The sequence below is a fragment of the Cibotium barometz genome, chromosome 58 (genome assembly GCF_041138505.1).
Source record: "Cibotium barometz isolate CiBa-2024 chromosome 58, ASM4113850v1, whole genome shotgun sequence".
Lineage (NCBI taxonomy): Eukaryota > Viridiplantae > Streptophyta > Polypodiopsida > Cyatheales > Cibotiaceae > Cibotium > Cibotium barometz.
In genome coordinates, this window is record NC_141103.1 from 30329361 (window position 1) to 30473539 (window position 144179).

Sequence of the window (144179 nt, forward strand, 5' to 3'; positions counted from 1 at the left end):
CCTTATCCCACTTATCACGAATCATCAAAGAGGTCCAAAATTGGGTTAAGCATGAGGAGCTAATGCTAATATTCACATGTAAAGAGAGTGTTTGAATAAGGGTTTGAAAGATAAGAGAATGGCAATGACACAAAATGCTCAATTGAGGAGGCTTCATTCATTGATTTGAAAGGGAGAGGAGGGCTCCTTTTATAGGTGGAGAATCACCCTCTCTTCCATTGTTACAAATTATAACATAAAAATCTTCAACCCTTCAGTGACATAAGGGTAGATGTCACCATCAATTGTCCTCTTAGGCTAAGGAGTTGGATAAAGTTGTGCTTGGATTGTGGTGATTTTATTGGAAATTTTCAATCCAACCATAATTCTTGGAATACTCTCAGTAAGGTATGTTGGAAGTTCCAGCTCCTCCAAGGTCTCGTCCTCCTGTAGGAGGACGAGAGTAATTTCACAATGCTTGTAGGAGTGTTCAAGGTGACTGTTCAAGGTGACTGTTTGCATGGAGTCATCAATTGAAAACAACGAGTCACATATCCAAGTTCCACCAAGGACGACATCATACTCAAGGGGATCTGTGGTAACATGGAATCTAAATTCCACATCTCCACCGATTGTTTGATTAGCATAGCTAAAGTAACCGAGAACGTCAATGTTTTGTCCATTGGCTCCTCCTACACATGAGCACTTTTTACCTTGTGCTTGTTGTAAGGGTTTTTCCCCGTGTGAACACACTCTTGTGTGTTAGCCACATCAGCCCTAGGGTGAGGGGTATAGTACTCTTGTACTCCACTCATTTCATATCATTATCATCGAGTACTTTCCAGTATCGAGCTTTGTCTCTGTCACTCTCTGAGCTTCTTTATTACTCTGTGTGCGTGTGTGTCTCTGTGAGTGTGCAGAGCATCTTCTCCCTCATTCAACATCCTTCACAAATATATCTTGTTGGTGGATCAAGTTAAGAAAGATCCCCTAACATCCCATGGTTTTTCAAAAGCATTAAACCACCAATAGAAGTGCGACCAAACCTAGCATGCCACAACTAGGCATCTTTCATTACATTACATTTGTCTGCCAAATAAGTAACATCACACTTGTCATAAATGTCCAACTTGTACAAAACCCTTGTGGTTAAAGATCCAGTAAGCATAATATGTTTGTCTTGTCCTCTGTCATGGGTGGACAATGCATTTATCATCTATAAATTCAACATTAAGTCTCCCCCCTTGCTAGAATAGGCATAAAAAGAAGATTTTTTTGAATTCTTGGAAACAAAAAGTACATTTTAAAGACAAAGATCCTCACCACTTATAGAGTGGTGAGAACTATCTCACCAATACCTTTACCAATACCTTTGACGGGGTAAGAGGCATTGTTGGCACACATAACATTGTGGCTACTTTGACAAATATCCTCACCATGTTTAGAGAGTGGTTGAGAACTATCTCACCAATACCTTTGATGTGGTAAATATCCTTTTCAGGAATGACTTCAGTAATATTGAGAAGTTGCTGTCTCAAGTTCTGTAATTTTGTTAAATGTTCATTCATGGACCCCTTTTCTTACATAGTTTCATTATCAAGTTGCCTTCTGAGATAGGCAATCCTTGCATCATTTTTAGCATGGCATATAGTTTCTAGAGCGTTCCAAGCAAGCATGGATGTTCTACAAGTGCGAATGTGCAGAACAATAGACCTTTTAAATGACAAGGCAATTAATGCCAAAACTTGAGCATTAAATAAATCCCATTCTCTTTGGTTAGTAGTAGTTTAAGGAGCTTGATGCTAGATCTATTGCCCCTGACCTTTTAATAACTAACAAGGAAATCAATGCCAAATCTTGAGCATCATGTGAATCTCATCTTCTTTGGTCAATAATAGTTTGAGGAGCTTGATGTTTGTCATGTTGACCCCTTTCTGGAGTAGCAGAAGGAATTGCACTAGGATGGGGGTTGTCACCTGACTGACATAACGCCACAAGCCCTTTACAACAAGGACATTATGACCATAAAACTCCATAAGGAGTTTGACCCATCTAGTTTATCCTCTTTGGAAAGAATACCAAACAAATCATTTATAGAGTTGTCATACCTGACTCCTGGGTGGTGAATTTAAGAAGCAAAGACGCAAAAAATAAGCTTGAACTAAAATTACCTAGTAGTACTGAACAATTTGTAAACTACTAAAAATTAGTAGTAGAATTAAATGATCGAGTAGGTAGAATCAGATGATCCAAAAAGTAGAATTGGGAGTAGGTATAATCGGACAATCCAAAAAGTAGAATTGGATGATTCCAAAGAACTAGAGTCAGAAAATTTGAAAAATGGAATCATCACTGAAGCTAGATCGTTAAGGTAGGATGGCTCGAAGAAGGATCGTTGATGAATGATCCGACTTTTAGAATCTCAATCAAAGTTGAAATCAATGAAGAAGTGGAATCACCAACAAAGTGGAACTGACAAAAAGGTGGAATTACCAGTGTTGGATTGCTAATTAATCCAAGAAGCATTTCAATTCCAAAACAAGAATTGTAGAGATTAAAGTGTGGAATCGGTCAACCCAAGAAATCAATGATTTAAGAGTTGAATCAACCAATTGCAAAACCTATAAACAATCACACAATCAGGGATTGTACCCAAAAATGATCCAAGATGAAAATGATTTGAGAAACGGACGATTCAATTTTCCACGTGAAGCGGACTTCGATCATTTTGCTGAAATGGTCGGATTGAGAAAAATGAGTCCACTTTTACTATGCTAGAATTTCTTGTAGATGTTGAATCCCTTATACAAATTGAATGTCTTAGAGATAATTCTTGAAGTAGAGGAGCCGATTCAAGTTGAGAAAGCCTCATTCACAACAATACAAATTACAAGTGAGCTTTAATGGAAAGTGTCAAATTGAGCTATAAAAAAACAACCCAAGCCATGGAGAGCTTAGAAACAAGCTATGGAAGCTTGCATATAGTGAAGATAAAGACATATAAAAAAGCTTGCATATAGTGAAGATAAAGACATAAAAAAAGCTTTGCTTTGATACCATTGTTGGATCTCACAAAATGGAGTCACACACACACACACACAATGCTCAAAGATTAGAACACAAGGGTGTAGAATGTGAGGGATAATGGTAAGCTCAAAGGAGAGAGATAAAATCTCTCTACAAGTACAAAGAAAGGACAAATGAGAAAGCAACCCTAAATTGTGAATAAGGTTGCTTATATACTAGCTAACCCTACGGCGCCTCTTCACACCTCAATGGCCATGGGAAAAAACATAGTGGGACAAAAGTGCCCATGTCAAACGTGCATGACCTCATAATGTAGTACTAGCAAATATCTAACCCTCGGCATTCTTCTTAAGGATTCTTCTCAGGGGCATAAGTGCATGACCTCATAGTGTAGTACAAGCAAATATCTAACCCCCAGCATTCTTCTCAAGGATTCTTCTCAAGGGGCACCCACCCCCCCACAAAACTTTTGCACACAAAGTGGATTGATTGAATTCATATAATAAGAAGAGAGCACGAGAATAATCCCAAGAGGTATGGTTAAAAGATTTTAAATTAGAAAAACATGCTTCTATTCTTCTTAAGTGTGCGAATCAGTAAGAGATTTTAAACACATGGCTCTATTCTCCTTAAGTGTGTGCAAATGATTAAGAGATTTTAAATTAGAAACACGTGTTTCTATTCTCCTTAAAAGTGTGCAAATGCAATGTACACACATAAGGGCATGTTCAATGCATAATGTGCATAAAAACTATTATTACAAAATGGAAATTCAATGCCTATGCACACAAGAGAATGTCCTATTCACAATGTGCGTAAGATTTGTGGATAAATCATTGCAACATGGAATTTCATGGGCGCTTTGATGACAATAAAAATGAACATTGTGTTTATAGCCCCATTAATAAGACCAACTTGGTTGTCAAAGGCTCTTGAAAGGCAACTTAAGGTAAGAATATAAGCATATAATCTAATGACTACTTACATACATTACTATTATCATTTTATTTTGATTTAAAAAAGGAATAGAGTTTTTATAACTCTTTTCCACGTTGTGGACTAGAGTGTACTATCATGTACTATTTTCAAGTCAGAGATGTGAGATCCCTCTGCCCCCTCCGTGCACCCCTCCGTGCACTGGACTCCCGGTAGCTGACAGCGGAAGCAGCCCCCTCCTGCGCGGGGTAGGGTTTCTCACTCGGGGCCTCGCCCACGAATGTCCGGGCACGAGACTAGGCTGGTGGTCACTCCGAAAACCGAAACCGAGAAAATTTCCCATGCCTTGAAAGTGGGGAAGATTCCACCTTTTTGAATTTTCTTAACGAATTTTTCTAACGTGATCAATTCTAAGCTATCCTTCAACTGAATAAACCAGATAGAAGGAAACTATCACTGATATAATTTGATCATTTTAGTAAATTCAACACTTTTTTGCCTGATCAAGATCAGGCACAGCCGTTGATCCACTCATTTGTTGAAAAATTTATCAGGGAATTGACTAGCTACTCGAATCCTAGCGTAATCCTAAGATTTTTCAGTTTGATTATTAAAACTCCACTGATTCCAGCCTATCCGGCCCATGGGTTAGCCACCACCCTACCACTGAAATCAATGGAACTGAACAAGTACTCACCCACCCATAATTGAAATGCCATTCTTAACTTTAACTTTAGAAAACAGATACGCACACACTCCTCTTTAAAACTTTAATCTATAAAACAATCCATTGACAAACAATTTACTGGTTACACATGTCATACTTCCTTTATGCATAAAAATCTATTTTGATGAAAGTAACACTTTCATAATAAAAAGAAAATTATTCCTTTATTCATAAAAAATAATAATAATCAATATGCATCTTCTATGCATGAAAATGATACTTTTAGAGTATAGAATTGATAGGAATTACTCTTTTAGCATAATAAAAGATAATTCTTATTTCTAAAAATTTTGCCATAACCTCCTTTGTATGGCTGACCATTTTTCAAATTTTCCTACTTAATTTTGTCTTAAAAATTAACTCTAATTGATTTAAAGTAATCTATACTAATCAAAATTCACTTATAAAAGAGAAAAATATTATAAAAAGTTTAATTCCAACAATTATCACTTAACTAGGATAAAGAAGGGTTGATTCTAAGAAGAGAGAGAGGAAAAGCCTTTCGATCAAGGCATAGCATCCATTTATCACTTCAAACAATCATAAACATTAGAAAAAACATAAAATCAATAAAGAAAATTACAAGAATATCCACTTACATAATTTCTTGGAGCTTTCCTTTGGCTTGATGGTTTGAGGGTTCAACTCTTGTTTGTAACAAGAGTGGCCACCAATCTTTGGAAGAGGGAAATGTCAAAAACTAGTGAATGAACAGTAGAGTAACAGTGCATGAACACTATTGTTTTTCAACAAAGGGAGAGGCTTCTATTTATAGGAAAAATTGAGCTCCTAACCAAACAAACTGATTCTAGAATTTTCCAAATCAGTTTGGTCAATTTTTGACCATTTTTAGGTCAGTTAAGCTAACTTTTTGGAACTAGACTTGAATTAGGAGAGAGGAGAGATGAAATATCTCAATTTTTAAAGATTTAAAACTCAATTGCACATGTAAAGTAGGCGCCTCATTGATGAGGGGGGAATCCCCCATGCAGAGGTGTCAAAAATGCATCATTACTTCTAAATATCTCCCCTTTTTAACTATTAACCTTGTCCTTGGTCAACTCTTCATCTTATGTGAGTATTTACTCATTTTTGGAGGATTTTTCTTTTATTTCTTCATTTATCTCCTCCCTACATTTGGATGAATCTTATTGGTCCATAGGAACCTTAATTTAAAATTTCAAAAAAATCTTCACTCCCAGGATAATGCCTCTCTTGAACAGATTATACTTAATTTCTAATGCACCTTCTGAAAATCTTTTTGAACTTCTGTTTCGGGAAAACTTATTTTAATAAGGAGAGTTATTTTTCCATCCAAAAATATTCAAAATCTGAATATTCTCTCTCTAGAATATTTTCTCTCTCTAGGCTAAAACAGGCAGAAACAAGATCTTTTATATTTTTGAAGAGGGAATTGATTACAGGGGAAGATGCTGGACATCTTGAGAGGGTGGGGAGGAATCTTACATTCTCTCCCACTTGAAAAACGCGAGATGTCCTCATCTCGCAAACTGGGGGTAATCTCGCAACAGATCAACTTCTTTCTCCCAGGTGGCATGTTCAAAAGGATAGAACTTCCATTTGACCAATAATTCTCTCAGAATTCTGTTCATGAGAATCTTTTCTCGAACATCAAGGATTTCTTCAGGTTGGAGTTCCATCTGCCCTTGGGTTGAAGAAGTTAAGATTTCATCATCAAGCAAATGATTCGGACTTGGTATATACTTTTTAAGAAGGCTGACATGAAATACATTATGTACTTTAAGATGAGGAGGCAGAAGAAGCTCGTAGGCTAAGTCACCTACTTTCTTTGTAATCAGATATGGCCCACAATATCTGGGGGATAACTTCTTGTACTTCCCAAGAGATAAAGAACTTCTTTTGGGCCGTACTCGGATGAAGACCATATCTGCTTCTTTGAATTCTCTGTCTGTCCTCTTCTTATCTGTATACTGCTTCTGTCGATCCTGGGCAGCTTTTATATCTTTACGAATTGCCTGCATCTACTTCTCCATGTCGTCAAGCATCTGTCTGGACATCTCGACCCTAATCAATGGGTCGGACCAAGTTAATGGAGTTAAGCAATCTTGTCCATTCAGAGCTTTAAAAGGGCTCATCCCGATACTTCGGTGATAAGAAGCATTGTAGGTGAACTCGACTAGGTGCAGATAGCTTAGCCACTTCTTGGGTTCCCTACCACCACAGCATGACCGAAGTATATCTTCGATTACTTGGTTTACCCTTTCAGTTTGACCATCGGTCTCAGGGTGATAAGCTGTGCTGAGATCCAAGAAAGTTCCCACTGCTTCGAAAAATGCAGTCCAGAACCTTGAAGTAAACTTGGGATCTCGATCACTTACTATTCTCCTGGTGGTGGGTAGGCCATGCAATCTGAAGATTTCCTTAAGGAACACTCTGGCCACATCCACTGCAGTGTAGTTTTCTTTTACTGGAATCAGATGGGCAACTTTGGTTAGTATGTCAACTACCACGAAAATGGAGTTGTAACCTGATTGCACTGAAAGTAATCCAGTAATAAAATCCATACTGATACATTCCCACTTCATCTGGGAGATGTCCAATGGATGTAACTTCCCAGGCATTTTTACTCTTTCAGCTTTGACTTTCTGGCATGTCAGACATTGACGTACATGATTCAGTACATCTTTTTTTAGACCAGGCCAAAAGAAGCTTTTCTTTACAGACATGTAGGTTTTGATGAAACCTGGATGTCCTGCTATAAGGCTGTCATGGGCTTCATTCAGAATTTGCCCTTTGGTTCCCTCATCATTGGGAATGTATAGCCTGCGATTATAATACATAATTCCATCATCCAGGTTGTACCCTTGAACTCAGTTCAACTCCTGTGGAGTTTTGCTTTCCTGCATAAGTAGGGTAGCAATAGGGCCAAAGAATCTATCCTGCATGATCTTCTCTCTTGCTTCAATAATCAAGGGATTTGATACTACAGTAATTGCAAGTAAGGAGGCTTTTCTGCTCTGAGGGCATCTGCTACCACATTTTCTTTGCCTGGGCAGTACTTGATTTCAAAATCAAATTCCTGCAGGGTCTACATCCACCTTCTTTGGCGGATGTTGAGATCCTTCAGAGTGAAGATCCACTTTAAGCTTCATCAAAGTGAATCTCTGACCCAGTAGGTAATGTCTCCACAATTTCAGAGCATATACCACTGAAAGTAGTTCCAAGTCGTGGACAGCATAATTCCTTTCATGCATTCTGAGTTTTCGGGATTCATAGGCCACTGCATGACCTTCCTGCATGAGTGCACCTCCCAGGGCAAAACCACCAGCATCAGTTACCTCAAAGGGTAGAGAGAAATTTGGCAGCTTCAGAATGGGATTGGTTACCAAGGTGGTCTTCAGCTTATCAAAAGCACTCTGGCACCTGGCAGACCATTGAAACGGAATATTCTTCTTGAGAAGATTAGTCAGGGGGGAAGCTATGAGAGCATACTTTGGTATAAAAATTCTATACCAACCAGTCAATCCCAAGAATCCTCTGACTTCTTTCACTATCTTTGGTTCAGGCCAATCTATGAGACTGCTTGGACTTTTGTGGAATCTGGAGAGAAATTCCATCTTTTGATACCAGAAAGCCCAAGTATTCAACATGGTTGGCAGAGAAAGTGCATTTGCTCTTTTTGGCAAAGAGTTGGTGCTTCCTTAGAATCTCAAGAACTTTTCTAACATGAGCTTCATGGTCAGCTGCATTCTTTGAGTAAATCAGAATATCTCCTGCATTAAGCGATTGAATGTAGCTGGGGCATTTGTCAATCCAAACGGCATGACAGTGAATTCATAATGCCCATACCGAGTATTGATGGCTGTCTTCGGGATATCTTACTCATTGATCCTGATCTGATAATACCCTGATTTGAGATCTATCTTTGTGAAGATCTGGGCTCCACTTAGCCTGTCCAGAAGCTCATCAATTCTGGCGATAGGATACTTATTCTTAACTGTCAGTTGATTTAGACCTCTGTAGTCCACACAGAGTCTTAGCGTTCCATCTTTCTTTTTCTGAAAGAGAACTGGCGCACCCCAAGTTGAAACACTGGGTCTTACAAACCCTTGTTCCAATAGCTGTCTAAGCTGTTCCTTGAGTTTGATGGCTTCAGGAACTGGCATTTTGTACGTGCACAGGGCTACTAGCTGAGCTCCTGGGGTCAATTCTATCACATGATTTAGACATCTCTATTAGCTCTGCTGGGAATAAATCATCATATTCACTTAACCATTCAGGTTCTTTAGCTTTTAAGTTTGAGTCTACCGGATTCTTTTTGACAAGATAAATGCGATGTTTCTTTCTAAGTCCTTTTAGTAACTTAGAAGCCTTTACTAACTGCAGACTTGGGGATCCTAAAATTTCGATTCCTTGAACTTTGTTTACGTGAAGGTCACGGAAGGAAATGGTTCCATTATGACAGTGAATGTCAGCTTGATTTTTGTGGAGCCAATCCATTCCAAGGATCCCATCAAAAACTCGCAAAGGTATAACTCTGAATTGACAGTCAGTTAAATTCCCATCTAGATGGAACTGAATACGATTTGTCTCTCAAGGTGAGTGAAAAGAATTTTCCCACTTGCCAATTCAACTTGCATAGATTTCCCTGACTTCTGATCTAAGACTAGCTTATGCAAGCATCCATGGGAAATGAAAGAATGAGTACTGCTTGAATCAATCAAAAGCTTAAAAGGCTTACCCTGATACTTAGCTGGAGTATTGATGACGGAGAATTGACGATTTGGTCCTTGATTTTCAATTGCTCCATAAATCTGGCCTCTTTCTTCTTCCACTACTTCTGCTATTGTGACTCCTCTGGCTGCTGTAGTCTGAGGCGGAACTCTTTCTCCCATCGGAGCATGTTTGGGTACGATGGCATGGAGATTTTCAACAAACAATATGATAGCCAAAGTGTTAAAAAATATAATAAAATCAAGAACATCAACTAAAATGTAATGATACTCAATAATGAAAAAACTCATAATGATATAAACATCAAATAAGTACATCAGAATGAAAATGAGCTACCCCAGCTAGTCTGAGGTTAGTCACTGCCCATAAATCTAAGTACAATGTAAGTGAGCTAACCCAGCTAGTCTGAGTTTAGTCACTATCAAGATAGAGATCTAGTCAGCAGCAGCACCCTCTCTAGCTCTCAACTGCTCTAGAATGCTCTCATGGTCATCTACTTGAAGCCAAAAACAAGGTGAGAACTGTGTTTTTGGCTCTGTATACTCGATCAAGAGTGAGCCTGGTAGCAACCACTAGATGAGAGAACTGAAATACCTCTAACTCCCACTTCCACTGCTGGACCTCAAGACTCCCCCGATGAAGTCGAATCTGCTGGTAGAACCGGCCTGCCAACAATCATGCCATGGGCATCATAAGAAAACCCATGATCATCCACTGTATCCTGGTCAAGGATGCACTTTGGCCTAGTGCAACTCATCAGATAGTAGTCTACTCCCTCGCTATTTCCCTCACTGGCAATAACAGCAAATACATCACCCTCCTGTAGTAGCAAATCTGTCAGGTCATCATAACTGACCATGAACGCAGGACATGTGTGCTCATCAGACAACACTGGATGTGAAGGATGCTCGGGGGAGAGGAATGTCTGTATCCATGCATTTGCCCATCCTCTCGAGGCACAATGTGACCAATCGCCATCCATACATGCTCCACAGAAGCATGCAAACCGTCGTGTGTAAATCGTGGGGGCCGCCATGCACGTGCTCCTGATGGAATGTAAGCCCAAGGTGCCAGGTACTGTGTCACAATCATGGGAGGCTCTACGGTCAATCATGCCACCATCCACATGCCAAAAAAATCTCCTGACAATCCGAGCATCACGTTTGGGGTACGATGATGCTGCACTCCCACACAAATGTTGGGAGCACTACTCGACTACGTGGCCCGCATCTCTGAACCGCTGAGCATCCTGCCGCAGCTAATGACGCCTCAAGGCACGTTTCACACACGCGCCCGCACCATCATGCTCTCCCTTCCCATGACTAGTCTCAAAGAATGACCAAATCACTGGGATACTAGACTGCACATGCCACCTATAAATCCATAAAAGATAGTCTTAGTTATTGTTTTCTTTAAGTGTTCTAGTGAATTTAGTTTAATTGTAAATGTAAGAAAACCATAAGTAATACCTGTAGAGCCAATAGAATTGTCGTGATGACTTGAACTGTGCACCACAACCATCTGACCAAACCCATCGCTGGACATGTCTGATCCCACAATCTCCTAAAAAATCGTCATGGAGACGAAAATAGTGTTGCACAAAATGTGCATCATGTGAACGATTATCACTGATATAGAAATGATACTCTCAAATAATGACACGGATCTCGGGGGTACTCGCTATCCCATCTACATGAGCCTCTACATGTCGATAGCTAATGTGGACCATAATAGCAACCTGGTGAGGTAAGCAATACATACGTTTAGGACACAAAAAATCAAATAAGTAATGTAGCTCAAACACAAAACAAATATTACGAAATATAACCATTACCTGCTCTGAGAAGTAATACTCAAATTGTATCTCTTGAAAAGGTGTGAATGTGTAGTTCTCTGCAAAATCAATCACAGAGACGACCACACCAATAGGAAACTCTGCCAGGCATGCTTGGAACTGACGATCCTGCCACTTGGCACAATGACTGTGCCGTATATAGGGGTAGATCTGCTCCCTAAATGTGGCTGTGAAGTGACAACGTGGTGTATGTTTGTCCATGAGCTGCAACTTCCTGGACTGTCACCACTCTGGAGCTGGTGTGTCACATACTCATAACGTTGCCATGCCACTATCTATAGATGTGCAAGTGAACCACATGATGTGCAATTGCTCTCCACACAAGGCATCCTATGAAACTGGGCATCCTCCGTGCGTGCACACAAAAGAGAGTGGATGAAATCACGAGGACTACGAGGCAACTCTCTATGCCCACTAAGAGAACGGAACACATCATAAAAAAGTTTGAACTCAACATGGTAGCGACAACAACATGTGTCACGCTGACGTGAGTACCTCACAAACCAAGGCTTACACCCCTCAAATGACCTTTGCCCGATTTTAAGCTCTGGATACGAAGCCACAAACTGAGAATACAACTCAGTTTGGGTCATTTCAAGAAAGCAAGCACCGTGCTCAATGAACACTCCTCTTGTCACTCTCTTACGCAAAGCTTTCTTGAAAACTGGCGAGGCACGACAATTCTCCTCCCAAAAACTTTCTATCAAGGTTCTAGTGGTTTCATCTAGTAGGTGATCATGCCTAGCTACACGACCACTACTCGCCCACAAAGCACCAACCTCATTGGAATCTAAACTTTGTCGTCTAATAGACCCAACTCTAAGTGCGTGTGGTGCTATGGAAAGGATGCGAGATGTGGCACTAACCTTACCCTTCATTTGGGAGCTACTTATGGCTGCCACAATAGCCCGTCGAGCAGCCAAAGCGTCCGCAGAGTTCCTCTTCTTGTTAACTATATAGGAATGACACACTTTGTAGCACCGCCATGCCAGCTCTCCTCTCTCTTCAACCTCCAATGTCGGAAAGCGCCCTGCAGTTGGCCATGTTGGGCAGATCAATCAAAGCATCAAGCACACATGCCTGTGATGAAGGCGTGAGGTCTTTGAAATAGGAATGGAAGATTGCATGGGCACGACGATGTGCCCCAGCCTGACTTTGATAGTTCTTTCCTATCTACATGAAGGGCGCCCAAAGGAGGGGGGGTGGGTTCTTGTAGAAGAGAAGGGGACTCAGGAAGGGCGGGTTTGTGTGGATTATCTAAACTAAGGGGTAGTGGGGGGGAAGAGGGCGAAGGAAGAGGAAGTGGAAGAGGAGGAGCAAGGCTTGGATCATCGCCAACGGAAGGTGTTGCTCGTTGACGTGCTCTTCACTCTCTCTTTCTCTCACGAGCTACCCTTCTCCTCTCCTCCTCTTGAACTTGGTGGACGGGGGGAAGTCTAGTCCTATCACGTTTCCGACTCCTACGACTTTGAGAACCCATTCTCAACAAGGAAGCTAAGAGAGAATATTATAAAGGCTCAATGATGGGATAGTACTAGAGATAAGTGTGGGATAGTACTAGAGATGTGTGATTATATAGGAAAAATAGGTTATCCACTTCAAATCTCATTGGATTTCCTATCTAAGATTGATTGGATAATTAAGATAAACATAAAGATAATTAAAGATAAACTATTATCCACTTAAAAATCAATATTATTAATAATATTTATTAACAAGTCTAAATATTTATCATTACTAGATATATAAATATATCTTTAAATATATCTTTTATTTTATAATTATATAACTATTTTTTTTAATAAAGTATTTTTTTTTCAAATTTTATTCAAAGGTTTATTTTACATAAATTTTTTTCAAGAAATATTAAATTAAAAATTTATTTTTTTTAAATTAATAATATGAACTTTAATAATAATATTATTGATCTAATCCCAAAATATAATCCTTTAAAATTAGTGATTTTAAATTCTATTATTTAATAAGTTATATATATTTTATTATTTAAAATTCTATATTCTATTTCTCTAAATTACTAAATTAACTTTTTCAAAAATATATTTTTGAAAAAAGAGGGGAGGTGGGAAGGAGGTGCCACGTGTCACATGCGTGCATGACACGTGGCAATCTCTTGACATGTGGCACTATTATGGTTGATGTGGCAATTCCATGATGTGGCATGCCATGTCACCAAGTGCGAGGTGGCATGCAAAGGTGGCAAGATGATGTGGCATTAATGATGACTAGGATGATGAGGTGGGGAGTCAACTAGGTTGACCATGTTGACATGGAGGGTGGAGGTGGCAAGCTGCTTATGTGGATCCTCTCGAAGCTCATGTGGACATAAAGTGGCATGCATATATAAGATTTGTGCCTACCCAAGCCTCACACATGGAATGAAACCTAAGCTGTTAAGTTTACCAAGCCTAGATTTCCAAACCTAACTAGGATTGGTTTTAGACTTGAAAAGGGGAGAGTGGACACAATATGGGAATTTTCACTTGGGAGGATTGAAAATGGACCTTCCCATACTCAAATTAAGCCAATTTTTTTAAATAAATTCATGGCAACAAGAGTATTGATCCCTTGAGTTTTTAGATTGAAAGATTCAATATTTAATTTTCTAGAATTAAATTACAATTGATTTAATGGGCCTCTAACAGTCATAATAAATTTTCCAAAGTAAATCTACAAAAATCCAACCGTTAGATTTGAAATTTGACCTTATACCCACATTATACTAATCTTTCCCAATCTAATCATCACTAGATCCATACAATTTGAGCATTTTAAATGGTAGATGTGGTGGGAGGATAAAATAGTATATTTTTTAACAATTCTAATACCTTTTAAATAATATAGAAAATAGTAGAACACATCAAAAATTACTCGATAAATCAAGTTAAGCTCTGTGTTATTTGTATTTGTGATATGCAAAGTGGGAACATCATATGAGTCATAATGTAAAAGTTATAGGCAAATTACTCACATTCACTGTACTTGTCTAAACCTACGACAAGGCCTGTATACAAACTTGGTTCCCAAAGAAAAGGGAATTTGTAATTATTGGATATTCGATCACATTATAGTTTTAGGTGCCCAACTTTGCATATGATGTTTCATTAGAAGACCTTGAAGTGAAACTCCTTGGCTAACTATGAGAGATTGGCTATTCTTCTTGAAAAAATGCATGTTTTCCAGCTAAAGCCAAGGGCGCCCACTACATGAAACTAGATAACCTCATCTTGCAACCACCCAGAGCCTCTCACTCGGGGCCTTGCCAATGGATATCCGAACAAGAGACTAATCCCTCGGTTCTTCCAAAACCGAACCTGAAAAAACTTCCCTCGCCCAGAAAGCACGGGCGATTCCTCCAGGATATTTTTATTCTAACATAGTCAAGAGCCTTAACTAACCAAACTGATCCGACCGAACCCGTAAGTCACATGGTCAGATCAAGGAAGAGACTTGCACTTGGATCATAGAGACCAACTCTTTTTTCCTCGTCACTCATCAAGAGGCATAGCCGTTGATTCTTTTCCATAGAATAAGGACTATCCGGGATTTACTTCATCTATCTTAACATAACAGAATTGAGTCTTATTTTAGGGATCCATCAGCCCAGCCTACAGTCCCATGTGTTAGCCAACTGCCCAGCCACTATAGTGATAGGATCCATTTAAGAATTTGGTTATGTTTTGTCCCAGGTACTAGGGAGGAAAAGAGTTCCCAGGCCCCCTAGCTGCTGGCGCTTCAAGCAAACTTCAAGATAGTCACACCACTTACACACCCAATATGAAATTGCCTGTTTCACAGATTCAGTTGTCTTTAAAACAATCTTTTAATGAAACCATAGTATCACTAATCATAATCCTCTAAAATATCCGGTTGAATTCTAATTTCCAATCATTCCTTCATCGGTGTACCTATGGCATCATTGGCAACCAGAACGCTCACCACCTGTTCACTCAGGGGGGGCCTTCTCAATAGTTCCTAGCTCATAGTACCCAAAAATACATTCACTCATAAAAATCCAGATGGACTCTCCCATTGAAGATTAGCAAGATCAACCCCAACAGATCCATAAAAGAGCCATGGACTCATCCATTGAGGACCAACAAGGCTAATCAACCAGATCCATGCTCGAGTTCAGAAAACAACTCTAACTCCTTGTTCCATTTTCTTCCCTCGATGCACGTGTGGGTATCTTCGGCGACCCAGAGCCCAAGCACCGTATGGTCAGCACCCTCTAGGCTCCTTCTTCGCAGGTCACCTAGCGCTTCACTCATAGGCCGCTTCCTTGGTCCCTCATCTACCGTACCGGAAGCTTACCATTTAAATCGAACCGAGGCTAGTCAAGACCTTGGTCGACCTTACAACGGGAGACGTCCTCCATTGACTCTCCGTCAGCTGTTACAACTTTATCACTTAGGTCTCCACGACCTTATTCACACAAGATGGTCAAAATACTTCCCCAGCATTCTTGACATAAAACAATCATTTAAAAACATGTCATAAATACAGTTTCTAACGAACTCTCATCTTTCCACATTGTTCCACATCATTTCTCGTTATTCCACATTCTTCTACATTAATTCACATTGCTTAAACCACATCCAATCATATGTATTCCCATCATCCTTCATCCATTCTGGAGTAGAAGGCATGTTTTGATGTGTTCTTTCTTTGTGAAGAAGAGTCCTCACTCAAAGACTTTTCTTCTATGATCAGCATAGACACCAAGTCCCAAAAGTTGGAAACATTCTCTCTAAATTCAATGGAGGTCTTGAATGGCTTGTACTCTTTGCCAAGTCCATTTAGACTTTTCTTCTATGATCAGCATAGATAGTAAGTCCCGAACGTTGGAAACATTCTCTCTAAATGCAATGGAGATCTTGAATGGCTTGTACTCTTTGCCAAGTCCATTTAAATAGATGCTCACTATCATCTTCCACCGATACATTGATGGACCCAAGGGATTCAACAATGCCCTTGATCTTTAAAGCATACTCATTGATAGACATCTCTGGAGGCTCCTCATTGTCTCCTTCGACATAGTCCCAAAATCCTTTACCATCAAGAAATTGGTTATTTTGAACTTCCAAGCATGGAAGTTGTTTGTGTCCAAATTCTGACAATCTTCTTAATTCTGTTAGACATGTTTACCTGGCAACTAGAAACCTGCAAATAGATAATCTATGTACGCAACCTATAACACAACAGTATCTTTGTGACTATTGCAAAAAACAACGATATTGTAGCACAACCTGTATGGCACTAGATGTGACTAGAGTACATGTACATATACCCAAGATCAGAAATACATGTGCAAACACTATCTGCACTCCCAAAATGCATTGATGTACTATAATACCTAGATTTCAAGTAGAGACAGTTCTCTACCAGAACTTTCCAAAACTGTTGATGAAAACACCTTGCAATGATCGAACGGAGATCGAAACATGCTCGAAATGTGATTCAGGCCACAAACTTGCAATACAAAGTACTACGCACCTCATTGGCTCCTCCAAGCCTACAAAGAAAACTCCTCAATCAAAGATGTGTAGCTCCTCGAGCTACCTAGGAGGTGTCATACCTAAACAAGAAGGGGAAGAGATGATGATGCTCTTACTCGTGTATCGCTTCCTTGCTTGCTTTCTTCTTGCATCTTGCTTTCCTCCTTAGCTCTCACATAAACCAAATCTTTGATACTATAAAGAGAATGCAGGGGGGAGAGGGAGATCTTGGGTTCCTTGCAAGAGCAAAATACACACACGAGAGAGCAAGACACAAGAGAGAGATGGATGGCTGCATTTTTTTCTATCTTTTTCTCTTCTTTACAACCATATATCTAAAAAGATAAGAGTACATACTATAAGGGAAAGTACTCTCTTACAATAACATATAATGGTCGGTCCATAGTGTGAACTTGACTATATGAGTTGGTGTTATAACTATGCCATAACTCTAGTACTCCAAAGTGGCTATCACATAGCCTGTCATCCACTGGCAGCATATCAACCATAATCTCACCAACCATGCTAGTGGCATTAGTGTACAAGCTATCACCCAGTCGGGTCATCAATGTCCACAACATTAGTTGAGCTCCATATCTCGACAATGTGCACCCTCTCTCACACGCACTCTCTCAGGTGCTACTGCAAGTACAGACCCTTGCGCTCAGACCATGTATGTGTGTGTGTGTGTGTGTGTGTGTGTGCACACATGGAAATATGTGTGTGTGTATATATTTTTATGTGTGTGCACACATGTGGGCATGTATGTTTGTATTAATCGTGTGCGTGCCAACTTTGTGTGTGCATGTGCGTGCGAGTGTATGTGCCTTTATGTGTCGATAATATGTGTGCATGTGTTTGTGTGAGTGCAATGTCATGTAGTAAAGCCTTAATAAATGTGGCTCATGCTACCCTCATGCTCAAACTATGTGTGTCAACTATGTGTGTGTTGACTATGTGTGTCAACTCTGTGTACACACACGTGCGATTGTATATGTCGCCTCGTGTGTGTGTGTGTGTATGCATGCGCTGATGTGTATACACGTGTATATCTCTATGTGTGTGTGCATAAGAGTGTGGGTGTGCATCTATGTGCTTATGTGTGTGGATGCACGTGTATATGTATCTGCATGTGTATATGTATCTGCATGTGTATATGTACATGTGTGCACATGCATCAACACTGCATGTGTATATGTATCTGCATGTGTATGTGTACATGTGTGCTTATGTGTGTGGATGCACGTGTATATGTATCTGCATGTGTATATGTATCTGCACGTGTATATGTATCTGCACGTGTATATGTATCTGCATGTGTATATGTACATGTGTGCACATGCATCAACACTTGTGTATGCATGTATACATGGTCGTATGCATGTATTTGCATGCTCGAGTGTGTGCATGCGCATGTGTGTGTGTGTGTGTGTGTGTGTGTGTGTGTGCAAGTGTGTGTGTATATGTGTGTATGCATTTATGTGTATGCACATCATGTGCATGTGTGTACACATGTGTGTGGGTGTGTGCACACATATGCATGTATGTGTTGTGCGTGTGTTGAATCTTTGTGTTTATGTATGTGCACACAAGTGGAAGTGTGTTGAATCTATGTGTTTATGTATGTGAACACACGTGGAAATGTAGGTGTGTATATATGTGCATGTGTGTGTCGAGTGTGTGCACACCAACTCTATGTGTGCACACGTGTGTATGCAAGTGTGTGTGATTTTTATGTATCGATAGTGTGTGCATGCACATGTCTGTGTGAGTGCACCTTTATGTATTAAATCCTTAATGAAGGTGGCTCTCACATTACCCTCACACTGAGACTGTGTATATTAACTTTGTCTGTGCACGCATATGATTGTGTGTTGACAAAATTGCATGTGCGCGTGCAACACCCTATGTGTGCTTGTGTGTACATGCGCTTATGTGTATGCACATGTATGTGTTTCTATATGCACGTATGCAAGAGCATGTGCGTGCCTATGTGCAGATGCACACATGTATACATGTGCATGTGTACCTGTGTGCATGTGTATGTGTATTTGTGTGTATGCATATGTGTACACGCATGTGTGCACGTTCAAGTGTCTTCATGCGGTGTATTTGCATGTGTATTTCATGCGCGTATATTTGCATATGTACTTTTCTGTGTGTGTGTGTGTGTGTGTGTGTGTGTGTGTGTGTGTGTGTGTGTGTGTGTGTGTGTGTGTGTGTGTGTGTGTGTGTGCAAGTATGCGAGTGTGTGTATATGTGTCATATGCACATGTGTGTGTGTGTATGCGTCATATGTACATGTGTGTGCATGTACATATATAAATGTGGATGTGTGTGCACACACGTGCATGTGTGTGATTGGGTGTTTATCAATTTTATGTGCACACATGAGAGTGTGTGTACATGCGCCTATATGTATACACTTGTATGTCTCTATGTACGCATGCACAAAAGAGTGTGGGTATACATCTATGTGCTCGTTTGTGTGGATGCATGTGTGTATGTACGCACATGTGTGTGTGTACATGTACACATGCACATGCACTTATGTGTGCATGTGTGTATGTGTATACGTGCATGTGTAAGTGTGCATGCACGTGTGTGTGTGTATGCAAGCATGTGTGTATATACATGTGTATGTCTTTATGTGTGTGCACACATGTGTGGGTTGCATGTATGTGATTATGTATGTGTGTGTGTTTATGTGTGTGCACATGAGTGAAAATGTATGTGTGTATATGTGTGCATGTGTGTGTCGAGTGTGTGCATGCCATCTTTGTGTATGTGCACATGCATACAAGTGTGTGTGCCTTTTGTGTCAATAGTGTGTGCATGCAAAAGTTTGTGTGAGTGCACCCCCATCTATTAAAGCCTTAATGAAGGCAACCTACGTTACCCTCATGTTGAGATATGTGTGTCGACTCTGTGTGTGCACGCGTATGATTGTGTGTGCCAATAATCGCATGTATGCTTGCACCGTGTGTATGCTTGTGTGTGAGTGCCTATGTATATACATGTGTATGTGTCTATCTGCACATACGCAAGAGAGTATACGCAAGAGAGTGTGTGTGTGTATCTATATGTCTATGTGCGTGGATACATGCGTGTATATACGTGCATGTGTGTATTCATGTGTATGTGTGTATATGCATACACATGCACTTGTGTGCATGCATGTGCATGCATACATACATGTTGTATGTGTGTATGTGTGTGTGTACATGCATGTGTATTTACATTTGTATGTATGTGTGTGTGTTGTGCGTGTGTATACAAACATGCAAGTGTGTGTATGTGCATCATGTGCACATGTGTGGGTATGTATACATGTATGTGCATGTGGGTGATTGGGTGTGTGTCAATTCTGTGTGCACTCATGTGAGTGCGTGACTTTGTGTGCATGTATAGTCATGTGTGTATGCAAGTGTATGACTATGTGCATGTATGCTTACGTGTGTCTATACGTGTATGTGTATATGTGTATATGAGTGCGTGCAAGTGTGAGTGTGTGCACACTCGAGTGTGTGTAAGCATGCGTGCGTGTATACATCATATACATGTATGCATGCGCGGGTGATTGGGTGTGTGTCGATTTTATGTGCACGCATATGAGCATGTGTGACTTTGTGTGCATGTGCACAGTCATGTGCTGTTTGCATGTATACTTGCACGTGTCGATCCATGTATATGTATGTGAGTGTGCATGAGTGTGTGTGAGTATGTGTGTGTGTGTGCACGTGCGAGTGTGTGTGCATCTGTGTCTATACATGTGGGTACACATGTGTATGGGTCCATATGCATCTATGTAGAATTTTTGTTAAGAAAAAATACTTTTCAAAAATAGAAATGGTTATTTCTTTTACTTTTTTTTCATTGGTGGAGATGTGTGGTGAGGTGTGCTCACTTATTATATCATCAAACAGATGCACCTTACATATAATGATGGGGTGTTCTATTTTTAAACAATGATGAGACAGAGAGAAAGAGAGAGTTTTTATCATATAAGTGACCTCCCTACAACACTATCCCCTCTTTACACTAATATTTGAATTTGAAATGGGAATAAAGCTTGTCCTTCACTCTTTAACTCTCCATACTACACATGGTAAAATGAGATGGCCACAGAGTGACACATGGGTAAATGCTATGGCAAGGAAAATAATAGTGAGAATAATAATAATAATAATATACATACATACATATATACATATATATGTATATGTGTATACACACACACACATACATATATATGTATGTATGTATATATACATATATACACACACACACACACACATACACACACACACACACACACACACACACACACACACATATATATATATATATACATATATATATACATACATATATGTGTGTGTGTGTATATATATATATGTACATACATACATATATATATGTATGTATGTATATATACATATATACATATATATACATACATATGTGTGTGTGTGTGTGTGTGTGTGTGTGTTGTTGGTAAATTAAAAAAGGAGGGAGGAGAGGGATTTTAAAATTTTAAGGGGGGGGGGGGGGGGTTTGAAGGCTGAGGGGTTGCATGTGCGGGTATGGCGTAAATGTGTGTGCATGTGCACGTGCACGTGCATGTACGCGAGTATAGGGTGAACGTGGGGGGGTACACATGCACATGCGAATGTGTGCATGTGTGTAAAAATGGAAATAGTGAATGTGTGCAAGAGTAAGTGCATGAATCTATGTGCGCACATGTGTGCAAATGGTGTGTGTATGTGTAGATGATATAAATGAGGGGGTGTACGTACATGTGTACAGATGGGTTGTGTGCACGTACGCATACATGTGTAAATGAAAATGTGTGGGATGCATGTGCACATGTGTGTGGATGTGTAAATGTATGCACATGCGGGTGCAAATATATGTGCACGGGCAGAGTGTGTGCGCATGTAAGTGCAAGTTTGGGTGCATGTGTATGCAAGTGTGTGCAAAGTTGTATGACCGTGCATGTTTTTAGTTATTTTTTGATTTTTTGGTTGTTTTTTTTGGGTTTTTGTGTTTTTTATCATTCCCTGTACAAGAAGTAAAATTGTACACTTAAGTAGGGGATACGTTACATATGTACACATGGGCTTTGGGTTTGGGCTTACCATGCATGTGCTCAATGAACAAGGGAAGAGAACCGTTTGCCCATCCATAATGAAATCTTGGATGCCATTGCAGACATCTTTTACAGCATGCTTAATTGAGCTTTTTCTTTCCAGTTCCAGCTTGTGAGTTGGTGTTATCACGTGATGCACATAGGTGTTATGGGATCGTACATTGCCCCTTTTATATAAGGTGGGTACACCTTGGATTTTTTTAGCTCATATGGGATAATTCCTACTTGCTCATATGGCAACTTGCTAGACTTACACTTACTCCCTACCTTCCTTGTGCTTCATGACACCATATTTCTCAACACCCCCCTTGATAGCATATTCTTAGGCTATTGCAAGGTGATTGGATGTGAGGTTTACAACTCCAATATCCCTCCCAGGTGCTTGATTTGGTACTCTCAAGTGGTAAGCTTTGGTTACAACATGTCATCATCTTCCCTTAGTGTCAACAGAGTTACTTAAGGTGATAAGGTGTGGTGGAAACAACATAAATGAAATGTGATGGCTGTCTACTCATATAGTGACCCTGTTTTTACAACACAGCTGAAAAATAGGCTTGGGTAGTGAGGTTTTGTTGATTGCCTACTTAGAGAAGTGAGGTGCTTGTGGTCTCCTCTACTTTGCTAGATGAAGACCTTGTGTGATTACCTTAATGCTTCTTGGTGCAGCTTCGTCCTTGTTGTCCTAGCTCTTTATCTCGTCCTTTCTCTTATTGTCTACTTCTTGGCTCTTGGTCTTTGCTCCTTGGCTTAAATTTTGGCTCTTTGACAAATTTGTTGATGCTCTTTGACTCATGCTTGAGGCTTGGTGATTGAGTTTTACTTCCTTAAGTGCCTTTGATGCATTATGTGTGGATGTCGTGGTTTGCAATGTGGTCATCTTATGCACTTGTGCTTTTGGCATTCTTAGGATAGTGATTTGTGCATTTTCTCCACAGCTTTTTGTACGTAAGTAGGTACTTTATTTGTGCAACCTAGGTGTGAAATCCTTCCCCCAATTGAACCTCTCAACATGAATTATTATATTTCTTGCCATTTTGAGGTAGCCTTACCTAGCTTTAGCTTAGGCTGTCTTTTCCTCTTACAATTTGACAATACACGAGTTGAAGAATCATGAAAATCATGCAATGCAAGAAGGTGAGAGTGATTTTGGATGCAAATTATGATTCCCCAAAACTAAAACAACCCCAATTGATGAGTTATAAGCTCAATTTTTGCTTATTATTATTAATTGACTGCTAATGATAGTGATTAAGTGCTTGACAATGTGATTAGCAAGGCTAAAAGTTGGAGGATCGAATTGAGCTCACCATTGAAGTTTTTGAAGGGCCTTTTTGCATAGCCTTGTTGTTATTGATGAGGAAAAGTTTCCTATTTAAATAGAACCGATTCAATAAACCTAAAAATGTACAGATCTACACTGCCAAATTAAGCAACTATTTTTTCACCTCTTATGCTCACGCCTGTGGATGAAATAGGCTAAGATTTGAGTTGTAGATTCCTTATACCATGCTATATGCACAACTAAAAGAAATTAGACCAATTCAACCTATAGGTGATGAATGGATCAAAAGAATGGTAGATGACAATTTATCAAATTCATAGTGTAGAAGAGAGTAAAACTGATGATTTCCTCTGGTGAGCTTGGTTGCCTCTAGAAGTGTAGAACAAGTGGCTAAGAGGGCTTAGGTAGAGATGGAGGAGAAACCAGCTCTGCAAGTTATGGCCACAAGGAGAATAAAAGGATAAGGTTTTGAGCTTAATGATAAATTTAATGATAATATGGTTAGGATTTGGATAATGAGAGCTAAGAGCTAAGCTATGGAGGGATTTGGAGAAGCTCAAAGGGAGATAGGGGGAGCACTAATACAATGTTAAAAAACAAATTGATTTAAACTTTTCTTATTGTTTACTCTTTAGAAAGTGAAAATTGAATAGATTAGAGTACTTTGCTTCAAATTGGGAATACAAAGGAGGTTATGGCAAAATTTTCTTAAGTTTTGTGGAAAATAAAGTTTATCTTTATGTTATTCTAAAAGAGTAATTCCCACCGTTTGTGCATCTTAAAAGAAATATTTTCATTTACTCCATGTACATATTCATCTATGAATATGCATGGATATCATAATTATTGAAATTAACTTCTATGCATAGAAAGATGCATATTGGAAATTTTTTTGTTATAAAAGTGTTATTTTCATTAGATTTAAATTCTATGCATAGAAAGATGCATATTGAAAAAAAATTATTATAAAAGTGTTATTTTCATAAGATTTAAATTATTCTATGCATGGAAAGATGCATAATAGAAAATTTTTCATTATAAAAGTGTTATTTTCATTAGATTTAAATTCTATGCATAGAAAGATGCATATTGGAAAAAAAATTTATTATAAAAGTGTTATTTTCATTAGATGCATATTGGAAATTTTTTTATTATAAAAGTGTTATTTTTATTAGATTTAAATTCTATGCATAGAAAGATGCATATTGAAAAAAAAATTATTATAAAAGTGTTATTTTCATTAGATTTAAATTCTATGCATAGAAAGATGCATATTGAAAATTTTTTTTATTATAAAAGTGTTATTTTCATTAGATTTAAATTCTATGCATGGAAAGATACATAATAGAAAAAAAAAATTATAAAAGCGTTATTTTCATTAGATTTAAATTCTATGCATAGAAAGATGCATATTGAAAAAAATTTTATTATAAAAGTGTTATTTTCATTAGATTTAAATTCTATGCATAGAAAGATAAATATTGGAAATTTTTTTATTATAAAAGTGTTATTTTCATTAGATTAAAATTCTATGCATAGAAAGATGCATATTAGAAATTTTTTTTATTATAAAAGTGTTATTTTCATTAGATTTAAATTCTATGCATAGAAAGATGCCATATTGGAAATTTTTTTTATTATAAAAGTGTTATTTTCATTAGATTTAAATTCTATGCATGGAAAGATGCATAATAGAAATTCTTTTTATTTTAAAAGTGTTATTCCTATTAAATTGATTTTATGCATAAAAGGATTTTTCTTTTATATAAAAGTATTATTTCCATTGAAGTTGGATTTTATGCATAAATAGATGCATAAAGAATGTTTATATCAAAAATAGATTCTCTTTATTTCTATGTTTAATTTCCATGAATATTTGATAAATGATTAAGTAAATATTCTGAGAAAAATTTCTATCGTTTCATATTCACTCGGATTGTAAAGAGAAAATTCAGAAAATCTATCGTAGTCAGAATTTTCGATAAATGATTAATCCCTCATCGAAATTCGTGATTAATTTAGAAATCAGTTAAGTGAATATTCAATGAATGAAATTTAGTAAAATAATAACTAAAATATCACCCCCTTTTGAGAAACAAATCTTATCAGTCTCGAACCCAGAATCAGACTATGACCAAGACCAAACTTCTTCTCGTCAGTTTCGAGGAAAGAAGATGTGACAAGTTCAGGAAAATACACTCCAATCTCCCGCCAAACCTAAAACTAAGTTGAGACCCTTTGAATTGATCTATGGATCAAGTTACAGAATTTGAGAAATTCTGTTATGGAATTCAAAATTATGATCAAAAGTTTTGGGAATACTGATTTAAGATATACTCATTGTATTCAAAAGAAAATCAAATTGAAAACTTGCATAGAAACCCTGTTTTCTTAAAGGACTGTCTTACGCCAGAATGCTGGAGGGAGTATTTGGTATATGTGTTTTTCTAAAGTTGCAACAGCTGGCGGCGGGGAGTGTTCAAAGGACAGCTCACGCGGCAAAGCCTGCCCAGGTCTTGACCAGCCTCGGTACGGTTAAAATAGTGCACTTCCGTGTACGATGGACGAGGGTCGACGAAGCGGTCCCTGAGTGAAGTGCCAGGACACCTAAGGAGAGGATCCCATCAACGGCTGTGCCTGATTCAGTTAGGAAAAAAGCATTGATTTCTTCAAGTTAAGTTTGTAATAGTTTTCCTTCTATCTGGTTTATTTAGGAGAAGGATAGTTTAGTCTCTTGACCCCGTTAGAAAATTCATTAAGAAAATCAAAAAGGTGGAATCATCCCCATTTTTCGGGCAAGGGAAATTTTCTCGGTTTCGGATTCGAAATGACCACCAGATTAGTCTCGTGTGCGGACATTCAAGGGCGAGGCCCCAAGTGGGAAACCCTGTCCCGCGCAAGAAGAAGCTACTTACGCTGCTACTACCAACCAGGAATCCGGTGCGTGGAGGTGGCAGTGGGATCTCACATTTGGTATTAGAGCACTGTTGTAAACTTATGAAACAGCAGCAGAAATTGCCTAAAATTTTAAAGCGAAAAAATGTTTTCACTTGCTAAGATTATGTTTGAAATGAATTCATAAATTGAACTGGATTTTTAGATGGATACCCCAAATCTGTCTAGCATTCTTGGACTTTCCCAGAGTCAGGATATGATCGCCTTTGCCTTCGATCATCTCATCAACTTTGCTACAACCCGAGAAACCAAAGTGAGACTCGCTCGTCACTTGGAGAATCTATACTTCCCTAATCCAGTAGAGCGACGTCAGCACACATGTGGTTCTCTGGAGAGCGATGTATTATGTCAATACCAATCAGCTTCAAAGACTCAGGCAGAATTTCTCACTAGCCCATGATATTGATAAGGCTAGGAGTTGTTCATTATGTCCAACTCTTTATTCATTCGCCCCAAAATTTTAGAAATTCTTGCCGAATTTTTAGACTTCTGAGTCGCTTTATTCCTAGAAGTAGAATTACAGCACCCTTATCAGTGATGGATCGTGTATATCATAACATGTCTCCATCGCAGTATCGCCTTTTTATGCGTACGCGATTGAGGCAGTGACTTTTGGAGCCGAGACACTCTATGTATATATCAAAAACTTTTGATAATAAATGATGTTTTGCAAAAGATTCCAAATTGTTTTCATGGTTGTGAATATTGATTAGCAAAATTATCAAAGTGAAATCTTATTTTCAAGAATTATGATGGAATAATTAATTGTTTAAGAGAAAAAAAAAGTCATAAATCTGATGAAGAAGTTATGTTGACAAAAATCTCGTTTTGTCATAATCATGAGGCGCGTGGCCCGTGCTAGGCAACCGGATCCTCTTACCAATGTTGAAGAGTTAGATCTGGATGTTCATAAAGCCCTGCACACCGATCCCAACCTGGTCCATTTAAGGGTAAAGGGGAACAGTTAGGAGAAACAGTGGAAAAATGGATTGAGGCAATGGAAGAGTACTTTGATGTAACCGGTTACAATGAGAGGAGCAAGATAGCTCTTGCCAGATTAAAAATTGTGGAAACGGCCAGGGTTGCATGGAGGAACCATTGCGAGACAAACCGTCTCGACCGAAATCCAGAGCAGTTACGATAGCAGAAGTAGTGGAAGAGGAAAGAGGCCAGATTTATGCCGCAATTAAAAACCAAGGGCCAAATCATCAATTCTCTGTCATCCATACTCCAGCTGAGTATAAGGGTAAGTCATTCAAACTTTTGATTGATTAAGGTAGTACTCATTCATTTATTTCCCCTGGATGCTTACGTAAGCTAGTCTTAGATCAGAAATCAGGGAAACCTATGCAAGCTGAATTGGCCAGTGGGAAGATCCTTTTCACTCACCATGAGACAGATCGTATTCAATTTAATCTAGATGGGAATATAACTGACTGTCAGTTCAGAGTCCTACCTTTGGGAGTTTTCGACGGGATCCTTGGAATGGATTGGCTCCACAAAAATCAAGCTGACATTCACTATCATAATGGAACCATTTCCTTCCGTGACCTTCACGGAAACAAAGTTCAAGGAACCAGAATTTCAGGATCCCCAGGTTTGCAATTAGTAAAAGCTTCTAAGTTACTGAAAAGACTTAGAAAGAAGCAGCTCATTTATGTTGTCAAAATGAATCCAATAGACACAAAGTTAAAGGCTAAAGAACCAGAATGGTTAAGTGAGTATGATGATTTATTCCCATCAGAGCTAACAAAGATGCCTCCAATTCGGGAAGTAGATCATGTGATAGAATTGACCCTCGGAGCTCAGCCAATAGCCCAGCGTATGTACATAATGCCAATCCCTGAAGCCATTGAACTCAAGAAACAGCTTAGGCAGCTGTTAGAGCAAGGATTTGTAAGACCCAGTGTTTCACCTTGGGGAGCGCCAATTCTCTTTTAGAAAAAGAAAGATGGAACACTAAGACTCTGTGTGGATTACACAGGTCTCAATCAGCTGACAGTTAAGAATAAGTATCCTATCCCCAGAATTGATGAGCTTCTGGATAGGCTAAGTGGAGCCCAGATCTTCACAAAGATAGATCTCAAATCAAGGCATTACTAGATCAGAATTAATGAGCAAGATATCCCAAAGACAGCCATCAATACTCGATATGAGCACTATGAATTTAGAGTCATGCCGTTTGGATTGACAAATGCCCCAGCTACATTCAATCGCCTAATGCAGGACATTCTCGGAGAATACTTGGATGATTTTGTTCTTGTTTTCTTTGATGACATTCTAATTTACTCAAAGAATGCAGCTGACTATGAAGCTCATGTCCGTAAGGTTCTTGAGATTCTAAGGAAGCACCAACTCTTTGCAAAAAAGAGCAAATGCACTTTCTTTGTTGACCATGTTGAATACTTGGGCTTCCTGGTATCCAAAGACGAAATTTCTTCAGATTTCGCAAGTCCAAACAATCATAGATTGGCCTAAACCAAAGACAGTGAAAGAAGTCAAAGGATTCTTGGGATTAACCAGTTGGTATAGAATTTTTATACCTAAGTATGCCATAGCTTCCCCCCTTACTAATCTTCTCAAGAAGAATATCCCATTCCAATGGTCTGTTAGGTGTCAGAGCGCTTTTGATAAGCTGAAGATTGTCTTGGTAACCAATCTCGTTTTGAAATTGCCAGATTTCTCTCTACCCTTTGAGGTAGTAACTGATGCCAGTGGTTTTGCCCTGGGAGGTGCACTCATGCACGAAGGTCATGCAATGGCCTATGAATCCCGAAAACTCAGAATGCATATGCTGTCCATGACCTGGAGCTACTTTCAATAGTCTGCACTTTTGCTTACAAAGTTTGCCTTTGGTCTCACTAATGCCCCAACAACATTCCAACGATTGATGCGCAAAGCCTTCAAAGACGACTTGCAAAAGTGGTTGGAGGTATTCATTGATGATCTGTGTGCACACTCACGATGGTTGGACCATTTGGCTTGCTTGAGAAAGGTGTTTGAGTGATGTCAATTGTATCGTATATCCTTAAACCCTTTGAAATGCCAATTTTAAGTCAAACACAGTGTGATCTTGTGACACATTGTCTCTAGGAATGGTATCTCCACAGACAAAAGAAAAGTCAAATTGATCTTGGAACTGTCCCCGCCCACTAATTACAAAGGTGTACAGAGGTTTATGGGCCACGTTGGGTATTATCGCCGCTTCTTCATAGTAGTTTATGCTGAAATTGCCATACCATTATATAGGCTACTCATTGTCTTTGAATGGGACTGAATAATGCCAAGAAGCATATGATAAATTGAAGCAAGCATTGGCCAGTGCACCAATTCTGAGACCACCCAACTGGGATCTCATATTCCATGTACACATCGATGCATCGAACTTCACTATAGAATGCGTATTGGAACAACCTAGTGAGTTCAAATTGGACTACCCAGTTTGCTTCGACGATTGAATGATGCAAAGGTAAATTATACCACCATAGAACGAGAAAATTTTGGATTATGGTCTAATTAAGGTTCCTATGGGCCAATAAGATTAATCCAAGTGTTGGGATGAGATAAATCCAATGAATAAAAGAAAATCACATAAGATGAAGAGTTGACTAGTACAAGGTTTATTAGTTAAAAACTATGAGATATTACTAAAAAAAATGAGATATTTTGAAATAATGATACATTTTTGACACCTTGGTAAGGAGGGGGGAGACTTTAAGGTAGGCACCTATTTCACACATGTGGATGAGTTTTTAAATCAAAAAAATTATGATATTTTTATCTCTCCTCTCTCCTGGATCAAACTATGGGAGCTAAACTGGTCTAAATCTTGTCCAGCTTAAAGTGGAATTTTGAGTATTATTGGGAAATATGGGTAGAATTGATTTTTGTAAAACCCATGAATCTTTTACTCAAAAAGAAGAATATTGAATATATTTCACTTGAGAAAATTGAGAGAAAGAATATGAAAATATCCGTTGAGAAAAAGAACCTTTACTTAGGCCAAGCAATTGGCATAAATTTAGAAAAGTCACATCGGTATCAAAAATAGAAAATGTTACTAAATGTGAATAGATGTGAATAAGATGTGAATATGCGATTTGAATAAGATGTGAATGCGATGTGATAAGATGTGAGTAGATGTGATAGAGATGTGGTGTGATGTAAATGAATGTGGATGGGATGTGAGGTGATGTAAATGGATGTGGATGTGAATGAAGAGATGAGAATGAGATGTGAGGATATGTTAAAGGATGTGATGTGATGTGATGTGAATCGGAATAGATGTGAATGGATGTGATGTGATGTGAATCGGGATAGATATGAATGAATGAGATGGATTTGATATGAATGAATGAGATGGATTTGATATGAATCAAGATAGATGTGAATGGATTTGATATGAATCAAGATAGATGTGAATGGATGAGATGTGATGAGAATGGATGTGATGTGAATCGAAATAGATGTTGATGGATGTGATGTGATGTGATGTGAATCAAGATAGATGTGAATGGATGAGATGTGATGAGAATGGATTTGATGTGATGTGATGTGAATTGGAATAGATGTGAATGGATGTGATGTGATGTGAATGGTGTGATGTGATGTGACGTAAACCAAGATAGATGTGAATGGATGAGATGTGATGAGAATGGATGTGATGTGATGTGAATCAGAATAGATGCAAATGGATGTGATGTGATGTGAATGGATGTGATGTGATGTGATGTGGATTGGGGTAGTTGTGAATGGATGAGATGTGATGTGAATGGATGTGATGTGATGTGATGTGGATCGGGGTAGTTGTGAATGGATAAGATGTGATGTGAATGGATGTGATGTGATGTGATGTGATGTGGATATGGGTAGATGAGAATGGATGAGATGTGATGAGGATAGATGTGATGGGATATAATATAATGTGATGAGGATAGATGTGGATAGATGTGATGGGATGTAATATAATGTGATTGGATGAGAATGGATGAAGGACGATGGGAATACATATGATTGAATGTGGATTAGGCAATGTGATTTGATGTAGAAGAATGTGGAATAACAAGAAATGATATGGAACAATGTGGAAAGATGAGAGTTCATTAGAAACTGTATTTATGACCTGCTTTTAAATGACTGTTTTATGTCAAGAATGCTAGGGAAGCATTTTGACCATCTTGTGAATGAGGTCGTGGAGACCTAAGTGATAAAGTTGCAACAGCTAACGGAGAGTCAACAGAGGACGTCTCGCGTAGCAAGGTCTCGGCCGAGGTCTTGACCAGCCTCGGTCGATTCAAATAGTGAGCTTCCGGTACGGTGGATGAGGGACCAAGGAAGCGGCCTATGAGTGAAGCGCTAGGTGACCTACGAAGGATCCTAGAGGGTGTTGACCATACGGTGCTCGGCGGGCTTTGGGCCACCGAAGATACCCACACGTGCGTCGAGGAAGAAACGTCAAAGCCAGCACCATCATCTTTCAAAAGATTTCTAGCTCCAGAAGGTGATTCCAACCTTCCACCGCCTAAGAGACAACAAGGTCAGGATATCTGGAAAGTTCCAGAATGGAAGAAAGGTCCTTTTCTCGGAACTCAATCCCCTGGAATTCAACTTCAGAAGTTCCACCCTTGAACAAGGAAGTGAAATGCTATAACTCTCAAGGATTTGGACATCGCAGTATGGATTGCCCAACTCCTTTTGGATCAAGGTTTTCGAGGTGAGGAAATCAGGTACCAAGATTCTAGACTCCAGCTCCTTCCTTTCAGAGTAATCAGGTTCCTTTCTGCCAAAATTAGGGAAATCCCAGAGGTAGACCCTCTAACCAACCCTCAGTTTCAATCCAAAGTAATGCAAGACCGCCGCCTTTTAGAATAGGGGAAGTCAAAGGGAGATGTTCCCGAATCGGCCGTCCACTTCCAAGGCAGTAACGCTAGAAGTGATTGAAGAAGAAGAAGATGAAAGAGATTATACTCCACCTACGAGATGACGACATCTCACGTTTTTTAAGTGGGGTAGGATGTAAGATTCCTCTCTCCAACTTTTGAGGTGTAAAGGTGTAAGAACCTCCTCTTCTGTTCTTGTAATTATTCCCCTTTGAAATAGAAGAAAGATCTTGTTTTACCATAATTTGGCCTAGAGAGAGAAAATGTCTAAAGAGAGGTAATTCAATATTGAGATATTTTTAAATAAAAAAATTCTCCAAATATCAAAATATATTTCCTTGAAACACAAGTTCAAAATAAATTCTCCAAAATGCATTAGGAATCAATTAAAAATGATTTAAAAGACCTTAGCCTAAGAGTCAAGATTTTCTAAAAAAATTAGATTATGGTCTAATTAAGGTTCCTATGGGCCAATAAGATTAATCCAAGTGTTGGGACGAGATAAATCCAATGAATAAAATAAAATACCCAAAAATGAGTAAATGCTCTCATAAGATGAAGAGTTGACTGAGTACAAGGTTTATTAGTTAAAAACTATGAGATATTACTAAAAAGAATGAGATATTTTGGAATAATGATACATTTTTTACAACTAAAAAATGAGATATTTTGGAATAATGATACATTTTTGACACCTTGGTAAGGAGGGGGGAGACTTTAAGGTAGGCGCCTATTTCACACATGTGGATGAGTTTTTAAATCAAAAAAATTGTGATATTTTTCTCTCTCCTCTCTCCTAGATCAAATTGGATCAAAATGGGAGCTAAATTGGTCCAAATCTTATCCAAATTCAGCCGAACTGAAGCTGGAAAATTCTAGAACTTAGTTGGACTTAGTTAATGGCCTCCCTCACCTATAAATAGACCCTCATTCTTTTGTATTCTCATCTGTGAACTAGACCATGCTAGTATTACATTAAAATAAGCATATTTTCTATTATCCCTTAAAAATCCTCTACATTTTGCAAAGATTGGAGCTTCTCCCTCTCTTCAACCATCCTTGGAGCTTTCCTCGCAACACACTAACCAATTGATTGGTTGGGGGCTTCCTTCTAAGAGAAAGAAGCAAGCAAAATCAAAAGGTAAGATATAATTTCATGGTTTTTCTCTAATATTCTCAATGTTTTCACTTCTCATCCCCTCTCAAGCTTGAGAAGTTTCAAATGGATTGTTTTTCAATGCAAATTAAGATTTCTAAAGAATTCTAATGATTAATCATATCAAGTTTATCTTTATGCTTAATTTAAGATGTTTTTATGTATCTCTCTCTCCCCAAAAGAATGGTCATTCCTATGACCAATTCTCTCTCTCCAAAAGAATGGTCATTCCTATGACCAATTCTCTCTCTCCCCAAAAGAATGGTCATTCCTATGACCAATTCTCTATTCAAATGATGCTTCTCATTGATAAATTCTCCATTCAAAAATCAAACTCTATGCTAGTTAAGCTAGAGGTTAAAGAAATGGCTTTTTAATGCTTATATGCTAAGATAAACTTATGATTTAATTCCATAAATTAAATTTAGATCCAATGATAGTTATTCTATCATAAAATTATGATAAACTTATGATTTAATTCCATAAATTAAATTTAGATCCAATGATAGTTATTCTATAATTATATTATAAAGTCTTATTCTTTTCAAAAATAAGAAGAAGATGAAAGAGATTATACTCCACCTGTAAGAGAGACTTGCTTCAGGCCTAGATATGACGGTATTTACCTTATAACTCCAAGGACCGTGACTACCCGTATATACCGTGGGTATAACTGCAGCTCTTTACGGACAATATACACGAGTAAATCTAAGACCTTGAAATTATAAGCAAAAATGCTATCCAGATGATGAATTCGAATGCTGGTTGATATGATTTTAGAATTTTGGTTGAGAATTGATGAGTTGATTTGGATTCTCATTGAAAGATAATGAGCCTTGAAAGAGCTATTTTACTTTTCTCGTTGTACTCGGTGACATCAAAGTATTCTTCCATTGCTTCGATCCACTTCTCCACACAGCCTCGCCTTAGTTTTTTCCTTCACCCTTGAAAGGCCCAGGCTCCGATCTATGAAGAGTTTTACGAACATCCAAGTCGAGCTCTTCCTCATCGAGTTGGGGGTTATCATTCCTACCACGACAACCTCGATCCATGATCCTATCAATACAAAAATTCTTGTTAAGTCCCTTTATTTATAATTGAAATTTGACTTTAGATCCAACTGATTTTGGGGTTCTTTAGATTGGTCAGCCCCCCACAGAATCATGGGATAAAGATCCCTTCTAATAGAAGAACATACAGAACTCATTATCAGAGAATAATTCATTCATATTCTTAATACAGTAATGGTCCATCAGATCGAAAATTCCACCTGAACATTCCTCCACCACGGGAATTTCAGTTATGCAAGTTCTCAATTTGTCATCCCTTAATTAGAGTCACTGGGTCAACGTCAACAGTAGCAATCTGTCAGCACAATCCACTAATCTCGTAGTAGTGATTTGTTGAAGTCGCAAATCATCATTCCAGCTACTAACATCATCACTGGGATTCGTCCCATTCATCCTCATTGTGGCTTTGTTAAACTTATCTGGAAACCAAGATGAATGAATTCTTAGAGTTAACCCAGGGGAGCAGAACTATTGAAGTGTATCACCAAGCATTCGCTCTTCTCCTCAAGTACTCACCACCGCTGGATGAAGAACAGTTGATGGCCAGGTTCTGAAACGAACCTTTGAATATCCTAGTGAAGAATACCAAGCCAGTTTCCATAGCCGAAGCAGTACGGATGACAAAGGATTTCGCCAAGGCCTTTGATGTCAAGGTCCCGTCAAAGCAAGCACCATCATCTTTCAAAAGATTTCTAGCTCCAGAAGGTGATTCCAACCTTCCACCGCCTAAGAGACAATAAGGTCACAAACTCAGGATATGAAAAGTTCCAGAATGGAAGAAAGGTCCTTTTCTGGGAACTCAATCCCTTGAAATTCAACTTCAGAAGTTCCACCCTTGAACAAGGAAGTGAAATGCTATAACTGTCAAGGATTTGGACATCGCAGTATGGATTGCCCAACTCCTTTTGAATCAAGGTTTTCGGGGCAGAAAAATCAGGTACCAAGAGTCCAGACTCCAGATTCTTCCTTTCCAGAGTAATCAGGTTCCTTTCCGCCAAAATCACGAAAATCCCAGAGCTAGACCCTCTAACCAACCCTCAGTTTCAATCCAAAGTAATGCAAGACCTCCGCCTCCTAAATCGACCGTCCACTTCCAAGGCAGTAACACTGGAAGTGATTGAAGAAGAAGATGATGAAAGAGATTATGCTCCACCTGCGAGATGAGAACATCTCGCGTTTTTTAAGTGGGGTAGAATGTAAGATTCCTCCCTCCAGCTTTTGAGGTGTAAAGGTGTAAGAACCTCCTCTTCTATTCTTTTAATTATTCCCCTCTGAAATAGAAGAAAGATCTTGTTTTACCATGTTTTGACCTAGAGAGAGAAAATATCTAGAGAGAGATAATTCAATATTGAGATTTTTTTAGACAAAGAAATTCTCCAAATATCAAAAATATATTTTTCTGAAACAAAAGTTCAAAATAAATTCTCCAAAGTACATTAAGAATCAATTAAAAATTATTTAAAATACCTTAGCCTAATGGTCAAGATTTTCTAAAAATTTTAGATTATGGTCTAATTAAGGTTCTTATGGACCAATAAAATTAATCCAAATACTGGGATGAGATAAATCTAATGAATTAAAAAAATCCAAAAATGAGTAAATGCTCACATAAGATGAAGAGTTGACTGAGTACAAGGTTTATTAGTTAAAAACTATGAGATATTACTAAAAAAATTAGATATTTTAGAATAATGATATATTTTTTACACCTTGGTGGAGGGGAGAGACTTTAAGATAGGCGCCTATTTCACACATGTGGATGAGTTTTTAAATCAAAAAAATTATGATATTTTTATCTCTCCTCTCTCCTGGATCAAACTGGATCAAAATGGGAGCTAAACTGGTCCAAATCTTGTCCAAATTCAGCCAAACTGAAGCTGAAAAATTCTAGAACTTAGTTGGACTCAGTTAGTGGCCTCCCTCTCACCTATAAATAGACCCTCATTCTTTTGTATTCTCATCTGTGAACTAGACCATGCCAGTATTACATTAAAATAAGCATATTTTTTATTATCCCTTAAAAATCCTTTACATTTTGCAGAGATTGGAGCTTCTCTCTCTCTTCAACCATCCTTGGAGCTTTCCTCTCAACACACTAACCAATTGATTGGTTGGGGACTTCCTTCTAAGAGAAAGAAGCAAGTAAAATCAAAAGGTAAGATATAATTTCATGGTTTTCTCTAATATTCTCAATGTTTTCACTTCTCAACCCCTCTTAAGCTTGAGAAGTTTCAAATGGATTGTTTTTCAATGCAAATTAAGATTTCTAAAGAATTCTTGATTAATCATTAAAAAAATTATCATTATGCTTAATTTAAAATATTTTTATGTATATCTCTCTCTCTCCAAAACAATGCTCATTCCTATGACCAATTCTCTATTCAAATGATGCTTCTCATTTATAAATTCTCAATTCAAAAATCAAACTTTATACTAGTTAAGCTAGAGATTAAAGAAATAGCTTTTTAATGCTTATATGCTAATAAAATTATGATTTAATTTTATAAATTGAATTTAGATCTAATGATAATTATTCTATCATAATTATATTATAAAGTCTTATTCTTTTTAAAAATATTTAAAAATATCAATAATAGCAGCGAAGTTATGACAAAAATTTTAAGAAATTAATACATGATTCATTTTTGTACATAATGTGAAAAGAGAACTTCCTACCATATTTTAGGATTGATCATCCTCTGCTAAAAGAATGATTTTCATTACATTCATGGAAAACTAATTTTTAGTATTTAAGCGTAAATAATTAATTAAATAAATAAAAAAAATTTGATTATTTTATTTTATGCAAAAAAGGAATTCCCATGATAATGAAGATCCATGTAATGAAATGAAAAAAGAGAAATTTTTGTATATTAAAATAATAAATATTTTTATTTAGAGAGAAATTTTAGATAAAAAATTATGCATGAGAAAACTTAAATAATAAAAGAGAAATTCTCATGACATTTGAAATTCAATCATTTAAATAGTAAAAGTGAAATTCTTGGCATAATTAAAATAATGAATATTTTTATTAAAGAAAAGAGAAATTTTAGATAAATTTATTTTATAATAAAAGAAAAATTTCCATGACATTTGAAATTCAATCAATTAAATGCAAAAAGAGAAATTTCCATGATATTTGAGATCCAAGAAATTAAATAAAAAAAGAGAAATTTTTAGCATAATTTAAATTATGAGTCTTTATCAAAAGTAAAATTTTGAGTATTATTAAAAAATATGGGTAGAATTGATTTTTATAAATCCCATGAATCTTTTACTCAAAAAGAAGAATATTGAATATATTTCACTTGAGAAAATTGAGAAAGAATATGAAAATATCCGTTGAAAAAGAACCTTTACCTAGGGCCAAGCAATTGGCAGAAATTTAGAAAAGACCCATCGGTATCAAAAATAGAAAATATTACTAAATGTGAATAGATGTGAATAAGATGTGAATATGCGATGTGATAAGATGTGAGTGGATGTGATAAAGATGTGGTGTGATGTAAATAAATATGGATGAGATGTGAGGTGATGTAAATGGATGTGGATGTGAATGAAGAGATGAGATGTGAGGTGATGTAAATGGATGTGGATGTGAATGAAGAGATGAGAATGAGATGTGAGCATATGTGAAAGGATGTGATATGATGTGAGATGGATATCATGTAATGTGATGTGAATCGAAATGGATGTGAATGGATGTGATGTGATGTGATGTAATGTGAATCGGGATAGATATGAATGAATGAGATGGATGTGATGTGATGTGATGTGAATCAGGATAAATGTGAATGGATGTGATGTGATGTGATGTGAATGGATGTGATGTGAATCAGGATAGATGTGAATGGATGAGATGTGATGAGAATGGATGTGATGTGATGTAAATCGGAATAGATGTGAATGGATGTGATGTGATGTGATGTGATGTGATGTGATGTGATGTGGATCGGGATAGTTGTGAATGGATGTGATGTGATGTAATGTGTATCAGGGTAGTTGTGAATGAATGAGATGTGATGTGAATGGATCTGATGTGATGTGATGTGGATATGGATAGATGAGAATGGATGAGATGTGATGAGGATAGATGTGGATAGATGTGATGGGATATAATATAATGTGATTGGATGAGAATGGATGAAGGACAATGGGAATACATATGACTGAATGTGGATTAAGCAATGTGAATTGATGTAAAAGAATGTGGAATAACGAGAAATGATGTGGAACAATGTGGAAAGATGAGAGTTCATTAGAAACTGTATTTATGACCTGTTTTTAAATGACTGTTTTATGTCAAGAATGCTGGGGAAGCATTTTGACCATCTTGTGAATGAGGTCGTGGAGACCTAAGTGATAAAGTTACAACAGCTGATAGAGAGTCAATGGAGGACGTCTCGCATAGTAGCAAGGTCGACCGAGGTCTTGCATTCTGGTTTTGTCGATGATGCCATAGGTACACCGATAAAAGAATGATTGGAAATTAGAATTCAACTGGATATTTTGGAAATTAGAATTCAACCGGATATTTTGGAGGATTATGATCAGTGATACTATGGTTTTATTAAAATATTATTTTAAAGACAGCTCAATCTGTGAAACGGGCAATTTCATATTGAGTGTGTAAGTGATGTGACTATCTTGAAGTTTGCATGAAGCGCCGGCTAAGGGGGCCTGGGAACTCTTTTCCCTGGTACCCGGGACAAAACATAACCAAATTCCTAAATGGATCATATCACTACAGTGGTTGGGCGATTGGCTAACCCATGGGGAGGTACAAAGTACATTCCAATCCAAGGAAGAGGAACTAAAAGCAAACTTGACAGCTATATCTGCAACCCTCAAAGATGCTGATCACAGAGTGCTCCAGCTTCAGACAGAACGGGAACAAACAAACAAAGCAAATGCAGAGAAAGTAAGGGCCTTGAATGAGACAATCAATGCAAAATATTTGGGGATGGAGAAGCTGATCAATACCCACAAACATGAAATGCTACAGATTACTCAGACTCCAAGCCAGCCAAGCATTGGCAATTGAAAGGCTTAAAAAGATTGAAGAATCTCATGAGTTAGAAAAATCAGCTAGAAGGGCAGAAGAAGATGCCACACGACGATTTGAAGAATTAGATGCAACCAGAATGGTTAGAGAAATGGAAATTTCAAATCTTCTAACAACCAAAGACTCAAGGATAGAGGAACTGGAGCGCCAGCTAGCTGTCCATGAACGAAGTGAAAGATAGGAGCCTATAGACGAGTTGCGCCTACTTCTTGAGCGAGCCTTGAAGATAAGTTCGTTGCCGGTGACTCCTCGAGCCCCTCCTCAAGAATCTACCCTCTACCATCCTTATGGCATTCTTAAAATTTATCGTTATATACATAAACATCTAACCATGTTGACAACAGTTGTCTATAACTTCTTTGATAAAATACACCTTGAATATCTTGATATATCTCCTGCAGAAGTCATAGAACTCCAAGAGTTTATGAAGCTCAACAAACCCACCGACCCACCCCCTAGTTCCAGAGAGGGTCAAGAGGAAACCCCAAGTTCATCAATCTTCCAACTTATCCTGTGTTTTCCTCTGTAGCAAGTAAATTACTAAATCCATACCCTAGTGTTCCTCCTACTGACAAATCTCAAGGAGATTGTATATTCTCCCGTCTTCTTTCTCTTCCATTAGAATTTCCCACTAACACTCTCGCCCCCTAGGAGTTGTCGGCACCTCACCCGTCTACACCACAGCCAACTTAAGAGGTATGTCACAGTCTACCACAAGATACTCTTCAGTCCTTTACTGATGATACTGTTCTTGAGCTTTTGTCTACTGCAATATGAGGGATTTATCATTGCAAGAAATCCATTGTTGAAACCAAAGTTGATGTTCAAGGTGTTAATGCAAATAACACTATTTGAACCTACCAGTGGATCCACATAAGCTTACTCTGATATTACATCTACAAAACAGCCTTATGTACCATATCCTCTCCGAGCACCAAAGCCAGAGTTAGAAGAATTATTACCCTTAGCTGGAGAAGGCACCTTATGGGAAAATGTGGCAAGGCATACAAAGCTAGCTATAACCCTCACTTGGCAGATTTACTTGAAATCTGGATTGTGACATTCATGATCAACTACTGCTTCCGCAGGTGGACACATCCAGTTCATACACGAGGGGGCTATACAACAATTATCACAAAGGATGAAAACCCCAAACTTGAAGATTTTGGTATACAACCAACATGGCGGCAAGAGTACTTAACAATCCCATAATATAGTCACTAGTCCATGTGTGCTCCGCCCACACAGAGAGTGGATCCATTATATATTCCACTGAAACGAAGATGGACGCCACTGGAAATTCCATGATGCAAAGCAGTGAGATTCCCATATATGGTACAACTTTCCTCTATTTTTGCCAACAACATTTTCAGATATAGGACAGCAAAGACAACAATTGCTGTGTTTGTTGCATCTACACACTCCATTTACCGAATCAAGAAGCGTATGAGCACACCAATTCAAGAAGCACATGGGTCGGTACCCATTTAAACAGTGTGCACGTGTTCGGATTCAAAAAGCATGTACATTACCAACTAGGAAAGCCTATGCACGTTGCTATCTTTTACTAGTTCCAATTAGCTTATACAAGCACCCCATGTGTGAGCATTACATCCATTGTCCTCGGTACTCTTGAACTTGTTCAAGGTTCAGATTACTTTACATATTACATCATAATTCAACCCAAACAACCCTAACATCTTTGCAACTGATTTTCCTAACCCAGAACATGCAGCCCCTAACCCTAACCCTAATCTGCTGCAACCCAAAACCCTCACCGTATTCTCCTGCACATTGCTTTTGTTACTCTCTCTCTCTCTCCCCTAGACAAAGGGCTTGTACACTAAAGGCTGCATCCAGGAAGTAAGCAAACAGAATAGTTTTATTATGTCCCATTGGACTAAGTTTACAGCTTGAAGACCTGTTAGATATACCCACCTCAAAACCGAAATCGAGAAAAACCGAAGGAATAATGCTTCACAACAGAGAACATAGCCAGCTTTTGTTACTTTCACTACATCCTAACAGTCACTTTATGGAGACACTATAACAACTTTTCACCTCATAATAGATCCTTAAAGAATTCTAGCTAGGCCGTTTTTTCATCAGTACATGTTTTACTTCACGGATACATTGTAACACTTTTGGTCTCATAAACCCTTTGGTATTTTGCAAACACTAATCTCTCTCTCTCTCTCTCACACACACACACACACTGACTAACACTTTTGGTCTCATAGACCCTTCGGTCTTTTGCAGACACTTAATCTCTCTTGCTCTCTCTCTCTCTCTCTCTCTCCCCCCCCCCACAAAAAAAACACACACACACACACACACACACATAGCATGCAGGCTTACCAAAAGAAAATTGTGATGGACATAAAGGTAAGACTATGTAGGCCAGGTAATATCTTCACAATACCACGCTAACCGAAGCGTACATTTATGAATCCTTTACAGATACATAGACTGCAATGCAAGCCTGTCTCAATGAAGAGCCATTCTGCAGCAATCAAAGCTTCTTACAGGGATGCTTAAAGACAAAGATTATCACGAAGACGCCGGCGGAAGTGAAGGGACAACTTCCTTCGGGTGCTTGGATGCAAAGTGATCAGTCAGCTGGTTGTAATTAGCAAGCTGTGCCTGCAAAAACCGAAATTGAAGGACAATAGCAATGATTAGTACCCTTTTGGAAAAAAAAGCTAAACGGCACAATAAACAAGACACAACCGCCAAGTGTGAGTACGTAGATTAATGCCTTCCAAATGGCATGCCTACATTCAGGCTGAGATGCAGTCTTCTATCCAGCATCCACCACCACGCATGAGTGCACAGATTGATGCCTTGCAAAATGGCATGTCTGCATTCATGCTGAGATACAAAGTCGTATAGCCGGCATCCACTGAACATTCACATCAGCGATTGTGATAATACACAAAACCCTAATGGGAAGCCAGGCCATCTTTAATCCCTAGCGCAGAGTAAAGAGCACTCACAAACAAAACATTCACGTGTAAACAAATTACGCACACATTCTATAATGCACCATGCTTCTTCTTGAAGAAGAATATCATTAAGAACTTCAGGGGCCAAGCAAGTTAAAATGGTATACAGCTCTCCCCAGGATCTTAATATTTGCTTGATTAAGCAACAGGTGCTTGAGTGTCATAGACAAATTCTTACAGGTGGGGATAACCCAATGTCCACCGCCCAAACCTTATCCCCTTTGTACAACGGGAGTAACCAGCCATTTGTCCACTCTAGCTTGCTCCACAAAGCACCTGCCTGCCACCTACACTGGACAACTCACCACCTCACTACTCTCTCTAGAGATTGGCGCCTCCTTCATGAGGGCTGTTGGGCTGCATTTTACTGCACTTTCTCCTTCCCAACTCCATTTCCAAGCTTGCTAAGGTGTTTCTCAAGCTTCCAAGAGTGTTTCCGGATGCTAATCACTCTCCTACACTCTCCCAATGACTGAAATTCAACAAAAACAGCTCTCTTTATTGCTGTAATTTTTGGTCTTTATGCTAAAAACCCTAATTTCAGCCCTCCTTTCTCAAGTTGAACCATAGGGGAAGCTTTCCCAAGGTTCCCTTCATCCTCTTGAAGACTTTTGTGGCGAAGAAATGCGTTAAATCGAAGATCTCAACACTCCAAGGACTTCCATCGCGAAGACTTCTGCTGTCATCGACTCTAATTGCTATTGGTAAGCTTTTATGCTTAAATATGGGAGCAAGTAGCAGGAGGGAGGAACCGGATTACAAGATCACATACCCTGTGTAGTGTTCTCTTGTCCTACGTGCTCTCTTGCAGATTGTTGCTACAATGTGTTGGTGGAACAATAGAGAGCAGATGGTAGGGAACATGGGCACTTGAGAGAGTAGCGTGGATTGCAAGTCTACATCGGCAACCACTTGTTTGCAATACTGTATTCATATGCATTGGTATGAAAATCTGGTCAGAAATGCCCATGACACTATCTACTTGATTCTCCCAAGATCAATATACTTTATTTGAGGGAGGGGTCGGCCGTTCCGGCTCACTGTGTGTCTCTTGTCAATTCAGCAATTTACTTCTTGTATTTGAGCAAGTGTCCATCAAATCTTAGTATATTTAAGTGTATTGATTAGCATTCTGTTCAACCAAGTTACATTGGTATCAGAGCATACAGTTCTCTTTCACTTCTATCGTGAGAGACGATCACCGTGAACACTAGCTATCTCTACACTTAGAACATTATGGATAGCCATACAATGAATGTTGGAGATGATAACACAAGAGGCAAGGACAATGAAATGCATGCTTCCAATGCTTTACAAGATGAGCAAACTTATGTGGTGCAACCAAGTTACATTGGTATCAGAGCATACGGTTCTCTTTCACTTCTATCGTGAGAGACGATCACCGTGAACACTAGCTATCTCTACACTTAGAACATTATGGATAGCCATACAATGAATGTTGGAGATGCTAACACAAGAGGCAGGGACAATGAAATGCATGCTTCCAATGCTTTACAAGATGAGCAAACTCATGTGGTGCACAATAGGGAACAAGAATATGTGGGACAGCCGTCCCGTGGCAAAGAGAAGATGCAGGAAGAAGAGTCCACAGTCTTGAGGGCTAAACTTACTCGTATGCAGGCTCTTCTCCATGCACAACAAGAAGAATTGAATCTCTACCGCCGCGAGGATCCATTGATACATGACCGTTTGAAGACCAAGAAAGCTGAATCTTACATGGATCATGCAATGGCAATGATTGCTCAAGAGTTGCACATGCAACCGAGGGATGGAGCACGTGCATACTTGGCTCGTACCGAGGATGCCTATGCAGAAAAGGCAACCATCCCACATATCTTGGAATCCCCACAGGTACCCAAACAAGAACTTATGTCTAAAAGGATGAATCTCCATGCTATGGAAGAGGAACAATCAGTGACTTCACACCATGCACGATTACCTTATGTAGCCCGTGAAGAATACAATGTTTATGCCAGTGATCACAATGTATGTCAAATGCCATTGCCGGCTGAAAATGTGCATGCACAACACATGCAACATGGGCTGCAATTTTCTGTTGGTGCAGGTATTCCACGTATCTCTCATGCCACTCGTGCCATCGAGTGTGCTCATGAGAGAGAAGCTATGGCTGAAAATGTATCAACGCATGCTGAGGGACCAGCCATGCCTCATGCTTACAGGGCACATGCATCTATGCCTTATGCATCACCTTTTGGTCCTAAAATGATGCTAGTCACAGGGGCTGTTCCAATGGACAAACATGAAGGAAAACATGTTGAGATGCACGCACATGCATCAAAGTCTCGTGACTTCAAAGCCGGAGACAACAAATCTGTGAAGTTTAACACATATCATGGGGAATATGATGCATCAAAGGCACTTGCTTTTATTGCCCAGTTTGATATTGCTTTCAGTGATGAGGATTTCACTCAGAAATCCATGATCCAGCATGTAAGCATGTTCATGAAAGGCACTGCTGCCCATTGGTGGCTCACGGAGAAGCATTTCATATCCACACATATGGCAACTCCTTTGGGTCCTCAAATTGAAGCAAGGGCTGCCTTTGTTGGTAGAGAAGTGCAGGTCATGCCTATTTTTGGCAAGTTGCGCATACACATTCAAGGCTATAGGGATCATGAGGATTTTCTTGTGGCGCCTTTGAATGGATGTGATGTATTGCTTGGAAATCCTTGGCATACACGTATTGATCCGTGCAAGGCTTACAAGACCAACAGGATCACCTTCATGCATAAAGACCAAGAGCATGTAATTGATGCTGGTGAAGAGAGTGATACCATTCCCCTTGTATCTCATGTACAAATTAAGAAAGTAATGAAAAAGAGTGTTTTTGCATACTTGATTTTGTACGACATCATGTTGAGGAAAATAATATACATGTAAACACTCTTAGTAATGATAGGCTGAAATTCTTGCAAGAACACAATGATTGTTTTGCTGATGAGTTACCAAATGAGTTGCCACCCGTACGACCGAAAGATCATCGCATTGATCTTGTGCCGGGTAGCTCACCACCTAATAGGCCAGCCTATCGGTGTAAGTGCATCCCAAAAAGAGGAGATCATGAAGCAGGTGAATGAGCTTCTTGAGAAGGGTTTGGTTCAGCCAAGCTCTTCCCCATATTGTTCACCCGTCCTCTTGGTTCAAAAGAAAAATGGATCCTTTCGTATGTGTGTGGATTATAGAGCTTTGAATAAGCTTACCATCAAGAATCGGTTTTCGATTCCACGCATAGACGACATCCTTGACAAGTTGGATGGATCGGCATGCTTTAGCCGAATTGATCTCAAGAGTGGGTATCATCAAGTGTGTATAGTGCATGAGGATGTACACAAAACTGCTTTCAGGATAGCATTTGGACTTTATGAGTATCTTGTTATGCCTTTTGGTCTTACAAATGCCCCGGCTACATTCAATAGAATGATGGATCGCATATTCCGTGGGTACAGGAAATTTATAGGTGTCTTCTTTGATGACATCTTAGTCTTCTCAAAGACCAAAGAAGAGCATAAAGCTCATTTTGCCATTGTTTTTAAAGAACTCCGTAAGCATAAACTCTTCATAAATACAAAGAAGAGTGAGTTCTTCTTGTCAGAGATACATTATCTTGGGCATATTGTGTCCAAAGATGGAGTGCGGATGGATCTTGCAAAGATTGATGCAATTCGGAATTGGCCCGAATTGAGTTCGGTGCATGAGATCCGTAGTTTTCTTGGATTATGCTTTTACTTCCACAAGTTTATTCGGCACTTTGCATGGATTGCTTCTCCTTTGCATGGTTTGACAAAGAAGAAGGCCGTGATCATTCCAGATTTGCAAAAGCCTTTTAGTGTGGAATGTGATGCATCTGGAAATTGCATAGGAGCTGTCCTTAATCAAGAGGAACATGCCGTGGCTTATGAGAGCCGTAGATTGCATGATGCAGAGCTATCTCTTGGCATTTATGAGAAAGAGCTCTTGGCTGTAATTCATGCACTTATTATATGGAAACATTACCTTCTTGGGGCTGATTTCACTGTGAAGACAGATCACCAGAGTTTGAGGTATTTTGTTACCCAAACTAAGTTGTTAGAGAAGCATATGAGGATGGCCAATTTCCTCTCTATGTTTCATTTTCAGATCTTGCACACCCCGGTGTTAAAATATCGCATCTTTCTTTTATGCTGCCGTGGAGCTGTCGGCCTGTTTTCCTACAGCCGACTGCTTCATGTACAAGTATATAAGAGGTGCTCCCTTTATTCATTCAACATATCATTCCTTGCCCTATTTGCTGGCTCTTGTACTCTGTAACCTCAAGCTAATAAAGCTCAGTTCTTGCTTACAATCTTTCTCTCTCTCATGTTCATTGCTTCCGCTTGTGCACATTCTTTCATGGTATCATTCGCCTAGGCTCTGGCTGCTGCACTATCTGTTCCTCTTCGTTTTCTGCTTCCCTAGATTCTCCAGGCTGTAGATCCTTCAAAACAGTGGCTGCGTTTCTCTTGCTTAGCTGCGTTTTTTCTCTACAGGCTCTCCAACTGCTGTCGGCCAGCCCCCAGGCTGCGTTTTCTTCTACAAAGGCAAGTGGAGGAGGTCTAGCTGCAGATTCAGCAAGTGCATCAGACAAGTGGCACATCAGCTCCTCTCCCTCCAAGATCCCCTCCTCCTTCCGGTAGGAGGTTCCCGGTGGTGTGTTTATGCGTTTCTTTTGCTGCTGTCCAGCCTGCATCTTCAGAGGGGCCTATTAGTCCCTAGTTGGATCCTGTGGAAAGGTGCTTGAGAGAGCACGTGGATTGCTTAGCTACAGAGGTTGTTTGAGACATAGCTTCTTTGAGGCAGACATGGGTCCCCCCTGCACGAACGAGGACAAGCTCAGTGGTACAAACTATGATCACTCGAAGCTAGAGATGAAGGTCTGGTTCACACACAAGGGTCTCTGGGAGATTGTTCAGGGCCACGAACGAAAGCCCGAACGCCCTACCAGCTCTAGGAAGTGGACTCAGGACCAGGAGGATGCCTTTCTCACCGAACTTTTAGCCTGGGAGAATCAAGACTCAAAAGCTCACTCTGCACTTGTACGAGCCATCTCACCAGAGGTCTCCCCCGCCATGCAACCATTGGATTGTGCTGCCTCTGTTTGGAGAAAGCTGACAGACCTATATGCACGGGACTCTACAATGCGATCTGTCAACCTATTGGGTCAGCTCTTTTCTCTGGAGTTTACACCAGGGACTTCCATGCAATCGTTTGTGATGAAGGTTAAGGTAATTCATGACCAATTAGTGGCAATGGGTACTGCCCTGACCTCTTCTCAGTTAGCTGCTCTCCTCCTCATCAGGCTTCCTACAGATTATGACATGGTTTCCCGAGCTTTGCGGGTTCAGATCACAACACGTTCCCTCGAGTTTGATGATCTGTGTACTCTCCTCTTGGAAGAGGAATCCATCCTAGTTTCACAGGGGAAATTGAAAGTTTCATCGTCTATTGGACCTGATCAGGCACTCTCGACAGTGCAAAAGAAAGTTCGGAGTCGGTGTTACAAGTGTGGGAAGAAAGGCCACCTGTCAAAGGATTGTCAGTCAAAGGACAAAGGCAAAGCCAAGGACAAGGGCAAGTCTTCCAAGAAGGGCAAAGACAAGTCACATGACACTGACACTGACTCGTCTAGTGACAACCCCAACTCTCCCAAGGCCTTACAGTCTGGAGAGAATATGACTGGTGTCCTGCTCTGATCCTAAGGGCATCCCCCCGCGTGCTGTCTTCCAGAAACGGTTTGTGGGCAGGAGAGGGGGTTTTCAAAACCTCTCTTATATTAAATCTGGAGCATGGGACCCATGTGTCGGAGTTCCAAGTATAAAGACAGGCAAGTTCACTTGATGGTCTAGTTTTTTCCCATGTGGTTTTTCCCCTTGGATATCAAGTGTGAAAGGACACTCTAACATATAATATTTTGTACTTCTATATTATATGGATGTGGCACACATGCAAGGGTTGACTTGCATATTGTGGATACCACACTTTTGGCTTGCATTTTGTGGATACCACACTTTTGGCTCTCTCTCTCTCTCTCTCTCTCTCTCTCTCTCTCTCTCTCTCTCTCTCTCTCTCTCTCTCTCTCTCTCTCATTTCTCTGTGTGAGCTTCTCCATCCTGCACCTAACCCTAATGTGCAAGTTTGTGTGTGTGAGTGTGTGAATCCAACACCAACAATTGGTATCAGAGCTGGGAGTTGGCCCTGGAAACTGCCCCTTAAAGAGCTGCAGAAACCCTGCAGAATTCCGTCGCCCTGCAATTTTCGGTCCGACAGTTCCGTCGGACGGCCACTAGAAACCGACGGCATTAGTGGGGAGCCCACCACCGCCGCTCAGCCCGTTGGCGGCACCTCCCTCTCCGGCCGGCGGCGCTAGTGCGCGCAGGACCGCCTCCCATCCGCCTGCCTTTCTCGCTGCTCCGTTCCGGTCGCCGTCCGTCCGTCAGTGCTCCATTCCGGCCAGCAGTAGCCACGCCGTCTGCTCGCACACGCCCAGCCCTCGGCGACCTCCGTGCTTGCCCTGCGCCTACCGCCTCCGCCTGGACCGTCTCCTCTGCCGCGTACGAGGACCTTGTGTGCTCCTCCTCGTCGACTCTCCGGCTCTCAGATACACGTTGCGCTGCCTCCGCCTGTCCCGACAGCTCTGTGCGCTCGCGCTCCAGCTCCTCGTCGACCCTGCAGCTCCGGCAGCTCCCTCCAACGCCTGCGCCTCGCTGCTGGCCGGTCAACACTTACGCCTCGCTGCTAGCCTGTGTGCTCCCCGCCTAGCACCTGCTTTACACGTGCTGCCCTTGCCTAAAGGTATTCTCTGTACACATTTTTGTTCAAACACAAATACAAATTTTGCAGCCATTTCAGTGCAGGTCAGATACAATTTTGCAGACACTACAGTGCATGTGGTAAAGGGTTCAGGCGATTTGGGAGATTTCTCAATTTCAGGACAAATTGAAAAAATTGGGCATGTTGCTTTGCTTGCAATTTGGGGGTTTTCAAAATTGAGGTCAAAATCAACAAATTGAACCTCTTTCATTTGCAGAAATTTGGGGCTTTTGTGAAAATTGGCCAATTAGATGCACATTGAAGCGATTGGAGTGCATAAAAATTGGGAATTTTCAGATTGGAGCATGTAATTGGGCATTACAGCTATGATTTGTCGCGTATGTATACACATTGTGGACAATTTGGTGCAGGTTTACACTTGCTTTGAATTGCAGGCATACATTTGCACAGGACATTTGGTTGCCTGGCAGTGCACATTGGTGCTTGGTTTGCTTGTAGATATATTTTGTTGACATGGCACAGAATGCTACAGATGTATTTGGTGTGCTCACCCAGGAGGACAAGTTGGATGGATCTAACTACTCCCTCTGGAGTTTCATGATCCGTAATTTGCTGGTAGCCAAAGGGCTTTGGGGCATCGTGTGTGGTGATGACACACGCCCACTTACCATACAGCAAGCCACGCCTCAAAGGGGAGGTGCTCAAAGAGCTCCTGATGTAGAACCTGCTCCCACACAAGAGCAGAAGAGATGGGACTCTAGAGATGCACAGGCCATGTCATTGATAGCCCTTTCAGTGAAAAGGACTATTATTCCGCACATTCGTTCTTGCAAGACATCGAAGCTTGCATGGGACACATTGGAAGCAATGTATCAGGTACGCAACGAGGCAAGAGTTGCCTACTTGAAGAGGCAATTGGATCTTCTTTCTATGGATGAGGGTGACTCCATGGCAGATCATCTCACCAAAGTGAAAGATTTGCAGGAACAATTGCTCAACATTGATGAGGTTATCCCAGACAGACAGATGGTCACCAACACTCTTCATTCTTTACCGCCTTCCTACTTGGGCTTTCACACCTCTCTCAACCTCTCAATGAGAGGAGGTGGTGATCCCGTCACTTTTGAAGAGCTCGTGGGTTTACTCTTGCAGGAAGAGCAAACAAGAGCAAACTTATCGAGCAACCGTGGTGGAGAAAAGGCATTTACAGCCAAGGATAAGGGTAAAGCAAAGAGCTTTAGGCATGGGGGACAACAGTCTAGCAAGGCTGGTCATGGACAGCCCTCTTCTAGTGGTGAAAAGTCTGACAAAGGGGATGCAAACAAGCCCAAAAAGAAGGGCAAATGTCACTACTGCCATAAGCCTGGACACTACATCAGTGAATGTAGGAAGCAAGAAGCAGGCAATGCAGTAGCAGACTCTTCTGATGACAAAGCACAGCAATCAGCTAATGTAATCCAGGAAGAGTACACTTTTTTGGTCACATGCACTAGTGACACACCAAGTGCTTCCGACACTGATATGTCTTGCATTGCATATGACAGACAGAATGCATCATGGTATTTTGATAGTGGTGCTTCGAGCCACATCACTTCATGCAAAGATGTATTTCAGCACTTGGTTTATGCTTCAAATGGCCACACTGTATCATGTGCAGATCATACCACATATCCAGTAAAGGGAATTGGCAACGTCATACTTATTGCAGCCAATGGTGCCAATATTTGTATGAAAAATGTGTTGTATGTTCCAGGGATAAAGAAAAATCTGCTCTCCGTCTCAGCCATAAACGACCAAGGTTTAGAGGTTGAATTTGAAGATGGGAAGTGTTTGGTGAAAGACCCATCAAAGGGTTATGAAATAGTCACTTCTGGAACACGATACAAAGGCTTGTATAAGCTGGACAGCTATGACAAGCGTACTTATGATGCAAATACAGTGGCTGCCCACACTCCTGCTATGCACGATGCAGAGCTATGGCATGCTCGTTTTGGGCATGTAAATTTTCGGAGTTTGATGCTTTTGCAGAAGCATCATATGGTTGATAATATGCCACCTTTTGAGTCTCCACCAAGACATGTATGTGAGGGATGTATTTTGGGAAAGATGCAACGAAAACCATTCCCCAAAGATAGAGCTGTTAGAGTTGAAAGTAAATTACAACTCATACATAGTGATGTATGTGGTCCAATGCGGACACCATCCATAGGGGGGGCATCTTTACTTCGTCACATTCATTGATGACTACTCCAGGTTTGCTTGGACTTACCCCTTGAAAGCGAAAGCAGATGTGTTTACATGCTTTCGACATTTGTAGCAATGGCTGAAAATATGTGTGGATGTAAAGTCCAAACACTCCGCTCAGATAGAGGTAGAGAAGGGCATCAGACACCAATGTACTATGCCTTATACACCGCAGCAGAATGGTGTAGCTGAAAGGAAAAATAGATCTCTCATGGAGATGGCAAGATGCATGGTGAGTGTCCAACAAAAGCTTTGAAAACCATAACACCATTTGAGGCTTGGTATAGCCAAAAGCCAACAGTGGATTATATGCGTACATTTGGGTGTTTGGCATATGCACATGTGCCAGAACAACTCCGAACAAAGCTAGATGACAAAGCAATTAAATGCATTTTTGTGGGCTACAGCAATGAGAGCAAAGGATACCGTCTTTATAATCCAACTACACGAAGGATTTTTGTCAGTAGAGATGTGGTATTTGCTGAAAATTCAAAACAGCCCATGTACACCTTGTATAAAAGCAATGATACAGACATACAGGACATGTTTGATGGACTTTTACCCATTGCAATTAGGGGGGATTCAGATCAGCCAGCCCCTACACAAGAAAATCCTCATGTAGAACATGTGGAACAGCCAGCCATTCAGCCCCCTTCTATGGAAGAAGTGGAAGATCTTGTCAGGGAAGAGCAAACAGCCATAGACACAGCCAAGTCAGTGCCAAGATGGTTGCTAAAAACTTTGCAAGAAAGCAAACTTGCAGCTCCACTCACATGTAGAACAAGGGCTAGTTCCAACCATGCTTTGAATATACATCGTGGGGAGTCTGCATTAGCAATGGGTGGTCTCTTTGATTCAGAAGAGCCTTCTTCTTATGAAGAAGCACATGAGAATGAGCATTGGTTGCAAGCTATGCAAGCTGAAATTTCTTCTATCATGAAGAACAATACATGGGATCTTGTGGAATTGCCTAAAGGCAAGCATGTCATTGGAACAAAGTGGGTGTACAAAGTCAAAAGAAAGTCTGATGGTACTATTGACAGGAACAAAGCAAGACTTGTGGCTAAAACAAAGCACCTACCTGCAACCTACACTGGACAACTCACCACCTCACTCCTCCTCCTCTCTCTAGAGATTGGCGCCTCCTTCATGAGGGCTGTTGGGCTGCATTTTACTGCACTTTCTCCTTCCCAACTCCGTTTCCAAGCTTGCTAAGGTGTCTCTCAAGCTTCCAAGAGTGTTTCCGGATGCTAATCACTCTCCTACACTCTCCTAATGATTGAAATTCAGAAAAAAAAAGCTCTCTTTTTGCTGTAATTTCTTGTCTTTTTGCTGAAAACTCTAATTTCAGCCCTCCTTTCTCAAGTTGAACCATAGGGGAAGCTTTCCCAAGGTTCCCTTCATCCTCTTGAAGACTTTTGTCGCGAAGAAATGCGACAAATCGAAGATATCAACACTCCAAGGACTTCCATCACAAAGACTTCTGCTGTCATCGACTCTACTTGCTATTGGTAAGCTTTTATGCTTAAATATGGGAGCAAGTAGCAGGAGGGAGGAACCGGATTACAAGATCGCATACCCTGTGTAGTGTTCTCTTGTCCTACGTGCTCTCTTGCAGATTGTTGCTACTATGTGTTGGTGGAACAATAGAGAGCAGATGGTAGGAAACATGGGCACTTGAGAGGGTAGTGTGGATTGTGTTGGCATTATCATCTCCAGATTGGGCATATATGTGCATAGTTCATGTTGTATTTGGCCAAATTTATGAGGCCATGCATTCATCTTATTTTAGATATTTTTCTGCTATTTTTGTCTATTTTTTAGACATTATTCTAGTATTTTTTGCATAGTCGGCCAGCCCACTGTTTTTATACTGGCCGACTAGCTCTTGTCTAACCTATAAATAGGTGGCTTGGGTCAGCATCATTAGCACATCATTATTCAGCTATTACTGTTGGGGCTGTATGCACCTACGGGCAACCCTCGTGCTCTACTTCAGCAGATAACAAGTTTTCTAATTCAGTTCTTTTCAAGTGTGTTTCTTTGCAAGATCTATTTGCTGTTTTTCTGATTTACAGCCATTCTTTCATGGTATCAGAGCCCAATGTTGCAAAGGGACCTGCGTTTTCTACATCAACTATTGTAGGCAAAGATCCACCGCATCTACATCTACAAAGGAGCTGTGTTATCTGATGTGGACCTGCGTTTTCTGTTGTGGACCTGCGTTTTCCATTGCGTTTTCCACTGAGGAGCTGCATTTTCTGTTGAGGAGCTGCATTTTCCACAGAGGTGCTGCGTTTTCAGATCTCAGCCCCGTATTTTGGTGCCACAACAGGGTTTTAACCCAGGGGAGTCATTTCTTACCTCTCCTTTTGGTTTCCCACCCTCCCATCCCTTCTTCTCCTTCCTTTCTCTTGGCTGCACTCAGCTTTCGAGGAGGAGTTTGCTGATTTTTTGATCAGCTTTGTTGAAGAGGAGGATTGTAATATGCGGAAGCTTCGGAGAAGAATCGGTAACTTCAATACTCAGAATTCAGCACTCTTTTCGCGACGGAAACTAACGCACAAATTGAAAGGAGAAGTGCAGAAAATAGAGAGAGAGAGGGAGAGGTGGAGAGGACACAGTATTGGGTCCCAATTATCCTCTGTAGGGCCCCCACCATGGATGGTGTATTTGCTTTATTAGAATGATGAGAAATCTGAAAGAAAATACAGCAATCTTGGACCTTTTCTTGGCTGGAAAATCCCTGCCCTTGACCTTCAGTTCTCCACCCCTTTGCTTAGCAATTCCCTTGGCTTGTCTAGCCCTTGATTTGCTTGAGCTCTTGGTGAATAATGAGATGAACAATTGGGATTGTGGCCTCCACTATTTATACTACCCAATCATGAGCAGTCGGCCAGCTGTAAATCCAGGTGGCCAGTAATATTCTGTCCCACAACTGTAAATCCAGCATTAAATGCTAGAAAAATCCCATTAAATGCTGGAAAAAATCCCATAAAGTCTGCGCATCTCTTCCTGGCTGGCTGGACATTAGGCGCCTGCTTTAAGTCGAGTTTGGGCACCTTTTCTAGGCTGTTTGGGGACTGGGCAGCCTGAACAGCCTAGAAAAGGTGCCCAAACTCGACTTAAAGCAGGCGCCTAATGTCCAGCCAGCCAGGAAGAGATGCGCAGACTTTATGGGCAGCCTGTATGGGCTGCCCCATACTTGCCCTATACCCCTCCCATGGCTGGATAATCAGTCGGCTACCCCTGGCCTGCCCCTGGGGCTGTCCTAGGGCCCCTCCATGGCTGGTGGGTTCAGCCTGGGCCTTCCTGGCCCTAATGGGGGTGGTTCTACACCATTCCCATGCCCACACTCAGATCCGGGGTAGCCCTATGGGCTGGCCCCTTGTCCTAACCACTATCTACTCAGTGATCTGGCATCCGGTACCATACCAAATACACAGAACCACTGACATCATTCTTGAGGGAGACTCACAGCGTGGACTGGCACTGTTTCATGTGCAGGACAGTGCACACCTGACCTTGGATTCATGTGCAGGACAATGCACACCTGACCTCGGACGACTGAGATGGATCCCTGGCTGACTCGTCCACATGGGACCAGTTCACCATCCCAGGTCCTGCACCTTCTGTACAGAAATGTCTACGTGGCATTTAAGTGCGGGATGCACGTGACATCCCCTTCTGCTTAACTTGACGGAAGCTCCATAGCCTCCAAATAATCCGTCAATAATACCGGATAGTCTTCGAAAAACTCTTTGTCAAGCCATACCGCTTCATGAGTTCCTCGGTCCTGAAACTTCGTGAGGAACTGTCGTAGTCTTTGGCCGGAGCCATGCTTGAAACGGTGCAAAAGGACCTGTTCTGGAACCATAACTTCTGCTTCATCCACAATGTCTGGTTCCGCTTTGTCTTTGACCTCTCAAGGGGTTGGACCTGCATATGGCTTTAACCAACTGACATCAAATACATCGTGCATAGTCCAACTCGGAGGTAGCTTTAACTGCATAGACACCTCATTAATCTTTTTCCGGATGGGAAAAGGTCCGAAGCTCCTGAAAGACAACTTTGGGCATCGCTTGCCCACCTGCTTCAATCTTTGCTTCATAATCCGAAGATAAACCCAATCCCCTTCTGAAAACTTCATATCCCTTCGGTCTTTATTGGCCTGTCGAGTGTAGGCCTCTTGCGCTTTAGCCAATCTGTCTTTCACTGACTCTAAGATCTCCTGGTAAGACTCCGTCACTCTGTTCACCTCCAGTACTGAAGACGAAGTCCTAGTTAACAATGACTGGAAAGGTCTTCCAAACGCTGCCTCATATGGAGTCCTGCCAATAGCTGAAGAAAAAGAGTCATTCAAAACAGATTGAACTAAAGGCAAATACGATTCCCACTTACCTTTAAAGGCAAATATGATTCCCACTTACCTTGCTGATCGTGGACATAACACTTCAGCACATCAAAGGCCAACTGGTTGTATATCTCTGTCTGGCCGTCCGTTTGTGGGTGAAATGCACTGGAAAAATTCAACTTAGTACCAAAATTATCAAACAATGCCCTCCAAAAATGACTGGTAAACTTGGCATCTCGGTCTGACACTATGGTTCTAGGAATCCCGCCAATCGGGTACCAATGCCGAATGAACAACTGGGCAACATCCTCGGCGGTCACATTGGCCCTGCAAGGAATAAGCATAACAAATTTGCTAAACCTATCAACAATAGTTAAGCACTGCATATTACGCTTACTCGGACTGGGAGGCAGATTCGTGACAAAGTCCATGGAAATGTCTTGGAAAGGACCCTCAGGAATTGGCAAGGGCTGTAACAATCCTATCTTCTTTCCACGAGGAGCTTTCACCTTTTGACAAATGTCACAGCGTTGTACATATGTAAACACATCACGCCTCATCTTTGGCCAATAGTATTGCCGTTCTAATTTCTCCAGAGTCGAATTCATGCCCCTATGACCACCTGTAATGACGTCATGGGCATCATGGAGAAGAGCTGCCCTGAATGACTTCATGACACATAGTCGGCCTTTGTAGAAAAGCCAACCATTGTGTATCAGAAAATGGCATGGTCCTGTGGCATCCAATGCCTGTTCCCACTGTGTACCGAATTTCTCGGAATCCGCGTACATGTGCTTCATGTCCTCTAGTCCTGTACCAACAAGATCAAGTCTAGTGGTCTGAATCGTAGACACTTGTCCCTTCCTGCTCAAAGCATCGGCCACTAGATTGGCCTTTCTTGGAAGGTACTCAATCATACCACCGAACTGCTGGAATATCTGACTCCAGCGGTGTTGTCGATCACTCCACTGTGCACTTGGCATCGTCTGAATCCAACGCAATGCCTGATGGTCAGTGCGAACCTCGAAGTCACGGCTATACAGAAAATGTTTCCAATGTTTCAAGGCCTGTATAACTCCTAGGAGTTCACGATCATAGACTGAGTAGTTCTTCTCGGCGGGCAGTAACTTACGAGACATGTAAGCTACTGGATGACCATTCTGTTGCAATACACCTCCAATTGCGATGTTACTCGCATCGGTGATCACTTGAAATGGTTCGTCCCACGAGGCAAGTGCTAAACAAGGCGCTTCTGACAAAGCCACCTTGAGGTTCTGGAATGCCTCCAACGCTCGTGGAGTCATTCGAATCTTTTGCCGTCTTGTTTTCACTTCCTTTAGCAAATCGGTGAGATCTGCCGAGAGGTCAAAAAACTTGTCAATGTGAGTGGAGTATGTCTGGCATATACCCACAAAAGATCTAATGTCATAGGCTGTTTGAGGTACTTCCTAGTTGACAATCTCGGCCACTTTAGTGTTGGGGTAAAGGCATTATGCCCACCCTTGTAGTGTGTACTAGCCCATAAGTTTTTATAGTACATAGTACACTTAGTACTTTTAATGTACTAAGTGCACTATGTGTACTAGAGCAAATATACATGTGTGATAGGGGAGTCACACACTCATACGGTGAGTTGACTTATCCCCATAACTCTCTCTCTCTCTCTCTCTCTCCTTCTCTCTGTGTATGTCTCCCACATGAAACCCTAATTCTCTTCTCCCTTCAACTGGTATCAGAGCTTTGGCTACAGGAGATCCCTGTGGTAGAGAGTGGTAGGGTTTCTACATCAAAGAGCACTGGCTTTAGGGTTACGAATTTGATTGATGTGCTGACTGCGACAAGCTGGCTAGGGTTTGTTAGGGTTTGTGCAGTGTGCAGCGACTGTCCCTGCGTTGAACTAGTCGCAGGCAGGTGGGCGGAAAGAGGAGGAGGCGAGGGCAGCCATTTCTCCTTCAGCAGAGCGACGGGTGAAGCTGGAGCCGCTGGAAAAACACGTGGCGTGTCTGGTGCTGGTAAGCATGTCGCTGGCAGCAAAGTACTCGTTCGCGGGTCTGACGGTGACGTAGGCGAGTCAAAGACTCTGCAGTACGCGGTGGTGGTGCCATCACTGGCGGGCGGCGCTCAGCCCATCGCGTGTAGCTCTGGCCAAGGCGTAACAAAGGACACAGGTAGGTGTCCCCGTGGAGCTCCCGCCGTCTACTGTGTTTTGCACAACGAGGAGAGCTACGCACTTACAATCCCCGACACTGCCAGCCTGCGGTTTCATCCACGCCTGCATCCAGCCCAAGGCTAACACGTCCTGATGCTGTAACGTGACGCTGCAACGTGGGCACTTGAAGCCCTTGCGTACCTGAGCCAAGCAGTTTTCTGACAGCAGCTCTACATCTCTGACAAAATCGCTAAGGGAGTTCTCTCGCGTTTTGAAGTAGCACCTGCTCCGTTGCCCTCTGACGACTTCCTGTAGCAATAATTTTCTGCAACAAAAAATCAGAAATTACGAGGTACATGCTTCAATTTTTTTTTGGGATTTGCAATTGAGCAGGTACAATCATCAATTGAGCAGGTACAGGTGCCAAATTGCTCAAATTTTGAGCAAAATTGGCAAAATTGGCAAAATTGGGTGACATTGGTCACATTCAGGATCAATTTGCAGGAAATTGGATGTCAAAATTTGGGGCTTTTGATGTAATTGTGCCATTGGGCATTCATACATGCTGTATGATGTAAGCAATCTCACATTTGGGCCTAAATTGCAGGAAATTGCAGTGCAGATCAAAGGGCTTTTGTGCCGATTGGGTTGATTTGCATGCAGGCACTCGCATTTGATGCTTTGGGCAATGTGTTGATGCCTGTCAAGCACTCAATGTGCCTGTAAATCAAGGGGCTTTTATGTATTGGATGTATATGTGGCCAAGGGGAAGCACTGTGAAGACTCTGGATGCCTTCATGTGCGTTAATGTACCATGTATGATCAGAAATTGATCTTAAATCAAGGGGCTTTTCAAGTTTTTATGCTTGTTGAGCTTGGCAAAGCAGCAGGCAAGACTTTTATGCCTTGAATCCTCAGAAATCCACTTGCAGTCAAGGGGCTTTTGCCCAATTTCTGTTCGGGACTGTTGTATGCAATGGTGGGGACTGTAAAAGTCTGATTTTCACTCATTTGGACAGCCAGGAGAGCATTTATTGCTGCTGTACTTGCTGGTACAGATTTGGTACAACTTTGTACAAGTTTTGGCATGGCTGCACATTGATTTGAGTAAGGAAAAGGCTCATTTTCAGCTGCTGTACTTGCCGGTACAGGTTTGGTACATCATTGGTGAGCACTTAGTACTGTTGTACAGTACTTTGGAAGGGGAACAGAGCACATCTAAGGTGCTGTCCTAAATCTGCAGCAACCAGATTTTGGTGATTTTATCACATACAGTGGGAGTAGAGTTGCATTTGTGCTTCCGCAGTGGGAGATAAACTTTGGGAGAACAACTGTGAGCACTTTGTGTGCTTTTGGTGCAGTGTTTGCACATCTTGCAGGGAGTCAGGCATTGCTATGGCAACCACAGGTGAGAGCTCTTCATTGCTTCACATCAAGAAGCTTGAAGGCTCACATAATTATGACATTTGGCAAACCCAGTGCTATAATGTGTTGCTCCAGAAGAAGCAGCACAAGCCCATCAAAGAAAGGGGTGTAACGCCCGCTTCTCTTACTGCTGAAGAATGGGAAGATATGGATGAGCTGGCAAGATCTACTATCATGTTGTCTGTGTCAGACTCTTTACTTTTCAGCATTCGTGAAGAGAAGACAACTTGGGGAATGTGGCAAAGATTGCAGGACTTGTATGCCCAGCAAAGTGCCTCAAGCAAAGTGTATTGGTTGAAGAAACTCATAGGTCTTCAAATGAAGGAAGGGGCGTCTATGACAGCCCATCTAAATGAGTTTAATGGTGTTGTCAGCCAGGTAATCAATCAAAAGTTGGCAATGGACGATGAGTTCAAAGCCACCTTTCTCTTATGCACTTTGCCAGAGAGTTGGGACACATTCAGGACAGCCACTAGCAATTCGAATGCTATGCTGTCATATGCAGATGTTGAGGGTGCTCTTCTTCAAGAGGAGATGAACAGGAAGAACAACTCTGTTGGAAAGTCCAATGCAATGAATGCACGTGGGAGATCCCAGCAAAGGGGTAAAAGCCAAGAACGGGAAGGAGCAAGTCCCGCTCCAAAAAGGACTTGGAATGCCATTATTGTGGCAAGAAGGGACATATCAAAAAGCAATGCTACAAATGGAAGAATGATCAAAAGGAAAAGGGCAAAGGAAAAGACAAAGACAAAGATGAAGCCAAAGATGTAAAGCCAAAGGGCAAAAGTGGAGTCAAGATTGAAGAAGTCAATGTGTCACATGCAGGTGACAGTGAGGATGAAGTTCTATTCACGTCTTCACTTGATGCCCATTCACTTCTTGCAGGAGATGGTCATGGTATGCACTCATGGATCATTGATTTAGGTGCCTCCTTTCATGTCACAGGTTGCAGAGACTTGTTTGTCAGGTATACTGCTGGCAATGAAGGAGTAGTTTATTTGGGTGACAACCACCATGCATGCAAGATTCTTGGCAGAGGTGATGTGAGGCTTGTGTTTTCAGATGGCTCACAGCTTATGCTCCATGATGTCAGGCATGTGCCTGAGATCAAGAAGAACCTGCTTTCTACTGGACAGCTTGATGATGATGATTATGTTACCACATTTGGTCGTGGAAAGTGGAAGATTAGTAAGGGCTCACTGGTTGTTGCCAGAGGCTCTAAGGTGGACACTCTTTACTTCATGCATGCAGGTGTTTGTCACCATGCTAATGTAAATGCAACCGAGCTGCCGGAAATCTCTATGTGGCATAGTCGGTTGGGACACATGAGTGTCAAAGGAATGGAGCAATTGTCTCGTTTTGGTTACTTGCCTTCTCTAAAGTTCTCAAGTTTTTAGTTTTGTGAGCATTGTATATATGGCAGGCAACTCCAGTGCCCCCACAAGAAAGCTCTTGGACAGAAAGATGCTCAGTTAGAGCTTGTGCATACAGATGTATGTGAGATGCCTCAGCTTTCTTTGGGAGGGGCAAAATATTTTGTCTTTTATAGATGATGCCACACGCAAGGTGTGGGTTTATCCTCTTCGTTTGAAGAGTGATACATTCTCAGTGTTTCAGAAGTTTGTTGCTCATGTTGAGAATCAAACTGGCAAAACACTGAAGGCTTTGCGTTTCGACAATGGTAGAGAGTATATGTGTCATGTGCATCACAGATGCCATGGACATGCTCAGGGCTAGATCCAGAAGAGGCAGCCAGATAAAGACTAGGAACCAGATAAAGTCAGGATGATGGAGCACAGAACTCAGAGCACCTCTGCAGTGCAGACTGAAGCAAGGCTTGGAGAAAGAACCAAAGGGATGCTGTCGGCTGACATCAGCATGGTCAAAGAGCTGTCGGCAGCATACTGGAGTGGTCGGCTGAGCCAGCAGATAAGGGCAGCAAGCAGGCGCCAAAGTCAGGACCAGTCGGCTGATTTAATAAGCATTTAATGCTTTTAGAACTGGCCGACCAGCAGTCGGCCAGCTCCTACCTTGTCCAAGAGGGCTAAAAAAGGCACCAAGTGCTCCATGTTTTACTGATTCCACCCACTAGGGGTGTGAGTCAATAGGAGGTCCCATAGGGGACAGAAATTAGGGTTAGGAACCTTTTTATGAAGGCAGCCCATGGCTGTACAGATTTGTACCTTTTTTGTACATAGTATATACTGAAATTCCAGCACTTCTCACTCTCTCTCTCTACTCTCTCTCTACCTGCGTTTTTGCATCATGGTGCGTTTTTGCATCAGAAGGTCTTCAAGAGTGTTTAGGGCTGAGAGAAGACTACCCCGAGCTTCCGCGCGTTACATTGGTATCAGAGCATCAGGCTCAGCAAAGCTAAACACTGATTCAGTCCCATATGATGGTGTACAGGTCCAAGGTACAGGAAAGTACACGGATTCGAAGCCCAAGGCGGGAACACACATCGGGAAGAACTCCCAGGAGGTTTGTTGGTGGTGTTCCACAGTGCCAGATGGGGATGGCAGTTCCGTGAGCCAGATGGGTTCTAAGGGAACGGTCCCAAGGGAGGTTGATCCTCCAAGGGTGAGGTGAGAGTGCCAGACTCAGTTCCAGGAACGAAGACCAAGACGGTGTTCAGAGCCAGGGCAGGAATGGATTGTGGACTAGAGGAAGACCAGATGCATAGATCTTCATCAGAGACAGAGTGGTTTGGAGAACAGAACGGATTTTCAGAGAAAAAAGGTTTGCCAGGGATGGATGATGACAGAGGGACTTCGGAACAGGATTGGGATGATGACAGTCATCCAAGAGCAGGTTGGATTCCCGTCATCAAGTTTAGCAGAGGGGGATGTCATGTGCATCACAGATGCCATGGACATGCTCAGGGCTAGATCCAGAAGAGGCAGCCAGATAAAGACTAGGAACCAGATAAAGTCAGGATGATGGAGCACAGAACTCAGAGCACCTCTGCAGTGCAGACTGAAGCAAGGCTTGGAGAAAGAACCAAAGGGATGCTGTCGGCTGACATCAGCATGGTCAAAGAGCTGTCGGCAGCATACTGGAGTGGTCGGCTGAGCCAGCAGATAAGGGCAGCAAGCAGGCACCAAAGTCAGGACCAGTCGGCTGATTTAATAAGCATTTAATGCTTTTAGAACTGGCCGACCAGCAGTCGGCCAGCTCCTACCTTGTCCAAGAGGGCTAAAAAAGGCACCAAGTGCTCCATGTTTTACTGATTCCACCCACTAGGGGTGTGAGTCAATAGGAGGTCCCATAGGGGACAGAAATTAGGGTTAGGAACCTTTTTATGAAGGCAGCCCATGGCTGTACAGATTTGTACCTTTTTTGTACATAGTATATACTGAAATTCCAGCACTTCTCACTCTCTCTCTCTACCTGCGTTTTTGCATCATGGTGCGTTTTTGCATCAGAAGGTCTTCAAGAGTGTTTAGGGCTGAGAGAAGACTACCCAGAGCTTCCGCGCGTTACAATATGTCCAAACAGTTTCAGGACTTTTGTGATGCTAAAGGCATCAAGAGGGAGCTCTCTACTCCTTATGATCCTCCACAAAACGGGACAGCAGAGAAGATGAACAGGACCATTCAGGAGAAGGTCCGTTCTATGTTGTCACATGCTGCGTTACCTCATGGTTTTTGGGCTGAAGCTGTTATGACAGCCGTTCATCTTATAAACAGGTCACCTAACACGAGGCTTGGTGGGAAAGTGCCAGAAGAAGTATGGACAGGGAAGCCTCCGTCCTACAAGCACTTGAGAGTGTTTGGTTGCGTTGCGTACGTGCACATACACAAGGAAATGCGCACCAAACTTGATCCTAAGTCTCACAAATGCATATTCCTAGGATATGGTGACAGAGGTGAAATGGGGTATAGACTTTGGGATCCAGTGAATAGAAAGATTATACGCAGCAATGATGTCATTTTTTATGAAACATGCATGTATAAGGAGCCTGCAAGGCAACAGGAGCCTGGCAGAGTCATCTTTGATGATGATGGACATCATGGACAACAACCAAGGGCTGTAAATCAGCCATTACAGCAACAAAACCAGCCCTTAAATGGTGCTGAAAATGGTCCAAATGGACAGCCAGAGATGGCAGAAGATATCCCTATGGATATCTCACAGTTAGAGGAGATACCGGGCATGATCTTTCAACCTTATGGCATGGAACAGGAGCCACCAATAGGTGATATGCAGGCTGGACAGCAACCTGCAAATGATGGTCATTGGGTACAGAGGTCCACAAGACCCTCCAGAGCACCTGACAGGTTTGTTCCAGGGGTTGACTACTTGATGCTCACTGACTGTGGGGAGCCCTCATGTTATAAGGAGGCTTTACAGTGGGCAGACAAGGCTCTTTGGGAGCGTGCTATGAAGTCAGAGATGGATTCTCTGCACAAAAATGGAACATGGAAGTTGGTGCATTTGCCTACAGGCAAGAAGGTTTTGCCATGCAAGTGGGTTTACAGGCTCAAAGTTGCACCTGATGCAAAGCCAAGATACAAAGCCAGGTTAGTAGCTAAGGGCTTCAAGCAGGAATATGGTGTGGACTTTGATGAGATCTTCTCTCCAGTGGTCAAAATGACCACACTTAGAGCTGTATTAGCTTTGGTTGCTCATGATGATCTGGATTTGATCCAGATGGATGTGAAGACTGCTTTTCTTCACGGTGATCTCCATGAGGAGATATATATGCAACAGCCAGAGGGTTATGCAGTGAATGGAAAGGAGAAGCTTGTATGCAAGCTGAAAAAGAGTCTTTATGGGCTCAAACAAGCACCAAGGGAATGGTATCATAAATTTGATACATTCATGAAATCCCAGGATTTCAGGAGAAGTGACATAGATCATTGCTTATACACCAAGAAAGCTTTGGATGGCAGTCTATTGATCCTCATCTTGTATGTTGATGATATGTTGATTGCCGGGAAATCTCGTAAAGAGATGGATGCCTTGAAGAAGAGGCTGCATCAGACCTTTGATATGAAGGATTTGGGTGATGCAAATCACATTTTGGGTATGCGGATACTTCGGGACAGAAATCAGCATGTGTTGTATTTGTCTCAGAAGGAATACATTGGCAAAGTTTTGCAGAGGTTCAATAAGGACGGGGGGAAGAAGACTAGTACTCCTTTGCCTCCATATGTGAAACTCAGTGCTATGGACAGCCCACAGTCGGATAGTGACAGGGCTGATATGGCCAAGATTCCGTATGCTTCAGCTTGTGGCAGTCTCATGTATGCCATGGTTGCTACTAGACCGGACATTGCATTTGCAGTGGGAGTGGTTTCTAGATACATGGCCAAACCTGGCAAGAAGCATTGGGAAGCAGTGAAAGGTGTCATGAGATACCTGAAGGGCACACAGGATATGTGCATATGCTTTGGCAAACAGGATGCATTAGTGCATGGTTACACGGATTCGGATTATGCCGGTCATCCAGATAACCGGAAGTCTACTACCGGTTATGTGTTTACATTCACAGGAGGTGCTGTGTCATGGATATCCAGGATGCAGAAGTGCACTGCCTTATCTACTACACAGGCCGAGTATATTGCAGCCACAGAGGCTTGCAAGGAGGCATTATGGCTATTTTTCTTTTCCTTCATTTAAGGGCACTTTGCCTTTAAGTGGGACGTTGTTGGGGTAAAGGCATTATGCCCACCCTTATAGTGTGTACTAGCCCATAAGTTTTTATAGTACATAGTACACTTAGTACTTTTAATGTACTAACTACACTATGTGTACTAGAGCAAATATACATGTGTGATAGGGGAGTCACACACTCATACGGTGAGTTGACTTATCCCCACAACTCTCTCTCTCTCTCCGTAAAGAAGTGAGGGAGGAGACTCAAAGGGAAGAAAACCAAATCATTCACACCACCATTGAGGAGGAGAAGATGAGGCATGCTCGCCGCCTCAACATTCGGGTCACAGGTATAGCCGAGACACCTGACTCCACTCCCGAGAAAGATGGACAGCTTCTATGCATGAAGCTCGGCTACAAGGAAGAGCACCCTCTCCCCTTCACCAAAGCATGGAGAGCCGGGAAAGACTCAACACGCAAGCGAGCCCTCATCCTACAGTTTGCAGGAGAGACGGAGAGGGTCACCTTCATGAGGAAGAGGGTCATACTACGGGGTTTAGAGGGAGCTCCCATTTTCTTGGATGATGATCTCACGAGGATGCAGCTTGAGCATAGGAGAACTTGCATGCCACGAGTCTTACACGCGAGGAGAGAAGGCAAGAAGGCCTTCTATCGAGATGGTCGGGTCATCATTGATGGCCGGCCCATGGATTAGCGGTTTGGGGCCTATGGGACACAGACCATGCCACTGACAGAGATACACATAGCAGTATGGAACTGTAATGGTTCACTATGGGTGCAGCCTGGACGACTGGAGCATGTTATGGTGGGGAGAGACATCATACTTCTGACAGAGACACATCAGAGCCCAGAGAGAGGGCTACCTCGAGTAGAGGGATTCCAGTGGGAGTCAGCATACAGGAGGACCACACACCAGGGTACCTCGAGAGGGTCGGGGGGAGTAGCAGTTCTATTCAGACGGGAGCTACAGGGGAGACTGAGAGTGGTAGCACAGGATCCAAAGGCCAGATACATGTGGATCAGCTTACAGCTCTCACAGGACAGGGTTATATACATAGCTCTATGTTACTTTTCTCCATCAGGATCCTCCTATGTCATTACAGAGGATATGCCACAGGAGGAGGAGACAGGAGCCTCGCCATACACTTGTCTGTCAGAGGAGATTATGCATTATTCTACACTAGGGGAAGTATTTCTTACGGGCGACTTCAATGCCCACACACAGAGCAGACAGTGTGAGGTGTATGACTATGATGACATGGAGATCCTCCACCCTGTGGATCCAGAGGAGATAGGGGCTAGTCGGGCATCAGAGGACACTGGACCAGACAGAGGACATTATGGGGACCACTTACTAGAGTTGGGAGCCAGACATCGTCTCGTTATTTATAATGGGATGCTACAGTGGCCGGGATCAGGAGGGCTGACATGCTTCCCACATGGGGGTCATACACGGACCGGAGGCACGGTGGTAGACTACATTATGGGGTCTTTGGAGGCATCACAGCTTGTCACCTCATTCTCCATTCCACCTCGTCCTATTGGGGCAGATCATACATACTTGGCATTTTCACTAGCCGGATCACCAGTATCACCAGCCCCCCACATACCGACGCCACACACTACCATCTACTTCACACATGACATGGCAGACATATACACTGGCAGAGTAGAGGATGGGCTCCTACTCATGGATCCCCTGGCATCTATGGATACCATTACAGCCCAGCTCGCATCACTCCTACACACGGCTGCATTACAAAGCTTTCCACATCGTGTACACTCAGGAGAGCCTGCGAGACCTGGGACTATGCCCCAGAACAGATGGTATGATGACGAGTGCAGAGCCCTATACTCACGGCTCCGCATACAGAGAGCCTTGGGAGCCATCACAGAGCAGGAGTCGAGGAGAGAGATGAGGAGACTTACTCGCCGCAAAAGGCGGGCCTTCGCAGAGACACAGGAGCTAGAGATCTTTCATTTCTTCATGAGTAGAGATAGCCCTGTCTCATGGCGACACTTCAGAGAGCCCCGGACCCCGACACCTATTGCAGACCCACAGACATGGCACACATATGCAGAGGGTCTATACCATGCCCCACAGCAGCCACCTATACCTCAGCCACAAGAGCCTCGACCTACCACAGCTAGCTTCTTTACCCACTCGATGGTACAGGAAGCTATCCGCCGCTTACAGCATGGACGGGCCGCTGACCATATGGGCCTGCAGGGTGAGCATCTCATATATGCAGTAGATTCTTTAGCTCCTTTTCTTGCACACCTGTTTAATAGGGCACTAGCAGAGGGTTTGCCTGCGGAGTGGACGATGCACACCATTGTGCCGATTCACAAAACAGGGGATATGCTCGATCCGAGCAACTACAGGACGGTTATGGTTGGCCACGTGCTGGCCAAACTCTATGGTGCAGTGCTGGAGCAAGAGCTTAGCTTATATGCTGAGCGAGCAGGTTTACGCTCATCAGGGCAGGCAGGCTTCAGGAGAGCTTTCTCTACCACTGACCATGTATTCACTTTGAGATGTATGATTGATCAGGCCAGAGTGAGGAAGAGAAAGCTCTATTGCTGCTTTGTGGATTTCCGCAAGGCATTTGACACAGTACCACAAGAGAGGCTCTTTCAGCGCCTGCAGTCTCTTGGCATACCAGCAGATATGACATGGGGTATCTATGCATTATATGAGCAGGTTTTTGGGCGAGTCAGATGTCCAGGAGGTATGTCCGAGACTATTGCTAGCACCATTGGTGTGAAGCAAGGATGCCCACTTTCCCCCACGCTATTTGGGTTATACATTGATGAGGTGGCTGACTTCATTACACAGGGAGGCGGAGATGGAGTTGATTTAGCAGGTACCTCAGTACATATTATGCTCTATGCTGATGATATTGTATTAGTGTCTGAGTCCCCAGGTGGTCTACAGCAGCATCTACATGCACTCGATGATTTCTGCACACAGAGGGGTCTTACTGTGAACCTTGGGAAAACCAAGGTTATGGTCTTTCATACATCGAGACAGCGCAGGAGTCAGCTGACATTCACTCTCGCAGGATGCCAGGTGGAGGTGGTGACATCATACGTGTACCTAGGGGTTACCTTCTCTGCAGCAGCCACACGCTTTACCATGGGTTCAGCAGCCAGAGCTAGATTGACACGGGGATATGCAGCATTGGCTATGCTAGAGAGACAGTGCCACCAGGCGCATTTTCAGGAGCCCCGGACGAAGGGGTGGCTATTTGACACATTAGTCACACCGGCATTGATGTATGGAGCAGCAGTATGGGCGCCAGGCCTTGCTACCCATTGGTGGACACAGATAGAGAGACCACAGGCCCTCATGATGGCACGCATGATACGCAGCAAACCGTCAGTACCTCATGACATTATCCGAGCAGAGTTTGCTGCGCCTCCTATGATGGTAGAGGCCATATTTCAGACTATATGCCTGCTAGACAGATTCAGAGAGATGCCACAGGACAGATTATCATACAGAGCTTTTCAGGCATCTAGACAGTTGGCTGAGGCAGGAGACAGAGGATCATGGTATGCACAGGTCACACATTGGTTCTCACAGCATGGCCTAGACATGGATCATCTACCACCGTTCCAGTATGACAGGGATGCACCACATATCCGTCTCTCTCATAGTGAGAGGAACAAAGTATTGAGACAGGATCTATGGCAGCTCTATACACGAGAGACATGGATATTGCCTACACAGCCTCTGCCACCGAAGATGCTATACTACAGAGATCACTTCATGAGTATCACTGATGATGGATTTATAGAGAGGCCTAGATACATGGAGGGCTTTTTACCACACGGCTCCCGAGTGGCTATTGGTCAGCTAAGAGTTTCATCACACCGATTGGAGATTGAGACTGGCAGAGCAGCACGGATCCCCCGAGAGGAGAGGGTATGCAGATTGTGCAGAGAGGAGGTGGAGAGTGAGGAGCATTATGTATGCAGATGCAGAGCATATACAGCCATCAGAGAGAGATATCCCATTTTATTCAGAGAGCCACATTCCCTACGCCAGATCTTTGAGGCAGCAGACCAGCGCATACTGGGGAGATACATTCTAGACATACAGCGCCACAGAGAGACATTATTACAGGCTCAGACAGCTCCAGAGGGGGGGCGACAGACACAGATTACTACATTTTTTCAGAGATCCATACCCCTCCCAGCCCCTACACGGCAGGGAATTACTCTCCAGAGAGCAGAGACACTTAGAGCCCGCAGGAGACAGAGGACACCTGGCTTTCGGACACCACGCTTATACCAGAGAGAGATGACAGAGATCAGAGCTCAATTTCACAGAGAGGGTGCGGAGCGACTGGCTCGCTTCAGAGCACACCCAGGCATGTTCTTCACGGAGCTGTGGACACCCCCTTCACTGATGTATACCATTTTATACCCCCAGTATGGTACAGGATGGAGCTAGCTAGGTTGCATATCATGATTGTATACTCCATGCATATAGCTTTGCATTCTTCTAGTAGTAGAGCTCCATCCCCTGCACACCCAGATTCAGCTTTTTTATTCAGTACTTTTTCATTTTGTTGGGATGACAGAGGATACCCCATACAGGTACTCCGATTTGTCTCATAGGCCGAGTTCGGTCTTTTGGAAGACGTTAATAAAATCTTTCTTTCTTTCTTTCTTTCTTTCTCTCTCTCTCTCTCTCTCTCTCTCTCTCTCTCTGTATGTCTCCCACATGAAACCCTAATTCTCTTCTCCCTTCATTTAGTCGGATCAAGTCGAATGCCTTCAGCACGTAGAGCTCGTTGCTTTCCAGCAACTTAAGGACTTTCTCCACATCAATGTCATGCTGCTCAACCGTAGCTGAAAATATGAGTATGTCGTCCAGAAATATGAACACACACTTTCCAATCAAATCCCGGAAAACACGCATCATCATGCGGTTAAATGTAGCTGGGGCGTTCGTCAAGCCAAATGGCATGACCACAAATTCAGTGGGCTCATTCCGTACGGAAGGCTGTCTTGGGGATGTCCCCTTCCACAATCCGTACCTGGTGGTATCCACTCTTTAAATCCAGTTTTGAGAACACCTTTGCTCCATTCAGCCTCTCGAGAATATAGTCGATTCGAGGCATCGGGAATCCGTTCTTGATAGTCAGCTTGTTGAGTGCACGATAATCGACACACAAACGGGAAGACCCATCCTTTTTCTTGACAAATAAGATCGGTGCTGCAAATGGCGACACGCTGGGGCGGATGAAGCCAGCTTGCAACAATTCTTGGAGTTGGCGGTCCAACTTCGATTCCATTGCCTTGGAAAGGCGATACGGAAACTTGCTCGGGGGTTCCGAGCCTGGGAGGAGGTCAATCCTGTGGTCCTCCGGTCTGGACGGGGGGAGCTGGGGAGGGAGGCTGTCTTGAAGAAAAATCTTCTGGAACTTTTCATGGAGAACCGAGTACTTCTCGGAAGCACTGGCCACCGTCTGGGCTGTCTGGATGTAAATCATCGCACACTGTGCGCCTTTCCTGACTGCTCGCTTAGCTTGCAAGTGGCTTATGAGCGAAAAGTTCAGAATTCGTGGCTCAATGGTCACCGGGCATGTGACACATTCCGATTGATCTGAAACGTGTGCTTGTCCCACTTGACATCAGGAAGAAACTTGTGAAACCACTGAATACCCAAAATTATGTCTGCTCCTACAAGAGGGGCAACCATAAAGTCACGCACAAACTCTATGCCCTGAATCACTAACTTAGCACCTAGAGCTTCATACTTGACGCTCGTTGTCATGCCTGTGCTAAAACCCTCAACCTGTTTGTCCACTGAAGTAAGCTCGAAACGGGCATGCCTAGCGGCCTGTTCCGTGACCACATCCTCCGTGCCGCCGCTGTCAAACAAGACAACGACTCTCTGGCCACCTATGTAGCCAAAGGACTTGAGCAATTCGTTGCGCTCATATTCCTGGTCATGGGCGCCCTTCTGCTTATCTTCGAACTCCCGGCTAATAGTTGCTCCAACTGAAGCACCGGGGTTTGAAGAACTAGGGGTAGCCGCTCGGGTCTGTGTGGGAGCTGAGCTCACCACGGAAGCTGTGGAGGCGGAGGCGGAGGCGGCGGCGGCGGGCTTTGGAGGCTTCTTAGGACAATCCCGAGAAGTATGTCCTTTTGTATGACAAAAGAAACATCTACCCTCCTCCTTGTACTGAGAAAGTTCCTCAGCACTTAACTTGCCACCTGTCTTGCCTGCCTCCGCTTTCTGGTCTGGAGTAAGCTTAGATGCATTGTTCGAGTTCTTGGAGCCAGAGGCTCCTAGGCTCTGTCTTGGGGAAGACCCCGTCTGGTTCTGGCTTTTGCCCCCCGAGGCGTTAGCCCTAGGAGAAGCCGGCTGGGAAGTCTTGGGCTTGCCACCATTATGTTTCATTTCTGCACTCTGCGCAAGCGAGAGTGCGTCTTCAAAGGTGGCTGGCCTAAACATACGCACCTCCCATTGGATTTGCGTGTCCAGGCCATACAAAAACTGCCCTTTCTTGTCCGTATCAGATAAGCCTAATTGCAGACATAAAGTCAAAATTCTATTGGCAAACTGAAGGACTGGTTGCGCGTTCTGACGCGCTCCCCTGAACTCGTCTTCGAGTTGCTCAAGGTAGTGGGGCGGTAGAAACCGCTGCTTAAGGTCGCGGACATAAGCTGCCATACTTGCCCTGGTGTGGGCATGAGCCCACTGAGTCCACCAACGAATGGCCTCACCTTCCAAGTATCAACTGGCTAAGATCACTCTGTCAGTATCTGTTTTCCTAACTGCGGCAAAGTAAGCTTCAAATTGATGTAACCATGAATAAAGAGTTGTGGGATCGAGTTTACCATTATACTTACTAAAGTTCATTTTCTCAGGAAAATGATTCGAGGGCGCCGCCGGTGTCAATCTCGCGTCCAATGCTTTGAGGTAACGCTCGTGTTCCACGCGTCGCATGGCTTCGTCTTCTTGTTCTCGGATCTCCAATGCACGCATCTACAACTCAAGCAAAGAGCTTGACTGCGGCTGTGATCCCGCGAGAGGGTCCCTGTGTCGAGGATCTGGTATCTGGGATACGGAAGGAGAGGGAGGAGGAGATGGAAAACGCGACGCTGGAGAGCGGGTACGCTCCTCCAGAGCCAAGATCTGCGCCTTCTGCTCATCCAACTTGGCTGTCTGTTCTACGATTGCATCATCTGCTGGAACATGTCTGTGACACTCAAGCCTAGTGCCCTAGCTGGGCTGCCTGGTGCACTCTGGTCCCATGGTTCTTGGTCTCTCTCCTCATCGAAGCTCGCCATAGCAGGAAAATGCAATTCCTTTCCGGAACGCAATCTGACCATCCACTATCTGTGTGGGAGATGTCACGATTGTGACGTGTTTATGTATCAGATTCTCTCTTCATTGCTGATTCCTATTGCAGATGCAAAGAGTTACCAGCCAAAGGGAACCCCTACCCTCGACTGGTTGCGACTCTTCGTCAAAAGATGTACATCTTCATCGAATAGCCACATCTCTTCGACGAATGGTTGTATCCCTTAATGAATGGTTGTGCCTCTACATCGACTAGACACATCCCTTAGCCTAAAAGTTGTACCCTTTCGTCTAAGGTCATGTCCTTTCATCAAAGGACATGCCTCTTCAAATGTGTCTCTTCATCTCCTATATAAGAGACCTATTGTACTCAGTTTAATAACAACAAGTCAATTCAATCTTGTCTCAAGCGTTCTCCTGAAGGTTCTAGTTCTAAGTTAATTACTTAAGTAGTAATTAGTACACAATATGCAGGATTAACAACATAATCCTCACAGTGGTATCAGAGCAAAGTTTTTTCCTACCCGTGGGTTGTGAAGCCCTCACCCTCTCCGCGGCACTCCCTCATCCACCTCTCCTTTCGGTGTTGTATGGAAGAAGCAGAGCGATGGTGGACTTGGCGTGAATCCTTGCTTGTAGTAATGTAAACAAGTACACAAGGTCTCACACCCATATACACGTATTGTGTGTATAGCAGAGAGGGACCCCCTGCTGTATTTCCGGAATACCCTCCCTCCCTGCTGACCGGTGGCGTTCGCAACATGGCAGGAACTGCCCCCTTCGCTGCTGAATATGGAGCCCCCCTCTCTTCGCCTTGGTTGCTGCCAACGGGCGCTCTTGCTTGCTAAGCGTGGCAGCCGGCGGTTCAACATTGTTCGCAGCGATTCATTCGGCGATTCAGCCTTCGAAGCGTCACCTTCGCACCTCCACTCGGCGACGGCCTTCGAAGCGTCAACCTTCCAAAAAAAAAAAAAATCCACAACATTAATAAGTGTACTGCCACGTGGAATTCACCAAAAAAAAAAAACCAAACAAACCCAACAGGCGTGCGTAACCCGCTGGGCGTGCGCTGGCCGCCCGTTTGGGATTTGCTGGTGTGAACAGCCACCGTGGGCGACTCGGAAACCACCACCCGGCTGTCAGGATGTCGCCTAGTTCTTACTCGCCGCCTTCTCTCCAGCGAATAGGCGCCCTTCTTCCTGGCTGTTCGTGGGTTTTCCTGGCTTTGCCCACACCACATACTCTGTGTGCTCTTGCCCTCTACGTGCATGCTTCATGGACAACTTCCCGGAGGAACCCGACATGCACATCTCTTACCTAAGTTACATCGACGAGATCCCCGAGGCTGTTCTTCCCGAACACAGCCCTCCTCGTGCCCTCACTCCGGAATCAGTGCCACTACCCGCCGATGTTGGGTGGATTCCAAGTCTTTCAGCCTCTCCTATCCCAGCATCCCCGGCCTCACAGGTGTACCGCATTCATGTCAGCAGCCCGCATGTGACCGAACCCGACACTTGGGCGGTTTGGACTATTTTCCTCACCTGCGAGCCACTGCATCTTACTCATTTCGAGTATTTTCTATCACGGTACCCGCAGTTGGCACACTTTCTTCCAGAGTGCAGTGTGGATGACTTACGCAATATCTCCTCCACGCGCCCTCCATTGACATTTTACTGCGAGATCTTCGTCCCCGACTACACTCCATTATCTCCAGTGCCCAGTTCTTTGGAGGAAGCCAATGCAGTAACTTCGGAGGACGATCCAGACGAAGTGGAAGACCCCGACTTCGCGTACGAGGATCCTATTACTGCCTCTCCAGCAGAGCTGTTCCTTCCATTCTACATTTCGGGTGGACCTTTCCTGCTTCACCACAGTACTCTCTCTGAGTGCTCCAGATGTCGACGTCGCACGACAACGTGCCACCCGCCGATCCTCAGATGGAAGCCTTGCTGATGACTACTCTCCAACAACAGATGGAGGACTTGCAAAAGGCATTTTTCGACGGAATGGCATCAATGAGATCCCAGATGGAAGACATGCAGCAGCGGCACCAACATCAGCGCGAGGGATCCAGGAAGTCACAGCGATCGCATCGTTCGCATTCTCCACATTCATCATCATCATCCTCAGTGGGCCAGCAGGACGATCCCTTAACTCTTCCCGATCCGATTGCCGAGGTAGACAATGTTGAACTTAAACTTTTATATAAATTAATGACCACAGCACAAACACGAAAGATGGACATCAAGTTACCTGAGCCCTATAATGGCCGCCGTGATAAGCGGTTAATCGATCATTGGCTCTACAAAATGGAGGTTTATTTCTCGAATACTGAATTGCCCGAGAACAAAAAGGTGGCATTGGCCAGTACCCTCTTGAAGGATACCGCCTTCCTCTGGTGGCGACGCAGGATTGCAGATGGCAAGTCTACTCCAACGTGGGATAAATTCCGGCGTGCTCTTCGCAAGGCTTTTGAGCCTGCAAATGCGAATTTTCATGCCAGGTCTTCTCTCCGCCGCCTGAGTCAAACTGGCTCCGTGGCCGCGTACATCTCAGAGTTTCAAAAATTGGCTCTGGAGATAGAGACACTCAGCCCCTCTGACCAGCTTCACAGCTTCATTGACGGGCTTGAACCCACAATCCAAGACGAAGTCCATAAGTATAATCCTGCCACCCTGGATGAAGCAATCTCGTATGTCGAGCACATCAGTGATTACCGGCGTCCTCCCAGGAACCTTTCCTCCGGCGCCCATTCCTTCCAGCGGAATCGATCCAATGGGACTAGCCAACCCCAGCGTCCTAATTCTGGACAACCCAACTCTCGGCGACCATATTCTGGACAACAGTCCTTCCGGCCGCGCTTTTCCGGGCAAACTTCCGCGTCAAATGCAAGATCCTCTCAGACCGAATCCTCTGGCAGCAGCAGAAACCGAGATCGGTCTCGACAGGACCGTCGCAACAATGATCGGCGCAATTTCAAGCGAGAAACCTCTTCAGGACAGCAAACCTCTTCATCAACTGCCCCTTCATCCCAACCTAGTCGCCCAGGCCTCTGCACAATTTGTTCTGGCGATCACCGGTGGTATGAATGCCCTCAGCGTCCTAAACCCTCCAACACTCGGCGCAATTCTCAGGTGGACAGTTGTCACCATGCTGATCATGACCCGCCTCCTGTGAAAGATAAGAACAAACAGCTGGCTTGTTCTGTTTGCGTTTCGGAGTTTGTCAGTACCCTGATGCTTAATGGCCAAAGTACCAACCCTGTTCCGGTGAATCTTTCCAAACAGGTCCTTAGTCTTCTTGGCTTCATTGGCGACCATCCCATCAATGTGCTGGTGGACAGCGTCTGTTCCACTAATTTTGTGGGCACTTCTTTGGTTCATAAGCTTCGCCTACAGACCCGACATTTTGTGGATGCTTTTCAAGTGGAGCTTGCTGATGGTTCCTTCCTTAATTGTAACCAAAAGGTGCAACAGCTTCAGTTCCAGATTCAAGATTACCAGGATCACCTTAATTTTTCAGTGATGCCGTTGTCACATTATGACATGATATTGGGACAATCTTGGCTGTATCGATATGATCCGGTGATCAGCTTTCGTTCCCATTCAATCCAATTATATCATAATGGTCGAGAGCTGGAACTTCATGGCCTTTTCAGTGCCAAACCCATCACCGTTGTTTCTGCCCTGCAAGTCAAACGTCTCGTTCGCAAACGTGACAGTACAACATCCTTGGTCATGTTACGGGAGATTGAAGCAGAAACCAGTGAATCTCAAGCCTCGTCATCAACTACTGCTTACTTGGAGCAACCCTTCTTCAGGCCTTTTCAGGATTTGTTTCCGAATGATCTTCCGACGACATTACCTCCTCGTCGTCCTGTGGATCGCCCGATTGATCTTATCCCAAGTCAACCCCCTCCAACCCGAGCTCCATACCGTGTTTCTTACTCTGAATCTCAGGAGATACAAAAGCAATTACAGGAGTTGCTGGACAAAGGTCACATCCGTCCCAGCAAAAGTCCCTTCGGAGCCCCGGTTTTACTTGTCAGGAAGAAGGATGGATCAATGCGGCTTTGCATTGATTACCGAGCTCTCAACAAGCTGACAATCAAGAACAAATTTCCTTTACCTCGCATCGATGAATTGTTCGACCAATTGCTTGGTGCTAAGGTGTTTTCCAAGATTGATTTAAAGTCCGGCTATCATCAAATTCGTATCCGTAATGGTGATGAATACAAGACAGCCTTTCGGACAAAATATGGCCATTATGAATTCTTGGTCATACCTTTTGGGTTAACCAATGCCCCGGCCACTTTCATGACCCTGATGAATGAAATTTTTGGGCCATACTTGGATAAGTTCGTGATCATTTACCTTGATGATATTCTGGTTTTTAGCCGATCTATGGTCGATCACAAAGAGCATTTACAGATAGTCTTTGAAGTACTACGCAACAATGTGCTGTACATCAACAAAAAGAAGAGCGAATTTTTCAAAAACCATGTGGAATATCTTGGTCACATCATTTCTGCTAATGGGATTGCAGTCGATCCTAAGAAGATTCAGGCGATTGTGGATTGGCCTTTGCCTCTCACCATTTCAGATGTTCGATCTTTCTTGGGACTTGCTAACTTTTATCACAACAAGGTGCATAGATTTTCGGAGATTGCTGCTCCTTTGACAGAACTGACAAAGCTGGACAAACTTCAGTGGTCTTCGGAAGCTGAGCAATCCTTCAATGATCTCAAGCATGCCTTGACGACAACCCCGGTCTTGGCCATTGCAGATCCCACTCAGCCCTTTGATGTAATGACAGATGCCTCAGATCGTGCTTCTCGTGGGGTTTTGATGCAGAATGATCGTGTCATTGCTTTTGACAGCTTTCAGCCATTCAAAGCAGGTATCCTGTGTATGATAAGGAGTTTTTGGCAATCGTGCATGCTTATCGAACATGGAGACATTATCTTCTTGGCGCAGATTCAGTTGTACGTACGGATCATCAATCTCTGACGTATATTTTCACTCAGCCTGTTATGAACTCTCGACAAGGCAGATGGGTTGAATTCTTGGCTAATTTCCACATGATTATTCAGTATGTTCCTGGTCTTCAGAATGTGGTTGCAGATGCCTTAAGTCGCATGCCTCGAGCCATTAATTTTGCCATCACAGATGTGCAAATGGAAATCCCTGCTTGTTTCAAAAATGAATATTTGACGGATAGAGATTTTGGAGATGCGTTCCCTGCTCTCAAATCTTCTAATCCCAGTCCTGCAGAAATGAACATGTTTGCAGCCTATATTATCATGGATGAGTTGCTGTTCTTCTCTGACCGCATTTGTGTGCCTCACAATACTTCATTGCGGAAGATTCTTATTCAAGAACATCATGAAGTCCCTTATGCTGCTCACCCTGGTATCAACAAGACATATGGACTTTTGTCTGCTACATACTTCTGGCCTCAGATGCAACAAGATGTTATCAAATTTGTCAAAGCTTGTCATTCATGTCAAACAATAAAAGCCTCTCGACAACTTCCTCAAGGGTTACTTCAACCATTACCAGTTCCCAATGAGAGATGGGAAAGTATCAGTATGGATTTTATCACCACCTTGCCTCGTTCATCCAAAGGCAATGCTCAGATTCTTGTGGTGGTTGATCGATTTTCCAAAATGGCACATTTCATTCCTTGCAAGAAAGCTGCTTCAACCCCAGATGTGGCGTCATTATTCGTGCAACATGTCTTCAAATTGCATGGTTTGCCAAAGACCATCATCTCTGACAGAGATCCAAAGTTCATTGGACATTTTTGGACGTCTTTGTTCAAATCTCTTGGCACGAATTTGTTATTCAGTTCAGCCTATCATCCTCAAACAGATGGACAGACTGAAAGAGTCAATCAGATTTTGGAAGAAATGATTCGACATTACATTCAATTCCGTCTGGCATCATGGGAAGATTATTTACCACTCGTGGAATTTGCTTATAATAATTCCCATCATTCAGCAATTGGATTAACTCCATTTCAAGCAGCATATGGACATACTCCTCTTGTGCCTACAAACTTTGTTTTACAACACAAAGTGGCATTGGCAGATCAGTTGGTTCAGGAGATGCAAGATCTGCTTGTACAAGTTCGAGATAAATTGGTCCATGTGCAACAAAAATATCAAAAACAGGCCAACAAGCATCGTGGACATGCAGAATTTCAAGAAGGAGACTTGGTCTTATTATATGTGGCACCTCACCGCTACAAAACAGTGAAGTCAGTTTTTCCAAAGTTACGACCTCGCTTCTATGGGCCTTTCAAGATTCTTAAGAAAATTTCAACTGTCAGTTATAAGTTGGAACTTCCACCGTCATGGGGAAAGATTCATCCGACTTTTCACATATCTTGGCTCAAACAGTATATTCAAGGAGATTCGCCTGTTCCAGACTTATCTTCATATGTACCAGAAATTGAAGATGACCATATTATCCTTGTTCCAGAAGTAATACTTGACGTAAGACAGAAGGAAACAAGAAGAAAGTTGACTACAGAATTTCTTGTGAAGTGGATGGACTTGGATGAGTCTGATTCCACTTGGCAAACAGATGAAGAAATGCAGCAGTACCCTAACCTTCTTCAGGAGTTCTTCGACAAACGGATGTCTATCATTTGACACATGGGTTTTATTTTAAATGGGAGGGAATGTCACGATTGTGACGTGTTTATGTATCAGATTCTCTCTTCATTGCTGATTCCTATTGCAGATGCAAAGAGTTACCAGCCAAAGGGAACCCCTACCCTCGACTGGTTGCGACTCTTCGTCAAAAGATGTACCTCTTCATCGAATAGCCACATCTCTTCGACGAATGGTTGTATCCCTTAATGAATGGTTGTGCCTCTACATCGACTAGACACATCCCTTAGCCTAAAAGTTGTACCCTTTCGTCTAAGGTCATGTCCTTTCATCAAAGGACATGCCTCTTCAAATGTGTCTCTTCATCTCCTATATAAGAGACCTATTGTACTCAGTTTAATAACAACAAGTCAATTCAATCTTGTCTCAAGTGCTCTCCTGAAGGTTCTAGTTCTAAGTTAATTACTTAAGTAGTAATTAGTACACAATATGCAGGATTAACAACATAATCCTCACAGGAGACTTCCGGAGGCTTCCGGAGGCTAAAAACCAACCGTCCTTCGAGGGACAGGAGTCACTCCGAAAGGGGTAGTCCACCGGCGTCTAAAAACCAACCACACGAGCGAGAGAAAATTCTGGTTTCTTTGCTGAATCTTTGTACTTGAAGTAGGCTCTGATACCACTGTAATATGCGGAAGCTTCGGAGAAGAATCGGTAACTTCAATACTCAGAATTCAGCACTCTTTTCGCGACGGAAATTAACGCACAAATTGAAAGGAGAAGTGCAGAAAATAGAGAGAGAGAGAGGGAGAGGTGGAGAGGACACAGTTGGGTCCCAATTACCCTCTGTAGGGCCCCCACCACGGATGGTGTATTTGCTTTATTAGAATGATGAGAAATCTGAAAGAAAATACAGCAATCTTGGACCTTTTCTTGGCTGGAAAATCCCTGCCCTTGACCTTCAGTTCTCCACCCCTTTGCTTAGCAATTCCCTTGGCTTGTCTAGCCCTTGATTTGCTTGAGCTCTTGGTGAATAATGAGATGAACAATTGGGATTGTGGCCTCCACTATTTATACTACCCAATCATGAGCAGTCGGCCAGCTGTAAATCCAGGTGGCCAGCAATATTCTGTCCCACGACTGTAAATCCAGCATTAAATGCTGGAAAAAATCCCATAAAGTCTGCGCATCTCTTCCTGGCTGGCTGGACTTTAGGCGCCTGCTTTAAGTCGAGTTTGGGCACCTTTTCTAGGCTGTTTGGGGACTGGGCAGCCTGTATGGGCTGCCCCATACTTGCCCTATACCCCTCCCATGGCTGGATAATCAGTCGGCTACCCCTGGCCTGCCCCTGGGGCTGTCCTACAGCCCCTCCATGGCTGGTGGGTTTCAGCCTCGGCCTTCCTGGCCCTAATGGGGGTGGTTCTACACCATTCCCATGCCCCCACTCAAATCCGGGGTAGCCCTATGGGCTGGCCCCTTGTCTTAACCACTATCTACTCAGTGATCTGGCATCCGGTACCATACCAGATACACAGAACCACTGACATCATTCTAGAGGGAGACTCACAGCGCGGACTGGCACTGTTTCATGTGCAGGAAAGTGCACACCTGACCTTGGACGACTGAGATGGATCCCTGGCTGACTCGTCCCGGACTGGGCTCACATGGGACCAGTTCACCATCCCAGGTCCTGCACCTTCTGTACATAAATGTCTACATGGCATCCAAGTGCGGGATGCACGTGACAAGGATTCTGCAACGTTATCGGAGGATATGGCTTCTGGTCATAGTCATTCTTCTCTCTCGGGGATTCTCTTTTCTTCTCCCCGATACCAAGCCCCAACTTCGCAAGCTTCTTCTTCCCAACTTCCTATTTCTCTACCTTATTCCCAGATTCCTGCTTCTTTTCCTTCCATATTCCCCACCACCACCACTTCTCTTGTTTCTCCCCTCCCACAAACCCTCATCCCAACCCCTTCCCATGTGCCATCCTATTCACCCCCTCAAGTGAGTGATTCCATGAAGCTGACTGCTACCAACTACCATACTTGGTCGTTTTATACACAATGACGGGCCCGTCTCATCATCATCCATTGTATGACACCATCTATCCAAGCACAATTTATATCTTCCTGGAGTGATGCCAATCAGATGTGGAATGAGATTCAGAGGAGGTTCGGGAGAGTATCTTCCGTGAAGATTGCTAAGTTGGAGGCGGATCTTGAGAAGATTACCATCAGTGACTCAGATAATATCATTGATAAGATTGGGGAATTCACAAGGATCAAGAGGCAGCTTGAGGAGTATGGGAGCTCAATCAACAACCCGATCCATAAAAGCTGCCATCATCCTTTGACTCTTTCAAAGATCACATCTACTTCAGTGAGCCTCTCCCCCCTTTTGAGGAAGTCGTGAGTTATCTCCACGACAAGTGCATGCTTCGCGGAAAAGGCAAGTCAAAGTCTTCTTTTGTTGCCTCTAACAAGGGCAAGGACAAAGGCAAAGGCGGAAAAGGGAACTCCAACAACAAGAAGCAGAAAGTCACCACAAAGTCATCTTCTCACGACGACGATTCTGACAGCAACAAGGGTTCCAAGATGAAGGAATCTTGGTCATTCTGAGGCCACATGTTTTGCCAGACAAGCTACTTCCCGCAAAGCTAAAGCCAAAGCTAAAGCAAAACAGGAGTCCTCCTCTGATGGCTCAGACACTTCACCCATGACAGATGGTTCAGATACTTTGCCAACGACATAGGAGGGTACGAAGTCTCATGCTAAGATGGCTTTTCTTGCTGTCTATGATCCCCCTGTTCTTTCATCTTCACAGGAGCAGGATGAGTCAGTCCATCCTGGTGGTCACAGAGGAGAAGTCAATGCCCTATCCGCAACAGAGGATTATTTACAGGAGTTTCTGATAGAGACCTTATCAGTTCCTCTAATCCCTTTGGATGAGTATCTCCCTTCCCTTGTGTTGTTTCATGCTGATGCTATTATTGCAGATTTTCTCTCGTCTCTTTCAGAGGAGGATAGCGGTTCTTCTACTGGGTAGGTGGATGATTTTGCCGTGAGATCCTCACATATTCTCGAGCTTCCTACTTTGGCAGTTGCTTCTCCTTCCTATGTTTCAGAGGAGGCATCTTCCACTATCTTGGAGCCTGTCCCTACTTTGAACCTGGCAACTTCTACTATCACTGATGATCAGTTTGTTCCAGTGGTTGTTTCATTTCCTTCTTCTTCAGAGGAGGAGTCTACTTCGGTCCCGTGCATGTGCAGAGGAGGTACCATCTATGGTTCCATCTCCCGAGGGCTTCTCTCTTCAAAATGATCCTATTGTTTCGTCTTCGATTACCCAAAGAAGAAGTGGAGTAAGCCTAAATCGGTCATCTCAAACTCCTTTGACAAGGCAACCTTCGTCAACTACAATGTGCTCCATATGACCGCCGGTGAGAATGAGGTCATCCACATAAAGGATGATCAACATGACCATGCCGCATTCCCAAAAGAGATATAGATTGGGATCTGCAACCGATCTCTGAAATCCAGTCCGTAGAAAGAAGGAATCAATCTTCTGATTCCAAGCCCTGGGAGCCTGCTTAAGACCATACAAGACCTTCCGCAACCTGTAAACCATCCCCTTTGATCCTCGAACCTCAAAGCCTGGAGGCTGCTCAACATACACCTCCTCCTGCAGGTCACCATTAAGGAACGCAAATTTGACATCCATATGATATACAGGCCACCGCTGAGAAGAAGCAAGGGCAATAACCGTCCGAATCGTGGTCATCCTCGCTGTCGGTGCAAAGGTATCCTCATAGTCGATGCCAAGCCGTTGAGCATAACCCTTACCCACAAGTCTGGCTTTGTGTTTGTCCACCAACCCATCTGACGTATACTTGGTCTTAAAGACCCACTTGACACCAATGACAGACCGTTTCGATGGCCTTGGTACCAACTCCCAAGTGTTATTCTTCTCAATGGCATCCAATTCCACCTGCATGGCTTTCCTCCAAGTATCCTGTGCAAGGGCTTCCTTTACGGAAGTGGGCTTTTTGTCCCACATGATACGAGACATCAAAGCATAGTTTATCTCTAAAAGCTCCGCTGAATGACTTTTATTACGAACTCTGTGCGATCTTCGAGGTCCGTCCTCTATGCTTCATTCGGAGGGAAGCTCCGTGACACCCGACTCTCGAAGGGTGTCAACCAACCACCTGGGTACTCGAACAGAACGCAGAGCCTCCTACTCCTACGAGGGCTCATCTCCAGCTACGGGTTCAACCTCCTCAACTGACTGAGGCTATCCAGCTGAAACAATAGACTGGGAATCATCATCAGAATCTTCTGGGTCTCCAAGAAGTGGTGGCTCATCAACAATGGAAACCGGAACTTGCTCATCAAAGGCCACATCCCTGCTGACAACAACCTCGTTCCTCTCTGGATCATACAACCTGTATCCCTTGGAAAGAGAGTTATAACCCACAAAGACAAGCTTTTGGGACTTTGAGTCAAGCTTCCCCCTTTGCTTCTTCGGAATGTGAACATATGCATCGCTCCCAAACACACGGAAATGGGAGACATCAAGTTTCCTGCCAAAATATGCCTCAAAGGAAGTCATCTTCGGTACTTAAGTCATCGGAGAACGGTTCAGGATATGGAAATCCGTAGCCACAGCCTCTCCCCCTAGTGGACAAGGAAGATCACGATGCTCCAGCATCGTCCTCGCCATCTCCACCACAGTCCTGTTCTTACGTTCACCATTCTCTGACGGCAAACCTGTATTGGCCAGCTCCCGCTTGATGCCATGTTCCGCACAAAATCTCACGAAAGCATTGGAAGAAAATTCTCCTCCTTTGTCAGCCCGAAGAGTCTTCACCTGTAAGCTAGACTCTTTCTCCACCATCACATGCCACTCCTTGAACCGAGCAAAAGCCTGGTCCTTCTATGAAAGGAAATAAACCCATGTGAATCTGGAACAATCATCAAGCAGCAACATAAAGTACAAAGAACCTCCCAAGGATGTAGTCTGCATAGGTCCACACAAGTCAGTGTGTACCAACTCCAAAGGTTTCGAAGCCCGCCTAGAAGCCTGCTTCGGAAAAGATTCCCTGTGTTGCTTACCACGAATGCAAGAACTATAGCGTCCTTGCCTGCTGCCAACATCTGGCAAGCCAACCACCATCTCGTCTCGGAAAGCTCGCCGCAGCGCATCCACATTCAAGTGGCCAAACCGAAAGTGCCACAAATCACCAATCTGAGAACCTGTCAAAGAGGAGAGTGCGGAGAGTTTGTATATACCATTCTCCACGCCACCTTCCCAAACAACCTGGCCAGTCTCGCTGTAGGCATATGGTCACTTATGGTAGTGCTATGTGTGAGCAGGGCTTAACCAAGGGCACTTTTTCCCATGTGGTTTTTCCCCTTGGACATCAAGTGTGAAAGGACACTCTAACATATAATATTTTGTACTTCTATATTATATGGATGTGGCACACATGCAAGGGTTGACTTGCATTTTGTGGATACCACACTTTTGGCTCTCTCTCTCTCTCTCTCTCTCTCTCTCTCTCTCTCTCTCTCTCTCTCTCTCTCTCTCATTTCTGTGTGTGCGCTTCTCTACCCTGCACGTAACCCTAATGTGCAGGTTTGTGTGTGTGAGTGTGTGAGTCCAACACCCAACATTTGGTATCAGAGCTGGGAGCTGGCCCTGGAGTAGTGCCTGTACAGAATCTGCAGAAAAAACTGCGAAATTCCATCGACGCCTGTGAATTTCCGTCGATGCTGTGTTTTTCCGTCGACGTCCGTCCGTCCATTCCGTCGGCGCTCCTCCGTCCAGCCACCAGAATCGGGCAGCACTAGTGGGGAGCCCACCACCACCGCCCAGCTTGCAGGCGGCACCGCCAGCTACAACCGCCGTTCATCCGTCAGCGCCCCCAGCCGGTTGCCCAGACCCGTCGACGGTCATCAGCGTTCCGTTCCGGCACTGCTGTCCCATTCCGCCGGCGCTACTCCACGCGACGACCGTTTCGCTCCGTCTCGATCCTGTCGTTCCGTCCACGCGCCGTCCGTCCGTCCGCTGCTCCGACCTCCGCACGCAGCGCCGCCTCCGACCAGGTCCCCTCGCACCTGCCGTCTGGCGCGCCCCTGCTCCATCCAGCCACCGTCGTCGTCGCCCAACGCCGACTCGCACGCCCACCTTCGAAGTTCCGTTCGCTACAGCTAGCGACTTGCCTGCAACTTCTGGCTCCATCGCCCACTTCTCTCTGGCTGGTCCGACACCAGCGACTTTGACTGCTCCACGCCCACGCTCTGCAGGCCTCCTCGACACCTGCAGCTACCCGCACCCGGTTCCACCTGGCTGTCAGCTACCTGGTTCCACCAACCTGCAGCTCCTCGACACTCACGCCTCCATCTTGCTGCCCGGTACACGCACCCGCCTTCTCCACCTGCAACGACTCCCTCCAACGTCTCCACCTGCGACTTGGCCAGCCTGCTGGCTCCCTCTATTCGATTGTCTGCTCCAAGCCTGCTGCCCTTGCCTGAAGGTATTTCTCTGTACAAATTTTTGGTCAAACACAAATACAGGATTTTGCAGCCATTCCAGTGCAGGTCATATGCAGATTTAGCAGACACTTCTCTAGTCAAATTCACAAGAAAATTGCAGGTCCAATTTGGGGAATTTGCCAATTTCAGGACAAATTGAAAAAAATTGGGCATTTTGCTTTGCTTGCAATTTGGGGATTTTTTCAAATTGAGGTCAAAATCAGCAAATTGAACCTCTTTCATTTGCAGAATTTTGGGGGTTTTCAAAATTGAGGTCAAAATCAGCAAATTGAGCCTCTTTCACTTGCAGAAATTTGGGGCTTTTGTGAAAATTGGCCAATGAGATGCACATTGAAGCGATTGGAGTGCATAAAAATTGGGGATTTTCTAATTGGAGCATGAAATTGGGCATTACAGCTGCGATTTGTCGCGTATGTATACACATTGTGTGTAATTGGACAATTTGGTGCAGGTTTACACTTGCTTTGGTTTGCAGGCATACATTTGCACAGGACATTTGGTTGCCTGGCAGTGCACATTGGTGCTTGGTTTGCTTGCAGATATATTTTGTTGACATGGCACAGAATGCTACAGATGTATTTGGTGTGCTCACCCAGGAGGACAAGCTGGATGGATCTAACTACTCCCTCTAGAGTTTCATGATCTGTAATTTGCTGGTAGCCAAAGGGCTTTAGGGCATCGTGTGTGGTGATGACACACGCCCACTTACCATACAGCCAGCCACGCCTCAAAGGGGAGGTGCTCAAAGACCTCCTGATGTAGATCCTGCTCCCACACAAGAGCAGAAGAGATGGGACTCTAGAGATGCATAGGCCATGTCATTGGTAGCCCTTTCAGTGAAAAGGACTATTATTCCGCACATTCGTTCTTGCAAGACATCGAAGCTTGCATGGGACACATTGGAAGCAATGTATCAGGTACGCAACGAGGCAAGAGTTGCCTACTTGAAGAGGCAATTGGATCTTCTTTCTATGGATGAGGGTGACTCCATGGCAAATCATCTCACCATAGTGAAAGATTTGCAGGAACAATTGCTCAACATTGATGAGGTTATCCCAGACAGACAGATGGTCACCAACACTCTTCATTCTTTACCGCCCTCCTACTTGGGCTTTCACACCTGACAAAGGGGATGCAAACAAGCCCAAAAAGAAGGGCAAATGTCACTACTGCCATAAGCCTGGACACTACATCAGTGAATGTAGGAAGCGGATTGCAAAAGAGAAAAAGAAAGAAGCAGGCAATGCAGTAGCAGACTCTTCTGATGACAAAGCACAGCAATCAACTAATGTAATCCAGGAAGAGTACACTTTTTTGGTCACATGCACTAGTGACACACCAAGTGCTTCCGACACTGATATGTCTTGCATTGCATCTGACAGACAGAATGCATCATGGTATTTTGATAGTGGTGCTTCGAGCCACATCACTTCATGCAAAGATGTATTTTAGCACTTGGTTTATGCTTCAAATGACCGCACTGTATCATGTGCAGATCATACCACATATCCAGTAAAAGGAATTGGTAATGTCATACTTATTGCAGCCAATGGTGCCACTATATGTATGAAAAATGTATTGTATGTTCCAAGGATAAAGAAAAATATGCTCTCCGTCTCAGCCATGAACGACCAAGGTTTAAAGGTTGAATTTGAAGATGGGAAGTGTTTGGTGAAAGACCCATCAAAGGGTTACGAAATAGTCACTTCTGGAACACGATACAAAGGCTTGTATAAGCTGGACAGCTATGACAAGCGCACTTATGATGCAAATACAGTGGCTGCCCACACTCCTGCTATGCATGATGCAGAGCTATGGCATGCTCGTTTTGGGCATGTAATTTTTCAGAGTTTGATGCTTTTGCAGAAGCATCATATGGTTGATAATATGCCGCCTCTTGAGTCTCCACCAAGACATGTATGTGAGGGGTGTATTTTGGGAAAGATGCAACGAAAACCATTCCCCAAAGATGGAGCTGTTAGAGCTGAAAGTAAATTGCAGCTCATACATAGTGATGTATGTGGTCCAATGCGGACACCATCCATAGGGGGGCATCTTTACTTCGTCACATTCATTGATGACTACTCCAGGTTTGCTTGGGCTTACCCTTTGAAAGCAAAAGCAGATGTGTTTACATGCTTTCGACACTTTGTAGCAATGGCTGAAAATATGTGTGCATGTAAAATCCAAACACTCCGCTCAGATAGAGGTGGAGAATACATGTCAAATGCATTCAAAGATTATATGCTTCAAAAGGGCATCAAACACCAATGTACTGTGCCTTATACACCGCAGCAGAATGGTGTAGCTGAAAGGAAAAATAGATCTCTCATGGAGATGGCAAGATGCATGGTGAAAGCACAAATTTCAGATTTGAAAGCTGAATTTGATATGTCAGATTTGGGGCCTTTACACTACTATCTCGGCATACAGTTTATGCATACAGATGATGGCATTGTTATGCAGCAAACTAAGTACATAAAAAGTTTGCTAAAAAGGTTTCACATGGATGAATGTAAGCCCATTTCTACTCCGGTAGAACCAGGTGTACGGCTTACTATGCATGATATTGGAGAGCCTTTTGAGGCCGGCATTTACAGCCAGGCAGTGGGATGCCTCATTTACTTGTGTAACACGAGGCCAGACATATCTTTTGGAGTGTCTTTGTTGAGCAAATTCATGCACAGCCCAGGCACAAAGCATTGGCAAGCAGTCAAACGCATTTTTCGCTATCTTAAGGGTACCCTCGATCTTGGTTTGTTCTATCCCAGGGGGGGCAGCTTGCAGCTTTATGCATACAGTGATTCAGATTGGGCTGGTGATTATGATACCAGACAATCCACCAGTGGGAATTGTTTTTTTCTTGGCAGTTCATGCATATCTTGGTTGAGTAAAAAGCAACCCACTGTTGCTACATCTACTTGTGAGGCTGAGTACAGGGCAGTCTTTACAGCTACAGTAGATTGTGTATGGTTGAGGAGACTATTGGCTGATCTTCGTGAGTGTCAGCAGACACCCACCACCATTCTCACTGATAGCCAGAGTGCTATGGCCGTGGCACGAAATCCAGTATTTCATGCACGTACCAAGCACATAGAGATTCATTATCACTATGTCAGAGAGAGGCTACATGCAGGGGAGATCAGTTTATCTTATTGCCCTACACAGGATAATGTTACAGATCTATTCACAAAGGCTTTACCTCGAGAAAAGTTTGAAGCTTTCCGCAAAGCTTTGGGCTTACTCTTATACAGAGAGTGATCTGCTACCTTGTACAGGTTCACACTTCCACTACAGGGGGGATTTGTAGGCATATGGTCACTTATGGTAGTGCTATGTGTGAACAGGGCTTAACCAAGGGCACTTTTTCCCATGTGGTTTTTCCCCTTGGACATCAAGTGTGAAAGGACACTCTAACATATAATATTTTGTACTTCTATATTATATGGAACACTTATGGTAGTGCTATGTGTGAACAGGGCTTAACCAAGGGCACTTTTTCCCATGTGGTTTTTCCCCTTGGACATCAAGTGTGAAAGGACACTCTAACATATAATATTTTGTACTTCTATATTATATGGATGTGGCACACATGCAAGGGTTGACTTGCATTTTGTGGATACCACACTTTTGGCTCTCTCTCTCTCTCTCTCTCATTTCTGTGTGTGAGCTTCTCTACCCTGCACCTAACCCTAATGTGCAGGTTTGTGTGTGTGAGTGTGTGAGTCCAACACCCAACACTCGCAGTCCTGTAGAGCAACAGAATGCTTCTCAAACTCCACCCAGAAGCCAATCTTGCACACCTCATGCACTAACAACAGATGAAAACCAAGTGCTGGGACGTAAAGAACACGAGAGGAATGCTTCCCCCCTCTGCCATCGGGAATGATCTCCATCCGGCCCTCACTGTGTATCGGTATGGTGAAATTGTCGCCAATAAAAATTCGACCTGACTACCGTTTCAGATCCAGAAAGAAGTCACGAGAAGGAGTCATGTGCCTGGAAGCACCACTATCAAGAATCCATTCCCGAGTATCCTTTGCGGTGAAGCCAACTGCCTCCTCGCTCGAAGAAGATGAAGCATCCGTGTTCAACATCTCCAAGTGCACAAAGGCTGGAGTCTGCGCACCTGAAGCTGAAGAATCAGCACTCTTCCTGGTCCGCTTAGGACACCTCCTCCAATAGTGGCCTTTCTCGCCACAATCATTATAGGTCCTCTTGGCCTTCAGTTTCTCTCGGTCTAAGTCAGGCTTCTTCTCAGAAGACTTCTCCGATGAAGCCTTCCCTTTGCCCTTGTTGTTGTTATTACGACCTTTCGACCGTTGGCCAGTTAAGGCCTCAGAACCTCCCCCCTATGGAGGATTCGTGAATCGCTCTTCCTAGTCCAAGACCATGGGCACGAGCTCCTCCCATGTGATGGTGCTGAGCCTGCCACCACTGGTGATCAACGAAGAGTAAAAGGCTGAGTACTGAGAGGGCAAATGTGACAGCAACATTATGGGCATATCCTCTGATGATATCTCTTTCCCTGCTTGGAGAACTTCCTGTTGAAGAGCCTGCAGCTTGTTGATGTGCTCCCGTATCATCGACGACTTTGCAGGATTCATCACCCACATCTGAACTTCCAAGGAGATTCTCTTCATGGGTGATACCCTGTTGTAGAGAGAAGCCAAATGCTGCCAAATACCTCTGGCTAGCGTCATATGCTTTATATGATTGATCACTTGTGGTGTGCAATTGAGGAAGATGAAAGAACGGACTCTTGCATTGACATGATCCCATAACTGTGTGCTTGTGCCTCCCGTTCCTTCCGAATAGAGGGTAACTCCCCCTCCTCTAACTCCGGCCGTGGAACCCCAACAACAATGAAATCAGCCAAGTCATAAGACTCCAAAATAGAATCTAGATTCCATCATTACCTTCCATATGCTGTAGTTCTTCCCGTCCAACTGGCAGTCCACTAGGAACGTGGGGAGTGTCGGGATCTTCACGTGCTTCTCAGCCATCTCAAGCAAATCTGCCATCTCAAGGGTTCACAAGGTCTTGTGAAGGGAGGGTGGGTGGGAAAAAAGAAGAAGAGGAGGCTGCAAATAGGGTGCAAGGTGGCTGTCCAACGATGATATCCGCCTTCTACCCGATCTCCAAGTCCCATACAGCCCAAAACAGTCTCCAATCAACACCTAGACAACTGCTGTAGAGAGCAATACACAGATGCAAGAGAGAGAGAGAAGCTAGTGTAACTCTGCTATATACACCAAAGAAATCCCGGAATTTACAATGAACTATGTGGGGGGGCAAGGGGCCATTTTATATGGCCCCAGGCTGCTGGTCAGCCAGCACAAAACAGGCCGACAGCAGCCCATGACCTGCTCTAGCCCAGTCGGCCAGCATGTCTTCAGTCGGCCAGGGCAGCAGATCAAGTCGGGTCAGTAGTGTCCAGTCGGCCAGCATCTGATACAGCCGACAGGCACACAACAGCCTCCCACACCAAACAAAAAATGGGAAAAATACATGGAAGTGAGGAAAAAATGGGGACACACCAAACTGGGCACACCCACAACAAAGGCCCTGACATAGTGTACAGACAGGAGATGACTGCTAACATCCAGGGTCCAGAACCCTCAGAGGCATGAAGTGATACTTCCAATGGAAGCAAGAGAGCGCTTGCAAAGCTGGTCGATAAACTTAAACCAAAGATCCTGCTATGGGAAAGGCAAGGCAAAAATCTTTGGAAGCAAAAAAGCAGGAGGCAGACAAAGCTGCTTTTCAAAAGCATGCAGAGCCTGTGAGTGTTAGCCCAACTGACCTTGCCATGTCTCACTTATTTTCACACCAAGATGCAAATGGAGCTGTTTTTGAAATTAGCATATACAAAGGTTATTTCCAGACTTAACAGTCGTATCATCAACTTCATCATGCTTAGCATAGACTATGTGCTATGACGTCCTCACTCGTGTCATCAGCACCCAAGTGTAAGGTGCAGGTTCATGCATAAAGATTTCACCAGAGTAGACAAATTGATGCTAGGCAGCATGGGCAGCTGTCCGGGCAGATTTGAACCCATTTGGGCAGGTTTGATAGCGTGGCCACAAGGCAAGACAGGTTGGGGTTGACCAACTCTCCCCCACTCTCTCATTCAATTTTTTTGGAAGCAAAAAAGCAGGAGGCAGACAAAGCTGCTTTTCAAAAGCATGCAGAGCCTGTGAGTGTTAGCCCAACTGACCTTGCCATGTCTCACTTATTTTCACACCAAGATGCAAATGGAGCTGTTTTTGAAATTAGCATATACAAAGGTTATTTCCAGACTTAACAGTCGTATCATCAACTTCATCATGCTTAGCATAGACTATGTGCTATGACGTCCTCACTCGTGTCATCAGCACCCAAGTGTAAGGTGCAGGTTCATGCATAAAGATTTCACCAGAGTAGACAAATTGATGCTAGGCAGCATGGGCAGCTGTCCGGGCAGATTTGAACCCATTTGGGCAGGTTTGACAGCGCGGCCACAAGGCAAGACAGGTTGGGGTTGACCAACTCTCCCCCACTCTCTCATTCAATTTTTTTGGCTCTCCCTCCTCTACACTTACTGTACAGCTGTCCTATTCTCCTCCTCCTTTCCGACGGTTGTACGTCCCTCTTCGCCAGAGAAGACAAATTGATGCTAGACAGCTGTCCTGTTCTACTTCTTCACCAGAGTAGACAAATTGATGCTAGGTGGCGTGGGCAGCTGCCCAGGCAGATTTGAACCCATTTGGACAGGTTTGACAGCGTGGCCACGAGGCAAGACAGGTCAGGGTTGACCAACTCTCTCCCAATCTCTGATTCAATCTTTTTTGGCTCTCCCTCCCTCTACACGTACTGTACAGCTGTCCTATTCTCCTTCTTCCATCCGACTGCGGGCCCAGGTGGCCAAAAGAGTGTGGATGATGTCACTCCATATACTGTACGTCCGTCTTTGGCAGCTGTACAGGCATTTCTCCTGCACCTAAAGCTGTATGGCTGTCTCTTGGTGAGTTACATGTAACAGTTGTCTAATCAGCTCCGTACTATTGTACGACCACGTGTGCTACTGTACAGTCCCTTCCATACTGCTGAATAACCAGTTGGGGCTCTTCCATACTACTGAACAACAAGCATTCAAATAGAAAAGGGGGGGTGGAGGGAGGGGGCGGAAGGATGTGTGTGGGAGGTGGTTATCAGCTATCCATCCATTCAGGAGCGCCCAAGTTGCCCGTGCTGATTGAAACTCTGCTGCTAAGGTAAAAATTCTACGTGGGTGAAGGCAAAAAACCTAAACTATACCTGCAGACAGGACCAAGAAAACCTAACAGCTCTGAAGAAGTTATGTCTGAACCGAAAATCTTAAGTTGTATCTGCAGCCAGCACAAGATTGGGTAGGGGGAACCCTAATTGGGCAGGCCAACCCAATTCCCAGAACCTGATTAGGCATGGGCAAACCCTAAACCTCACTGTACAAGAAATACCCTAAACATACTTGAGAATTTAAACAGATGAGATGAGAGAGCACACATGCCTTGCAGATGGGGCAGACGGTCTTGAGGGCAGCGGCGCGGGCTTCGAGCTGGGAACCCTTGGCCTTCTGATTGCGCTCCGCATTCCGCTTCTGAGCTTCGATCTTCTGCTTTCCTCTCGTCATTCTTCTTCTTCTTCTTCTTCTCGACCAGCACCCCCTTTCAACAATTCGTCATATCATGTCCTCATATAGTCTGGAAGATGCATATGTCATCATGGGCCGCCCACGAGTTCCCCATGACAATGTTCACAGGTTCATTATTACTATGGGTGGTGAGAGTATAGAGTTGATTACTATTCTATATGGTTTTTTCGATTTTTTTTTTAAGGAACAATAAAGTATATATATTAACTATTGAAAGATACACAACTTTCTCACAACCTCTAAAACCCCACGTCCACAGTCCACACTACTCTATTCCTTTTGGATCTCATTCAGAATTTTACAAAGGAAATCCCATCTATCATCCTCACATAAAAAATTGGATTGATCCCAAGAAATCCGATATCCCAGCAGTAAACAAGCCTCCATCATAGCCTCAGTAGTGCAGCCCCGGGGAGACCGTTTCTCCAGCAGACCTCCATGTTTTGACCACACCTTAACAATAGGTCTCGTGCCAACCGGGTTCTCAATAAAAGCCACAAATGTGTGATCCACTTACTTTTCCTTACGGTACCATCTCTGTGTTTTGGGCCCAAATTTGGGGGGCTTTTTCTTCTGAATCCAACATTTAACCTACAGCCAGCAAATCCACATTAGGGAACCCAAAGTATGCAAGAAACTCAGCCAATATAAAGGGGGCATCATTATGAGATATTCCTCTGTAAGTTCTGAATCAGCACATCCAACTCCACATACCAAATTTTATTTACATTACAGAAGGACCAACACATGCAAATACATTTATGCATTAACTCAGAATCCTGCAGTCCTATGCAAGTAGACTTCAAAAAAACAATGTCATTTCTGCTGGTCCAAATTTCCCATAAGATGCAAGCTCTAATAATGTTAAAAACCAATCCACTGCATTCATCATTAATTGCCCATTTCCCAAGAAGCCAATCCTCCCAAAAAATCTGTATATTTAAACCCTTTTGTATCCACCTCGTCATTTTGCCCCAAGTGCTTCTTAGGGCAGGGCAGTCCCAAAATAGATGCTTACCACTCTCTAGAGAAGACCTGCATCTAGGGCATACACCACTAGCCATGTTTCTTTTCTGCATCTTATACCCCATAGGAAGTGCCCACATATAGACCTTCCACAAAAAAACCTAAAATTTTCTAGGCATCTGAGAATTCCATAGCACATGCCATCTCTTTTTCCAACTTGCCACACTCCACTTTACATTCCATATTTTACTACAGTACATAACATTAGCATCTCCCTTCCTCATGAGAGCATCATGTCTTTAGTTTTTCCATCCTTCAATTTAACACCATTAGACCATGCCCAATCCTTGATCCAGACTTAAATATCTGTGGCTGTGGAGCATATCTCACTCTGCAGTAGCTCTAACACCTGCATCATCACGTCTCTCTCTTTTCTGGTTAACTAAAACTCCAGGGATAATGCATTCAACTCTTTCCATCCATTAGTATTCCTATCCCAACAATCAGCTAGGTGTCTAATACCTTTGTTATTAAGGCATTTAGCCACCTTAATATCCAATGATGCAAGAGGAGGGTCAAACTTGTGAGTCCACCATAACCCAAGTGACAACATAGAGTTCCTAGAAGCTCTCCCTCCACCATCCCAGACCAAAAGGCACAGATTCTCTTTCCAACTGTTGCAAAGCGTTTTACAAAAATCGGAGCATGTAATTTTCAGAGGAGCAACTGAAAACAGTTTATCTATCCAAGTTAAGTTCCCCCATTTCCCTTTGGTCAAGACCTCAATCAGTTCCACTAGCTCCCTGATCATCAAGGACCAAGTGGAGGATTGAGAAAGCATCCTAGGCAACATCAAGCTCCTTCTAGCTACACAATGGGTGGGCAAATGGGTGATACCAATGCTTCCTTCATTTTTGGGCACTACCAATTTCTCCCAAGCCAACCATGCATGAACTCTTTTCTTACCTACGTCATTTCTCCATAGAAAATCCTTGATAGGACCAATAATTTCCTTCCAGTGGCATTTCCCAAATTTAAGCACTGGACTTAGAAACATAACATAGGCATTCAACATTGAGTTGCATAAATCAATTTTGATATGAAAGGGTACTCTCAAGCCTTCCCACTTCTTTATTTCTCAGCAAACCTGTTTATGGCCCATGTGACCAGTTGTTTATTGGTAATACCCACCCCAAAGGGGACTCCAAGCAGCCTCACTATCTGGCCCTTTTGTACTACCTCATATCCCCACCTCTGGAGATCAAAATCATTATCCTCTATCAAACTTATGATCCTAGATTTTAGGATATTGCATTTAGAACCTGAGGCATCAGCAAACTCCTAAACAATATTCAAGGCCATTCTCACATTGCAGTTCTCAGCTTTAAAAATTAGAAAAAAAAGAGAATCATCAGCAAAGCATTGAATGACCACCAGTTGCTCACTATGTGCCAGTAATCTTGCCTTCCCTACAAGCCAGCTCAAGTGATAGAATCAGAGGATGAGAAGCAATAGCAAACAGTAGAGGGGCTAGAGGGCATCCCTATCTGACTAACCTATTGATTTCAAAGCCTCCTACTATTCTTCCATTAAGAAGTACATTAGAGAAACCACCCTGGGAAAGAGAGTAGATGCAAGTTGCCATTCTAATACCAAACCCCATTCTTTCCATCACTCTTGCAATGAAAGACCACTGTATCCATCATATGCTTTCTCAAGATCTAGTTGCATCATGATATGCTTTCTCAAGATCTAGTTGCATCATGATACATTTCTGCTGGGTTTTAATAGCCACATCTCTACCAAATAAAGCAGCAAAAATGTTGTCATATATGGATTTGCCTTTAATAAAGCCATGTTGCTTTTTTGAGATGATCTCTTGCAAGATAGGGGTAATTCTGATAGCAAGCACCTTAGCTAAGATTTTATACAGTCAGTAATCATAGTCAGTAAGGTGATAGGCCTCCAATGCCCAAACCTGTAGTCTGTTTGGGGATGAGTTTCACCAATCCTTCTTTAAAGACTTTGTCCCAACAATAACCAAATTTGAAGGCTTTCTTATAAATGTCAGTCACACCACCTCTTTTAAAGAGGGCCAAAAGGTAATAAAGAATTCAGTTGAAAGACCATCCCACCCAGGTGCCTTTTCCCTGTCCAACTTCAGTAGGGCACACCAACACTCATCCATCTTAATATCCCTTTCTAACCATTTAGCTTTGTCAGAGTCCATTTTCTGATTAAGAAGACCAAGTAGCCTATTTTCAACTTGAAACCTCCTCAAAGAGGAGTCTTCTTTTAGGCTCAATGTAGACCCCAAATATTTGACCCATTTCAAAGCAAGCAGTTTGGGGTCATTTAAAGGAGTGACATCCTCATCTAAAATGCACCCCCCATCAACTATGTCACTTTTATTCTTGAAAAGTTTTAAAAACTTATTGTCAGGTTTCTTTTTATTGTTGAAGAGGCTCTTTCTGGTCCAATATTCATGTTCTCTAAAGCATTTATCTTCCACCATTTAGATATTAGCTTGACACTTAAAGTACAACTCAGTGTCACCAAAATCCAGCCCAACAGTTTGTCTTTTCAACAACAACTCTTCTAAAAGAGTAGACCATTTTTTTTTCTGAGCTCTCAATTTTCCCACATCCCTAATGACACCTTGCATCTCATTTGGCAAATTGTTTCCAAGAACCCTCAGCTCCCTTTCTCCTTTTCAAGTTATTAATAGCTGCCTCAGTATATTCCACAGAAAGAGGGTTTTTCAACAGTAGATTATTAACTCTCAATTTCCTGGTGGAATAATGAGATAAGTCCAAACCAGCCCCATCACAGTAAGACCAACCCCACATTAAAGGGAGATGGTGAGATAAAGTAGAGCTGTAATCCACATTCACCTCAAAGTGCGAGGCACCCAAGCAGCCTGTTGATTTATAAAAATTCTATCAATTCTTGAAAGTCAAACATTGTTTGGCAATATGCCCAAAAGCCCCACACCTAAAGCAAGCTCCAGGGAATGCACCAAATTTGAGACTTAGCTCTAGTTTCCCTAATTGCCCTAAGTCAACTTCCACAGATTTCGGAGTCTCGATAGAAGGATTCCATGTAATACATACACTATTCCCTTGTTTTCCTCCTACCTCATCACCAGGGACAAACAGCACCAGACCTAGAGATTGAGCAATATCATGCAAAGCTAGTCTCAGCCAAGGGGGCAACCCTAGGCGTTTTGTAGACTTTTATTAACATCAAAAGAGGGTCGAAGGGAAAGACATGAATTAGCCCCTAACCAAAGAACAAAGGGCCCTTGGAAAACAATTCAGTCACACAGATTGCCCCTTGATAAACAAAACATTGAAAAAACCCTTACCAAGATAGAAGATCTTAAAAATAGCACAATCATGCAAGATGGATTCCTGCAACCATCTACCTAGTTCTCTCTTCGACGAAGGTTTTCCTGGACAGAACAAGAACACACTACACATAGAGAATAGACCTACTTGGCTTCTGATGAATTCCTCACTCAGCTTCAGGCATACCTTCTCTTTGATTTGATTACACAGGCGTTCGTTAAGCCAATCAAGGACACACTTTCTTTTAATGCAGACCACCTCAGCCTCCTCACCTCTTCGCTTCATTTCCTCCTCAGCCTCTGGGTCCCAATCTCCCCATCCCATTGCCCCTTCATCCTCACGAAGGAGCCAACTACTAGAGGCGACTACCATGCAAGACGTGATATGTCGACCACCCGTCGACGTACACACCGCATGTACTCCCACGAGCCGATTAATACCATCAATCACCCACTTGTGCCTCACATGCATGACACGTAGCAAATTGGATCACACTCAAGCACCCCCTCTTCAATCTCCCTCTCTCCCTCACTGGTTTTTTTTTTCAATTTAATAACCAAAACATATTCCTGGTTTGATGTGGATGGAGATTACCAAAGCTTAAGAAAACAGCATGGCATAAAAATAGATGGATCTAATAAAAATAGCTACAATTTTTTCTATAGAGATTTCTCTCATGTTCTCGAGTTATTTTTCCCTCGTTCCACCCTACGACACAATCATAATAACACAAGGCATAGGCGGGTCACCACGAGAATGCTTCCAATAGAATTTACAACAAATCAAAGGAAAGCATTGGTCTTGAAGTCTTGCAATTACACGATGAAGCTGCGGGTCGAGGCGAGGAGTGGAACAAGGGAGATAGAACTGAGAACGTGAAAGAAAGCTTTCTAGAAAAAATGTAGCTAATTTTGTTGGAACTTCTTTGAGAAGATCCATTCATTTTTATGACATGTTGTCTTAAGCATTTATGTTAATCTTCTTCCACATCAAACCAAGAACATTCACTGGTTATCAATGGATTAAACCATGAAATTAATAGTTAAGCATTGTAGCTGTAATATGCATATTCTTTTCATCTAATGTTAGAACGTTGTAAAAAGATTTTGAGTTTTATATATAATTGTTCAAGGTCCTGCCATCTACAACTTCCCGTGTGGGTGCCCTAGTTCGTCCCCCATCGTGTCCTCACTCCGTTGTCACATTGGAATGCTCCTTGCCAAAGGGGTGAAGGGAGAGCTCTCAATGCCTAGATGGAGGTAAGAAGAGATCCATCTTCATGATAGTTCTCTCTCACAAAAGACATGGGAAGAAGAGAAAGCTAATGCTCCTTGCTAAAGGGGTGAAGGGAAAGCTCTCAACCTAGATGGAGGCAAGAAGAGATCCATCTTTGCAGTGGTTCTCTCACATAAAAGACAAGGGAAGAAGAGGAAAGCTGATACTCCTTGCCAAAGGGGTAAAGGGAGAGCTTTTATACCTAGATTGAGGCAAGAAGAGATCCATTCATGATGGTTCTCTCTCACAAAAGGAGGGGAAAAAGAGGAAGCTAATGCAAGAAAAACACCTACAATCAAACCTATCTAGCATGCATCCATCAAGCACACAAGATTCAAAAGCATACAAGCAAGCAAGAAGAGGGAAGAAAGAGTGCTCATGAGTAAACTATTGCAAGGGAATGATTTTGTATTAAAATGACTTATATACAAGTGACTAATTTTTACACTAGGCCGACCAAACTTAAAAAATGGTTCGGTCTCCATTACTAGTCTTAAGCAAGTACGTACACTAAGTCCATAGACTTTCCCTATTTGACATTACTAGTCTTAAAAGCAAGTACGTACACTAAGTCCATAGACTTTCCCTATTTGACATCATGGTAAGGCCACTTTATATGTTATATCACTATTTTTTACAATAGCCCGTTTGTGTGGGTAAGATGGCAAAGAGCCTTACGATGGTAGGTCAGGCAGACTAAAACCATGTTGTTAAAATAATTGGTCCATGCTATATTTAGGTATACTTACCTCCAAGCTCACGTCTGTAGATTCTCATGTCCAGGATTATAATTCACATTTCCAGGCTCACGTTGCAGACTCACGTGTCCAGATCCACATCTTTTTGTATGGGATTATGGGCTCATGTCCCCTATTTGAGAGTTGGTTTAGCCTGGTTTTTAGAGGTTTTTGTGATTTTTTAGACTTATTGGGTTGAGATTAAGGATTTTAATCCTAGTTAATGATTCTAGTATAACTAATTATGTGGTTTTTGATTGGTTTTTTGATGTATTTGCATGCTTCTACTCTACCAATTCAAGAATTTGCATACTTCTACTCTATGAATTTAAGAATGCATGAATAAATTATCAAGGAATATATAATGTATAAACACTCTAATTCAACCTAATGAAACTTGGATTTCACTCCTAAAATCACCATCGTTAAGCTAATTCTTAGAACAAAGTAATGAAATTTAAGCCTCTTGGAGTCTAATTTCATGCAAATCTCTAAAAAATCAAGGTTTTTCCCTACCAATAGACGAGCATAGATTGTTCTAATGCAAAGTAACCTTTAAATCAAAATCAAACACAACAAACGAACACTTCCAATGCTCTAAAACCATATGTTTTTTGAAGTGTGACCTCCTAATTAACACTGGGCAATATTGGGTGATCCAAATAGCTTGGAATGTATGGAGAAATAGAGCTAAGCCCTAGGCTAGTCCACCACAATAGTGGTGCCAAACATATTCAACTCAAAAGCTTACCTTAGCCTTGCTAAAGCATGTGTCATTGGGTTTTGCCTTAGAGCCATAATCTGTAACTTCTTGAGTGAGTACGCTAGCTCGTCTGGCCACTGCCGCATCCTCAATCTGTTGTTACACCAGAATGCTCCTTGCCAAAGGAGCGAAGGGAGATCTCTCAGCCTAGATGGAGGCAAGAAGAGATCCATCTTTGCAATGATTCTCTCTCACAAAATACACGGGGCAAAGATTTCATTTATAGCAAGAAGAAAACCTAGAATCAAACCTATCTAACATGCATCCATCAAGAAAGCAAGATTCAAAAGTATATAAGCAAGCAAGCAAACCTATAATAACCTATAATAAAAGGTAATAAGCAAGCAAGCAAACCTAGCATACATTCATCAAGAAATCAAGACTCAAAGGCATACAAGCAAGAAATAAGAGGGAAAAAGGAGAGGTCACAAGTAAACTATTACAAGGGAATGATTGTGTATTACTTATTGTAAAAGATCACGTATAGACAAGTGACTAGTTTTTCATACTAGGCTAGCCAAACTTAAAATGGTATGATCTCTATTACTAGTCTTAAGCAAGCATGTATACTAAGTCCATAGACTTTACCTATTTGACATTAAGCTCATGGTAAGGTTTCTTTATATGTTCCAGCATCATCTAACAATAGATAAGTGCCTGTTAGCATAGATAAGTGCTTGTTAGCACCTGTAAGATAAGTGCATGTTAGCATAGGTAAGATGGCAAAGCTAAGTACGGTAGGTTGTGGACAAAACTGTGTTAACAAATGGAGTGGTTAACAATAATGTTGATAATTTTTTATATTAGAATTGAAGGCTTAAGTATAGAAGTTAAAGAAAGGGACCTCGGGGTGGCCATTGGCTAGTCATGTAGTGCTCGCATGACCATGTTAACCAACAACAACGAGTCATTAAAAATGTGCATGAATTGTGAGTGCACATTTGTAAAAATTCATCCACATTTGCTTTATGTTTTGAGAAGTAGCTATTTTTTGAAATGTGTATGCGCAAAGTACAATCAACTCTATAATTTTTTTAGTTTAAGCCTATATTTTGGAAATATAAGAAATTTCAGAAGTTTTTCTATACACAAAATCAAGAAAAATAGTACACATGCCACTATAGAGAAACCTAAAGACAAAAACTTCTAAATTTTACAAGAAAACCAATTGGCGTTAATGCATACATAATGAAATCTTCTTACAACCATTGATCTATATGTATTAACCATAGTAAGTGTAGGTAGAAGTTCAATATGAGCATAACTTAAAAACCTGCAATCTTCTTACAACCATTGATCTTGATGTGTCAACCATAGCAAGAAGAAGTTTAATATGACAAGTTTCACATGTTGCAAAAAAGGCCCTCACTTTAATAATCATGCTTGTAACAACAAAGCTTCAAAAAAGGGAAGCAAAAACCACACGAACTATAGTGTGTTGCCAACTAGAAAATGGAGCACCAAAATGAAGAAGAAGTTTACATGTCAAATGTGAAAATGTTTACCCCATGACAAAACTCTTCTAGAGTGAACTTAAAACCATTTCCTAGGTACAAAAATTTATAAGCATAACAAAACTCTTCTAGAGTGAACTAAAAACCATTTCCTAGGTACAAAAATTTATAAGCATAACAAAAGAGCTATCTAGAACCCCAGGGAAGGACGGGGTATTTTGCCTCATGCTCGTCCTCTGCATCCTTTTCCTCTTCTTGCATTCGCCGAGTTTCCACTGGTGGAGGAGTACTTGTGACTCTTTCTTCTATCTCTCTAACATCAGGCTTGTAGTCCACAAGATCCACAATATCTCCAACATTCTAATCACACCAATGGGAGGTTGGGGTGTTATGAAATCGAGGATCGGGCTGCATGCTTTTCATCCCAACCTCTTGGAATTCATTAGGCAACTCTTTTAGGGAAATCACTCTTTTCTCAATGAACTTGACTTATAGTGGGGGTCACACTCCACTGCAACCACATTTCTACCTCTTTCGAGTGCACTCATAGTTATAGTAAAAGTACCTACAAAGAGGTCCATTATACACTCTCCCTTGATTGAAATAAGGTCAATTAAATCCATCATCAAAAGCTAGGGCTTTTAATATGGATTAATGACACCCTGTAACTTGCCATTGTTGTGCTTAAACTTCTTACATACGCAAGGTCTCTCAATAACATTTGTGCGGCTTATTTTTGTGGCAAAGTTATAGCTTCCTTTTCTTTGCAAACCTAAAGTAGAGTGAAAACCGATTGTAGCAAATTCACGAGCCCATGAAAGTCGATCAAGTTTGTAACCATGAATGTTTGGTTTTGTCCTACACAAGAAAACAAAGCTTAGATCAAAACAAAAGAAAACTAAAAACTTTGAGTAATTAACAAAACTTATGATTGAGTCGAACTTATCAAACAATGAGCTGGTACACCATATTCATATCAGAGAAGGATTTTTGTGTTGTAGTTATTTGGTCGTGAGCATGGAAAAATACTAGTACCCAAGATTCACGAGTCATAACTCTACCAAAAGCCTCAATTACTTTTTTGTATGCAAAAACTCCATACTTAACATTATCGTTGATGGAGTTAGGAGCTCTGAACCCATAAGGAGCATTTGCGATAGCCAAATTGTAAGATTGTACTATAGCAAAATGGTCCATTTCTTTGACCCTTCCCTCATGTACACACCACTTCATCGAAACTTTATTAACATTGTCAGGAACAAATGTAAACACATTGGAAAGATTCTCTACTTGTTGTGTCTCCTCTTTCCTCTTTCTCTCTTGTTGACAAAATGAGAGAGATGTTGCTCAAAGTCATGGAGGAATGCTCTTCAAGCTAACACACGGGTCTCAATTCTAGTAAAAAACATAAAGAGATTATTAGAGAACAATAAGGAAAGGCTTCACTTCAGATTCTTGAGTCCCAAAAAACAAGGTAAATAAGTTTAAACCTAGAAACTAAAAAACAAATGAAGACCAAAAACACAAAACACTTGAAGAAGATATTTTGGATTTTGGAATCCAATATGACAAGATTTTGAGCTCACAAAAGAGATTCTAGAATCCAAAGTGCCAAAAGAGGAAGTAGAAGTGTTCGTAATTACTCACCACTTTTGAGAACAAAGGTAAAAATATCTCCAACTTGATGAATTACTTGTTTCTGGATGTAAGTTTCTCACTTCATCCCTGTTTGCACAATTCAACTTTTCAATCATATTATGTTGCATGTGCAAGTATGTTTTTTGCCTAGAAAAAAGTGCAACAAGTAAGTCAAAAAGCTAAAAACTTGAAATGCATTTACAAAATAGAACATTTAAACAAAAGTACCTTTCCCATTCTGCACCCATCTCTTCAAGGGAAATATTTCTAGCCTTCACAGGTGAAAGAACCCCAAGGATTAAGGATTTTTCTCGTATTCCTGCCCTTCGGGACTGCACTTCGGGGCTCAACCAACTATCGGTGTCTACGGCTAACGAATTCACTTCGTGCCCAAACGAGCACGCAGACATGGGGATTTATTCATACCCTGATCAAATAGGGTGTCATTTTGCAATGACAAGGAACGTTAGTTGGAAACGCGGTCAACTAACAGGCACAAGTTCGGTGCAATATTTGAATGGAGTGACTCTTGGAAGGAGTAATCTTCATTTCTTTGGGATGGGTTTTAGTACATCCTCACTTGTACCTACTTTACCTTTGGAACTTTGAGAAGGTTTCATCAACTTTTGGCCTTTCAATTTTCCCTCTTCCTAGAGCTTGTCTCCAAACCACATTTGTCATAGAGAGCAAGCTAAAAATTCTCATCTACCTTGTTTCCTGTCTTAATGTGTTCAACCCACTCATTGTGAAAGAACCTAATCTTTTGCAAAAAGGTCATTTGTAGTCTAAAATCTGAGTCCAAATTGTGGTCAAGGGCAAGAACCTTGGCTTCTTCATCCATCAATCTAGCATACAAAGTGTAGTTTTTAATGATTCAATGTGTTCATACTCTATGCTAAGTGTTTTAATTGCACCAGTCATTGTAATTTTGATGTTTAGTGAGTTGACCTCTTTCACTTCAAAGTCCTTCTTGTAGAGACTAATGGCACACTTTGAAGAGTTCTCTCGCTCAATGAGTAGTAAATCTTATCTGTACTAGTGTGCTCTTTCAAAAAGTAATGATACGCCCATCAAAAACAAAATAAAACTCTTCCTTGAAGGGAAGAGTAAATAGGTTGACAAAGTTTCTTCCAACTAAAAGATGTGAAAACATCTGAGCTAGCTAGGGTCTTTAATATCAAACATCTCTACAAACTATATGGCCTGCCTGCGCATATATAGTGTTGGGTAGAGATAGAAATTTTTTGTAGTCATCTTTTAAGGAAAATCTTTAAAGGTTAAATATCACGAGTGAGGTTAACCATCCATAGATTGATGATGGTCAAACTAGAAACCCAACGAGGTTCTAGAGCCTATGCTTGTGCATAGATGAATAATCTACTGGAGAGTACCTCTCACCTTTGGAATCTTTTTTTTTTTGTTCATGACTGGGTTTGCTTCAGTTATGTTGTTTTATGGACTCTACTCTTCTAGATTTCCTATGGCCATAGAGCTATGCAAGGAGAAGAGTCAACAAGTTGGTAGCGTAGTAGCGTGGTAGTGTAGTCTATAAATGGTTGGTAACGTAGTCTATAAACTTGAGTTTCTGGAGAGATCTTAAGTACATCTAACTTTTGTGCTAGTGGCATGCAAAAACTAGGGCACGTAATTTGCCTTGAAGTTATAATTGAGAAATCAGAACACGAGGTTTACTATGTATCGATAGATGCTTGTTAAGTGAATGGACTAGAAAAGTTCTCAAGTGAGAACAACTAAATACGCTTACCAACAACTTTCCCCAGTTATAATTGAGAAATCAGAACACGAGGTTTACTATGTATCGATAGATGCTTGTTAAGTGAATGGACTAGAAAAGTTCTCAAGTGAGAACAACTAAATACGCTTACCAACAACTTTCACGGATGAAAACTCTTTAGAAAGAGGGGGGTAATATCACATAGCCTCTGTAATGGCATGCGTGAGTCACCCATTGGTGCGGCGGGCCGATAGAGATCAACCGGGACACCACGGAGTCCACACACCGAAGCGCATGTGGCGAGTGTGTCTAGGGTTCAAGGGTGAGGCACCCAAGTCGGAGGACCATGGGCAACCGGGGGCTAGTGTTGGCAAGCAGGCCACTATATAAGTCCAACAATGTGGACACTTATCTACATTCCTCTATGGTTGGGTAGTGACTAGAGCTCCTTCCCTCTTGTGCTATGGTAGAGATTTCGGTGATGTAACATCCCTAATCATGATTCTATCCTTGGAATCGACAGTGAGGCATGGTAGGGAGTCATTGTAGTAGTGTAGTAGTGCCAAAAAAGTAGTGAGGCATGGTAGGGAGTCATTGTAGTAGTGTAGTAGATGCAGTAGTGCCAAAAAAGTGTAACTACATGTATAGAGTAAAGTTAACCCCTCCATAATCACGGTTCTATTCTTGGAATCGGTGGTAAGGCATGGTGGGAGCCAATAGGGTAGTAGATGGAGTAGTGTGAGTAGAAGCCATAGTGTGACTTTTTGGTACTAGGTTGTTTGATGGTGGAAGACCTTGTAGGAGGGCATTTAGAAGGCTATCTCAAACATGTTGTCAAATGTCAAAAGCCATTAGCCTTACTCACATGTAGTAACCGAGTACATGCTTTAGAGTTGCACATTTGTTGATGTCAAAGGCGAGGCCTTGAGGAACTCTGTTTTGCAACCTCACCTTCTTCCTATGGTCATTGGCTTTAAGGATTGATAGAATGCATGCACCTCCCTGTACTCCTCATCCTTGACATTAGGCGACATGATTTGTGTCAAAAGGGTGCACTTGGTGGTCTTGCATTAGTTGGAGTTGCCTCTAGACATGATGGTAGAGTACAAGGATATTGAAGTGGATATTGGGTGTTGGCTTCTACGATCAGGTGCCCACATGTTCTATGGAATGCCATCCTAGCCCCTAATAAAACACATAGATCTACGCATGGCTATGGTGGATTAAGATGTGTAGAAATGGATTAGCATCAACATCTTGACATACAAGAAATGCAAGAAAAGAGATTAAGACTAATGATAAAGCTTTTGTGACTTCACTGAATATGCAACCCGCCTCTTAGTTTTGAGGAGTTTGGTGCAATGCTGGTGGACTAGGGGATGGATTTCAAAGCCAAAGATGGTAGTGACATGGCATTCTCCCACCACCACGAATGTAAAGAACGGTGAGGGAAAGGGCTCTGATAACTCCAATGTGATTATTTAAAGAAGAATAACTCTAAGGCAAAGTGTTTCTAACGACAATCTAGGTCACTTGGTTAAAGCATGTAGACTGAAGGAAGGGATGTATTTCAAAGCGAGAGATGGTAGTGACATGGAATTCTCCCATGAATGCAAAGAACGACAAGGGGAAGGGCTCAGATAACTCCAATGTGCTTATAAAAAGAAGAAGAAATCTAAGGCAAAGTGTTTCTAACAACAAGCCAAGTCACGTGGTCAAAGCATGTGGGCTGAAGGAAGAAGATGAGAGAAACGACACTTTAAAGCCTTGGAAAGAGTTCGGGAATAGTGCTAAAGCAAAACTGGACTTGTTTGTGGGAGAAATAGATAAAAATTATCAAAAGTAAAACATTCCTCAACATCCAAGGGTTCATGGATCATTGAAAATCCCAACATTTGACAGGTCAAAAGTTCTTGTATACCTCCCTTAAGCTTGTGGGGCCATATCCTAAATGGGTGAAGAGCTCTTGGATGGGAAAGCTCCACTAAGCTAGCAATAGCAGGTAGCTATTAACATATATAAGAGAATAGAGGAGCAGAAGAGGCCCTCTATTCATAGTAGCATATCCAAGAGAATAGAGGATCAAAAGAGGGCCTCTGCTCATGTTGTCAATATGGCCTTGATGGCCGAGATAATAAAAGTACAGGAAATAGCCATAGAGGAAGCATAAACAGATCAAAAGTGGAGGGCAATCGCCATGGAGTCAAAGTTTGACTCAATTTTGAGAAACTACACTTGGTATCTTATGGATCATCTTGCAAAACGAAAAGTTATTGGTGCCAAGTGTGTTTGGAAGACCAATTATAAGTCTAATGGTACATTGGATAAGTACAAGGCAAGGCTCACAAAGGGTTTGGTACATTGGATAAGTACAATGGATAAGTACAAGGCAAGGCTCACAAAGGGTTTGGTAGAGATCAAAGGGTTTGACTTTTAGGAGACATTTTTCCCCACATCTAGATTGATCTTGGCTGCCCATGGGAAGTAGCCAGTATTATGAATGAATGTGAAGTCAAATATTTTGAATGGCCATCTCAAGGAAGAGGTTTATGTGGCACAACCACTTAGGTTTGAGATACAACAAAGTGTGCAGACTTCAAAAGGCATTGTATGGGCTGAAACAGGCACCTCGAGCATGGTACCAAATAGATAGATGCTTTATTTATAAGTAATGGGCTTTCTAAATGCCCATTAGATACAAATTTATATATTTTCCCTGAGAAGGGTAGGTACATGATCATTTATGTGGATGACCTCATTATGAAAAGGAACCATGGTCTTTCTAAATGCCCATTAGATACAAATTTATATATTTTCTCTGAGCAAGGTAGGTACATGATCATTGTCCTATATGGGGATGACCTCATTGACAAGGAACCATGAAGGGAAGATCCGACAATAGTAGACATAAGATATGTTGAGTTCAAAGTTTGACATGATAGACCTTGGGCTTGTGAATTTCTATTTAGAGATAGAGGTCTGGAAAGAGTTAAATGGAATCTTCATTTCTCAGCAAAACTATACATGAGAAATTCTAAAGGCATTTGACATGGATGAGTGCAAGTCAGTGGTCACACCCATGAGATTGATGCAAATCTTTCTGTTAAATATAGGACTCCTCATTATATGAGTTGCTAGCTACTCTTGATTTGAGGTCATTGTTAGCTCTTCCAAAAGGGATGGTGCACTAAGCATGAACATGGAGGTGATTTTGGTCCCGCCCAGTCATGCAAACCCTGTTCCAAGGCTTTCTGGATGTGTGTCCATGGAAGACATGGATCCAATCTTTAAAGTTGCTAGGCTTTGAGAGAGGTTTGTAGTCTCATCTTCAAAATCCAACAACTTGTTGCAACATTTACACATGTTTGACCAAAGTGGTTCAACAGTTGTGTCAAATTTATTGGTGAGAATGCCTCGACCCATGGGATGATTCTTCCTTATCTTCAAGTTTATCTTCAAGGAGACTAGTTATTAAACTTGCATATGTAAACGTGATCATGTTCCCAATCATGAACAAGTCTTGCTTGTCTCATGTAAGGCCTTCCAAGGATCATCATGTATAACCCTCTTCTCTAAAAATCCATCACCATAATTGTATGGTTTAGCTATGTTATGGTGGGTAACAAGCTTTACCACAAGGCTTGTGCCTACTACGAGTGGTGAGCTACCCCATACCTTTCAACAATCTTTGGTGCACTGCCATCCAAGATCGTGGAGATTATAAGGCCCTTGTACACGATAGTAGGTGTAACATAACATTCATTTTGTAGCTTTCAAAATAGTACCCCAACTTGTTCATGGGAACTTTTGGTTGTCATTTGGTTTTGTTTATGGAGGGAGGATGTTCAATGGGACCTCACTCATTCTCTCTTCCACCTTAGGTTCAGGTTTAGCTGTGAGGGATCTTAAGAGTGGAACATGTTGAAATATACAAGTGAATAGGGTGTGTGCGGGAACAAGCCCTTGGCTAGAGGCTGTAAAAGAGAATCTGTAAATGTGAGATTACTTGTGAAAAGGTGAGAAGTATCTATTGGGAGAGAATAAAGGGTAGCATGAGGAGATTTAGGAGGTGTGGAGATATTCTGGGAGAGGTGGAGAGAATCAAGCAAAAGAGGTGGAGTGAATCAAGGAGAAATCAGTGGGATTGGATGCTTGGATGTAAACTCTATAAATTGAGGCATTGGCCTAATGAGAATTTGCTGGTTTTTTATTATCCATGCCTACATTAAGTTATCAGTTAATTGCTCACTAATCACATCTTAATTATTATCTAACCTCTTTGTTAATAATGTTGATTCTAGCATTTGATCCACCATATCTCATCACATTGATGTAATTTTAACATGGTATCAAAGCCTAGCCTAGAATCCATCAAGTTTATGAGCCCATTATCTAACTAATTAGGATTAGTAGATGATTAGAAAATAATCACTTTTTTAGTTATTTTCAAGTAGCCCATTGTACCCCCAGCCAAGTGGAGGGGCTTGATCTCCCTCCAAGAGCAACATTAGCTCAAGCCCTTCTAAGCGTGCATAGCTATCTCATCTCTGCTCTAGCCAAGCGAATCAGCGTAGCAAACCGCCTACGCGATAGCTCCAGATTTTTGCAAATTTGTAGGCACCGTTTTTCTGAGGAGATATGGAAATATCTGCTTTATCACATGCAATGGGTCTAATTCCTCTTGGCCCTAGGGGTTTTCAAAGGTGCTCTACAAGCTGGTGAAGTCAGAATTTGATTTGATCAAGTCTACAGTGAGATCCAAGCTCTTCATCAAATCTGCAGAGGTGACTTTGGTAAAACAGAGATTAAGCATTCAATGTTTGGTTAAATCTTGTGTTTCTTAGCTTATTAATCCTCTACTAGACTAATTGCTATTGATGGCCTTGAAAGCATTTGAGCTCGTTTGAACTTTAAGGCCTCAGATCTGGACTCCTCACATACTCTAATTTTTACACACAAAATAGAGGATTAATTTGCTAATCAGTGATTAAACAATGCTAATCATAATTTTTTGGTGCAATTGAGGGTTCAAATTAACCATTAGTATTTGATACAGATCCTTATAACTTCAGATTACAATTTGGAGATGGTTTGATACTCCAACCATTCCGTACAAATTGGTTACCCTTGATTTAATGTAATTTCTAGTAAAATTATGCTGATAAATTTGTGGTAATCATCATTTTGCATTTAACCCTTGGTTAATGCCTGCAAATCACACTCAAATTCAAGATTATTCACAACCAGAGTTGCATTTGGGAATGTGCATAAGAATGAATGCTATATGCATTATGTATTGGGCACATTACATCAGTGTAAAAATGGGATCAGACACTACCCTTGTCCAGAATAAGGCAAGAGGTAAGACCTCCCGCATAGATTTGGGTTTGCATTGCATAATGACACAAGATAAACATCAAAAGCCCAAAAGAACTATCAACAAAACATTAAAATTTGTTGCTCACATCATGGATCAAGAACACGGACAAGCTAATGGCCCCAGTCATGAAAGTGCAAGTGCTATTTTTTACGATAATATTTTTTGTCTCAGAAAAAAATGATGCTTGGTGTGCAGTGATCAGAATGGGTTCAAATTTATTCTGTGCATAGATCATATAGTTTACATGTCTTAGATAAAATATCACCCCGAAGGCTCGCATGTAGAGGCCTTCTTTTTTTAATACCAGGTCTATACATGCGAGCCTTCGAACAAGGGCCCTACAGACCTCTGATGGGGTTGATATTTTATCTAGGAGGTGTTCCATGATACTTATGTGTACACATAAAACTAGAGCTCATTCTGATGAGGGAAACTATTTAATAAATTTTCATCTATAATTATGGAAGTAACCCTCATTTCACCTCATTTCTCTCTCTCACCTCCAAGAGCATGGCTCGCACCAAGCAAACTGTTAGGAGAGTTTGGCCCCCCAAGGTGGGACGTGGAGTACCCCTCGTCCAACCACCACAGCAGCAACATCGCAAGCGTAGGTGGAAGCCTGGCACTGTGGCTCTCCGTGAGATTAGAAAATACCAAAAGACGGTGAACCTACTCATACTAAAGCTCTCCTTCCAGCGTGTGGTGCGAGAGATCATGCAGGATCTGCAATGCCATTGTAATAGGAGGTTCTGGGCTCACGTAGCATCAAGCCCACTACCTATGCGATGTGGATAGCCCAACCTTTGGAGGCACTCCAGGAGGCTACGGAGGTTTACGCAGTGGACATTTTTGGTGACACGGTATTTGTAGCTGTCCATACTACAAAGAGGGTCACCATCACTGAAAAGGACATGCAGTTGGTACGACACATGCGATGCTGGAGAGATCCTTCGGGCCAAGATCTTTAGTTTTATTTTTGTATAACTCTCATGATTATAATTCTCAAAAGCTATGTAAAGATCGATGTATATATATTTTTTAAAAATATCTTATCTTGTGTTGCAAATAAGTCTCTTTTAATTTGAGTTTATATAATTTATTGATTTATATGCGTCTTCAAATGGATACATTTTTTATTTGAGTTATGTGTGTAATTTTAATTTATTTGCTTGAGTCAACTAATAAAATACATTACAAGACATGTATCAAACAAAAAACTCTGTAACCCAAATTTCCATTCATAGCATGAAAAATTACATGGTCATCAACATAGTCCTCAAAGTTACATAATCATCATAGCTATATCCTAGGCTTCTTACTACTAGGCTCTCCAGACTCTGAAAAGCTACCTTGATGGCTGGAATGAAAACATGGAACCCTTCAAGCTCTGCCTTGATGACGGTGGGATCATGTACACCTGCAAACAATGCCACGGGCCACCATAGAAAAAAAGGCCCTGACCTTTGAGTCGAGAATAAGTAAAGTAACTTTGAGCATCGAAGTAGAATAACTTTTTCCAAACTTGATTTAGTCGGAAGTGATGGCACTCAATGAAGCTAGTGGTGGGTCATGACTTTGGGTTTTAGCAGGCTGGATGGATGCAAGCGCCATGCGAGAGCTCTTTGCGGCCTCATCGATAGGGTCTCAGTGCTCTCCTCTGGCTCTGTGTCTATGTATTCCACTATAGAGGGAGATGCTGGATGTCATCATCCTCTGGCTCTTGAACATCAGAGTTCAAGATGTAAATAGCAAAAGCAATATCCCGCTCAATGAGATCGAGTGGGATGTGCTCTTCATAGGAGGTTGGGACAGCGGTAGTGTAAAAATCTTGTCCGACATGAGCTAGAGCTCTGTTCACCGCCTTCTTGTAGTTGGATCCACTCTTCATGCTGAAGAGGAACTTCAAAGGAATCCAACTCAAGGTGGAATTTGGGATAGAGTAGGTGAAGTCATCTATTGCATCGCAAAATGTAGCTAGCAAGGTGGAGTTTGGGTCTAAGATGGAGATGACAGCCTCGAGGTCTAAACTCTTGCAAAACCTAGGATAGATCTAGTCCCCAAGGTGAGCATAGCGAGTGTTGCTAATCCACATGACGAAAGCAGGGGACGCGGCCATGATGGGTAGTGGGGAGAGCTAGAACACAAAGAGAGAGCTAGAGAATAGATAGTATAAATGACTTTGATCTATAACTTATACTCATATTTATAATTACACTTAAATTTATAATATTTTTAATAAATTTATACTTGTGTTTATTATATACTTATAGATATCCATAAACTTATATTTATTTTTATACCTTATGTTTATACTCTAGTAAATAAAGGACACTTCATTAAAATATAATAAATAATAAATCATACTTCTATTTCTTATTATATTATATTATTATTATTATTATATTATATTATTTACATAGTTAATTATAATATTATTTGCACTTAAATATATACTTAAAGTTATATTTATTTTTAAACTTATATCTATAGACTTAAAAATTAATGACACTTCATTAAAATATAACAAATCATAAAAACATATTTATATTTCTAGCATAATTAATTATATTATTATTTGCACTTAAATATATACTTATATTTATATTTACATTTATACTTACTTATACTTATCATTATTTTCTTACATATTAAAGGGTTTGAAACATAGTAGACTTAAATAACCACAACACTCTATGAAAATGAAGAAAATTAAATTTATAACACTTTTAGAGAAACAACTTCTTATATTTACTTGGAAGAATAAGAATTACATTGACTCCATAATCTTAAGGATGTGTGGAGCAACACACTGGTTGCATGTTTTGCAATGTTCACTTCGACTCCCAACCTTCCTACCATCCAACTTAAAATAGAAATTACAAGGAGGAATATTGGACATAAGTTGGATTTCCTGCCTCAAAAAACTAAGGGGCTAATGACTCTCTACATTAATGCTAAAAGGGTCATGACTCTCCCAAAGAATAACCACAACAATGAGTGCTGAATGCGTGCCATCTCGCATGTCTTGGTCCAAGCTGAGCCACTCCCCTCGTAGAAGTCGCCACCTCCTTTACTTGAAGCAAATGCACAAAGTTTGTCTTGCAATAAAGTACCTGTCATAAAAAACAAACAAAAACCAACATAAAAACATAAAATCAACAATCAACAATCAGTGACTTGCAATGAAGTACTTATGAATAAAAACCATCAACAATCAACAAAAGTGCAAGCTTACCTAAAGGTAACATCTAACAAAGTAATTCTGCACTCAATGATATCATCATGGGCGAGTTCTCTTAAGATGCCATGACTCACCTAGTAACTGAGTCATCCAATCCTCAGATGGGCACTTGCATTTGATAACTAATCTTAGTTTTCTTAACTACTTCATAGGATCCAAACAAATGTACAAACAAACCAAATGGTACAAACCAACTTAGATGCACATCTCTAGAGCTTGTGGATGGTTTCATGGTAGCATGAACATCAGTTTTTATCTTTACCCTACATGCTTCTGACATGTCTAGGCTAGGATTATACCATTCCTGGCTAGACAACAGTGGTAGTGGAATATACTCCAAACTATGTCTCTCCACATCATACACTGAATCATAAAAGTAAACATTCTGAGATGCCAATTCGCTTGCACTCTTGTTGTCATAGATCAAGGCACCTATCTCTGCATGTAAAACATTTAGCTTTCCACTAAAACATTCTACATTCTGCCAGTCATGCAGAGTGGATGGATATAAAGCTGCAAAAGCAACAACCATGCTTGTATTAAAACTCTATCTAATAACCATGGACTCAAAGCACAAGAACGCGCAAAGCACATAGATATAAACTTACTATTAGGCTTATGTCTTTCACTGAAGTTATCATGATGCATTCGAATCTCTTTGTGCATATAAACATGTTGAATGAAAGCCTATGTTATTGTACTCATACCATTTGTGCGTCTCCTAAACTCTATGATTCTACCTTTCCATTTCTTGTTGGGGTCTGTGACATCTTTGAGCTTGACCTTGAAATTGCCATGAGTACTTGGTCATATTAAAATCCAATTTAACTTACTATACTGATCAGGGATCAAGTTACCTTCATCATCTCTCTTGTTAAACACCTCCACTGTGTGAATATTACTGATATTCCTCCTCCTTGAAGACATCTAAATTAATAAAGCTAGACTGCATGATTAATAAATATATATGTTATATTGTAAGCAAAAAATAAAGATTAAAACAACAAGAAATAAACAGCAACTTACTGCTTTGATTTACACAACCTTGTTGCTCCTATGAAAATAAACATAAACATATCAAGACAAAACATTAACAAACCCTAAACCTATGATCATTACTCACATCAAGACAAAACATAGACAAACCCTAAACCTATAATCATTACTATTGTATTTTATGCCACTTGAAATCATTACTGTGCAGAGAAGATTGAAATCAACACATAAAGATAAAAACAACAAGAAATAAACATCAACTTACTGCTCACAACCTTGCTGCTCATGTGAAAATAAACAGCAACATATTAAGAGAAAACATAAACAAATCCTAAACCTATGATCATTACTATGGTATTTTATGCCACTTCAAATCAATACTGTGCAAAGAAGATTGAAAGCAACAAATAAAAATTAAAACAATAAGAAATAAATAGCAACTTACTGCTTTGATTTACACAACCTTGCTCTTGAGAAAATAAACAGTAACACATCAAGCCAAAACATAAACAAATCCTAAACCTATGATCATTACTCACATCAAGACAAACCCTAAACATATGTTAATTACTCACAAGAATTTGATGCCACTTCACATCAAGATAGCTATCTATGGTGCAGAGAAGAGAAAGTTCATGTGAGAAAACGAGCATAACTCATAGACATTTTGTCCAAATGAGATGAAATTTTAGGAGGAGAGAGCTATGGTGGAGAACAACATGCCTGTAAATTTTCATGAAGAAAGAACCAGAGTTGCAGAAGATATGGTGAATTGAATTCTGCCAAAAAGGGGGTGGAAATGAAAAGGTAGTGAAATGCAAAAGGAGGGAAAGTAAAAAGTTAAACATAAAAAATGGAAAAAAATGAAATTCGATTTTCAAACTTCCATGTGCTGACCACAAGGTACATCTGACATGAAAGATATGAAATCTGACATTTCTATATTTTTTTAAGATATGGGCTCTATTATTTTATTGTCTCTTAAGAGATTTGGGCAAAGATATGACAAAAATATCCATGTTACATGGATCTAGAATCCCAGCTCTCATTGGTCAGGCTAATCTTATTTTATTCACTCCTTAAGGGGAAAAATGGAGAGTCCATATTTCTCCTAATGCAATGTCCAAAGTCACATCTTTCTGTGCAAGACTCTGGGATCACATCCCTAACTTGAGAGATGGTTTGGCTTAGTTTTTAGAGTTCTTTAAGATTATTGAACTTGATTGGGGTTGATTAATGATCCTAATCCTAGTTAATAGTTTTTGTGTGCAACTAATTAGTGTTTTTTTGCATGTTCTAAGCTACTAATTTAACAATGCATGAAACAATTATGTAATGCCAAACAAAATTAACTATCCCACTCTAATCCACACCTAATGGAGTGTATTGATGCTCATGTTTTTGAAGTGGATTTCCACTCCTAATCATAATTGCTAAGCTATTCCCAAAATCATGCAAAATCACCAAGAAATCAGGGTTTTTCTCTTTCAAGAGATAAACCTAGAATGCCCTAATGGAATTAAACTTCAAATCAAAATTAAGAACAATAAATATTCATATCTATAATGACTCCAAAATCATATGTTTTTTGGAGTGTGTCCAAATCAACACCGGGCAATATTAGGTAATTTTTGGAATGGACAGATGAAGAGAATGGATAGATATACGGACCTAATCCCTAGGCTAGTCCCCAGTGTGACACCAAATATGTTCAAGTTAAGAGCTTACCTTAGCCTTGTCGAAGCATGTACATTGGGGCTTGCCTAGGAAGACATTCCTTGGGAGGCCATGCTCTGCACATATGAGGCTCTGTATATAAGATACTTTTGAGTAAGAGAAAAGGCATTATTCCATCACATATATCATTGTTAGAATTTGATTTGTCACTTGAGCTCTTGTGCTTAAATAACTTGCATGTTTTCTTCTTTCTTGTGCTTATTATGCTTGCTTGTGGATTGTGGTGTGTGTAATGAGGCGTATGCTTGCTTGTTTCTCTCCATCTCCAGCTCTCTCTCTTTCTCTCTACATTTCCATTTTATTTTCCATATCTCTCTCACCCTCTCTTACATGTGCAAAGACATTGAGGTAGAGGTTAAGCTCCCCAAAGCTCCATCCCTCTTTGCTCCTCACCCAATTAAGGAATCCCTAGTGAGATTCTCTAGTGATGTGACACCATTAGTGGCAACGCAGAAGCCCCTAGCTTCCTCACTCTACAGGAAGGGGTTGGAATTGCTTGCCAACTATACCATACCCTAAGCATTAACACTTTAATTTTCCATCTCTCTCTTCTCTGGTGCAAGGTATCAAAAGTTCACTATTTGGTGAACATGCATCAAAGAACTCTCACAAAGTGTGCAAGAGAGAACATGAATTTATAGCTCAATAATAATCTCATGCATAATCTCTAAATAACACCTTGCATGCCATCTCAACCACCCTCATGTGGTCAACCCAAGTGACTATACGACATCATATATGACCTCGTTGATCTCTACAACTGTTCAGCTTTTCCCACATCCTATGGATGGCCTCTTTCACCCACTTCGAAGTTCCCGTGGTGGTTTTTGGTTTTCTCATGGCAGTCTCATCGATGCTCATGAGGTTGTGGACCGGGCGACCTCATGCTAGTGTCATCCTAGTGGAATATTAGTGATGACCTCCCCTCCCCTCCTCAATAGCTCTACATGGAGATGCAAGAAACGGGAGGAAGTGGGCCACACATACATCCCCCCTCCTCAACGGGTCTGCAAGGAAGGGGAGGAAATGGTCCACAGATCCCCCCTATAGGCATCACATCCTGGTGCTTATGTCTTTGGGAGAACAACCTCTTGGTTCACATATATTGGGACCCTGGAGAGTGGCAATGGAGAGACCCATTATTGATTCATAGTCCCGAGGGGGCCATCCCATTCTTTGTTGATTTACTGTGCCCAACTTGGTCATTTGGGAATTGCACACCCTTATTAAAGACTAAGTTAAAAGATGAGGCTTGATGCCAATAAAAGCATGTACTAGGGAGGTTTACTATTGGGTATTTTGGAGTTAGTTGTTCTGAACACTCTCTATGGGTGTGAATATCCCTTATTAAAGTCTAGGTCAAAAGATAAGGCTTGATGCCAATAAAAGCATGTACTTGGGAGGCTCTCTAATTACAAGAATATCATTTGAGTTGTGCAACATATTTTTTTTGTGCTTGATATCACCTCTCTCTCTCTCTCTCTCTCTCTCTCTCTCGGAGTTGGTGTGAACAACCCTTATTAAAGACAAGGTTAAAATATGAGGCTTGATGCAAATAAAAGCATGTACTAGGGAGGTTCTGTATTGGGTATTTTGGAGTTAGTTGGTGGTCTGAAGACTCTCTATGGGTGTGAATATCCCTTATTAAAGTCTAGGTTAGAAGATAAGGCTTGATGCCAATAAAAGTATGTACTTGGGAGGCTCTCTAATTACAAGCATATCATTTGAGTTGTGCAACATATTTTTATTGTGCTTGATATCACCTCTCTCTCTCTCTCTCTCTCTCTCTCTCTCTCTCTCTCTCTCTCTCTCTCTCTCCATCTCTCTCTCTCTCTCTCTCTCTCTCTCTCTCTCTCTCTCTCTCTCTCTCTCTCTCTCTCCGCATACACATACACTCACCATGGCTATCCTCCATCCACCATAGTCATAGCTCGATCCTTCATCCCTCTCTTTGACATGCTCCATCCTGGCACCATGAATGCTAACATGGTATCAAAGTTGCCTTAGCTACATCTCCTCTATGTATTTTTCATCAAAGTTACTGCATTTTTTTCCCATATGAAGTTGTGTGTTTTTTGCATGCTATGGTGTGTTTTTTTTTCCATATAAAGCTCTATGTTTTTCTTAGCCTATGAAGTGTTTTTTCTTTCTAAGGTTGTGTGATGCCTTGTGTACCTCTTCATGAAATACCTGCTATCCACATAACCCGCATCCCCATCTATCATCATTTTTACAACATTCAACCATTAACACAAGGAAGGAGAGGTCCACTTGTTGTTGCAAATGCTCTGGAGAAAAACACAAGTACCTACAGCTTGTAGTGAAAAAAACATAGCATATCCAGGGGTAAAAAAATGCAACCCATCTTTAGTACAGTAGTAGGGCTACCTACTTGGGCAACAAAACACTCAACAAAATGTGTATCCTAGGGCCAAATCAAGTATGATTCAATCCACAATAGTGTACAAAAATGCATATCTTCTTAAGAGCAAGGGGGTTGTTTTGGTATATTGATGTAGGTTTCTTTGTCTTCCAAGGCAAGACATGCTACATGAGCCTTTGAGCCATGCTTTTATGCCTCTAAGCCATGATCATGAGCCTCTGAGTAGATAAAGGGGAAACTATCTTGTTTCTTTACTAGTGTTGGATTATAGAGACTGTTGAAGGTTTTCTAGATCACCTCCATCACTTTGAAGGGGAGTATTGGTTATTTGAAAGTTAGTTGGTGTGAACACCCTCTATGGGTTTGAATAGCCCTTATTAAAGTCTAGGTCAGAAGATAAGGCTTGATGCCTATAAAAGCTTATACTTGGGAGGAGGTTCTCCAATTACAAGAGTATCATTTGAGTTGGAGTTGTACAATGGGTAAAAAAACGCAACCCATCTTTAGTACAACAGTAGGGCGGCCTACTTGGGCAACAAAACGTGTATCCTAGGGCCAAATCAAGTCTGATTCAATCCACAATAGTGTACGAAAATGCATATCTTCTTAAGAGCAAGGGGGTTGTTTTGGTATGCTGATGTAGGTTTCTTTGTCTTCCAAGGCAAGACTTGACCTCTCTGAATCCTTCAGACCAAGACATGCTACATGAGCCTTTGAGCCATGCTTTTATGCCTCTATATGGAGAGAGACTGCTGAAGGTTTTCTAGATCACCTCCATCACTTTGAAGGGGAGTATTGGTTATTTGAAAGTTAGTTGGTGTGAACACCCTCTATGGGTTTGAATAGCCCTTATTAAAGTCTAGGTCAGAAGATAAGGCTTGATGCCTATAAAAGTGTATACTTGGGCAGTTCTCCAATTACAAAAGTATCATTTGAGTTGGACTAGTACAATGGGGATAGCTTGAGAAATCCTTAAGACTGGTCCAAGTTGTAATAGTAGTGCTCCTTGGGAGGTTCTGGGACACCATCCACCACAAAGAACCCTCTCCCACTCCTATAACTCCCTGCTCTGGACACACCTTAGTCTTCTCTCACAAACCCACGTCATTTTCAACACAGAAGAATCCCTTGGATAACCAAATTCAAAACAAACACACAAGACCAGAGCATGCTCTCTCAGCACAACACCAAGGCTCTCACATAGCTCTCTCATACCAAAGCTCTCACCAAAAAATCCTATGGCCTTTTTTCTTCGTGTGCGCACAATACCCCTATCTCCATGTATGCTTTCACCTAATCTATCTAATTTTGTTGGCTAGCCACCATGCAAAAAATCTAATAGCATAGCTGATTACATCCAGTTATGAATAGGTAGTCGCCCATGAAAAATCCTAAGCTTCCTAAGGTTTTTAATCATACCCAATAGATTATTTTGTTCTTCTTGGGGTTGGGATGAGCATCCTCATAGGGCATATCCCCTTGGCCATAAAACATTACATCAATGTTACATGGAGAGAGAAAGAATGATAGAGAGAGAATGAGAGAGGAAGAGAGAGATAATGTGCGTGTGTCTGTGTGTGTGTGTGTGTGTGAGAGAGAGAGAGAGAGAGAGAGAGAGAGAGAGAGAGAGAGAGAGAGAGAGAGAGAGAGAGAGAGAGAGAGAGAGAGAGAGAGAGAGAGAGAATGATAAAGAGAGGAGAGAGAATGAATGAGGGGGGAAAGAGTATAGGAGAGGGGGAAGTTAGATAATGTGAGAGCAAGGGAATATTGAGAGAGGGAGAGAGAATGGATGATAGATAAGGGAAGAGAGAATGATAGAGAAAATGTGTGTGTGTGTGTGTGTGTGTGTGAGAGAGAGAGAGAGAGAGAGAGAGAGAGAGAGAGAGAGAGAGAGAGATAATGAGAGAGAGATGACCTTTTAGTTATGTGGCACCCCATAGATTTTATCGTGCCTTGTGAGGCACGTCCAAAGACCATCCTTATAGATGATCCTTCTCTTAGACGCTGCTTGTAGTTAGCTTCGTGCTCGTGGTGGGAAAAGACATCCCCATCCCTCCAACATGCATCTTGTTGCATCGTTGGAGGCCATTCTCGAGACTCTATGTTCCCTCAATGATATAGAGTCTTTAACACTATGGCTAGAGACGTATTAGGATGGATGTGTGTGTCGCCCAAAGGCTTCTCTCATTGAGAGGTTTCCAAAATACCCACCACTATTAGAAAGAGAATGTTATAATTGTTGATTTGTGACTATAGGGCCAATTAAGGAAGCTTGGAGCACCCATGTAGCTATGGAAACCCACATTCTATCTCGTGATATATGTCAAACTATGCTGCCATGCCCCATCATCATGAGTTTCCTATCTACTTTACACAACAGATATATGCCGAGTTTTTGTTGAGGCTCAAGGTAGACTACCATGATCGTCAACCCAGCATTGGCTGTGGTTTAGGAAAACTTGAGGACCAAGAGAGGAGACCCGATGAGCAAGCTAGGCATCTCCCCCTTGCACTTCGCACACCACATGGTTTGGAGATGGTCACTTTCGTGCAAGAGTGCATGAGCTTGGTGTATAGATAGGTCACCAGCTTCATCATGCTATAGAGTCCATTTAAAATGCAGTGGTTGTCTTCTCGGAGCCGATCACTATCATGGTGTAAGGGCTCTTGGTGATGGCCTCTATAATAACACCAAACAACACATAAGTGAGAGATATATAGATACAAGAAATGGGGGATCTCAAATCACCTACTCTAGAAGCTCTTATATAAACTCGAACATTACCCTATGAACTCTTGTGAATTAGAAAAACTCAAACCAACTGTTGTTACCTCTTTAGAGAGAAGTATGTAATCCCTTGTTCTTCACCAATTCTCTAGATCCATAGATTTTCACCCACTCTAATCCTCATAGATAACCCCATGATGACAACTCATATCTTAACCATCCTTTGGTTCTATATTAACCTCCCTATCCAAGTCAAAAACTATCCTGAACCATATGATCCCTCTTCTTTGATTCCCAACTGTTAGTAGCCTCACTACCCTTCCTAGCTTCACAACAACCTAGACCAATTATTCCCTAGTTAGACAAACGTTGGCTCTATATAGTACCTCAATTCAGATCTAAATCAGTCTTTCCTCATAGTCCCATTAGGCGAATTTTGGACTCAACTTTGGGCCTTTTTCCTCTAGAGAGAGGAAGGCTTTCGACCAATAGGAAGAGAGCCACCGTAACAAAACTTTTGATAATCAGACGTTTTTCATATATTCTTTATATGAATATATTGTTATTAAAGAAATATGAAGTGCATTTGACTACACTTTATAATGTCATTTCTTTAATATATATGAAAATTAGAGTGTTGTCAGCTCATTTAATAAATCTCAGCTCATTTAATGAACGGTTTTCAATCTAAAAATTTCCCTCGTTCAGCTCATTTAATAAAAGTGCTTTTTTCCTCTAAAAATTTGAAATGTTCTCTTCGAAGTTCCTAGCTCATTTAATGAATGGATTTCCCTCTAAAAATTTTGCACGTTTTGGAGGTTATCCCTTCTTCCATCTCATCTTCTTCCATCTTCTTACATCTGCTTTTATTTTCTATTTGCTTCCATGGATACCACACATCCTAGGTGTCCCTGCTCCTCTACTAGAGCTGTTATAGTATACAATAGTTTTGATATGGATAATCAAAGGTGGATTCCTACCACAATCTCTATTGGTAGTTGGATTATGTTACAGATGAGGAAGCGAAAAAAAACAAACAATGAGTTCATCGACACTTACAAGATTTCAAACTCTTTGACACAGGTAGCAGCATTAAGGAAGTCCTTATACAACATCCCTACATGCACTTAGAACTACGTCTATAACGTTTGCCTAATGGAATCCCACTCCATAGACCAAACTGTAAGTAAATGTTTTTACATTATGTTTATGTAATGTGTTTCATTTCTATACTTATGCTTCTCTTGTATTCGTCTATATAGATATATATCCTTCAAACTTGGTTGACTGGCAGCCTATAGATAGTATTGTGGGAATCTTTGATGTTTTTCATGCATCTATTGGTGAGAAACTATACAAAGAAACATCAAGCAGGTCTTTGGCAGAGAGAGGAGTTTTTTTTTATAATTAATTTTATACGGCACCTCATAGTGTTACAAGTTATGGATCTTTGAAAGCATTACCACCACTGTCTTTATTCAACAGTCCCAGAATGGCCAATACCAACAGCAAAAACAAGTGAGTGCTTTAGATTAAAGATATACCAAGATGTGCAGAGGTGTATAAGACCAAATGTAGCAAATCGTTACGTGAAAATCATTGTCTTTATGCAATTGCATGTGGTATCCCCCTCCGGGGGCTCCGACGGCAGAAGCATCATCGGCCTCCCACGCGGGGTGGGGATCCACACCCGAGGCCGCCCCCACGGATGTCTAGACGAGAGACTAGCCCGACGGTTCCTCCGAAAAACCGAGCCCAGAAAAACTCCCCTTTCCCGAAAGGCACGGGCGATTCCACCATGGGGAAATCTTCTAACAGGGTATTATCCTAACGAATCAAAGTCATCACTATTTAAACTGATCTGACCGAACCTGAAGTCACATGGTCAGATCAAGAAGAGACTTGCACTTGGTCCATAGGATCACCGCTTTTTTCTCCTTTAACGAGGCACAACTCTGCTGATCCCTTCCCACAGAACAAGGTCTTCTCAGGACTTAATCTAACTAACGTAACTTATCGCATCTTAATTGTTTCACAGGAATCCTCCAATCTAGCCCAACCGGCCCATGGGCCCATGGGCTAGCCAACCACCTGACCACTGTATTGGTGAGATTCCTTTATAAAGATTTGGTTGTGTTTTGCCCAGGTACCGAGGAAAAGAGTTCCCAGGCCCCTTAGCCGGCAATTTATGCAAAAATTAAGGTAGGCATACAACGTACACACCCAATATGAAACTGCCATTTATAACAGATTCGACTGGCTTTAAAACAATCCTTCAATAGAAATCATAATATTACTGATCACATCATTCTCCAAAATTTTGAGTCCATTGTATTACAAAATGTGTCCTCTGGACTCTCCATTGAAGACCAACTGGCCAACCAACGAGATCTAGTATCAAAATTTGATTCACAAAAATCTTTCCTTTTAGTCCATCTGAATCTTCCTTGACGCACGCATGGGTATCCTAGCAATCGCGAGCCCATGCATCACCTAGTCAGAACCCTCTAGGATTCTCCTTAGGTGTCCTAGCACTTCACTCAGGGACCGCTTCGTCGGTCCTCGCCTATCGTACACCGGAAGCGCACCATTTTAACTGTTATCGAGGCTGGTCAAGACCTCGCGGCAGGCTTTGCTGCGAGCGACGTCCCTCGACGACTCCCCGCCAGTTGTTGCAAAATGAACCTCCTCTTAGTAAAACACATGCCAAATACTTCCTCCACCAGCATTCTGGCGTAAAACAGTCCTTTAAATGAAAACAGAGGTTCTATGCAAGTAAAATTTCCAATTTGATTTCCCAATTTCATAATGAGAATCCTTGATCTCTCATCAGGGTAATCTACCCATCATTTGACTGATTGTCCAACTAGATTCTTGGTGATTTCGGTCAAGGGAAAACTAGTTTAATTCAACGGTGCTCTATTCTTTGTATTTAGGAACTGGAATTGGTCACACGAAGTTTTTGCTTGATTCAGATCGAGAGATGGACAAGTAGGTTTACTATCCGTCCCTCTCATAGTCTAATCATTCGGTTTAATTCTAACAAGGATTTTCTTCAGATAAACATCTATTTTTGGGTAAATACCAATTTAGTGATTTAGCCACATAAAATATCTAAAGATATTCTTTCTACCATTTAATTTCTCAACCTTAATTCCCTAGGTAGTTTTGACACCTAAAATTACTTCAAATCTTTCTTTTCTTAAATATCATAAAATTTTTCTTTTAACTAAATTCTAATATCTATTTTTTTGAATAAGCTTGAAATTCCTCTTCTTCTCATTTAATGAGTGCAATCCAAATGTCATGGGAATTCCTCTTTTATCATAACTTAAATCTATCTAAAATTTCTCTTTAAATTAAATAAAAATATTCAATATTCTAAATATACCAAGAATTCTTCTTTTTCCATTTAAATGATTGAATTCCAAATATGATGGGAATTCCTCTTTCATCATTTAAATCTATTCATGCATAAAATAATTTTAACTAAAATTTCTCTTAAAAATTACATAAAAATATCCATTAATCCTAATATGACAAGAATTCCACTTTTTCCATTTAAATGATTGAATTCTAAATATGATGGGAATTCCTCTTTTATCATTTAAATTTTTCCTATGCATAAAAATAAATTTAACTAAAATTTCTCTTTAAATTGAATAAAAATGTCCATTAATCCAAATATGACAAGAATTTCACTTTTTCCATTTAAATGATTTAATTCCAATTATAATGGAAATTTCTCTTTCATCATTTAAATTTTTTATGCATAAAAATAATTTATCAAAAATTCTTCTTTAATAAAATATCCATTATTTTAGTATTCCAAATTTTCTTTCTCCATTGGAATACATGGATCTCCATTATCATAGGAATTCCTCTTTTATCATAAAAATAAAATTACTAAAAATTTCTCTTTTTCTCTAATTAAACTATTTATGCATAAATATTAAAAATTAATTTTCCATGGATATGATGAGAATTATTCATTTAACATAGGATGACTAATCCTAGAATATGGTAGGAAGTCCTCTTTTCACATTATGCATAAAAATGATTTATGTGTTAATTTTTAAAAATTTTACCATAGCTCCGCTACTATTACTGATAATTTTTAATATTTTCTAAAAGAATAAGACTTAGTAATAGGATTATGATAGAGTAAATATCATTTGGACCAATATCCAATTTATGGACTTAATTCCTAAGTTTACCATAATTTATGTAACATTAAAGCATAAAAAAGCCATCTCTTGACTAGCATAGAGTTTGATTTTAGAATTAGGAATTGCTCCATGAGAAGCATCATTTGATTTGAGAATTGGTCATAGGAATGACCATTCTTTGGGGAAGAGAGAGATATACTTAAAAAACATCCTAAATTAAGCATAAATGTAAACTTTTTATGATTAATCATTAGAATTCATTAGAGAGCTTCATTTGCATTGAAAAACCATTCAATTGAATACCTCTCAAGCTTGAGAGGAGTTGAGAAGTGAAAAACATTTAGAAGATTAAGAAAAAAAAACATAAAGTCACACCTTACCTCTTGTTTTGCTTGATTCGCTATTCTTAGGAGAGGCCCCCAACCAATCAATTGGTTAGTATGTTGAGGAAAGCTCCAAGGAAGGTTGAAGAGAGAGAGAAGCTCCAATATCTCCAAAATATAGAGGATCTTTAGGGGGATAATATATAGGTGAGGAAGGCCACTAACTGAGTCCAACTAAGTTTTAGAATTTTCCAGCTTCAGTTTGGCTGAATTTGGACAAGATTTGGACCAGTTTGGTCCCTTTTTTATTTGGTTTGATCTAGGAGAGAGGAGAGATAAAAATATATTAATATTTTTAAGTTTAAAACTCATTCACATGTGTGAAATAGGCGCCTCCTTGAAGGCTCCCCCTTTCCTTACCAAGGTGTCAAAATTGTATGATTACTCCAAAATATCTCATTTTTCTAGTAATATTTCATAATTTTTAACTAATAAATCTTGTACTCAGCTAACTCTTCATCTTATGTGGGCATTTATTCATTTTTGGGTATTTTCTTTTATTCATTGGATTTATCTCATCCCAACACTTGGATTAATCTTATTGGTCCATAGGAACCTTAATTGGACCATAATCTAAAAATTTGAGAAAATCTTGACCCTTAGGCTAAGGTCTTTTAAATCATTTTTAATAGATTCTTAATGCACCTTGGAAAATTTAGTTTTGATTTTTTGTTTCAAAGAAACATATTTTTTATATTTATAAAATTTATATATTAAAAAATATCTCAATATTGAATTACCACTCTCTAGAAATTTTCATCTCCCTAGGCAAAAACAAGGAAAAATAATATTTTCTTGTATTCAGAAACAGGGAATGATTACAGGGGATTGAAGTAAAGCTTATTCATTATTCAGGCTGAGGAGGAATCTTACATCCTCTCCCACTTGAAAAATGCGAGATGTCCTCATCTCGCAAAGTGGGGGTAATCTTTCGCCAACTCTTCTTCTTTCTCCCAAGTGGCATCTTCTAGAGGGAAGAAATTCCACTTTACTCTGCTCCTGAGAATCTTCTCCCGAATGTCAAGGATTTCCTCAGGTTGGAGTACCATCTGGCCTTGAGTCGGAGAAATCAATTGTTCATCAATCAAGCACGTGACTCGGGCTGGGTACATACTTCTTAAGCAAACTGACATGGAATACATTATGTACCTTGAGATGGGGAGGCAGAAGAAGTTTATAGGCTAGATTGTCCACTTTCTTTATAACAGCATATGGTCTACAGTAATTGGGAGTGAGCTTCTTGTACTTCCCTAAGGATAAGGATCTTCTTTTTGGTCGTACTCAAATGAAGACCATATGTGATTCTTCAAACTCTCTCTCTAATCTCTTTTTATCTGCATATTGCTTTTGCCTATCTTGGGCTGCCTTTATACAGATCGATTGCGTTTGCTGGTCCATGTCATCAAACATTTGTCTGGACATTTCGACTCTGATCAATGGGTCAGACCAAGTCAACAGTGTAAGGCAATCTTGTCCATACAAAGCTTTGAAAGGACTCATCCCAATGCTTCGATGATAAGAAGCGTTGTAAGCAAATTCGACCAGATGCAAACGGCTTAACCACTTTTTGGGTTCCCTGTCGTCTCGCAGCATGACCGAAGGATATCTTCTATTACCTGATTCACTCTTTCAGTCTTCTGCTAAGAGATCCAAGAAAGTTTCTACTGCTTCGAAGAATGAAATCTAGAATTTTGATGTGAATTTGGGATCTCTGTCACTTACTATCCTCCTGGGTAAGCCATGCAATCTGAAGATTTCTTTAAGGAAAACTCTGGCAACATCCACTACAGTGTATGTTTCTTTTACTAGAATCAGATGGGCAACTTTGGTTAACCTGTCAACTACCACAAAAATGGAGTTGTAACCTGATTGCACTGAAGGTAATCCACTGACAAAGTCCATACTGATACATTCCCACTTCATTTGTGGAATGTCTAGAGGAGGCTGCAGTTTCCCTGGCATCTTGACTCTCTCTGCCGCCTTGACTCTCTGACATATTAAGCATTTCCGCACATGATCAAGTACATCCTTTTTGAGTCCTGGCCAGAAGAAGCTTTTCTTCACAGACATATAGGTTTTTATAAACCTTGGATGTCCAGCTATTAGGCTATCATGGGCTTCTCTTAGAATTCTTCCCTTTATTCCCTCATCATTGGGAATACATAGCCAATTAATATAATACATGCATCTTTCATCCAATTTGTACCCAAGAACTCGACTCATTTCCTTAGGAGTCTTGCTTTCCTGCATCAAAAGTGTAGCAATAGGGGCAAAGAATTTGTCCTGCATGATTCTCTCTTTTGGTTCACTGATTAATGGATTTGACACCATTGTAATTGCAAGCAAGGAGGCTATTCTCTGCTGAGCGCATCTGCCACCACATTTTCTTTCCCCGGTCGATACTTAATTTCAAAATCGAATTCCTGCAGGGTTTGCATCCATCTCCTTTGACGCATGTTGAGATCCCTTTGGGTGAAGATCCACTTCAGACTTTGATGATCTGTTATATCAAGGTGAACCTTTGTCCCAAAAGATAACGTCTCCATAACTTCAGAGCATAAACTACTGAGAGTAACTCCAAGTCATTGGATGGCATAATTTCTCTCATGTGTTCAGAGTTTTTTGGATTCATAGGCCACTGCATGACCTTCCTGCATAAGAGCACCGCCTAAGGCAAACCCACTGGCATCAGTAACTACCTCAAAGGGTTTGGTAAAATCAAGTAACGTACACACCCAATATGAAATTGCCATTTATAACAGATCGGCTGGCTTTAAAACAATCCTTCAATAGAAATCATAATATTACTGATCATCATCATCCTCCAAAATTCTTAGTCCATTGTATTATAAAATGTGTCCTCTGGACTCTCCGTTGAAGACCAGCTAGCCAACCAACGAGATCCAGTATCAAAATTTGATTCACAAAAATCTTTCCTTTTAGTCCATTGAATCTTCCTCGACGCACGCATGGGTGTCCTAGCAACTGTGAGCCCATGCATCACCTAGTCAGAACCCTCTAGGATCCTCCTTAGGTGTCCTAGCACTTCACTCAAGGACCGCTTCATCGATCCTCGCCCATCGTATCAGAAGCGCACCATTGGTCAAGACCTTGGCAGGCTTTGCCGTGAGTGACGTACCTCGACGACTCCCCGCCAGCTGTTGCAACAAACCTCCTCTTAGTAAAACACATGCCAAATGCTTCCTCCAGCATTCTGGCGTAAAACAATCCTTTAAATGAAAACAGAGGTTTTCTGTAAGTAAAATTCCCAGTTTGAGATTGGTTCCACAAAAACCCCTTTTTTTCTTAATTTCCCAATTTCATTAATGAGAATCCTTGATCTCTCATCAGGGTAATCTACCCATCATTTGATTGATTGTCGAACTAGATTCTTGGTGATTTCGGTCAAGGAAAATCTAGTTTAATTCAACGGTGGTCTATTCTTTGTATTTAGGAACTGGAATTGGTCACGAAGTTTTTGCTTGATTTAGATCGAGAGATGGACAAGTAGGTTTACTGTCCGTCCCCTCTCGTAGTCTAATCATTTGGTTTAGTTCTAACAAGGATTTTCTTCAGATAAACATCTATTTTTGGGTAAAAACCAATTTAGTGATTTAGCTACATAAAATATCTAAAGATATTCTTTCTACCATTTAATTTCTCAACCTTAATTCCCTAGGTAGAATTATGGTGAAAATTCATCTTTTGACACATTAAATTACTTCAAATCTTTCTTTTCTTAAATATCATAAAATTTTTCTTTTAACTAAATTCCAATATCTATTTTTTTGAATAAGCTTGAAATTCCTCTTCTTCTCATTTAATGAGTGCAACCCAAATGTCATGGGAATTCCTCTTTTATTATAACTTAAATCTATCTAAAATTTCTCTTTAAATTAAATAAAAATATTCAATATTCCAAATATACCAAGAATTCTTCTTTTTCCATTTAAATGATTGAATTCCAAATATGATGGGAATTCCTCTTTCATCATTTAAATCTATTCATGCATAAAATAATTTCAACTAAAATTTCTCTTAAAAATTACATAAAAATATCCATTAATCCTAATATGACAAGAATTCCACTTTTTCCATTTAAATGATTGAATTCTAAATATGATGGGAATTCCTCTTTTATCATTTAAATTTTTTCTATGCATAAAAATAAATTTAACTAAAATTTCTCTTTAAATTGAATAAAAATGTCCATTAATCCAAATATGACAAGAATTCCACTTTTCCAATTAAATGATTGAATTCCAATTATGATGGAAATTCCTCTTTCATCATTTAAATTTTTTATGCATAAAAATAATTGATCTAAAATTCTTCTTTAATAAAATATCCATTATTTTAGTATTCCAAATTTTCTCTTTCTCCATTGGAATACATGGATCTCCATTATCATGGAAATTTCTCTTTTATCATAAAAATGAAATTACTAAAAATTCCTCTTTTTCTCTAATTAAACTATTTATGCATAATTATTAAAAATTAATTTTCCATGGATATGATGAGAATTATTCATTTAACATAGGATGACTAATCCTAGAATATGGTAGGAAGTCCTCTTTTCACATTATGCATAAAAATGATTTATGTGTTAATTTTTTAAAATTTTACCATAGCTCCACTACTATTACTGATAATTTTCAATATTTTCTAAAAGAATAAGACTTAGTAATAGGATTATGATAGAGTAACTATCATTTGGACCAATATCCAATTTATGGACTTAATTCCTAAGTTTACCATAATTTATGTAACATTAAAGCATAAAAAAGCCATCTCTTTGGCCTCTAGCTTGACTAGCATAGAGTTTGATTTTAGAATTAGGAATTGCTCCATAAGAAGCATCATTTGAATTGAGAATTGGTCATAGGAATGACCATTATTTGGGAGAGAGAGATATATACTTAAAAAACATCCTAAATTAAGCATAAATATAAACGTTTTATAATTAATCATTAGAATACATTAGAGAGCTTCATTTGCATTGAAAAACCATTTAATTGAACACTTCTCAAGCTTGAGAGGGGTTGAGAAGTGAAAAACATTTAGAAGATTAAGAAAAAAAACCATAAAGTCACACCTTACCTCTTGTTTTGCTTGATTCTCTATTCTTAGGAGAGGCCTCCAACCAATCAATTGGTTAGTATGTTGAGGAAAGCTCCAAGGAAGGTTGAAGAGAGAGAGAAGCTCCAATCTCTCCAAAATGTAGAGGATTTTTAGGGGATAATAGAAAATATGCTTATTCTAATGTAATATTGGCATGGTCTAGTTCACAGATGAGAATACAAAAGAATGAGGGCCTATTTATAGGTGAGGGAGGCCACTAACTGAGTCCAACTAAGTTCTAGAATTTTCCAGCTTTAGTTTGGCTGAATTTGGACAAGATTTGGACCAGTTTGGCTTCCTTTTTTATTTGGTTTGATCCAGGAGAGATAAAAATATCTTAATATTTTTGAGTTTAAAACTCATTCACATGTGTGAAATAGGTGCCTCCTTGAATGCTCCCCCTTTCCTTACCAAGGTGTCAAAATTGTATGATTACTCCAAAATATCTCATTTTTTTAGTAATATTTCATAATTTTTAACTAATAAATCTTGTACTCAGTCAACTCTTCATCTTATGTGGGCGTTTACTCATTTTTTTGGGTATTTTCTTTTATTCATTGGATTTATCTCATCCCAACACTTGGATTAATCTTATTGGTCCATAGGAACCTTAATTGGACCATAATCCAAAAAAATTCAAAAAATCTTGACCCTTAGGCTAAGGTCTTTTAAATCATTTTTAATTAATTCCTAATGCACCTTGGAAAATTTATTTTGATTTTCTATTTCAGAGAAACATATTTTTGATATTTGTAGAATTTATATATCCAAAAATATCTCAATATTGAATTACCACTCTCTAGAAATTTTCATAAAACAAGGAAAAATAATATTTTCTTGTATTCAAAAACAGGGAATGATTACAGGGGATTGAAGTAAAGCTTATTCATTATTCAGGCTAAGGAGGAATCTTACATTGCATGTTTTTGTCGACTTCTTTTATCAAAAAAACATCGTCAATGTTTATCTGTAAATCAGAGAAATGTTTGGATTTCTCATGTCAAAATTGGGATGTGAAAGAATTAAATGGGGTTACCTGCAAAATCCATAGGAAATCTATCATCTGTAAATATATGATTGGTTCCCAGAATTTCAGTTTGGCCTTTCATTATATGAGATGGCATTATGTCAATGGAAAACTTGTAGCAATTGATCTGGACTTGGAGGATGACATTGAAAATCCATTCATGTTATTAGAGGTATGGCTTGAACATGAGCTCTTGACAATACTCAATATAAGGTCAAACATCTCACTGCGTCAAGTGAGAACAAACTTGGCAAATGAGGATGACATACAAGTGCCTGATGATTATGTGTTCAAGGTTGCAACGACCATAAGGTATGTTATTCAATCTAACCTCGAAAAAGTATTCATTTCAAAACTATGCCATAATCATTATTACTTATATACATTACTTTGATTTTTGGAAATAGGTACCAAGGAGAAAAGAAAGGACCATTCAATGTAAAGACATTACAAGGAAGCAAGTTTTTGTGGTGCAAACGACTATCACATAGAGATAAATGGAGATAAATGTATTTTTGACAGATATAGTTACATCAATCATGACAACATTTTGTATTTCTCAGAGCAATAGAAACTAAGACAAATATTCTACATTTTCTTATTGGATGTTTAAAACATTGATAGCATGTTCTTATTTTTTCCTACGAAGCGTGCTATTGGGTGTGGGAAGATTCTTGTTGTTGGGGTAGTGAAGCTTGTCGTTGAGGGAGTGCTTGCTCTTGGGGATGCTCTTGGGTTGGTTGCTCTTCCTTCAGACGCTCTTGGGGTGCTTGCTCTTGGGGACGGGAAGCTTGCTCTTCTTTGGAACAGAAGCTTGCTGTCGTTTGCGGAGTTGAAGCTTAACTTTGCACAGTTTGCTATTGTTGGGAACTCGAAGCTTCCAAATTGATGTCTTTAGATCCATCAGATTCTAGAAGCTCGACAACCAACGTGTCGACTTGTGTTCGGGGGTACTGCCGTGTGGTGGGCAGTGATCCTGGTCGCGGCTGTGGTGGAGGGGGCACAAACGCAACAGGGATATTAGGCGGCCTGCTATGAATGTTGATAACAATATGCTCAATGGTCTCTTTCCTCAACAGCCCTAAATCCACATCGCAGTATTTTGATAATCATGGATTCTACAAAAAGCCAAAAAATTAGACATGTGCCGTCAAAGAATGAGGAAGGAAAGTAAGATATCATTAAAAAAGAAGAAGCATGCCTACATTTTCTGCTGCTGCGGGCAATGAGAGAACTAAGTGTAGTAGCAACTTTGCGTTGTAGCACACCCTCCAGCCGCAACTATGGCCATCCCATTATTGTGCTGCGGGACTGTGCTGCGGGACTCTGCATCTCACAATCCTTGTGTGTTCTAGCAGTGTGTCCTAGATTATGGCCTCGAGAGAGCAGTTATTAGCTTTCTAATAACCGATCTGCACGAAACAATACTGTTTTCAATACTGAAAGTTCTCTAACTACTTCTCCTTCTCTCTCTCTCTCTCTCTCTCTCTCTCTCTCTCTCTCTCTCTCTCTCTCCAACTCGTTTTACGATATATAAATAATGATTGTGTGGACTCACTGTCTCACAATATTGCCATGGAATTCTTCACCTGAATTGGCTAAGTAACAAGTTTTGGATTCCATATCGTAAAGGATCAAACTCTAGTGTGAACTACAACATGCAATTAGGAGTATAAGGAGTAACATAAAAAATATATAGTAAATTTAGGTCACAATACTAAGACGATAAATGAGATTGCATCACTTACTCTTCATTGTATGCCATTATAATTATTTGAGCTACATCGAAATTTATCGGACTAAACCATGGACATACATCAACCAATGAAGTATGTTGTGCAGTAAGAACCGAGGAAAGGAGGGAATCTACAATATATACACAATTTTGAATATCAAATGGGAGATTTGATAAAATCAAGCTGCACAAGAAAATTACATTATATTAGTTACTTTGGACAAGCAAACCACTTTACAATCAATATGATGACAAGGACGTAGCAAACCTTAGAACTGCTATGATAATTCTATCATTGACCTCCCTTGAAACATTGGATAAAACATCAATCTCCTTCGCATCAAAAGGGAAAATTTGCGTGGTGCCTCACACTGGAAGTCTAACATGAAACGAGGGACAAAATAACTCAAAGCTCTAACATTCAACTTATGCATTTCCCGAATAGCCACTTTCTTGAACCGCAATTCTTGGAGCTCCTGCATCTGGCTTGGTCTCCAATCCTTTGTACATTGAGCCTTGTGTCACGAGAATGACTAGCTTCTGTCACTTTTGTGATCTTAACTTTCTTCGTCAAAGGAGGGATTTCCAAAATTCCTTTCATTCTCTTGACACTAAGTAGGACGGGCTCCATCGTACGGTCATATCTCAACCTGAGCAAACGAAGCGAGTTCATGTCTTTCATCATCACACTGATTATGTGTGCATGCGTGGCAAGGACGTAGCTATCCTGAAAAAACTCGACAAGCTAGTCTTTTGCAGCCTCTTGCAAACATCCTATGGCAAAGGCCTGCCAATGCTTATTAATGCCAAAATCTTTGCATGTCGATCGGACTACGCGCTGGAATGGCTACTTTGGAACCACGCAATGCATATGTTTCTCCACCTTCCTTAGTTCAAAGAAGGATGGATCTATGTTGGTCGTATCTGCGTCTCCTCATTGAGTGCAGTGTAGACATTTTCTTTCCCGAACTAGCTTCTTTACCTAATTTAGGATCATCTGTAGATGAGAGCCTTGCGATCTTCTTCGTACGCGCCATCTAGAAATAGTCATAATGTTACATGATAAGTTTCTCAATAAATACATAGGACAATAAAATAGCAACAAATCACTACAATGCAATTTGGGCATATCAGATACAATCACAACACAATCCTCGCGTTGTAGTGATTTATCACGCTTAGCGCTTCAAAACATAAAATAATACAAAAACTACTGAAAAAGTTAACTTGGATAACGAAATAGCTTCAAATCACTACAACAAAAAACGCGATATGGATACATCAGACAAAATCTACATCAACTCCTCTCATTGTAGTGATTTCTCAAATAGACCCTTTCATTTGACAAAATAACACATGAACAATACACCTAACAATACCTACGATAAAATATGTTCAAATCACTACAACGCGATATAGGCACATCAGACCTAATCGTCATACCCTCCTCGTGCTATAGTGATTTCTTGCACAGAGCATTTCATTTCACAAAGTAAGTCATGAAAATAAGTCATAGATAACATACACGACACAGAACAATGTGTAGGACAAGAAAGTGTGTCCAAAACACTATAATGCGATATGGCTGCATCAGAAAAAATTGTAATTCATTCTTCGCGTCGTAGTGATTTGTTAGACATTGCCTTTCGTTTGACCCAATATCTAATGAACATAGGTAAAACATGATATATATGATTGAATATAACATTTAAGACCAGTAGTGATTGCTTGATAACTCACCAAATAATCACGCAAGGAAAATGTTGAAGTGATGTACACTTGCTTGATAAATCGCAGAGATGGCGTAGATGAAGCACGGTAGAGGAATACATGCAGCTGAAGGAGGCAAAATGAAACGGGGGCAAAAGACAAGGAACACTTGACATTTACCGAGGACAAGTACGACACACGTGCGAAAGAGCATGTCAACACGTGCGAAGGAGGACATGGGGCCGTACTCATTAAATACATGATGATTACGATCAATCCATTTTTGACACGTGCCATCATACGTGCACAGAGCATGTGATCTGCCATCATGCATGTTTGCCACATGTATAGATCGTTAGTTTCCATGGATAAAGGTGACCCACATTCATTATTCATTGCTTCTTGCTCTCGTGCAATCTTTCTTATACTTGTGACCTTCACGTTGCTTCTTACTCTTCTACAGTCAACTTCGTTTGGTTGCTTCTTGCTCTCCCAGTGAATTGCTTCTTGCTTATTCTATTTGTTGTGTTGGCTCATCGACAATATTGTTTTGCAGTTGGTTGTGTTTGAGGATGAGTTTCTCGGGCACGGAGCAAGCAAACATGTGGGAGGACTCGGAATGGACTCAGCACTGGGAGAGTACATAAACCGATTTAAGTTGCCACAAAAAATTCTCAAAAGAAAATGTAGAATTTCCTTTGTTTGTAATCAAGACATTATCCGGATACCTTGGGGCATATCCCGTCAGGTGGAATGTAGACAAAGTCATAATTTTGGAGAAGCAGTTAGCAGTGCGAATCTTTGGACAGGGCCCTGGAGTCTATGCACTAAGGAGTAAATATTACTTAGCCTATACTGCTTATGGATGCATGTGGGATTAAGGATCCCAATATGCTAAGTGATTATGGCAAAAGGGAGCTTCTCAGATTCACAAAACCGAGGGTTCCTCCAGTTTTAGAGTTACATGATGTTGTAGAGCCATCTCCAAAAAGGGCAAGGCTTCATGCACCCGAGGATGTTAGTGAGCAGGTTAAAGAGTAGTAGTATATTCCTATCTCTTGTAATAATATTCTCTCTTGTGTAATGTCATGACAGTTTTGCATATGATCATTTCTGAATTTGAAATGTTAATCATAGATCTATGGGTATCCAAATCTTTTCATTTCTTTGTTTTGTTCCTCGCCATTCTGCATGCTTAATACTTGCATTAGATCTCCTCCATATATCTTGTTTTCTTTCTTTATTCACAAGTTTTACTACTTAATTAATTTCAGATGCTTTGAACTGCTGCTTCTTTTTGGCTTTGTGTACAAGCTTCCTATATGTCCACTGATGTAATTCCTCTAAACTGTTACCTTTTTCTACTCCTCCACCATGTCTTGTATGATTGGAATACCCGGAGCGTGCTTGATAATGTGCTTTCTCCATTCTTTGGGTTGACCATATTGATAAACTATCATACTTCTTTGCAAACCAAGGGGTATGATGGTATATAATATGCTTCAAGAGAATAAAAGAATACATTAATTAGTATATTTTTCAATATACAGTATAAAAACTAGTTCAATGAATAATCAACCTAATACCATATAGTGGGTGATGTGTTGATCCATCCATGCATCAATCATTGATCTCTTGAACTCATCTAGAACTGTTTGAAATATCTCATAGTCCTCCTTCGTCCACACTTTCTTGTCACAGAACTTAAACATAGTGTCTAGAGATTTCCACACCTTGGCTTTCCGTGTTCTTGCTTGACCATGGTCTGCATGGCCTACTACTGCATTGTGAACGCACTTCCATTTGTTGTATTTTATAATCTGCACTGATTGTCTTCTTCTATGACCTTCTGGTGTTGGTTCAAATAGAAACCTTCTTGCTTTAACACCCCCAATGGAAGGTTTCCTTCCTAGGTACATTCTTCCCATCCTTAGACCTTTTTTCATCTTGTTCAAGTTTTGCATGTCCACTATGCAAACCAATGTCTGATAGAACTTTCTCTAGTGCTTTGATGGATGTAACCTTTGCTGTATTGGGTTATAGAGTCCATGCAAAACCTATGTATAAAAACAAGAGTTTTTCAATGATCCTGCAAAGAGCATGCATTGTACAAATGTGGACACTTGACAATGGAATATCGAGAATTGGCTTGAAGTTTGGGTCTTTCAAGTGCCTATCCGGTGCCTTCTTCCAATACCTCTTATCAAACACCTTTGCACTGCACATGCAATATAAGCACGGACTTTTTGAATTGGTACCCTTTGACACATTGTGCATACATTTCAGAGTTTTAAGATCACCCGCCATATGCCACTCGACCTTATATTGTCCCATGGCTTCCACATCCAAGATTTTGCCATTTCTCTGCTCGTCGTTCGCTGATGATCTCGGGTATCAATGTCTTATGAAAAACCCAATGCAGAACATCAAAATTCTTTGATTCTACCTGCAATACATAAGAAACATAGGAATGCAACACCCATTAGTGTTTTTATATGTAATTCTTTTTTCACAAACATATCCGAGTCTAATAAATTTTACCTCAAACTATCCCAAAGACAATATATTGTTTTCATATTGAACACTAAACCATCTAGGATCATCTTTTAGAATAGATGTATCAAGTGCCCTGTTCATCAGTGTGATGGTAACCCTTTCTAACTTTCTCTCCTTCACACTAAACCATCTAGGATCATCTTTCATCAGTGTGATGGTAACCCTTTCTAACTTTCTCTCCTTCACAATTTGACACTCATCAAGCTTTGGCACAAATTTGAGGACACCATCACATTCTTCAGGAGTAACTTCAAACAATTGAACATCATATGATTGTAAGGCCTCCAAGTCGTACAAAATATTATTGTATCTATTGTAGACCACATCTCCTGTTGGTGCAGCATAGGTGTCTTCAATATGAAATGGGATTCGAGTGCTTGCAGTACCTCTTCATTTACTTGTTTACACATTTTTTTTACCAAAGAAGGATTTGGCAATAATGATCCTTTCATACTAGAATCCTTCATCTTTTCCTGCAAAGTCTTATAAATGGTTGAGTACCCTCTGTGTGATATACCAACCTCATCGAGTATTGCCTGGATGTCCTGTGGATTGAGTTGATTCTCTTTGAAAAAGACATCTATTTGCTTTTCTGAGACCTTCTTATATTTCTTCTCATTCATCAGTGCTTCTGCATACTCGTTACGATCTAAGAAGACTTAAATGTGCGCCAGAAGGTTCTGTCGTATCAAGGTGCAATAATGATCTAATATCATATTGAAATGTAGAAATTAATATACATGAACATATGCAATAATGATTGCTATTCAAAAATATCACAATAGAAACAATAATAAAATATCACAATAAAAACAATAAAAACAATAAACCAGTTAATAGAAAGGAGCTTACTTGACTACATGTATTCTCTTCTTGATGCCACCACCTCCTAGCTTCATTTTCTCAATATCCCTTAGTTTTTTTTGTCGTCTACGGAGACCTAATGAGGTCTGCTTATGTCTTAATTCAGACATTTTTTTTTCAAGCCCTAAAATGGTTTCCTTATTGCTTAATAACTTCTGCACACAATGCTCCATGGTTTTCTTCAAATGAATATTCTCCTTCTCAAACAAATCTCTTTCTAATTTAAGAACATTGCTTGTTGCTTCCAAATGATGTGTATATTCTAGGAGCCCATTATAGCCATCTCCAAGGGGAAACTATCTTGTTTCTTTACTAGTGTTGGAGTATAGAGACTGTTGAAGGTTTTCTAGATCACCTCCATCACTTTGAAGGGTAGTATTGGTTATTTGAAAGTTAGTTGGTGTGAGCACCCTCTATGGGTTATTTGAAAGTTAGTTGGTGTGAGCACCCTCTATGGGTTTGAATAGCCCTTATTAAAGTCTAGGTCAGAAGATAAGGCTTGATGCCTATAAAAGCGTATACTTGGGAGGTTCTCCAATTACAAGAGTATCATTTGAGTTGGAGTTGTTCAACATGTTTCTCTTGTGCTTGTTCTCTCTCTCTCTCTCTCTCTCTCTCTCTCTCTCTCTCTCTCTCTCTCTCTCTCTCCCCACACACACACTTACCACTGCTATCCTCCATCCACCACAGTCATGGCTTGATCTTTCATCCCTCTCTTTGCGCACAAGCTCCATCCTAGAACCATGAATGCTAACAGCATCAAGACAACATATGGCACCCCGAAAGTGCAAAAACATTAGCAAGCCTAGGAGGTCTCGGTTACTTTCATTGGATTTCTGGCATAGATTTTGGAGGAACCTTCATCCGTAAGATCTCCTTCTTTCTTTGGCTCCTATCCCATCGAAGACTAGCTATGGTCACAGGCAGACCAATGAGCTATTGTTATGACAGCCATGAGGACCAAGCCACGGACATTTCATGGGGGAATGCTCCCACGCACATTAAGTATGGCATCACATCCTCCTCCACCTGCACCATCGGCACACCGTCACCACATGGGGGGCTATAACTTGGGTTGCAAAGGCAGGTGAGAATTCCTACTTTACGAGGATAATGGATGAGGCCTTGCATTGAGTCTCACTCACATGTGCATCTCTTTGATGACTATACGAGAAATTTTGATACGTCCCTACACTCGAGAGTCACACATTAGCATAGTAGTTTGGCACATTTCTAGCGAGCCAGATGGTGCAGTGAGGCCATCGACCACTCCCCCTGCTGATCCCATCCATTCCATTTGGGTGGATCTCATACACACCCTTTGGGGTTGTTTTGAGTGCTTGATCGGTTATTCGGAGCACATGCAACAGTAGCATGAGCCTTTCTTCCATGCTTAGACCCTCGGACTCTTCCTATTCAAGGAGGATCGTAGAACTTCTTGGCACTATAGGCCCCCTGTGTGGGTTGCCCCTCCGCCTCCAATTGTAGCCTTCGTCCGATAGAGTGGTCAACTAAGGAGGAAGCCCCCCTTTCCTCATCTCATATGTATATTTAGACTACCAAGGTTGTATTACTAGTTTTTCTTTGTGTTAAGAGTATTTAGCTAGGAGGAATAATAGGCGTAAAGAGAAATTGTTTTTTTACAAAAGTCGCTAGAAACCAAAAAAGTGGCCTTTTGTTTACAAGACCAATGTTAAGGCCTTTTAAAAACTCCACACTCATGTATTCATCCCCCCCTCAAACGTACAATCTCCATCACCATAAAATTCAACCAAGCACCTTTCATAGAATATGTAAGAGCCTCTCATTAGCATTTCCTCCACATTATCTTTCACTAATTACATCATTAGTGAACCTAACCTCACCTTATCTTCTTCTTCCCCTTGTGGTCCAAATTTCAAGTGCTTGCCATTTCCCATTCCCTCTTCTATTGACCAATTCCTTTTAGGAGGTTCTTTCTCAACCATAGGCGTTCATCTTCACTGGAGCGACTCGTCAATAAAGCCACAGTTCGCCCGATTTATGCGCTACTGCGTTTTCTGGTCTTCTGCTCCATTCGTGTTGTTTACTTCAAATAGAGCTGAATGCTCTTAGCCACATGTTTTCCCATGATATAAGCTATCTACAGCTTAATTTTTGTGGCATTTCATCAATTGGCTGAAGCACAGTTGCTAAAAAACCAGTCGCGAAGAAGAGACTGACGAAAATCAATCGTTTTTTGTGTTTTTTATCTCATTTGCCTAGTCTAGCCTTTGATCCTCATCAAGGGCAAGAAGCTAAAGTAAAAATCCCCTTCAATTCTTGCTTCCTCAACCTCAATTGAAGCCTCCAAAAACCAGTCTTGCTAATCACTGTGTTTAAGGACTAATCATTGTCATTAGCATAATATTAGCAGAAATTAGGATAATTAGGATTAAATTTTAAAAAATTAGGATGTGAATCTATAGTGGGAATCCCTCTCTTGCATCCAAGTCTATTTCATCCATTTGTATTGCTCAATTTGAGCGTTTTTCACTACATTCCGTTCAATTTTAGTGCATAGTTTGTAACTAAACCATCTTGAAATCATCATTGCATGAAATTAGCTTGTTCCAAATCATTGAACTGCAAGTTTTAAGAGACTAGACACTACCACTGAATCTAGAAAAAGCTCATGGTGGTAAGACCTTACATAACATCAAGCATGACAAATATCATTGGAAGGCTCGTTGGAGAAGGGACATACACACAGGAAAAGCATATTATTAGCATGAATGGATACACACAAGTGCATAAGCAAAGGAAAGGTGCATTAAACACTATCATGAGCATGCTCAAAGCACAAGTGCATGAGATGACCATAGCACATAGCAATGCATCCACACATCAAAGGCACATAAGGAAATCAAGAACCAACCATCAAGTGGCAACAAGAAGAATGGCGTACACACCAAAGAAGCTATCAAAGAGCCAAGAGTCAAGCCAAAGAGCAAAGACCAAGAGCCAAGAAGTAGTCAGCAAGGTGAAAGACACGATATAAACATGAAGAACAAAGGAAGCAACGAGGGATCTTCATCAAGCAAAAGCAAGGAGATCTCGAGCCAACAACACCACTAAGCAACATCGAGCTACCACCACTACCCTAATCATTTGTTGTAAAAGAAGGGTCACCATATGAGTAGACACCCATCTTATCATCTTGTTTATTGTGTGTATCTTCCCGCCGACCACCTAAGAGTAGCCACAGTTGAGCACCCAAGGGAGTAATGATCGTTGAAACTTATACCCAACCACCTAAGAGTAGCCAGTTAAGCACCCAAGGAATGTTGTAAACCTCACATCCGATCACCTTGAGTAGCCCAGAGATATGGCACCAAGGGGGAGTGTTGAGAAGTGTGGTGCCATATAGAGTACAAGGAAGAGGTAGGGAGTGAAATGAGTAGCCAAGAAAGTGTGAAGCCTAGCATGAAGCCACATGAGCAAAGGGATTTATCCCACATTTTTGTACAAGTCCAAGGGTGTACCTCCTCATATAAAGGGAGCCATTTCAAGCAATGAAATTATATCACTTGCACACATCTCAAGCCTCTATGAGTACAAGTCTTAATCTTGTAACCTGATTGTGCTTGATTAACGTTAATCACCTTGCTCATGCACATAATATCCATGGATTTCAACTACATATGCCCCTAGAGACCTCACTTATGAGAACTCCATATCACTTGCCTTATGTAGAATAATAAAAATACAAGTCTATGGACATAGCATTGGTGACTGGTGAATGTAAGAGAATGTAAGTAGATCTAAATTTCAAAGGCCTTCCTTCAAGAAATCATGTGTCATGAAGCAATCCTGTTGGTGATGTCCCTGGGTAAGTGCCCACCGTATAGAAGTATAAGAGAGCTTGCAATACTTTCGCTTTCATAGAAGTGTCCTTTTACATTGTTAATTCTTCCATCATAAAAGTCCCCTTAAATTTAAGTAATTGATTAAGAAGAGGCTCTTCATACTCCATTCTACATGAAATTCACTTGTTGATAATTTTAAACTTCACAAAACATGCTCCAAAAACATGGGTTATTGCTAAATAAGTTATATAATATTGATTCATAAAGAAATCTATTGGCACCAGTTCTTAGCTTCAAATTCACCAAAGCCCCATCAAATTGTATGATTGTTGAAGCCATCATTATGTCCATCTGTACAAAGAAAATCTACATGATCTCAAATCCCTAGGTTAACATGGAAAATCTACTTGATCTCTAAATCGTTAAGAGATATTCAAGATAATACAACTTTGAGGTTTATAAAAAGTAGACGTTCTAAAAAGCTATATGGGTTATCACAACCCAGGAAAATTTTATCACCCACAAATGCACCTCTCTCTCTCTAACAGCCAAATTTTGTTGCTGCATGTGTAGATTAACCAAGGTGATGTTTTACAAAGCTATACGGGTTGCAATAGCCTAATAGCCACCACCTACAATCAGATCTGTCTATCTCTCTCTCATGCGCGACATATGTTTGCCAACATGACAAAAACAATGCCTGTTCTAGAAAATTTATTATGGACCAGTCTCTTCCAAAAACAAGTGTGTTTGTTTAATCCCAAGATTCACACTCATGTGTACAAAAAGCATATGGATGGTAGAATTCAGATAAAAAGTATACTATGTTTCATTCAAAGAGTTAAGAGGAAAAGAAAAAATTTCACTAGATAAAATCCATAATTTTAATCTAATATAATGTATAAAACGTGATAGGAAGGAACCCATGTGAGACAATGGTGTAGACAAACTTTCAAGGCAAACTATAAACTTGGAGCTTGCCAACCATAAGCAATAGTTCTTATCTTGTGGTGATAATCAAAACCCATCTAGTATAAAGTTTTTAAACTTGAAATTAGAGGAGCTTCAACTACCAACACTTATAAAACCCTTAAGTCTCTAGTTAGTTTTCACTTCAAAGAAGACAACTGGGCAATGCATGTATATAACAGAGAATTTGGGTGAGTTTGCAACTACATAACAAAATGACCAAATCTAAAATCAAACTCCTTTGTTGTTTTGAATGATGTCACAGTTGCTTGGTTGCCTACTGCTACCTCCCTAATCAATGGTAGT

At 41.3% G+C, this 144179-nt stretch overlaps 1 protein-coding gene across 1 annotated transcript; it reads right to left on the bottom strand.

Annotated features, from left to right (window-relative positions):
* Positions 1 to 41727: 41727 nt before the first annotated feature.
* On the bottom strand, positions 41728 to 93242 carry LOC147606149 (uncharacterized). The gene is made up of 2 exons (XM_086792363.1): positions 92986 to 93242; positions 41728 to 41961 (listed from the first exon to the last, which is right to left on the bottom strand). Exons 1-2 carry the CDS (start codon positions 93106 to 93108, stop codon positions 41869 to 41871), a joined length of 216 nt encoding a protein of 71 aa, XP_086648489.1. The 5' UTR covers positions 93109 to 93242; the 3' UTR covers positions 41728 to 41868.
* Positions 93243 to 144179: the final 50937 nt, after the last annotated feature.

Coding starts and splice junctions, on each gene's coding strand:
- LOC147606149 (XM_086792363.1), bottom strand. CDS start 93,108: ATGACGAGAGGAAAGCAGAAGATCGAAGCTCAGAAGCGGAATGCGGAG. Junction 41,962..92,985: donor CCGTCTGCCCCATCTGCAAG/GCATGTGTGCTC, acceptor CGGTTTTTGCAG/GCACAGCTTGCTAATTACAA.